This window comes from Haliaeetus leucocephalus, unplaced genomic scaffold, assembly GCF_000737465.1.
Source record: "Haliaeetus leucocephalus isolate CR32 unplaced genomic scaffold, Haliaeetus_leucocephalus-4.0 Scaffold2, whole genome shotgun sequence".
Lineage (NCBI taxonomy): Eukaryota > Metazoa > Chordata > Aves > Accipitriformes > Accipitridae > Haliaeetus > Haliaeetus leucocephalus.
Genome location: NW_010972438.1, coordinates 3,406,351 through 3,550,529, shown reverse-complemented (window position 1 = coordinate 3,550,529; position 144,179 = coordinate 3,406,351). Strand labels below are relative to the sequence as shown.

Here is a 144,179-nt window from a genome sequence, read left to right as displayed (position 1 = left end):
GTCACTGGAAGGGGCAAGTCACCATCTCTGCCAGTTTTGTTTCTGATGTTGCAGTGATATACCTTGCATTTTTTGTCTGCAGCTTTTACTTTGTAATTGCGCGTGTACGTCCGATTGCTGTCCAAGTCTAGAGTATCAGTTGTTGGCCACCATAGGAACTAGTATATTGGCCTTGGTGAAACACAGTCTGCATGCATAAGAAAAATATCTGTTCGTGAGGTTAAAATCATAGCCTCCTTGTTCCTTCTTTGTTCCCGTCGAGCACTGAAAGTTATTCGTTTTCAAGTGCTGTCTCGTTGATATCTCCCTGTGGATTCTGGAGTGCAAAAGGTCAAATGAAGATGGCTTTGCAGCTCACCATGATTCGCATTGACTTTCTCCCCCACAAAACTCTGCAAACTCTGCATTTCAGAAAGCAGATGATTGTGCAAAATGAGCAGCGCAAACTCTTGATTTTTCACCCACAGTTCCAGGCAGCGCTATCAGTCATACAAACAGTAAACCACTAACATCTCACAGTGGGAATGTGGCAACAAAGGAGCTTTACAGAATCATCTTGCAATTACAGCCCAGTGTCAGAAGCTGTTTCTTGGCTTTGTGGTGAACCTCAGTGCTAAGCTTCTTGCTGGAGCTGATTTGCAAGGTTTTTTCAATCGTGCGCAGGGAAGAGACAAGGTGAACTCTAGGCTATTTCCAGGAACTTGATTGCATTGTTCAGAGACGTTTCTGGTGGCTAACACTTTTAAAAAAACTGTAATGAAGATTTCTGTTTTCCTTTTATTTCAGTGTTTTGGAGAAACAGTAATGCTTTGCTTTTGGGTAAAATTCAAATCAATGCAAACCTCATAAGCCAATAAAATTTTATAGATTGTTATCCAATATGTAATTTGTTACACAATATCTATGTGGCTTCTGTTTATTGAGACATAAAGACTTTACTTTTTTTAAGGTAAATTTTATGTGAGAAGGGCATAAGAAGGAATAACCTTTCATACCTGTTGTGCCATAAACTAAATTACCCTTAACCTAAATCATTTATCATGTAGTGGCAGCCTAATGAGACCAAAATAAACAGAAACAAACTGCCTGAAATTTTCTTGAAGGCACAACTTTTATTTATATCAGCACAATCTTTTGCTTGTAGCTTCACAGGTTGGCCACATGGATTTTACAGCGGATAGCATCAGATGCTCTGAGCAATCACTGAAGAAAACTTATGAGGCTATAAAGCTTGTGAGAGGGACTTTTTCACCCTTGAATCACATATCACAGGATGTGAGTGTAGAAGAGATGTATAGGAGAGTTGCATACTTTATGTTTATTTTCTGGTATTAACTTTCTGCTGGATGCGACTAATACAAGGAAGGGAAGGAAGCCTTCATTTCTCCTGCACATCCAAACAACAGCCTTAGGGGTACTCAAATACAGATTATCATGGCTTTTGTCATTTGGATCAAGAGGGTTGGAAAACCTTTCAGAAAGGATGATACCTACCATACTTGTGAAATACACTGTAATGTATTGTGCTTACTACTAAGATGTTCTTTTTCTAATATAACATTTCTCTTTGCAGTATACATTGGCCTGCACACAACATTATTTTTGCCAGTGTAGTTTCAGAGAAAAGGAGCAATACTTTGGAGTAAATGCAACTTTTTTTTCTTTTTTTCTTTTTTTTTTTGAGCTGGACACACAAGCATTAAAGAAGCTTTTACTCAGTAGGTTCTGCCTGAAGTATGAGTCCACTGACCTACAGATGCACACAGAGAGTATAAGCCTATTTACTGCAACATGTGATTGTATCATAAGCTAAGTGAAGATCCAAATCTTTAGAAAGTTGATCCAAATCTTACTGAAGTCAGTGGGATATCTTTCCCTGACTTTCATAAGACTGAATCAGACCTTGTATGCTGCTTATTAGCATCATTAATTACTCCGTGATTTACCCTCCACATAATGTAATTGTGGTTGATATATTCTGATGTGTACAGAAATTGAAATACGTGTTGATGATCTTGCACACTGATGAGGACTGATTTGCTTATTAAGGAAATAAAAGCTAAAGATAGTGGATCCCTTCAGAGCTAGTACTTGCTATTTCCCCTAACAGATGATAGATTTTTCTAAGAGGAGCAGACCAAGAGAGGAATATAATCAATCTATTTGTTGCTCTCAGCCTAGAACTGGTGAAAAACTTGATTTGTGTGACTATGTAGTAACTACATTGTTTCATATGTCAAGGAAAAAAAAAAATAGTCCATTATTTAGATCAACACCAAGTAAATGGATGTTTTCAAGAATAAAATGCAGGTCCATCATCTTCTTCTTATCATCTCTATTCAATCTCCTAAACTCTTGCTGAACCTATAACATACACTGCTAGAGAAAATCCTGGACTGCAAGAGAGGCTGAGTCAACGATCAGAGTGACATGCAGTGTAACATCAGCACAAGTTATTAGTGCCCACATGCAATTTATGAGTGCAATCAAACATGCGGATGACAAGAAGTTGGGGAAGAGCTGCAGTATCCCAGGAAACAATCTGCATTATTAAGAACATAACTCCAGTGAAAGTATGATTAGCATACAAAACTGCAGACGCTTCACTTCAAGATCCTCCTCAATGTCTCTTCTTCAAAACAGGAAGCGCATTTAAGTCCATTAGAGATTGAACTCTATTTTGAGGCTTTACAAATGCAGTTCCAAGGAAATGTGTAGAAAATTATTGATAGAGCAGCTTTGCAGGTATGCAAAACTGAAAATGACACTTGTACATTAATTTTTCTGCAGTCTTTGGGATGGGTTTGATAGTCCTAGAAAAGCATCAGATTGGGGTTCTTCCGGCTCATTTATAGTACACGCTTTTATACATTCATCTATAGCTTCAAATGGCAAAGACATAACTAGCTCCAAAGGTAGGCTCTTACTGGTACCAATGTTGGTATGCAAGCTGAACTGGTCAGAACCTTTCTTAAATGTGGCATAATGAGTACAATCTCCTGAGCCTTAGGAAAAGGATACAGAAAGACTTCAAATGGAAACTTCATTTTGACTGTTCAGGTTTACCAATCAAACTACTCTTGCAAAGGAAAGAATCTTCTAATATGTAGTCCCAATTCAGCAGAACACCTATATATGTATTTTGCATTTAATGTGAGGGTGAGCCTACAACTATAGCAAAGAACAAGCAGGAGCACCTGAAAATATGTTCATTAGTAACTTCTGCTGCTAAGGACCAACCGTTCTACAAACTTGGCATTAGACAGATGCCAAAGCAGAGAGACTATGGTCTAAAGACCCTTTAAATTCAGCATTTTCCTTTAACAAGTCCTTATGTTCCTCTTGATGTCCTCTGGCTAGAAATCTTAGCAATGTTAAATAGCCAGCCTCCACTTTTGAAGATAATTTGCCTTAGGCAACTTTACAAAATGTAGGGAAAATTTTGGTTGTTGACTTGTATTATTTTTATTGATGTGGAAAATGTAAATGTGATTCCTTATTAAGGAATGCACTCACGGATTTATTGTGACAGAACATTTTTTCATGTTCTAAATCTATTTGCAGTTGTTTTGGCTTAAAACAAAGGACAACCTTTCTAAGAGGTTTGGGGAAATCACACGTATCAATAGTGACTCCAAAAAGCAAAACTGGCTTTTGATAAGGGATAAAGAAATGATAAGGGGATAAGGAAATATCCCCCTTACTATGAAAAGACTGATTTTGATATTAAAGCCTGCTAAACCAACAATTGTAACGGTTTACAACAAACAGTGTGATGCAGGTATGAAACCAGAGAAAGTAAGTCCCTTTTATATCATTTTCAAAAGGCAAAGATTGCTTCTAGGTTTAATATCCTATAGAACTGTATATGGTTGTGAGGGGCTTGAAGGACTGCGTGAGTGTTATTATATGCAGGTTGGATCATTCTGACATTCAGGAGAGGATTTTGGAGCATTTTCAATTGTTCCCACTACTCTAGTACTACAGGTTAGTTTATACTACAGAAAATGCTTCTCCACATTGTTGAGGACTGAAATGTGATTAGCATGTGTGTGCAGACACCAGTACTAAGGGTTTTGTTTGGCAAGTGATGTGTTCTTGACCCAGTTGTGAATGTTATTCGGAGACGCTACAAGTCTCTATTGTACGGTTATAGGTATATTCAGCTACTTCTGAGAGCAGCCGGCAAGTAGGAGCTGTATGAAGCGCTGGGCAGCAGCCCTGCAATCTGCCATTGTGAAATTGGACCAAGACAAAGAGAGAGGGATCATGCAGTCACCTAAGAGCAGTACAGCAAACAAGATAAAAATGAGAATCTGTTTCCCTAGATCCTTATGAATTAATTCATGATAGACTGTATTTTTACTCTGTTCTTTAGCAGTTAAAAAAGTAAGTCTGGTCTTAGATCCACATGGAGGATTCTGACTGCAGTACTCCATTCTCCTTGCATGACACAGAAATGCTTAGAATAGAAAACACAGAACAGAAGAATGAAAAGGAAATGAATAACCACTAATCATGCAGGTGAATTTTCACCATCTTCCTTTAACTGACACAACAGTAATATTCAAAACTTCAGGATTTTTCATTATGGTAATTTCTCTTGTTAATTTGTGAGTGCAGTGCAGCTTACCTTGATGCTTGAGAGTATGTTGTGTTGAGGGATGTGCATAGTTCCCCAGCACCTAGTTATATTTTGGGGTACTTAATCAGCAGAATCATTTGCATAAGTGCTTTGCAAAATAAGTGCTCCTCAAAATGGCCTTGAGTAAGATAGCAGTGTGTTTAATTCACTACTATTTCTTTTTTGTATTATAACAGATCATTTGGCATTGTGCAATTTCCTCTCGATTATTCTCTGTGATTCCAACAACATATTTTGGTGCATAAAGAGAGTCTAAATGAAAGTACTGAATAGAAGGGTATAAAAGAGGCTTCTCAGAGCATTGATGTTACAAGAAAACAGGTTAAAGTCCTATTAGCTTTCAATGTACTGTCTAATGGACGAGAAAACAAAGCAGAAATGAAAAGGAAGTTCTGCCTCTAGGAAAAAAAAGCAATAGCAGTAAAAATCTCTTGCTAAATATTTATATCCAGTCATGGCCAGGTTTGATGCAAATAGTTTTCATGGACCTTCACATTTTAGACTTTTAGAATTGATATATTTTTTAAAAGTGTATACATAAATAAGTGCATCTTAAATATTATCTGTTTCCATATCAGGAAACCCTAAGTAAAATCATTATTCTTATCTTACAATAGATAAATTTAAAGGCTTTTTCTTCCAAGTATCTTTGGTCCTGATTCCTACCTGGTGTAAATTAGCATTTCTCCATAAACTTCAAAGCTATTCCTATTTACACCACTGGAGTATCCAACCCTGTTTACCTGTCAAAAACCTAGAACACTTCCAGAATAGTAAGTTCAAGTTCAAATCTCCTTAGTGTATCCAGGAAGAGAAAACATTCATAAATACTGATTACTATTCAAGCTAACATTTTGCTTTTCTAACATATTCCGAATCTATATAAATTGTCTGCTGCATATCCAGCAGATGTAAATGTATTGGTACTTGCATGTGTGACTTGTTTGGAGTGCGGTATAATTATCAAGAAATAGAATCAATTTCTAACAAATCATCTGCCATGTGCAAAGCAGGAGTCCAGTAGCAATTAATGTAATAAAATGTATTAATGTTTCTCTCTATCTCTTTCTTTTACCCACTTGGTGACACTTGATAAGGTCTGCCTTCTGAATGAGCAAACAGCTCATATATGAATCCTAGAAAACAGCATGAATTGTAGAAGAAATTCATTAATAAACAAACAAAAATCAATTAATCTTAGGCCTAGAATGACATCACACTTTTCAAGCAACTTGATACGATTAGTATATGTTATGTGAACTGACTTTGAAGTGACTTTGAAGGAACTTAGATATGTCTATGGAATTCTTAGCAAAGACACATTTAATTGTAGGAAAAAGGAAAATAGATTAGTCTTGTTTTAAATGTGCCAAAACATTCTCTGTAATAAAAGGAATCTCTAAACTTGTGCTTATATTTAGATCGGGTTAACATGTGCTTCTCTGTATATATTCAAATACACAGCTCATAATCAAGTTTTCTTCTCAAATTACCACTTTAAATAGAAAAAAAGAAGTCTGTAAGCTATACTATGATTTGAAACATGATCAACTTCTAAAAATCAAAACAGTGCTTAATGTCTGATGTGTGGCAAGTTGTTAAAGAAAGACATGGCTACTTAGATTTATTAAACACTAATAAATCATTTATCTTCAGAGCCTTACTTGAGAATAGCAGACCTTCTGTCTCACAGGTGTGAAGACAAAGTCGTTTCAAGCAGCTCGCTCTGGCACTGCTGCTCAGACCGGGCCATGTGTGGGTGCTGCGGGTGAGGACAAGGCTGCGGGCTTCTTCCCTCTCTGCCTTGCCCTGGAAGGAGAAAATACCCAGTGGTTGTTTCCCGACAGCTTTCATGGTCAGCCTTTGGAAAGACTAGGTACAGTTTGCATGGGAAGAGCTGGCATAGATCATTTTTTCAGGACTGAATATGCAGACGAGGACAAATCAGTCCGATTTTTCATATTCAAACCAAGAGCATAGCTGAAATACAAGACCTGTGCTATCAGTTCACTGGGCAAAGGCTTAGGACTCTAAGCTCTTCTTGCCACTGTGCTGTTTGCAGATTACTCAGGGTTTAGGTCTTCTGGCTTGCAGTGAGACAGTTTGTGTGACACTCTGGCCATCCAATGTCACTCCCATTGTCATCAGAGTCTGCAGCCATGTCTATAGCTTTTCCATTCACAACAGCAATGCCAAAGTGTCAGAGCCAAGAAGCTGCCAAGGAAGAAAGGCATTGGCTATGCTACTGAATGTGTAAAGAGAGACCAAAATATTAGCGATATATAAATACAAGGGAATAGCACAGGGATATGGCCAATATCAATGGGCTGGTAGAGGACAAAACGGTGTTTTAATGACAGACCTTCATGTGAGGTAGCTTTGCCTTGGTTATTAATTTCATTATTGTTGAGCCAGCCCGAGAGCCCTCTGCTCCTCTCTCTTCTTGTAGCACCCAAAAACCTTCTCTAGAAAAGGTACTCAGTGTGGCGAAGCCATTAGAAACTCCAGCACTTTTCTCCTTGGCTTTTCTTTAAAGGACTTCTTTCTCCTTTTTTTTATTATTTCTGGATTCCACCAGCATCCAGTATATTGTTCAAGCAGAAGAGGTAAATAATTTGTATGCCTGTTGCCATCTCCAGATCATCTTGAACCCTGTCTAGACATTAAAACAATCTGTTAGCTGCACTGTGTATTCTACTTGGATATATCCCCTATCTTAAAATACATAGATTATGCTGAATTAAATCCAATTTCTTCTAGAAACTAACTGATTATTTTCTTCTTTCCTCATTATCAAGGAGATTCTAAATGATAGCAATAAACAGAAATAGCATCACCAAGGAGGAAGGCAGTGGTAAGGATCATCATTTCATGCTGAATCATTTACTTGTTAAACAATAAGCCCTGAAATTAACTTTCCCTCCTGACACACATGCATGCACATATGCGTGCAAATAAAATGATTAGAGACTTCATCTTAGGCAAAAATAATGGCCATGTATGGTTCAGCTAATCTTAAAGTCACCCTGGCATTAGAGTCCTGCCTTGTTCCTATTCATATTATTTAGTATTCAACTTAGTCTCATTGCCAGCTGGTTAAATTCATCTAACCTATAAGCATTTGTTCCACCTAGGTCAGCACAGAACTAGTCCTAACCTCCTTATTTATTGCTGCACAGCAATGTATGGCTATTACAGAATCTAAGTATTTCCTGACAGCTCTCTAGGGAAATCTAAAGTTAATAATTTACATTCATGGTACTGTTAATACTTTCTGCCAGGCTGAAGACCAGTTGTTAATAATTTGGTGGATTTCCAGGTTCTTGTCTAAAATTAGCTTTGGTTTCACTTTTTGGTTTATTTACAAATATTAACTCTGATCCATGAATTTCTGAGGCAGGAGTGGCAGGTGGACTGCCCAGTCCCCTTCTGAAGGCGTTTCTCCAAGCCCCTGGTTCAAAAGAGCATTTCTCCAACTCTTCAAAACTGAACTCCGCCGATGTTTTCCTCAACTGCACGTTCACTTTGGGAAGAAAGTTTGGTGGATTGGTGGATGTCTCTGCTGCCGTGTGCAACCATATTGCGTTGGCCACTGGGAACCCCCATGGGTGCGCACCCCAAAATGGGTATCCACAAACCCCAGTCTGCATTTGGTCTTTGGGTCACATCTGCTTTTCTCATGGCACACAGCTGCTATTGCTCCTGGGGGGGTTATATGCTGCCGAGGTAAAGTTGCAGTCTGATGGGAGGAGGGAGTTCCTCTTTGGTTTGGGATTTGATTTTTACAGCATAGCCACCGTGTTATATCCTGCGGTAAGATCCTAGTGGGCACAAGATGCCCATCGTTCTCAACAGCAACTAGGAAGTGCATTGTCAGTAAATCAAACGTTTCTTTTCTGGGGTAGGTTTTTTCAGGCATACATAAAAAAAAAAAAGAAAATGTAGTTCAAAGGACCAAACCTGGTGCTAGTGAGTGTCTTGCTGCCTCTGCTACTGGCTGAAAGTATTTCAGGTGACTTTAGATGTCATTTGCAACCCAAAACGAGTCAGTGTGGACATCTTGTCTCACTGAAGTTCTTCAGGAAAGCCTGTTGAAAGCTCTTAGAAACTCCCTGCCCCCATACCGCTGGCGTATCTTTAAGCTTCTCCTTCCTGGGAGAAGGAGAGTGTACCACTTGCCCAAGTTGAGAGAAGATTAGAAGCAATTCATTAGCACATTTTCAACAAAGGAGAAAAAAGGACTTGAACATATTTCGCCGAAGTCTAGAAAGTCTTTCCTTTCCCTACAGCTTCAGTGCGGTACCTTGTTCAGCTGAGAAAACCTCCTGCTTTTTTTTCCTGAAAGCGAGTCCCAAGACAACTTGTTGCCCTGTAAGGGAGTCCGAGAAGCAGACGGGGACTTCTGATGCACCACATAATTCCAGTGTCGTGTTTAATACCCACTCAATACCCCTCACAGCACGTGTTATGTCCTACTTTCTTTCGTACCTCGTGCCTGACACGCTTTGCGTGCAAAACACATCTTTCCTCCTCTTTCTCATCCAGAAGAGAGGATATTACAATGAATAGTTTCTTAGTAAACTGGCCATAACAGTACTTTTTTTAACTAGGAGAAGCTGCTAGCCAGGTGTGATGATGAGCAACTGGTGCCCGTGCCGGGTTTGGGAGCCCAGCATTTGAAGCCGGCTGGCTGTAATTGGGAGGAATAACAAACAATGAGCAACAGTGAAATGAGAAAGAGAGAGATCATTTCAGATGTTAGAGCAATAAACCGCAAATGAGATTCTATGCCAGTAAATATATAATACATCAACAAGCCAAGAACAATAAAAAGAGGGTCTCTCTCAGTAAATGGCAAATTCCTGCTGCATACTGATCAAATGAGATTTGTGAGCCATTGCAGGGAAATCCCCTCGGTCATTAGCTCGATGAATGGGTGCCAAGTAAAGGCATCAGTTGGGTGTCTCTTGCTGAGAAGTACAGAGGCTTGTGATTAGGCTTCTGAGAAACAGCAGGTTGGGTGGAGTGGAAGGTACTGAGCACAGTGGCCTGAGACTGCATCCATCCCTCCGCGCACCGTGATTCCCACCGTGGCCACCAGCTGGAGGTATGGATGTGTAAGAAACGCTGAAGTAAAAGCTTTGTTACTAAGGACATTATTTTGTTTGAAAGGAGAGCACCATAAAGATATCACAATACCTTTAATATGGATTTTAATAAAAAGATCTGGGATATTAAATATGAAGCAAGCAAAAAAGATGAAAACGAAAACAGTGAATAGCGGCCTTTACGGTGGCACAAATTAAAGCGTTCCTGTGATATAAGGCTCATATTGAAACAACTGCTGCATGAGATCTTGAAAGAGGTGAAGTCTTCAAGATATCATTGTAAAGGTTTATCAGCAGTTCCTTTATTAACATCCTTATTCTTGAAGAAACCTGCACAGTATCTTTTGATGACATTCTAATTTTGATCCTATTTTACTGAAGAAATGGGAATTTTGCTACTAACTTCTGTTGGGATAGAATACATTTTTTTATCATTATTACACTGATAATATTTTGAAGGCTGTTTTCTACAGTTCTTAAGCTTTTATTCATAGATATGAAGTAGATATTAAACTTTTCATCTGTGAATAATAATGCATGCTCTTCAGTCTCAGTATCTGGGTACCATCTAGACATTTAGCTTTAGCATTTGTGAACACATTAAAAGAAATGTGATAATTAATTTACAGGTTATATTGTCAGGTTTGGCAAATTTAACACTTTCAGATCTCTTCAGAAAATGTATTTCATCATGCATTGAATTGGAAATTGATCCACGCTTACACTTCAGCCAAACTTTTCATGCCTTTTTGTCAGACCTTTCTATCTCAATGTTTGTCTAGTAATTACTGTGGACTGTATTGAGTGATTAGTAAAGAATCTTCTAGTTGTTGGAAATTAATTACATGATGAAAACTTCTAAACTTTAATTCACATGGAAAATATTCTCTTCTGCAGTTCACAGAAATCTCTGAAGACTAGGCTGAAGTTTTCATCTCATCAAAACTTACAGGACAGATTTCATAAGGATGTTTAAATGTCCATTCCCACATATGAAGAGATTAAATGAGAGCAGCAATATTTTAGCCAAAGAATGTGTAAAGCTCTTGTATTTGGCCCTTGCAGTCCTATCAGTTACTTGACAAAGAGCTGGAAAGTCCTACACCAGGATGACTAAGTGGAATGACTCAGGAGTACTGAAGTCATAACCCAAGCCCTTATACAAAACTAGTGCATGGCTGAAGTTGCCATGACATTGTAGCAGATGTCAACATCTTTCTGCCATGTGTTTAAATAAGTATTCTGATTAGCAGGTTCTACATGACAATTTGGACTTTAGGCAGTTCTGATAAAGAATACTTCTTTAGCATATACAACATTATTTAAATGTTTAATAACTGTGATTGTTTCTAGTTTTCCTCTACAACCATTTTGATGGCAGGTGATACTGCTAGCGCTGGTACAGAGGCACAGAAAGTGATGAAACTAAAAGAGTGAGAGGTCTGTCACCTCTGCCCTGATAAGAGGGGAAAAGGCTTAGATAAACTAAGCATTGTGTTGGAACTAAGGTAGCATTAGATCTTGTTCCTGCCATCGTGAGGAAGGTCATGTCCAGAAGGGGCAATGACTGGAGCATGTGTAGGTCAGTCCAAGCTCCCAGCTCTCCTTCCAGTGAAAACCCTCTGTGAAAGGTTGGGGAATACCTGGATCTTGACTCCATCTGGAGTTAGGCTGTGACTGGGTTACACAGCTAGGCCAACGACTCAACATATTCTCAAGTCAAGTAACATATGTAATAAATTTTGCTTTTTCTGTCTTCACACATACCCCATATTATACAATGGAAGACTTAAACTGCAAACAAAAAGGGAAGTGAAATGGAAAATTGCATATGAGTTTAATTCTTCCAGCACGCCTCCAGGATCTGTGCATCTGCAAATGTAAAGAGATGGCAGGTCAACAGCACATAATCTTTTGGCGAACCACTGTACATACCGCCTACAGAAACTCCTAAGCTTGAATTAGTTTTGCCTTGCCTCAGTTGCTGGCAACACGGCAGTCATTGCTAAATGCTACTATCACTGCTGCAAATCTTTTCTTTAAGGTTATCCATTTTGCCCCAGGAAGCTTTTGTGGCTGACATTTTTCTTTCTATCAAACAACATAAGATAAATTATTACTCTACTTTGCCTCACTCTACTTCTGCCTCACTTCTGTTTAGTTTATGAAAAGAGTTGCAGGCTAGAAATCCACTGTTGAAGGCACCTATGCTTATCCCAGCTACAAATTTAATGTAGAAGAGACGTTTTCCTGAAATCAGAAGCGATAATTTCTCCTAGGAACAGAGAACACAGCACTGAGACACATAGAGCTGAAACTGAAGCACAACTGTAGTAGTGTATGAGACCTTGTGTTTCTTGATATCACATTGCAGGATCTTAAAGATGAGGAGCTTGCTCACTGTAAATGGATGCTGATCCTCACTGCTGCCTCCAGGAATATCAGTAATGAATACTAATGTTCATGACATTTCTAAACTACTTAAACTGATACAATTGCTTTTTACATTACATAGGGTAAAATGGGGTGACTAAATGACAAAAAACAATAATTCACTGAATATTTTAAGAGACATGCAATGATGTGCCTCACTTAATTAAGTGACAAATATTTTGTACTAGCCTGAATTTGGACAGTCTTACATATAAATGATGTTCTGAAAGATAATCCTCCATGTGATAAAGACTACAGAATAGAAATTACTACAAACGAGTATGTTCCCTTTGTAACTATATGTTGTCTTCAATTGGCTTGAGTCACAACGTGCTTATATACAAAGCCAGGCATGGTAAGTGGACACAGAAACCATGGAAAAGGTGTTATAAAGAGGAATGCAATTATTGGGACTTTATTTATAATGCATTCAGGGCCCATGGCTCTGGTAATGGGATAAGCAGTTTACTTGGATGCCATTTACCATTCTGGGCAGTGTCAACATGAATTGGTAGCATATTTTAGCTTTATCATTTCCCTGCAAGGGACTTGTTGATGGGACTGGACTGAAGCCAATCCTTGGCACAGCCCGGCACTGTTCTTGAAAAGCTGCAGGTGTGAAGACATACCCTGAAGCACAGTATATCAGCTGTGCAAGGGCACCCTAACATTTCCCACAGAGAATAATATCCTTATTCCACGTGTCCCAGAGTAAGAGACCAATAGACCAGCCAGGTATTATAATGAATAGAAAAGACTTCACCACTCTTCAAATTAAACCAGCTTCTGTGCCAGTTTCATCCCAGTACACCACAATGAGATATTTCTGTCTTTATTTATCATACATATCACCACAAAGAGCAGAAATAGCACCCTAACTTTATATGACAAAAAAAAAAAAGACAACAGTTGAGATTGAAATTATACCTTTGTTTGTACTACATGTATATACGCACTCACATACATATATGCATATAGACACATACATATATAAAAAGCTAATATGTCTACATCTCCTAAGTTACAAGGAAACACTACCAGCAATGTTGGTACGTGAGCGATGTGAGTATGTGAAGCAAAATTTTGTATCGCCCATGAGACAGCCCTTTCAGAATGATTACTGGCATTGCATACTGTGTATAAACTGAGAAAAACAATATCAGAGTACTAGTAAATAAGCTCCAAACGACATGGTTCATATGAGATAACTGTACCTTTCTAACTGTGCTTTCCTAAGGCTTGGTTAAGCACAAGGGCTGTGATTGTATTACAACAGTTATATTCCTTATGACTTAAGCAGTTTATTGTTGAAAGATGTTTTTATGCTGATTTGTCAACAACGCAACACACTGGGGTTTATAACTTTCAGTCTTTATGTTTGGGTTAAATACAGCAAATTCTCTCATTGCCTCTTTCCTATTGAGACACAGTTACTTACAGCTCTGAATGCCCACACAAATGTTTGTGCTGTTGCATTAAACCAGTGCATATATTCATAACATCCTGGTGTAAGTGTGTCACTCACTAATACCTTCCCAGGGCATTGCAACAGCAATGCTAGCGGGATGCTGGCTGCTCACAAAGCACAGGGGTATGTTCTGCAGCGCATTGATGGGAGAGGAGTGTTTCTGTTTCAGTTTAAGCTCTCTAATTGTTGCTGTCTACGAAAATAAAATCATGTGAAAAATCAAAATTATTTTTAAGATATGGAAATCCTGTTGTGTCTTGTACTTGAGCATTAGAAGAAGGTGTGAATCCTCAGAAGGATCCTTCATCATGGGAAGATGAGTAAGTTCATCTGATGCGGGGATGGTGGATCCCGTTTGTTCGGTAGGTTGCTCAACCCAAGCGTTTTGCCTCGTCCCTAGATGTCACAGGTCCACCAGAGTGCCATTATTATTTAGTAAGCCAGCTATGGCCTTCAGATCTCCTTACTTCAATACCAGTGAATCTACCTGGGGAGCTGAGTGAGGCCCCATCATAGACACCAAAGCAGAGTCCAGCCCATTACTCCTCGTATGCTAGGAACGTGCCTTAATGCGGGGACTTTAAGAAACAAAAGCATCTATAGTGTCACACCATATATGAGTCCCAGTGTCACCTGAAACACAATGAGCTGTTAGGATTTAGGAAAATGTTTTGAAAACACAAGATTTAAACCCTCCCTGAAGGCTTTATGTACTGAATTTGAATTGCAAATAAGCTACAATATTTTCTGTTTCCCTAGGAAAAGTAAGCAATAGCAGTCAGGAGTGAAAAACAAATGAAAATCTAAGTCCTTTTGTGAAAAAAGAAAAATAGGAGTGATCAGTATCGGAAACCTTAGTTAAATAACATGGGGTACTTTCCTCCAAAATATGGTTCAATAATTTTAAATAAGCAGTAAGTACTGCAACAGCATAGGTAAATCTTGCTGGAGACCATAAAACTGGTCGCTTCTGCTTCTGCTCTGGTAGTTACAAGTATTTGCTATTCAGTCTGTTATGGATATCTGGAAAATAGTTTGAGTGCAGAAAGTGCCTCAGGGATAAAAAGTTTGAAAAGAAAAATGTAGCTGTATATCATTGGCATTCATGAGAAAATTCACATTAGATGCCTTCAAATCAGGTGCTCAGGAGACAATATAGAGATCAGGAGCAATGGTGTGCCAAGAATGCAAGCCTAGCTGGGACAGACTCAGCTTATTTCCTGGCAGATGAAGAATACAAAAGTATGTAAGGCCAAATTCAAAAGATAATATAGATGTGTGGTAGCTGGTGGGAGGGAAAGCTGAGGCTGCAGAATAAAAAGGCTGTGCATGCACTCCCTGGATTATAGCCTCTTATCTTCACATTTTTATTCCTTTCCTCCTATATGCATTCAACAGATCTCTTTCTATAAGTAGTTACACCAATATACCAGCCCTGGAGTGAAGATCCTCTGCCAGCACCACTGTGGAATTTAGCCCCAAATCCCTGTTGTTAAACACTGTTTCTTTCACCAGGTCAAAAAGTTGCTATTTCTGCAAACATAGCTACATTTTGCCATGGGTAAAAATGTCAAGTTGCTTGAATTTAGCTAAGAGCAAAATCTCATCATTCCCACCGCCTGACAACTTTTACCTCAGAAAGATGTCAGTTCGCCACCTGAACCGACTCCGTCTTGCTTTTTCAAAACTAACAGACATTGTGGCAGAAATGTGAAATGTTGCATATTTTTATGAAAACTCAGATGACACCAGAAGTGCATTTTCTCCTTTGTCGCAGACTTGATCTTGTAAGTGTTTTGTTGCTCAAAAAATAAGCAGTTGAAGAAAGTACAGGTCTTGAAACCTAAAGCCTGGGCACCAGGTTGAGCCTAAGCTCAATATAGAACAAAATATTGGCACTTATGTTAATGCACTAAATATGTCAGCCCATTTTAATTCATAAAGGAATCTATAACGTATCTCCTTCTAAATTCCATTGCCAAGCGAAAACAGCAATATAACTGCAACCTTCAGACACGTGACAAAAAAACCCTTTCCTTCTATGTGCTAAGTACAATGCCACTAAGTCAATACATCTACTCAAATCCCATGTTTGGACTGAAATTTTCAATATTCCAGATATCCAGAAAGAAATGTTTGATAAAAGCAATACTTTTGTGCACTTTCTTTCCAATAATATTACCCAGAGTATTTGCAATGAGAAGCAGATGCTGCACAGCCCACCCAGGCAGCAGCCTGGCTCTGTGCTGCGGGCAGAGCCGTACCTGAGCAGCGTATTTCCCCCAGACTTATTTCAACCACCTTTTTCCACCACGGTATTTCTATCTATTCACCTCATGTCTACTCCTGTATGTCCCACGTGTCGCATTTGGGTGTCTCAGGAACAGATATCTTTCCTTTCCCCCAGATAAGAAGAAAAAGTGACAGCTAAAAAATATTTGAGGATTGAGCCCTTTCCTATGGACTTGTTTTCTCTAATGGGAAAACAACAAAAAATGATGCTGACTACTTCTGTAACAAACATATTTGTATAAATTACATACTGTTGACAAATGGGCATGCAATCAGTATTTTTAGGGGAAAATGTAATGTTTCCCCCATGATCATATTTAACATACTTTGTTTTCCATCTATCTATCTAGACCGACTGTTCAAACTGTGGCATAACAATTAGAATAAGTGATAGCGGTACATCCAGAAAACAAAGAGTATGATGGCACAATTTATCTTGTTACATTTCTTGATTTAATGCCAGTCTGGGATTTCTAGTCTGAACCAGATTTTTCTTATGCTATAAATATTTCAGTTTTTTCATTTATTCTTGATTTAGTTTGACAGTAAATAATCCCATGGAAGCTGCTGTTGGAAAGACGTTGTAAAAATTATTAAGTGCCTGCTTGCCAGTTAGGTCCTTGTGTTTGTCAGAGTGAAATAAGTAAAACAGTTGGGTTACTTAAAGGAAATGTGTGTGTGTGTATATATATATATTTACAATAATGCCCCATAATTTGTGATCTTAGAAGCAGGAGAATTACAGTTCTGAGGATTGATCAATACCTTATATGAATACAAAGAGGCTTGGGTATATATTTTGGATATTGGCAGCAGCAGGTACTTGCTTCTTGGTTTCAAAAGACTCGTGTAATCCAACGAGAGGAGAATAGAAAGCAGGGAGTTTTTCAGAAGGATCTGTCCTTGCAAGAAAGGGCAAGTATCTTGGAAAAGGAAGGATCTGGTCAGTTAATTGGCTTTTATTGGTGATTTTTTGTTGTTCAGAATATTCCCCCTGGGAAGCACATGAGTAACTTTGGAGGGTTTAAGTCCTTTTTCTTTTGAGACATAAGTGCCTTTGGCAACTCTCGCACCTTTAAAAAGGATTTTGGGTGATCTGCACAAAATAACTCACACACTGAATGTGTAATGACCAGAAAGAGGATGTGCTTGAGAGATCTCGAGGGAAAGGAGTTGGGTGGGACCAGAGTAGGCAGCGCTGGGAAATGCTCTCTCCATGTCAAGAAAAATAACTGCAGAAAAATGCCCAGCACAGGAGGTGAATGCAAATAGAAATGCCAAGAAAACACATGGGAATGTGCAAAATTCATTGCAATAACTACACCAAAAGAGGATAAACCCTAGACAAATACTGGTTGTCAGTAAAAGGGCAATTGGAGCCTCCTCACCCAGTGGCATTGCTGGACACGCAGGTTGTGATTGTTAAGGGAATCTTCCTGCAGGCAACAGATCCCTCCTGCTAACCTCGACTTAGAAAACAAGGTAAAACTGGGCCACAGGGGAAGGCAGGGAGTCAGAGTCACAAGATTAATATAGGAGGAATTAATATGAAATCTTAGTAAATAATTAAAATTCTAACTTACTTTTTGATCTGAAAGGATACATTCTGTTTAGGAAGGACAAGGGAAAAAAGGTAAGTTGTTTTTTCTTTGTCTTAAATATCAGAGATGTGTACACCAGCTTCAAGACAAATATTGACAAACAAGAGAAAGGGTGTGAAATAAATATGACGCAATTCAATACAGAAAAGTACAAGGTTTCACACTTAAGTAGAAATAATCAATGCCTACCTTCAGCACAGGCAGGCAGTTTAAAAAGGGGTTAGAGTGGAACCTGAGCTGAATGCAAGTATTAAAAAAAAAAACAAAAAACCTCATTTAGGAATGTGTAAATAGCAAATGGCTTTTCATCATCGCTCTCCCTCAGCTGGAGGACTGTGCCCATCGCTGGGCAGCGTGCTTGTAGAAAAACGCCAGCTACGCTGAAATAATCCAGAGGAGACAAAAATGAGAAGAGATGATACAACAATGACTTAGGAAAAACAAAAAAGGCATCCTCTAGTATGAAACATACTAATATTCTTCAAACATGCAAAAGGTATAGAGAGAAATGTCCCTGTCCATTGATAGTAGACAAATAAAGGCATTTATAGCCAATGTTGGGAATAACTTTTAAACTAACAACATTGTCAAGGTTTCCTGAGGAAGTTACGGAATGACTTAAATTGCCACAGGTCTTTGAAGCATGATAGGCAAATATTTATTGAGGATATTTTAGGTGCAGTTACTGTTGCTTGGGGCAGGACTGATATATAAAGGTACCATCCAGCTCCTTCTTCTGTTTCTACTTTGACAGAATTATCCAATCTTCAATTTCCATTATTTTAAACAGCTCAAGCCTTTTATACTTTTAAATGACGCAGAAGTGCTTTGGTAGACCTCAGATGTGTCTGAAGTAGGACCTCACAAAAGATTAAAAGAAACTCTGTTTTTTCCATCCTTTTTTTCAAAACTTAGAAGCTTGCCAAGGTTTGATCATTCCCCACCTGAAATGGCAACTAGCAGTGGTGCACCAGGTTTATATGTGTTTCCCCTGAGACCACCTACAATTTTTAGGTGAAGTTTATAAAAAGCTATGAACAGAATTAGGTCCCTCATAGAAGTGGGATGACTTCCACAAGAGTTGAATTTCTTACTTTTCTAAAAAACACCTCTCTCACTCATATCAGCAATAAGTTTCAAGGCAACCCTGTATGATATCTTTTCACACTGGTGTGAAAAATGAGACAAGTGAGAAGAGAATATGGATCTGTAAGTGTGGATCATGAATGTAATTTCTTGTTGGAAAATTTTTAGCACTTAAAAGGTTTAGAATGATTTTATGATTTTGTAAACGTATTTTATTAAGTGTTTTCTGGTTTCAGATGCTTTATGAACTGATTCCCAACAGTAAATTACTAGTTTGTCTTTTGGGAGTATAGGCCAAACAGATACTTTTTTCCTTGTTTAATTCATCCTATGTTGACTGAAATGTCAAAGGAAATTAAAGCAAATTGTTATGTAAATCCTTACAGGTGAATGTTTCATTTCTGAAGAATAAACCTTAACACAAAAAAGTTTGGTGTGTTTTGTTTTGTTTTTTTACGTAGCGTATGTATGACATTGTATTGTCCTCTCCTCCCATATGAGATCTACCATTTTGATCAGTAACAGCTTGTGTTGCAATACATTCACCAAAGGATCCTTTCTGGGATCAGAAGGCAGACCACTATAGGGCAAGAAACATCATAAAGTGTGATGAACATTTAGGAGTCAAGAAGACTCTTGAGTTTGTTCTAAGCCAGCACCGTTTGGCGAATGGACCACAGGCAGATTTTGTTTTCTTACTTGGAGAAACTCACTCCCATGCAAGTGATCTCTGTGCCATATGGAGTGGATGGATGGTTCTCAAACATTATGTATGCTTTTCATTGATCTCGTTTCCAGCTTTGTGTCATTTGGGAATTATTTTTGTGCTGGGATGATCCTAACTAGACTGTTTATTGCATTTTTAGTGTCTGAGTCTTCCAATAGTGCAGCAGAACATGATTTTACACAGGGAAAATTGAGGTATTTATTTTGAATCTGTACTTTAATTACCCAATATCTCTTCCTGTTTTTACAGAATATCAAGGTAGTCACAGGAAGACACACTTTACTTTCCACTGATTGGATGGGAGGAATTTTTGACCTTGGAAAGTGGAGATGGTGTTGCTATGGAAACTAATAAGTCTGCTGCCATTCATGAGCTGCAGCACAGGTAAAATGTTCCACTATTAGTGTTTGTGATTGATAAATCTGCATCAGTATCATAATTCTTCTAGAAAGGAGAAGCAATTGCCAAAACTAACTACTTATTCGCATGAACAAGTGACTAAGGAGCTTTTCATTAGGACATGCTTTAATTTTAAGCAACACAAGGTGCTGCCTTTGAACCAGGAAAACACGTTTCAAGATCATAAGAAAGCTGCACTCCAGGTAATAGCTTTTAAAAATATTCTAAACTGTAACACTGAGAAAAAAGTACAATTGTTACTTGGCTAACAACATGCACATGAAAGACATTTCTTAGCTGCAGCATAACTAACCCCCAAGCCAGCAACGGAGCTCAATTAAAAACCAGAACAGTTTAGTGAGGTGTATGGGGGTGTTGCATGGATGGTTTCAATTCCACACTTAGTATCATACCCTTCACATGCCTCCATACTAGTAAAGTGTCTTTAAACCACATTTAACTTAAAGGCAAATAAAAGCATTCATTTATGAATAGGTAAGAATCATAAGGACTACCAAACATAAACACCAAAAATGAAAGAAAATCTTGCTTAATGCCCAAAGCAAATGCAAATGTTCCTTCTTTGCCTCCATTTGGCATGATGATAGACCCTCACCCGACCCTCATGATGCTGGGTATCCTATCAGTCCTCAGCTTGTATTCAGAGGACAAAGCGTGGTTGGAGGAAGCAGGACTGCTTTCCTCCATTCTCCTTCTTGAATATCCCTTGTGCTTAATTAAAATATCAACAGGTCACTAACATATTGTAAGATAAAATGTTCTTTTCTGCCTGGCTGGGCATTGTTCACAGTGAGGGTTTGGTATTCTGAGTTCATTCCTTTTTTGAACCTTTCTTCTAATTGAAAGCATATAACTTGACAATCCTGCTTCATAAAACCATACAAATGGGATTAACTCATGTGACTCATTATAGACTCGTCTAAAAACAGACACAAAATGGTAACTGAACTCTTTGAGGTTATAATGAATTTGGGGATGAACTGACCCTTCACACTTGTCTGTGATAGAAACCATGACAACTGCCTTTTGTCTACAATTAATGTATTGAACTCTAAATAGCTGAGATGTTACTCATGTACTTACGAGGAAATTGTATTAAAGTAACCTCAAATGATACTTAAATTAATTATGTAGTGCATGAATCAGCAGCTGTTTGAAATGAAGAAAGAGAAGCAGAGTGCAGACTTCAGTAGTATTTTAAAATACAATTTAAATTAATCTAGATAATATTTTATCTAATAGATTCCAGGTAAAAATGTAAATCTCAGGATCAGACTTTCTGTTAAATCAATACTATGTGCCTATTTCAGTAACAAACAGCCAACAAGTTAAGGACTTCATATTAAAATATTTGTAGAGGTTTCAAGCAAGCAATCACTCGTTTAGGCCCAGATATACTGAACTACACACAACAACAACCTGTTTAGGACCCCAGTCTTCCCTTTAATTGCCCACTGCACTGACACGGCATCTATCAGCCCTCTTGGCTACTTCTCACAGATCATTTCCTTCTTTACTAGTCTAAGTAAAGGACTTGTACCAATCTTTTAGAGTACAGGATTCCTCTATAATTTCTTGATTGCTTTTAGCAGTTGTGAAATAGATGGTGATCCTGGAATATGAATCATTGGAGGAGCCTGGTGATGGACAAGATATTTTTACACCCTTGTTTTGTATTTCCAAATATAGCCTTTTCCTTCACTTCTTTCCACAAAGCTTTCATTTTTCAAACTTTTTGTCATCTTCATCTTTCTTGCTGGAGGATCGTCTTTTAATGAGACCAGTATCCTGGGCCAACTGAGTTAAAAGATACTAGGAGTTCACTTTTACATTAACAAGTTCAGTTTTTTGAAGACTTAACAAAAGATAAAAATTTAAATGTTCCATATTCCCAGGCACCAAGAGCAGATCACAACGGCACCTTTGTCCTGATCCTACAGTCAATTAAAGGAATAGCAAAAGCTCCTACTGACTTCACTGGGATAAGTTAATTTATACTTGGTATAAATTAACTCCGTTGATTTTGGTAGAGCTGTTACTGATTTTCACTACATGGCATCCTGAAATATGCTTGATGGTAATAGTCAAACCTGCAGTTATGGGCAAAACTTCTTTGATTTATTATATGGATGGTTGGCATCAATTTAGGAGTAATACAACTGAGTGGGAAAATTAGGAACTAGTCACGATGCTGAGCAGAGCAGTCTTGTGGGCTGGGGCTTGAAAGGAAATTCAGGTGGTTAGATGACATTGGTCAGTCATTTCTTCCTTGTTTCTACCTCATTTCTACAGGCATGTAGAATTAAAATTATATTGACCTATAAATGAAGTTTAAATCTAAGGATTAAATATGCTGTACAGCAGAGCTAAATATTATTACCACCCCCACACCCCCCAAATGGTAATTCATTTACTCAAAAATGAAACTACTCTCTACATTCTCTCTATATGGAAAGATCATGGAAAGAGTAATATTCCCTCCAACTCTTATTTTCCAGCAGAGCTTTTTTATATAACTCAACAAGGGTCTTTGGGGTTTTCTTGCAAGTGCCTTAGGGGATAAAATAAAATAAAGTAATGTATGCACGCACAGTGACACAGTGAGGGAACAGATTAGACTTTTTTTATAACCCATTGCTATTTAAATGAGATAATCTGATCTAAGCAGAGCACCAGAGGCAAGAAAGGTGTTGAAGATAAACTCAGAGATCATTACTTTAAATTCTGTGTACTTGTTATAAGGATGCATGATAACCATCTCCTTACACTATTGTTGAAATTTAAACATTGCTTGATATTAATATGCTAAGAAAGAGCACTCACTATCTGGATTAAAGATCTAGACAGAATTTTGAGAAGCTGATATGAACATTAAGTATCCAAAGTGCTCAGGAAATAAAATAATTGTTTCTTCACACCAAAACTGTCTCAAGTTTTCCTCCTATGGCTGCTCCTAGCTCATGCTCCTTCCTCTGGAGCTGTTGTGCAAGGCTGGCTGCCAGCAATATCATATTGAGAGACGAAGCTGTCTTCAGCATCCATCAGATGGACCTTAGATGGCTATTTGGAAATGGGTGCCAGGCCTGGTTCTGCAGCAGGTTGCCCATGCAACAACAAGTGCCACATCTATCTGACTCTCTCATCCCTCCATTCCCTCCTCTGTCAATAAGGATTTATGGATTCTGTCCAATGCTGCAATACGAAGAATAATTTGATCATAAATACATTGCAAAAGCCATTCTCCCACCTTTTTCTACTATCCAGTTTAGGAATACAGGATAAATACAAGTTGCAGATCTTAGGTGAGAAGAGAAACAGGTGCAGCTTGATTTTTGCAATGGCTGACCTAAGTATATGATACTGGGGGAACAAACAAGGCTGTTGGTAGCTCCCTACACAGCACGGTATGTACAGTCCTACTTTGGCACCAGTTTCACTGCAAATATCTGAGCTTCCCTGCTTCCTTCTTCCAGTTCTCTGGGGCTCTTTACTGTTCAGGAAGAGGAGGACAGTTATCTTCTCATTATTGCTGCAGTTTCTGTCTTCCTCCTGGACAGCTTATCCAAATTTTCTGTGTCCCACCCATTCCTAAGGGCTGTCATGACCCCTCTTTTATCTGATTCCTGGTGGCTTCTGCCCTTCAAATAAATACATGCAGTCTTCCATACAGAGATGGCCTTTGCAACTGTCCTTTGCTCTGCTGATGGTCTTGACCCCATCACAGAAGCAAATGGGTTTTTCAGGGTTAAAGATGAGGAAAAAGGAAAATGTCAGTAAAAGCTATCAGGCTCTTAAAATTAGCTATAGACAATATAAATATTTAAAGCCAAACCAGCTAGTCTGAACCTTTGTTTTGGAAATGAGGCAGTGACTGTATTTTTACACAGTCCTTTGGCTTATTGGCTTAAATTCAATTGAAGACGCAACTGCAACCTCCCGGGCTGTATTTTGGGCCGTCATTTTGAAACTGCTAAATTAGAGAGAGAAATTTCATGATGTAAAGTGTCCTGATACTCCTTTGGGTCACAGCATGATGAATATTGAATACATCACATCCCACACTCTGCCTGCAGTCTCTTGCAGATTTATTGTTAGCATAACAGCACCTTTAGGAATGGAACAGCAGACCATATATTTTAAGACAAGTGACATCTTTGCTATTTCTAACAGCGAACTGTGGAGATGAACTAGTCCAGCCTGGAAATGTTAAGGCTTCTCTGAACAACCAGAGGCATTTGGAGACCCACTGATGAGTCAGAGAATGATAATAATTAGGTCTGCCTTGGATAACATGGAAGTTTTCACGACTTTGGGAAACAGTGACCCTGAAAGCGGTATTTCTGTAAAATGACTTCCAAGCATCTGGCAGGAGAGGATGACTGGTAACACAATGACCTTCTCTGGAGAGTGAAGAGTGACATTTAAAGAAAAACCTTTCTTTCCATTTTATGGGGTGCCACGTGGTTCAGCTCGTTTCCCAACATCAGCAAACAACAAACGTACTCTGGTACAACAAAGCCAGCAAAAGAGAGAGCCTAATGCCCTGAAGATGCAGTGCTGGGGTGGCTGAAAGAGTGGTGGTGAGAGCCACAGAGAGGCTGGGCTATGAAATTATTTAGTTACTTTGGTCTGATGTTAACAGGTTTTACCTGATTTCTGTTCTTAGAAAGACTTCCTAAAGATTTTGCTAATTGCACCACAGCTTCATTCTCCTTCATACCCAACTGGGGTGCTCCGGGGCATCCTGCTTTGACTGCTGAAGGAAGACACTGTCTCAGGGAGGTGTTTTCCTAATGGAACAGTCTCCTTCTCCACCACCTGGAGGCCCTGGCACAGGCTAATGGGAGCAGTGAGAGATGGGAGAGAAGGTCTCTCAGGTGTGACCTTCACTCTCCTCTTCCTCTGGTACCTCATTTGTTTTCCCCTTACATGTAATGGATCAATTCTCTGGGTCTGACATGGGCCAGTGACATCCCAGCTAAAAGCTAGCACTCCAGGAACTGCCACACATATGCTCAGATACAAAACCAGGACCTGATACTTTTTGTTTTAGCAGGAAAAATACTATTATGAAAAAAGACATGAGAACATGGGCAAGATAGAGGAAAAACATCACAAGTAGGAAGGGAAAATAAGGTATTTTTCTAATCCACCACCCAGTTTTGCAGACATCGTTTTTGGAAAATATTATCCCAAATATTGTCTTGGACTGGAGAGTGGGCGAGTAGCAGCGAGTGTGCTGCTCTGCCCCTGTTCATTTCTGGAAGGGCTTACACAGCTCTGGTTGCTCTGTATTTAATTTTAAGAAGGAGAATGAGCAATTTCACTACTTCCACTTCCTGTCTCTTATCAGAACCACAAACTGTTTCTAACTCGAGGGCAAAACCCAGACAGAATAAGCCAGTATGTGAGAAACGTGAATCTCTGTCCTCAGTGCAAGGCAACATAAAGGACGAATCCTCTCGTGACAGAGGGGACCGGTGCTCAGGAAGCCTGTGAGCAATTTCTGGCTCTACCACTTGCCAGTCACTTGAACTGGAGGATGTTACAAAGCACCATGGAGTTTAAGTTAACTGTTTCCTTCAATACTCAATTCAAAGAGGGATATATTCACACCAGTTTGTGGCTTCAGCTGCTACGATCATGAAGCACATGAAGAAAGAGATGACAATGCAGCAATGATAATAACTTCAATAAAGAAGTGACAACCTACATTAGTAGCAATTAGCCGGTGTGACCGTGAGGACTCGGCACTGGTGTTTTTATGCCTCCACAAATTGCAATGGCAGCCTTATCACTTGCTTTGAAAAGGGAAGAACTAGGGCAAAGCTCTGCATTTCTGAAAGCCTCAACTATTATATTTAGTGAATGTAAGGGGTCTTGCAGCTTTTCACTAAACAGACATAAACCCACTTCCTAAGCAGTCTTTATTCTGAGCAGGCAAGAGAGTGTATCGCTGTCACGCTTCCCAAGTATACCATGCCACATCGCACTGGCCTGCTGGATACAGGGAATGATAATCATTTAATATTGTATAACATGGGCTAGACTCACATTATAGAAGACTCGTCCTTATTACACTTAATTTCCAGGAAAATTGTCTTTTTGAATTCCCTCGAGTGCACAGACATACGGTGAAAAAGAGGTTAGAGCTCAGAGGCTTCTTTGAGGGTGCACTTTCAAATTTTAGGTTGCATTGATTTAGCTGTCAGAAAGATGTTATTTACAGTTCCTGAAATGGAGCATACTAGAATTCATGGAAGTCATTACTAGATTTTTATGTTTTCTATATGGCTCTAGTGTATAAGTCTTTTCTATAGTCTGAAAGGCCTAACCCATTTTTATAGTGGTTTAAATAATTACTACTTCCTCATCTCTTCAATTAGTTACTTTACATTTAAAAAAAGGATTTTTTCTATACTGTGAATTTTACATGGTTTCTCTCTGTTGCATATCAAGTAATTTCATCTCCCTGTATGAAAGGCTTATTAACTGTAAAATAACATCCCTGTACTTTAGAAGTAATTCAGATTTTTTTCATTTTTTGTTTGCAACAGCTTCAGAGAAAATTCAATTGCACTTTATTATCACTGCCAAGAAGCTGAAATTAGCAGGTGATTAAGCACTTAAAATATTTTGAGCATTTTCTATTGCCAGTAATAGAAAATTTAAGTATAAAAAAATTAAACTTAAGACTACACAATAATATATCACTGAAATAGTTTACTGAAGCACACTATTGTTTTTAAGTAAAATGTAATTGAACACAATTCTTCCAGTTAATATAAATATTTGCTGGGGAGCCTGCTGCCAAAACTCCAGATCAGTTACATGTGAGCACAAAACAAGCTGAAACCGGTCATCTGTTGTAGCCTCCCACATTGCACAGGACTTTTCCCTGACCCTAGTGTCCTTCATTGATTTTGTTCACACCTAGAGACCTTCAGAAAGAAGCCCACAGCCTATGTTTGATCTCTCACTTCTATAACAAGCTAACCTTTAAGCTAACTTTTAAGACATCGTTTTGCAGAGGGAGGTCACTAGTACAGCAGGGTACTTTGTTTATGAATGTTAAACTAAAACCAGAGGGCTGGATTTTGAGATCCTCCATTTCAGAGTTGCAGCTGCTGCATCTTGATCTGACATACTGTTGTGGTGATCAAATAGTTACCAACAGGGATTCCCTTGAGGTTTAATAGTCAAATCCGTTCTCTTTTTATCTTCACAAGCAATGCCTCAATTAAAGCACTGGCATGTGAAACCTGAGATTTTATTATGGTGAGAATGATAGACATGTCCTACATGAAATGAAGAGAAACCCAGCTGTAGTCTGTAACTTTCCACTAGCAGAAAAGTGATGTAAGTGGATAGTAAGAATGAGAAGAATTTAATTTGTTTTCAGAAAATGGACATTGGAAATGCAAAAAATTATTAAATCTGCTTTACTTAGAAATGGGAACCCAGATCAAATTTCCATGCGGTTTAATATTCCCATCCAGCAGATCTGCACACACTGACATGGGTGAAGACCTTGCCCACTAACTTTTAAGAGCTGAAACAGTATCTGCTACTTCCACGTAATCACAGACTGATCATCCCTTCCATTGTTTGCAGAAGCTTGAAAATAAAACGTCTCTAGTTATCGATTTGCTACTTCTTTTTCATTTAGCGACTATTGATCGCTGTTTATGTGTGTGTGTTTCTTGTTGAGCAGAAATTAACATTGAAAACTTCTTGGAATTCACTGCATTCATACCTACTTGACATTCCTGGGGAAAGCTTGCTACCACAATCGTTGTAACTGGGGTTTTCAAAAATCTGTTTCTCCTCCAATCTCTTGGCAGCAAAAAAAGATTTATATACAAAATCTTTTTTTTTATTATTATTACCATTGGCACTTGCCTGGGACAGAAAATGTGGTTGTCACAGAGTCTGAGCTCACAGAGTAATTTCAAACCACACAGTATTATTTAGGCTGTGGTTATCATGCCTACATTACAAAAATAAACCTCTTAGGAATGTGAGGCATTTTTTCATGACTATCTGGAAGAGAAACTTTTGTGATTACCACTAAAATTGCTTGCTGGTGTGTGTCTGGGAAGCCAGCTCTGAGACATGCTGATCTGTAATTTGAGAAAAATATGGATGGATTAGTCTAGCAGGGCCATGTGTAGGGGCTGGATGAATGAAAATATCTGAGATAGTGATGAACCATTCTTTCACTGAAGCTATTACATCTGTACCATCTGTAAAACAGTCCTCTCATTGGTCTTATTACATTCAGATCCTATAGTTTTCCTAGTTTTGGCACTCTCAGCTCCAAACACAGTCAAAATCACAGGCCAAGTACACGTTTTCCATAAGACTAGATTATAGTCCTGAACCATCAAATAATAATGCAAATAGATTCTTTTTATTTACCTTGCATTTGTTCTTCATCCTCCAGAACTCCCATTTTCTATATTCTTTCATTGAACTTTAGGGTTAAACTCTAAAAAAAAAAAAAGAGTTAAAAGCAATGTTTAATTCTGATGGAATTAGACAGTTTCAGGAACTGGAGAAAAAACCTACACCTACCATTTCAGGATTTATGTTAGTAATTGCTTTAGCTGACGGCATCGTTATCATAATTAGTATCCAAACAGAGATAAGGCTCTCTAGGGCTTCTTCTGCAGGAGCTGAGAGGGGAGCAAGTAAGAAGGCCACATCTGAATGTGGAGGTAGACTTCAGACACACAGGAGACCTGCAGCCCCCACTTCTCTGGGTCTCTCTGCTTCCCTCTCTCTGTGCAAGGTCCACCTGGAGGTGACAATCCTTGTCCTAGTAGGGCAGCCTAAAGAGAAAGCTGTCTAAAGTCCTACCAGGCTTGCAGCAAGAGGTAAATTTACAGACTTTAATCCTAATCTCTATGCCTTTACTTTTACATATTTGATTTTTAGATGCTTTTAGAATTTTGGCAAGAGGATTTTTTTTTCCTCCTGCATAGCATAATAACATGGTATTTTGTCCTTTGTTCAATATTAATATATGCTTTATTGTTCTATTCTAATTACAATCTCATTATTAAAGGGGCACTATGTTTTCCTCTGACAGATATTGCATCTCATTGTTAGTGGATCTTGGTTATTCTGTGCTTATTGTTATTAATAATTTGTAGCAATTGAATTGGTATTAGAATATTACTCTGCTAAATCACTTTTGCTGCTAATTAAGGCACTATCTGTGACATTGTTTAGCTCCAAACATCATGCTCCTGCTTTTCAGCCCACTATAATTACCTGTAAGTCATTCATTTCTACTTAACGTAAGTCAGGTCTTTTAATCAAGGCTCCTGTGAGCTTTGCCGTGGTGTGAGCTGCTGTTGGTAGGAATGAAAAGTTCTCATGGACAAAGATATTTTTGTAATGACAAATGCGCCTTTCACTGCCGGCCTGGAAGTCCTTAGAGATAGAATAATTGTACTTGATGGTTCCAAAGTGGGTACAGAAGAAGAAGGAGGGTTTGCAGCAAAAAGTGAAAGATTACTGAAGTGATCCAAGTATTCAAGATATCAGCAAGGAAAGTCACCATAGCTTTAAAATATCTTCTCCTCACAGAATGATTGTCTATAAGATCAGATCTATCATACTATTTCTTGGGATAACATTTTCTCTGAATAAGCAACATCACTTCATTATTTGTGTGGGAACATTATTCACTTTTGCTCCCAAAAAACCAGAAGACACAAAAAGGTCATTCTTAAGTCATGAGTGAAAACTCGCGTTAATGGCTTCGGGGGCATATTGATATATGTCTGGAGTAAGTATGATTCTTTTTTAGTGATAGGACATCTGACACACTGTATATTGCAAACATGTTATACAGATCCAGGAAAATCAGAAACACTGTTTACTTCTGTGCAATTCATCCTGTAATCATTTTACTGGTGTGTAAAAAGGTAGCAGATATTTGTACTGAAATTGTTATGCTGGAGCCGTTCTGCGCACATGCGTGTGCACACACATACTTTACATGTGCACACTAGTGCCATAGTTAGGTAAAATTTGATTTCTGCATCTTCATTAGTTCATTTGCATTTGGGACCGAGGCAGACAATACCAAGAAAGCTGCAGTCACCAGTGGTGTTACAGGCGTACGCAGACTGGTCCGCAGTCACAGCTCACCTCCTGCAAATGCCACCCAGAGCCCCTCGCGTTGCTGGCCTTGCCTGCCCAGCTTCACCTTCCTTTTTTCCAACCCACATGGGAGACGTTGTCTTTCCTGTCCTCTCCCAGCTCTATTCAGCTGCCATGTATCTGATGGAGGAAGGCTCTCTCAGACAGGCAGGGGCTCAGGCTCTTCGGCATCATTACCGAGCTTTGTTGCACGGTAGGTTATTTGTATGCATTGATCTCGTGTATGGGTATATTGTTTGCCACTGGATTTCCTTAAAAGCAGATGCAAAGCTCATTATCATTTGGGAGAATTGCCTTGGAAAATAGAAGCATGTTATAAAAGCAGAGAACACTGTCCTTTGGAATCGGTTTCCCCTTTGCTGAATTGCTGTGTGCTCTTGGACAGATTTTTGTTTATATTGTTTCATTGCCCCAACAGATATCCAGGCTGCCACTCCTCCCAAACCACAGTACAGACTCCATCTCATTGACTGTGCCCTGAACTCACCCTGGAAAATGACTTTGTAGTTTAGAGTAAAATCTATCCAAACTTTGACTCACGTGCTTCGATGGCCTCCCCACCAACATGAAAGTGATTTATGGAATGCAATTTCTTCATCCTCTAATATTGTCTCACTTCATACACTTATGCCAAATAGTTTTTGATGATTGATTACTTTTCCTACAGCTTACAAAAAAATGTATACTGGTACAGGCAATGTGAAAAAAACTGCAGGGGTTAATCTCTAGTAACATCTTGTTGAGCATTAATCAGATTCATATTTCAGTCATATTAGTCTAAAGCTACTGAAATCACTGATGATATAATGCAACTTAAATCAGAATATAACATTATAGCTCCAAATACTGCTTCTAATTAGATTTATTCTGCTTTACACTGAACGTAGTAGAAATAAAAGAGTTTTCTCTGCGTCTTTCTTGTAAACATTTGTGGTTTTGCAAAACACAAAGAGTTTGCTCTAGGCCAGAGAAAATGTAGTCATTTATGCAATAGATATCGAATTCATATTTGCCTGACAAGTGACCTTATCAGCTATAACATGTCATCTTCTAATTTATTTTTTTCACTAAATTAACCCCAGCCTCTCCTGAAGATAAGTTGACAGTATACCCAACTGTGTGTGGTGTTGCAATTAAAATGGTGGTGCATATGTACTCCACAAAAGAAAAGGAACATCTCCTTAATATCATATCAATCTGGTTACAAATTGAAACAGGTTTTATTCTCAAAGATGCCACTGGCTTGCAAGGCTTACTGACCGGTAACAACAGTGTCTTCTCTTTAGAGAGTCTAAGAAGAATCATGTAATGCTAAAGGCACGCAGTGAGATCTAGAGAACAGGAATACCTCCATATTATTGAAACACATTTCAAATTAGAGAAAGCAAACAACAAACCTGGTTTTATTATTGCACTCGGAAGTCTCCTTTTATAACAAATCATAAATAGGCACCCCTTATTAAATGTGAAACCACATGAAATTTATTTGGATTACAGGTTAATTTTTGATTCCACATCTATTTTCAAGACTTTCTATAACATAATGTTTAAATTTATAATTTCTGGAGATGTACAGAAGTACAACTTTAGGAGCTGGGTAAGCTTTCATGTAAACAACCCGCATGTCTACAAGTTTTGAACACCTCCAGGGACAGATAGCTGCAGATCAAAAGTTTTAAAGATTTGAATTTAATTCTTTCACAGGTTAAATGCCCAGGTCCTGAAATTTTTTTAAATGTTACTGTGTTTTATAGATCAAGACTGACCTGAAAGGTAAGCACCTAACATTTGTATGTAAAAGAATGAAATCCTACGAACAGAATCCAGCCCCATTCACGTTTTATGCCTTAAAATAGCTTGGGTTTACAGTTTTGACTAAAAATCTAAACCACATGATTTGAAAAATCAACAGAAATTCATATCTATTTTAAGGAAACCTAACCTGATTCAAGATTTTATGTCACAGTCTGATATGTGTAAAGTACTGCACTGTGCCTATGCATAACTAATTTATAGAGAGAAGTTGAGAAAAGAACACTTTTGTCAGCCCAAAGCTAGATGTTCACTGCAAGTCAAAATAATAAAACAACAATATGTTATATCGCACTGACATTTTACTAAAATGTCCATATAGTTTTCAAGATAATAGAGACGTGAAAATACTAGCAAGCAGAAAATACATGCGTTAAAACAAGACATGTTGTAAATTCAGTCGGATACAATTCTAGAGGAGAGGAAACATGCAATACCCTACTTTCTTTCCTTTAAAACTCTGCACACTAAACCTACCTAAATTAGAGCAGTATCTATCATTGATTATGTCATTCCCCAGAAATATGGCCTTCAGACGGTTTGTCATAACTCTACTGGTGATACTACACAGCAGGCACATTAAGTATCAGTCAAGATGATGCAATTTTCCAACTACTACAAGTCAAGCAAATATGTTCTCAGCCTTCTGGGACAACCTTTCCTGTAGATGGATGACACCAGACTGTGATGTATGGACTGAAACAAAGCAGTCTCTCCTAGACCTTTGTGGTGCCTTTCCACTAGTTTTGACCAGGCCCCTAACCCTTATGGGAAGGACAGGTACTTAAATACCTAAACCCCATTGAAATCAGGGGATCAAGAGCCTGAATTCAAGTAACACCTGGCCTTTTGTCTTTACAACCTGAAATTCTCCACCACCTCTATCTCTTTTGATTTATTTTTATTTCTAATATCATCTTTATGTATCTAATGCTTTTTGGATTTTGCCTTTGCAGTTTATTGTATTATGTCTTTGCATTTATTACATTTTACTCCTCACATTATCCCCATAATTGGAATACTCTCTGCCCCAGCTCAAGTTCACCGTGATGAGAAGTAGCTCCTACATTGAGTGTACTTCTTCCTTTGGCACATCAAGCCTCCTTCCTTTTTTTCAAATCTGCTTCAGTTTGAATTTCACCACTAGCATAGATGAGATGACTAATCCAATTTCCCTCTATGCAGAGAGTCCTCTTGCAGTTCTTTCTGCGCTTCTACTTTTTCCCTGAATAGTCGTCATTTAATGCCCCGTTATCTTAGATGGCACTCATTTAGTGGTTTATTAAGCAGTAATTTAGCAGCCTGTTATCAGTTCCTACTGTAGCTAGGAAAAATATGGAATCCAAGTATGCAAGATTTCTGCAGAATTACAGCATTTTTGTGATTTTGGGATTAGAGAAAAATTACTGAAAAGTAATACATATGAAATGTTTTCCCTGCATTTCATTATTGTCCCCACACTAAAGCTTCCATCAAGCTATTCAAAATGTAGATTGCCTGATCTCTATTTCTGTTTCCAGCCCAAGCACTGAAATTGTACAAAATTACAGGGAATTCAATGGACTGAGATAAGGATAAGGAGGTCCTAAGCCTGGACTTATTTCTTCTGACGGCACTCATACTGTCCTTTCTGTAAGGTTTCCAGATGGGGAGAAGGCATAAGGCTTAGATTAGGTTTTGTGAGCTTCTTAAAAAACAAGGAGTTTAAATGAAATAATGGGCAAGGGTAGAAACCAATGTGTGCCTGAAACATTAAATACAGTAGCCTAGAGGGATCAGTGTAAATCCCAGCTGGAAAAGTGGTTTTGCAAAACAATTTGATGATAACGTAGGCAAAGACTTGATCTGAAATTACAGCTTTTCAGATCTAGATGAAAACAGAAGTATTTTTTATTAATAAATCATTCCTTTTTCTTAAAATTGCCAGATTACAACAAATGATGAAAGTAGAGATAAAAGCAAACAGCGAAGAGGGTAATGAGGTATCAGCCAGCTAAACTGGCGCTGGCGATTGAGCAGGAACCAGAGATACAGGATTTTTCATATCTGCTTATGAAAAGCGTTTCTGGTTCTGGTTTCCCTCTGGAAACATATGCACAAGAGACACAGGAGGACAAATCACACAAAATCTCCCCAGGTGGCATATCATCCCATGCTCTACAGGCTTTTCTCTGGAGTGAGCGCCTCAGGAAAAATTCACAGCGACACCTGAAGAAAACTCTATTTTGGACTACTGCTGTTTATAACAGTATAGCTTTGAAATTATGTCAAACATCGACATCAGAAGGAAAAAAGGGACTGCCTTACAGGTATAACGGTAGGTCTCTCCACTTTTCCAATTTTCCCTGGGTTTTTCAGCCTGCTGATATGGCCAGCAACCTTTCCATTTCACGTAGACTTGGCTCCAAGCCCTGCCCTGGTCAGGTTAGCCCTGCCTGCTGAGCCCTTCCCTTTCGGTCTCTGCTCCAAAGCAGAATTTCAGTGCAGCCCTACCAGCCTGTGGGGTTTTTTTCTCCTTTCAGTTGGGTTTTGTTTTGCTATTTATGCTGTCATTTTTTTGAGACTAGATCGGATAAAGGTCATTTTTTACTTGAATAGAAAAGAACAGTAATTTGACAGTGAGACATTCCCAGCTTGCCATACATCAGAAATGTTGATATTAGCTCCTTTAAAACAGAGACTACAGACAAAAATTGCCTGAGCAACTCAATTGCTAGCAGTTATTTTCCAAAAAACGAGCATTTACAAAGTTACGTTTGTGGCTTCTGCTGAATTTTAGGATGCCATTACTGAAAAGACTTTAACTTCATTTGTGTTTGCTCAGAGAAAGATCATCATGAAGATATTAAATAGTCACAAAAGATGATGGCTTCAAATAGTGCCTTTTGGCTGATCTATAATCATTTGCTTTGGCAATTTTATTCAAGAACATTAGCACTGATCGCTTATGCTGTGTTCCTAATTATTTCTGAAATATTGTGCTGTTGCTCATGCTGAAATGCATAACGAGCAAAGCGGTAGGTTAGTTCGAAACGCAATGTTCTAACTGGTTTTTAATCAATGAGTAATAATGATAGCTTGTGTTTTGACTTTCACTGTTTAATTGCCAGTAATAAAGCAGATCTTAGTTGATGATATTCAACAGAGTTCAGTTTCATTTATCTCCGTTTATTCTATTTATTTTAAAAGTGCCTGGGAGCTTTCAGTGCTTGACACAGTAACAAAATATACAATGTTAATTATATTTTGGTTGCCTAATATTTTCCACAATAGAGGATTATGATGACCTTTCATGGGGCGCTATTGCACCTCACTGTTTTCAGCAGGTTTCTGAAATGCAGTAGGTTTCTAATGGTAAAGTTATGTTCCATGAAATCCCAACCAGATTTTTCTGAGATACAGACTGTTTAAATCACTATTTCCCTTCTGCTGCATATGATAGTCATGAATGTTTTTGCCAGGATGCCAAAATAATAATGAAACATAAATATTCTAAGGGTGAGGCAGATCTGCAGGTGATGCTGCACAAGGAAGTACACCTCATCAAAACAGCCATGCTGGCTCAAATTATAGGTGCATTCGACTGATGACATGACGGACAGCCAAAAGTAGACACCTAAAGAAGACTGTAAGAGCAGAGATAGCACATAGCTTGAATTCTATATTGCATGTTGCTCAAAGAAGAGCTGAACTGGGATGATTTTTCCAGTCAGGATAGTGGACACAATCGAGCAAAATCCCTTGGGAGCAGAGAAGTGTGCCATACACCACACACCAGGCAGCTGTTCCCTATTTGTATGGCAATACAAAAGGCTAAGAGGGAAAATGAAGAGACATTTCTGCTTGACCCTTGAGTTTCTTCACTAGCCGATAGTCAATTTTGCAATGGACTGTACCTGATTTTTGGTCAAGAAAGACTATTTTTTCAAGTTCCAAATTTAGTTTCAATCTACTAAATAGATGTCAATACTGTGACGACAAGCATATGTAAATCAGTCAGTCAATACGATAAATATTTCGATAATATCCTGCTTGATTAATCTAATTTAAATCAGGATCTGCCTTAGGTTTAAAATGTTATAAATATCTCTTGCGTTCCTCTTCAATTATATGTAAGAAAATAAAGACCTTTTTAATCTTGCCTGGTTTGACATTACCTTAATTGCTTAAGATGATTTATTTTCCAAGATTTTATTCCCAAGTTATCAATCATCTGAAAGCAAGAAGTAGGTGGCAGCCTGAAATTTCTATATCAGGTCTTCCTGTGTCCTAAGGATTTTTGCCATGGTAGTAATTTGGACTACAAAAATAAATTCTCTCCACATGTTTTTCTATTATCTTCATGATCTCTATTATTTCTAAGTGTTATTCCAGAACATAAACCTTTCTATCGACACACAAAATCATTTCTGATGTCAAATTCTTACAGCTAGTTCCTGACTAGCTTTATTCATGTCTGTTATTTAAGCGCTAGTGGGAAAAGCAAGCATCTATGAAGCAGCCATTTCCTTCCAGTTATTCAAAGTAAATAAGCAAAATTTAAATAACATGTACACAGAGCTTAAACATCCACCTGCAATTTAAGTCCCCTATAATGGTGATTGTATCTAGCTTTCTACAAGATCTGGGACTCATAATACTGCAAAAACCAAAATATTATTTCACATTACAACATGTTTCCTGTTGAACATAAATGGGAATTACGAAGTGTGCCCTCTGGAAACAAAAGAGGAATCATTGTTTGCTTTAGTATATTCCAAGTATTTGCAGACTAGCCTTTTTCATAATTTCTTTTTCGTTCCAATGTGGCTGGATCTTTGCTACTAACTATCTGCCTAAAAATAATGCAGCTGTCATCAGTATCCAGTACCTATTGTACACTGAACTGGTACGGTTTTCAAACACCAAAGTATTTAATATACCAATTATAATTTATTGGATAGTATGCAGTCAATATAAATAGAAGAGCAAAGAGACATTCTTAGCAGATCTCTTCTCTCTTTCCCTATAGAGTGTGTGTGAGTACATGTCTGTGTAAGTGCTTGAGAGGATGTATATGCACTATACATTTATATACACAAGTAAGTATAGGATAAATATGTTACATAGTACCGTGTTTCACACACAGAGAAGACTAAGAAAAAATGGAGTATCAGTTGCTTATACTTTGTTCAGTAGGGGTTGATCCATTGCCTAACATAAAAACATGAGCCAAACTCAGCATTCATCAGTCTGCTGCATATTTGCTATACTGAAATTACAGTTGCACTGGGGAAATAAACTAAAACTAAAAAAAAAAAAAAAAGTCCTAGTAAATTCAGTTGTATTTGATAGTACTTTTCCAACAGATTCCCCAAGTCTTTCTACCATGGGGCAAGAAGAAGGGTGCCATGAAAACTGATGAAGATTTGTGTAAAAGAACTTGAGGATTAAAAGGCTTGATCATCCCAGATACCTCAGGCTAGCTAAGAACAGGGGTGCAGAGGAGTAAGGCTTTTCAGTCTAACTCCTTGAAACCACTCACAAGGCTTATCCTAAGATAGAAAAAGAGAGAAAAGAGAGACAGAACTATTCCTCCCTCTAGGCTTGCTCAGGATCTAGAGGAAGGAGGCAATGGAGCAATTCCCTGTTGTCTCCCTCTGTCTCCAGAGTCACTGGATGGGAGTACAGGGCTGCAAAGCAAGATGCTTAATGAAAAGACTGAAGTGGGTCTGAAATGGAGTTTTAAGATTGGAAGAAATTTTCACAGACCTCTTTTTTTTTTCTTTTTCATTTTGAGTATAAGCAGAACTGTAGCTTGCCATATTGTTATATGCTCATTCAATCTAGTGTTTCACTCTCTCCCCCTTCTACAGAGCATCTATCAATAGTTGCAATGGAGTTTTGGAGTCATCACCCAAAACCCCAGAGCTGATCAACACTAGCAGTGGCAAAAATTATCCGAGCTTAATTAATCATCATCCTCCTAAGACAGTAAAGCACAGTTAGGTTTTGCACAAAAAAAAGTTACAGGGAAACAAAGTGCTGGATTTATTTAACTGGCAGGATATTAAATGATATAGCTGTTATCTTTTCCTGTATTGTAAATTATTGAATTAAGCCTTCAGTCAGTTTGGCAACAGTGCCAAATGAATATTACAACAGTACAATGCAGCAAACAGTATCTGTCATCGAATCTAGGTCTCACTTATAACTGAAATTACAGCGAACAAAATGCTTGTGCAGTAGATTGGAAAAGGTTCATTATTATTTATTCATCTTGCCTAGTAACACAAAAACTAATGAAATTTCATTGAGAAGAGTGCACGTCAGGATTACTATACATCATAAAGACACATCCCTCTAACTTCATTGTGGATATTTGTCTCCGTAATTAGATGTCTGTTCCACAATAGCTCTGTATCTGAAGGACATGACCAAGTTCATGACATAAAACAAATCACCTGCACAAATGAAAAGGCTTCCTTTATCTTGCCTACATCTTGCACAATAGCACAAAAGTCTTCAGAATATCTTTCTATAAAGCCAATGAAGTCATGCACAGTTAGTAATTCTAGCATTGTTACTCACACATTTTTTTAATTTTTCATAAGATATTACATTATTAATACAGTTCACACATTGGTGTATTTATAGCCCCTATACCTATTCAGGCTATCGTACCTTTACACGTATCTCCACAATGAATTGTTCATAAACTTGTGTTCATCTGTAGCCAAAAGTGTAAATTAGTGAAGCTCCATTGAATGCTATCCAGAATGCATCAATTATGAGCAATTTTCCTTCACTGTAGCTTGAACTTCTGGTCTGGAATCTTTAGGGAATATTTTGTTTTTGTATTGAATGCAGTTAGTATCACGTAAATCTGAAGGAAGAGTTTGATTGCTCTACTCAGTATGGTATTATGAGAAATATCGCATTTTGGCTTTTTGAGATCTATCGTTAAATATTTTGGAATTAGAATGTGTGCATCTGTTAGACCAAAATGCAGACAGGTAATAAATTCACTGATACCCAATTATATTCACAGAAAGTTAGCTCAAAGTGTTGAAGCAATACTGGTTATCATAATAGAACTGTTTAAAAATGTTTGAAAACACATTTTGACAAAATCTTTTGTCAATATATATATTTAATTGAAAAAGGCTCACGATTCAAGAATATGGTAGGTTTTGCATAATATTCCCTTAATTATTACTTGTGATATATTACACTCTAATTTTATACGCTAGATTCTGGCAATCCTGACAGCTGGTTATATTAGTAATTAAAGTCGTATTTTATACTTTTATTATTTGTTTACACACCCAAGTACTTCAGGAAAATGTGCAGTTAGTATACAACCTGAGTGCATTGCTTGCCACATTAGCCTCAGATCACCCTGCTTATACCACCATACAGGTTATGTTTAAATATTAGGAAAAATACTGGAATATTTGAATAATTTTTCCAGCAATAAAATTTAGGGGATACAGAATTGTTTTCACTGAAGACAATTAACATTTCTGTGCCATTTGCCAGGGCTGGAGGAGCCCTAACTATTCTGGTCTTGAAAGTTACGTCTCCAAACTCAAATCTGGGTAAGCCGTAGGCAACCTCCACGCACCACGCATGGGAAGAGGGGACAAAGCGAGGCAGGCGCTTGGGGTGACGGCTGCAAATGACGGGATTTCCCCCGCCGCTGGGAAATCGCAGGTTCACAGCTAGGCCTCCTTTCATCTGCTTACCCTTGCTATTTTTTAAATCTGCAAGGAAGGGGCATTGCTAGCCTACTGTGTCCCACATGAAAGGGACGCCTGGCACTGTTGACTGTCATTTTAGAGACAGCTTCGTACATAAAACTTGGGCTCGAGTGCCAAGCTTCAATACATTACCGAGAGTTTCTGTGACTTCAGTAGGGCCAGGACTTCACCCTGCGCACCTCCTCAATGCCTGCCTTTCTCCCTACATCAGTTAGCTAAGTGTCTTTCTGGTTTTGGTGTCTGATGACAGAGACAACGTGGAATTCCACCACTACTCCCAATTTGACTTTTTCAATAGAAGCTGAAACTTGAAAGGAGCCCTGTGTCTCTGGAGTTCTGTATATCAATGTCTGAAGGGAGAAAACACATGAAAGTTGAAGGCCCTTTGGGAAAATCCTACAGGCTTTAGGTTGCTTCTGCCTGCTCAAACCTATAACATCTCTTCTAATCTCCCTTTCTCTGTATACGTCTCCTGCTTCATGCTCTGATTGAGAAGGGAACGTCATTGAGACAGAGAGGAGGGAAGCCTGCCTCCCATTGCCTGTACTACTGACAAGTTGTTTTTACAGAATGCTTTCATATCCCTTTCCTGCTTCTGCTTTTCCTATCTTCTCTTTTCAGCGTTAATATCTGATTCCTTGAACTGATGTGTGTTACTTTATGCTTTCCTGTTAGCAAACAGGGTCTCATCCTTTACCTCTCGTTTTGCATCTGTCATGCTCCTTTTAAAGTCCTTGAGCTATCTGGTCCAGGCTTTTGATGAGGAAAATAATCATTCCGTTCTGCTCCTGACAAGATTCAATCAAAAGCCCTAATGTTATTTGCAGGGAAAGACTCCACATTTAAAAATCTGTGGGTCCTATAAATTCCCCCTCTTCCAATTAAAACTTACCAATGTCTTCAGCTGTGAAGAAAATTAAACAGATTTTGAAGTTACTTGGGATTTTTCCTATTTTTTCTACCCATGCTGTCATTACAAGGGGGAAGTCTCTAACTCACCTGTCCCATCTTTTTTGCTAGAACTGACAGGCGTTTTACTATCAAGCTGATTTAAAAGAGGCCTCTTAATCAGGTGTCATCTTTGGCCCATAAAGTCATATTAATGTTTTGGATCAGATATGAGGCTCCATCTAAGGCACATTAAGAAAGATTCATTAGAAACTTACTACCCCTGGAATTTACAGCCTTCCTGGAACTTAATAGCCTGGATAAATTCCTCCTTATCTGGTTTGCTTATGTGAATTATAGCAGTTTTGCATTTAAAAGGTTTTTAGAGTATAGGTTTTACCATCATTCTGGCTTCTTTATTCTTATGATCTTCAGTAAGGATACACACATAGGCTACATACATACCTGCCTCGGCAGCAGCGTGACCTCTCCATGCCTACTGCCCGAGTCCAAGCAAGGAAAGAACTGCCCTAGTCCATCACTTATTTGGGATTCTTCAATGCAGGACCTCTAGCTCCTTGTTCTACAGCTTCATGAAGGACTCCTAATCTCTGAGCAGCTCCACAAAACATCGTGGCAACAGAAATAATCAAGGAAGCTGCAAATACTGCAGAGTCTGGAGCTCTCAGACCAACAGAACTGTACATTTCTGGTCCCCAAGCAATGAATCCTCTCGAGTTTGCCTGCTCAGAGCTGATTCACATAGGCAAACATAAAGCCTTATGTGGTCTTTCTCTGCAAACAGAGCATGATGTTTCTAGGACACCTTCAGTTTCACCAGACAGAATTTATCTGATATTACTGATCTGTTTTGAGTAACAGTAATTATGACTCCACTTTGCAAAAAAAGTCATAATAGAAAGGAAAATCTGTGGTAGGAAAGGGATAAAAAAAAAAAAAGTCAGCTGGTTTGCAATATTGGCCTACTAATTTATCTATACATATGCTATAGGCTGGGTCTTGGCCAGCCTAAATTGCTCTCAGGTTGTATGACTTGGCCAGCCTAAATTGCTCTCAGGCTGTATTGCCTAGCATTTCCAGTTGAGCAGATACCTCATAAGGAGCTAAATATGAAGCCAGCCAGAGTCAGACAACAGGAAAGAAGAGGGAGAAGGATTTGGCTGGAAATTAAGTTGATTAAGTGTGGGCTCCAGATTTGTGTTTCGTTCTCCTTGTCTGGATGAGACAGTGTATAAGCATTTAAATATTTATTGTGACTAACCAAAACCTCTTTGACTACATCTGACATGAAAATCATAGCTCAATATAAGTAACCATTGCCCATAAAGCAATGAGAGGAAAGCACTGTGATATCCTCTGCTGATACATAATTATGAAGAAAATAGGCTTCCTCCTCTTCCGTTGGCACTGTGTTAATCTCTATATTGGCTGAAGACAGTATCACATAACGAATAAAGGAATGTTGATTCATTTCATACTTTAGATTTTAATTCAGACTAGCATAATTATGGTCTTTATGGAGATCAAACTGATTTGGTATCATAAAGAAATACATTTTAACTTCTTATAAAACATTTCATAACAAGAGTTTATATTTGCTTTCAAGCACCATGCTGAGGATTCACACACAAGTTTCATGTATGAAAATGATACATTTAATCAAATCTTCATATTCCAATAGATTAAAAAAATCTTAATTATTTAAATCTTAACAAAAGTAAAGAGTCCTACAAAGATTCATTTGTCTCATGTATCTCTGGAGAAATCATGGTGACTGGGATTGAATCTGGAGAATGGGGGAGAAATATATGGCCATTCTCTATATGAAATGCAGAAGGATGCATCAGGAAATTAGAAGTGACCAGCCTGACCTTTTCTATAAATAAGAGATGGACTCACAGTACACCATTGGCTCTGAAAGTGCACATCATTTCTCAGAGATTTGGTGTTATTCTCTGTTGCAGATCAGGCAGCAAGAAAAGGATATTAAAGAGAAAACAAAATGACAGCAGGAAACCACCTTTACTAAAATTCATGAACAATATTTTTGTGATAGGGACTGCAATGTGTCTACTGTAAAGGAGCTGTTAAGATGCATGTGAACTATTGTGTCCTTATTCACCACGATAAGGGTCTGTTATATTAAGGACACTGAAAGGGGATACAAGAACTAAGATGTTCAAAAGTCTGCAAATGACAAATGAGTCTAAATTCCATTTAGAACTCATCATGGGAATTTAAATCCAGATTTACCAAAATATTTACATTTTTATCAGCTAACCCAGGGATTTTCATGTACATCAGGTAGCTCACCACTGTTAATTTCAGGCCCACCCAGCTACATTGATTTAAAAAATGGAGCAATGATCCCTAGGTCATTTTGGTGCTTTAGAAAAGCTTTTCACTGGCAGTTCTGGGAAGGTAACGAGAATGACTAATAGGCTAAGTAAATTAACCCAGAAGGGAAGAAAATTCCTACCAAAGAAAAGACAAGTCAAGGGATCAATTGTAGAAACAGTGAAAAAAGAAGTCTTAAAATTTGTCAAGGGATTAAAAATAGAAGAGTAGCAGGAAAAGAAACAAAGATTATTTAACTATATCCAGCCACCATCTCTGAGAGACATTCTGTCTTGCCTTGCATGGTTTGCTGAACAAACTGTCTTCTCCCCTACTCCCCACAACAAGAAAGACTACCATGAGAAATAGAAATAGTTCTGGTTTACTTTACAATCATTTGATTCTGAAAGTATGAAATAAAGGAAAAATAATTTGGGGTCTTCAGTCAATATTGGGAGATGTGTAACCTTTCTGATCAGAAAGGTGGAACTGTAAGATATGAGTTACTCATTTTTCCTACAGCACCTTGCTCTATGACTAAAGAACCCTGGCAGAACCACAATATAAAGAATAAAAAAAATAAATTAATTTAAGCTCTAGGCAGAAGTAAGGGCTGAAATGCAGGCTTATCTTTAGGTATTTGAATAACCCCACCAAAAGCAAACATCAAGGCCCTATCATGTCTTGAATGTAGTTGAGCAACAGCTTCTTTCATTGGGTTTGCTTCATAATTTCTGAGATTTTCACCTGTGTCCACTAGTTATGGATAAGTCATGAAATATTTGGAGTCTACTCTAAGTTCGCTTATAGTCTGCAAAGTTTAACAGAATGAAAAAGTTATGGAAATTGATAGGTTTTATGTGATTTACTGCATTTTATGGTCTGTTATGTCACTTGTAACATCACATAAAATGTTCAGCCAAGTTTAATATTTTGTCTTCAAACCACTAGCTCATCTCAGCTGTTTTACTAGCCTGACTTACTTTATATCCTAAACTGAGAGGATGTATTTTTTCTTTCTAGTATGCCCACGCTACCTCCTTTATAACATGAGATATTCTTAAAATGAGATGTGTCTACCCAAATAGCTATTGTGGTATAAAACAAATCAATCTTTTTTGACTGCTACTTTGAATTTTACTCCAATTCTCTTGAAGGCTATTTCTCACAGGTACTGCTCATGAACACACTCACAGCTGGGCTGACTTTCTCAGTTTCTGAAGGATATACAGTGTAAATCGGGCTAACAGACCCATAGGAATGGGCATCTTGATTAAGATATGTAGAAAACATTGTGATTATCAGATGCCATCCTTAATAAGGCTTCTGGTCAAAAAAGCTTAAGTATAAAACATTTTCATTTGTTCATTGCTCTCTAGAGTTTTGCCAGATGTTCTTTGCTTTAGATCCACTGAAGTAGAAAAGTCTGACTACATTCATCAGTACCAAACAATTTTACTCCTAGCAAGATGGGGTTGTTAACTTTTCTGGTTTAGTTAAAAGTATTTCAGATATAAAATAAAGATTAAAAATCAATGATATTTTAAAAAATTAAATATTATCTTGTCATTACTTCCGATAAAAATTATTCATACAATTCCAGGATTAGGACTCTCAGAAAAATAGCAAGTGTCACAAAAAGATGAAAGCTGACAACAATGCTGATCTGGCTTTTTTAACATTCAGAGGAAACAGACTGAAGTGGTTGAAAAGTATGAAGGGAGATGAATATGTAGACAGCTGGTACCAGATACAGATGATCTGATTTTTGACATGCACCCTGTGTGGTTGCTTATAGCCCTGCAGAAGGCACTTGGGTTGACAGGGTGCCAGCAGCCGGGGCTGACCTGGCTGGGACGAAGCTTGGGGAACTGCCTGGGGGTGCATGCTGAGTTAATGCGTCAGGACAGCAGATCGTCTTTGGGGATGCAGGAGGAGACTCTGCTGGTGTCAGTAGAGGAAGACCTATCTGTAGCAGCTGAGAAAATCTCTAAGGAATTACAGAGCTATAGAGCAAGAGGATTGCACTTGGCAACTGGGGGACTGAAGCAATGACACAAGGTGCGGTGAAGCCTTTGGGAAATAGGTTGTACCTTCCCTCTCTCGTTACCAACAAGCAGATAAAATAAGTGAATAAAATCAGACATGATTACTGCCCACATTTACGTTGCTTCCAGAATACAACTGTAGAGCAACCAGGTTTTGGGGTTAATACCTCTTCTTCCCAGCTGTGCAACTGTACTGCAAACTTTCTTGGACTCATGTAAGACATCTGAGAACTGGAGAATGGTCCAGCTGCTAAGCTTTATTCAAGGATCTGGGATCATTTATTTGTTCTATCACTAGTATTCTGTTATAGCTTTGAAAAAATCATTTAATGTCCATGAAAGTTCTCCTTGCAGGAACCTCTGAGATGTTGAGGAAGCAAATGGGTCTCACACCAGCCCACATGTCTGTTGTCCCCTTGTGTTTACATGCTGTAATTAGACTCTGTCGGTCACCAGATACAGGATACAGGATACAGATTCTAGTTAAAATGATGAATAAATAACCTTTGTTTAATGCTACTTCTGTTTTAAAAGGGCCCAAATGGGGGGGGGGGGGGGGGGGGGACCCAAAAAAAAAAAAAAAAAAAAAAAAACAAAAAAAAAAACAAAACCCTGAAACCAGGCCCGCTAAAGTTTACAAAAGTAATATATCAAAGGATGTGAAGGGTTAGCAGAGAAGAAAATGACTGATTCCCTTAGACTGTGATGTGACCTTCTGGAGCCCATCACCAGAGAGGCCAAATGGCAGACGAAAAGAAAGCCCAGGACCACTGCCCCACCATGATGTACCTCTCAATCTAGAAGCTATCTGCAGGTCTGCTTGAGGTCCTCACTCTTCCTCTCCCACGGTATGCACTCTCATGGACCATAGCGAAATGTCTGCCTTGACAGAGTTTGGCCGCAGTCAGTGAGCTGCCTGTCTTTCAAAGGGTGACGTGAGGCTGACGCATCCACTTCACCAGGTGAGCAGGGAGGTAGAAGCACCAAACACAGAAAGCTACATTCTCATCCTTTTCTGCTTCCAGCTGTGATCTAAAGCACAAGTATGAGGTAGATGGGAGAGATTTAATAAATGGCCATATAGCTTCCATAGGAAATATGCAAAGAAGCTAGTCTTCACTGTCACTTGCAAAATAAATCACCAGCACCTGGGATATGCGATTTTATTATCAATCAGGCTTGAAATATTTCCTCCTTAATAGCCAAATGTCTGGAGGTGGATTCTCTGCTGAATATAATAGCAGACCTTAACTTCTGACCGAAAGCAAAGGACACCAAAGGACACTCTTATGTGTAAGGACACGCTAAAGATGTCTAATCTTAAATTATTGTTTGTCTTTCACAGGGGAAGAAACCCTTCATGGTCCTGTTTTTATCCAAGAGCCATATGATATCACTTACTCCATGGGCTCAGAAAATCCAGAAATCCTACTGAACTGTACAGCTAAAGGATATCCACTCCCATACTACAGGTGAAGTAAATTTTGGAAAAGTATTGTCTCACTCTAAATCTTTTAACTGTGTTTTAATCAGTAGTACACCGTCATACATTCCTCAAAATGTGTTGAGCACTCACAGTGAGAATATACATAGGTATAGTAAATTTGAGGAATGAAGGAAAAACATTTTTGCTAGTCTACTCTTAAGAAAATTAACATAGGAAAAGAAAGCACATCATTGAAAATTGTCCCCGAAGTATTTTAAAACATACAAAATTACTTCTGAATCAAGAGAACAGCTGTGAAAAATAGAAAAATGGAAATGCTGCACATTTGTATTTGATAAAACTTTCTGTACATCAATAAATGCTTGGCAAGCAAAAAAGCAACATCCTTGCCCATTTCTAATTCTAACATTTCATGTGTATAGTTATAGTGTTTATTTAGAGAAACAGCAAGGCACAGCTCTGATACCTAGCTTACAATACTCTGTAGACTCACTTAATAGAACCTTGGTACATAGGCTTGTTTGTTTATTCAGTAACTATGGACTCATCTTTTAAAACAAAGATTGTTGCACCAAGGATCTGGAAACCTGAGTCTAATAAGAGGAAAAGCTGGAAATCTGGAAAAAAATGACAGTGTGCTTTATTCAGAAAAGAATGGGGAAAATAATGGTCTGGGAAAAGGAAAAAAAAAAAAAGAAGTCATTCATGCAAGACTTGAAAGAAAATTATGTCCTACCAAATACTTAGACAGTACTTATTCAATAGCTTTTAATTGCTCACACAATAGTTTCCTCTGTAAAGTACTACTACTAGTTATCAACTTGGCTTTTGTAACTTCATGTATTAATTTGTTTCCAAATATTGTGCTAGTAAAGGAATACTTTTCTCCTTTTCACAGTATAACTTCTCTTCCTATCAGCAGAAATCCTCACCTATTTCCCATTCCATTTGTTCTTCATGTTTTCAACATGAATATCTACTGGTTCACATCATGAATTTCAAGTCTTTCCAGTTCATCCATTCATCTGCTTCATATCCATGCAGCTTCCTCAGATACCTATAAAAATTATTGACACTTGTATTCCAACCATGGTGTCCTCACATGCACAAATAGTAGAGACAGCAGGTTTCATTAGGTAGGAGAGCTATGAAGTCTCCTCCAATCATATATCTGATATTCTTATTTTCTCTTTCACTTTTTTCCCACCCATCCATTAATTAGAGTCATTATGTAATTTGCACTATAAGGACATTTTGCAAACCTTCCATTACTCTAGTAAGATGAGATCAACATCTGGGGATTGATCCTGAACCATCTAGGTCAATTAGAAGTTATCAGGCTATCACTGCTGCTATTACAACTTGGGAGCTTTTCACCATGACTTGAAGGGAATGGGAAGTCTTCAGCACTTTTCTTTGATTTCACTAGAACTAACACCAGTTTTGTCAGATAAGGATTAAGCCCATATATTTAAAGTTCCAACAATTTTAGACAAGTCAAGCACAGTATGAAATTTTAATTGTATCCTTTGTTGACTGATGGAAAAGAACAGCAAGGACTACTGCAAGGTTTTTCTTTGATTCAGAAATACAGAACCAGTACAACAGGAATAAAGTTATATACAAGCTAATTTGCCATTTTACGTAAATAAATGTGCTGATTAATACCTTTTCTTTAAAGAAACAATGCTTAGCATTTCCTAAAAGTTTTATTTTATTATATACTATATTAGTCTCATAGACACGTCGAATATAGTAGTAACTTTTTGCAACTTCATTTCAAAATCCCATGTGTCTAACCACCACAATGCAAGAATTCTAGAATTAAAGTAGGCATAAGGGCTAAGTAATAAAAAATGAGAGACATTGATTTCCTGTTGGACACTGTTGGAAGTAACAGAGAACATAGATCTGATCACAATGGAAACAAAAATATGGATAGAAGTATCCCTAAAATCAGGACGTGTTAGGAAATCTATATAGGTGTCCTGATAAATACCATTTTATCTATTATGCCTTTTTCTATAAAGTCAAAACTGTTTTTAATATCAGGTACATTATTTCAACTATTTCCCTGTGTGATGTTGGTGGTAAATAAACATAACCTTTCAAATTAGATTTACAATTTTTTGCACTTAAGCTTTTCTGTTACAGTTGATTGAGGGATTATCATCAACTAAAGGAACAAATTTTACTTCTTTTTCTGCTTACAGCCAATCCATGAACGTACCACAGTTCCACAGTTTTCTTCCATTAAGTCATTCCGTTCAGTACAGCTAGCCTTCCACAACACTGAAACAAACAAACAAACAAACAGACAGAAAGAAGTCACCTAGACCTGCCAAGCAAGTGTTTTCTGCAGTATGTTGACATTTCCTGTTTGGTCTCAGGTGCTTAGTTCTAGCTCTTTTTCTGAATTTACATTCAGTATCCAGAGTAATCACATAATCTAGCGTTTTCATGCAAGTTTGAAATTGAGGATTTTTTTTCCCTCAGTAACCTTCACAGGGAGCAGTCAATTGAAAAAATAAGAAATCCAAGGGCAGCATAAGCATTATTCATTATAACAATATTTTAATATTTCAGCATAATTTAGAATGATGCAGTAAAATAAGATCAAGAGATTCAAATTCAATCCAAATCAAAGTACCACAGAAGATAGCTGTAACAGACAAATAAAAGTGGGGGGAACAGAAGTACAAAGTCTATAATGATTGCAAATGACATAAAATATGTTTATAATCATAGCATAAAATCGTATAATGATTCCCAGTAACCCCCAAAATATATTTATCTTACACCCTGCAAAAACAAACGACAACCCTGCTGTAGCATACTTGTTCACTAAAATGCTGTCCCTTGACTCATTGCAGATTCTGCTTCAAAAGTGGAGTAGAATTAAAATTGCCTTCAATCTCTGTTGTCTTGTACACTGTCAATAGTTTTCAAACTTTCTATTTTCTTCCTCTATGGAAATACTGCATACTAGGTGGTTTTGCAAGGGTTTTTTTCCCAGTTACAAGAAAATCTCAGGTGACTTGGAAGGATGTTTCCGTGTGAATACAAATAAACTAAGAAACATAGAACAAAATAGAAAAAAAAAATACGTACTTTTATTATAGCTGTACACTGAAAAGATAATTCATTAAATCATGTATGCATATATCCACATAGAAAATAGTTCAAATTAGGGAAAGATGTATATAAAAGTAAGAGCTTCTAGCTATGGTAACTTTGGTACAAAATCATGATGCAGCCATGCGTGCTTTGTAAAACTTCCAGGATTTTACTTGTAGAGCTGGAAAAAGCTCTTTCAGCAGGAAATCCTAATAGCTCTAAATGTATCTTTTTTTAAAGGCAAGCAAAACAGATTAATGAAATATTGCATTTGAATTTATCCAAAATATTTGCAAATTGACTAAGTGGAGTCTTTTACTAATTCCTTAATTGCTTCAAGATTCATACATTGATAGTTTCACTGAAATTGATACACCTTCACATTTCATTTCCAGAAAAAAGTCACATCTTCTGAAAGAAAATGTTTCCTTTTCCTAAATAGTTTCTATGCAACAATACTCTTTTCCAGATTCATTAATCATAGAAATGGGACTCATTTAGTTATAGCTACTTAGACATTGCATAGCACTGTACAGTATCCTTACAGATGTGATCAGAAATTTCCTGGTTAAATATCCACTTACCAGAAACCATAATCTTGTCTCAAAAGTTAAAATTTTCCCTACCAAAATATCAAGGATTGTAGGTGACCAAACAGCAGCTTTATCTCCTTGAAACTTACGGGACCTCATGGGATCCATTCAAGAGTACTGAGGGAACTGGCAGAGGTCCTTGCCAAGCCACTCTCCATCATCTATCAGCGATCCTGGTCAACAGGGGAGGTCCCAGAGGACTGGAGGCTTGCCAATGGGACTCCCATTTATAAGAAGGGTCGGAGGGAGGATCCGGCAAACTACAGGCCTGTCAGCCTGACCTCGGTACCAGGGAAGATTATGGAACAGTTTGTCTTGAGAGCACTCACATGGCAAGTCCAGGATAAGCAGGGGATCAGGCCCAGTCAGCATGGGTTTATGAAAGGCAGGTCCTGCTTGACCAACCTGATCTCTTTCTATGACCAGACGACCCACCTAGTGGATGAGGCAAAGGCTGTGGATGTTATCTGCCTCGACTTCAGCAAGGCCTTTGACACTGTCTCTCATGGCATACTCCTTGAGAACCTGGCATCTCGTGGCCTGGATAAGTGCACCCTTCACTGGGTGAAGAACTGGCTGGATGGCCAAGCCCAGAGGGTAGTGGTGAATGAGGTGAAATCCAGTTGGCGGCAGGTCACAAGTGGTGTTCCCCAGGGCTTGGTGTTGGGCCCCGTTCTTTTTAATATCTTTATCGATGATTTGGACGAGGGGATCGAGTGCACCCTCAGCAAGTTTGCAGACGACACCAAGTTGGGAGGCAGGGTCGATCTGCTTGAGGGTAGGGAGGCTCTACAGAGAGATCTGGACAGGCTGGGTCGATGGGTTGAGGCCAACTGTATGAAGTTCAACGAGGCCGAGTGCCGGGCCCTGGGTCCTGCACTTCAGTCACGGCAACCCCAGGCAGCGCTACGGGCTTAGGGAAGAGTGGCTGGAAAGCTGCCCGACAGAGAAAGACCTGGGGGTGCTTGTTGACAGCCGGCTGAATATGAGCCAGCAGTGTGGTCAGGTGGCCCAGAAGGCCAACGGCATCCTGGCCTGTATCAGAAATAGTGTGGCCAGCAGGAGCAGGGAGGTGGTTGCTCCCCTGTACTCGGCGCTGGCGAGGCCGCACCTCGAGTTCTGTGTTCAGTTTTGGGCCCCTCACCACAGGAAAGACACTGAGGTGCTGGAGTGTGTCCAGAGAAGGGCAACCAAGTCATTGAGGGGCCTGGAGCACAAGTCTTATGAGGAGCGGCTCAGGGAACTGGGGCTGTTTAGTCTAGAAAAGAGGAGGCTGAGGGGAGACATTATCGCTCTCTACAACTGCCTGAAAGGGGGTTGTACTGAGGTGGGTGTTGGTCTCTTCTGTCAGGTGGCTGGAGATAGGACGAGAGGAAATGGCCTCAAGTTGAGGCAAGGGAGATTTAGGTTAGATATTAGGAAAAATTTTTTTACTGAGAGGGTTGTCAGACACTGGAATAGGCTGCTCAGGGAAGTGGTTGAGTCACCATCCCTGGAGATATTCAAAAAGCGAGTAGACGGGGTACTCCAGAACATGGTTTAGTGGGCATGGTTGATGGTTGGACTTGATGATCTTGAAGGTCTTTTCCAACCTAAATGATTCTATGATTCTAAACCAACTCCTCCTCTGAGGATCATTATGAGCCTGTGTGCGTCTTGGATTGCAAGTCAGATACCTCGCACTTGTATTTTTCCTATAAAGTGGCAGCTCTGGGCTGAGGAGTCCATCTCCTCAGCTCTGCTGGATTTCCTTGCACATGGGTTGGCACGTAGGGAGAGGTGTCAGGGTTGCCGTGTCAGTGGGTACGTGGCCCAGAAGAAATTCTGCTCAGAGAGGATAAGGGAAGTGTAAACACCAGAGAAACCTGTGGGTATGCAGCTTAACAGTCAACTTGAGTATAAAGAAACATTGACATTTCTCAAACAAGTCCTAAGAATATTTGTATTCTGCAAGGATCTCTAATATTTCACCATTTTTCTAAGCTTTCTGTTCTTCTGTCTTCTTTGAACATTTTTAGTTAGATCAATATTTTTTTTCAGTGTGAAAACATGATAGATATTATATTATTTTTTCCACAATTTTCTTATAAGATATTACCCTAAAGACAGATTGCATAATTTGCAGTTGCATTGTAAATACACATTACTCACATATTCATGTCCATTAATAAATTCTACTACTCCTCATTTTTATTTGTTTGGAGATGGAGACTATTTGAATAGCAAATCACAAGTATTGATTAAGTAATATAAATAAGAGGAAATCACCATATATTACAAGTTTACCCTTATATCAGTGATTTGACTGCACTGTACTTTAGAAGGAAGTTCCCACTAAGCCCAGCATCAAAGATTTAACGTAACCCAGTGGCTTGGAAGAATACTGGTATATTGGTACATCTGAATGTTAGGATAAATCAGCAACAATTTAAGAAAAGAGAACAAGAGAGAATAGACTACCTCTTGCTTGAGATCTTTAAATCAAGATGGGAAGAGGGGGGAGGTCCCACATATATACGTTCTGAAAGTCTTTAACTTAATTAAGAATTTGTGGGGAATGTTTTATAACTGGTGTTCTATAAAAAGTTAGATTTTGAAGCAAATAGAATATGATCATTTGTTCTATGAGTTCATAAAACACAGTCTTTTTTTTAAGTTTGGATATATCAATACGATTGGAGAAGTCTTACATTCCTAGGGAACTAATGAATTAAGCATCAGAATATAGCATTTTTTTAAAAGTTTAGGCTCTGAAACAATTGGTCCAGGATGCTTTCCCTATAATTAATGAAAAGTATTTTCCAGTGGTTTCATGAAGAAGTTCACAAAAATATGTAGGTGATCCTTGCTTTAACAGGCTTACATTAAAATTTTCTTAAACTAATCCTTCAAAGATTTCTGTGTATTAGACAGTATACTGCAGAACAAAGTCATTAAATCACTGTCTATCATATGAATTCATTAATTCACTTTCTTCAGTGATGTAAACATTTTAATTAGGAAAAAGCCCACACCAGGAGATGAACCCCTGATCTATATGCAAAGTTTAATAATCATTGTACCACGGTGATTAGAATGATTATGGGGATACTGTGAAGAATTCATTTGCAGCAACTAAGCCAACAACTTTGCATTTGTTTTGAAAAACAATTATAGAGCTTAATTGGGAGCCATGTAATGATGACAGCAGTTATTTCAGTGATTGATTCCAAAGTTAAAGAGAACTGGCAAACTAAATACCAGAATATCCTATATTAGAAAATTGAAAGGTTTAGACAGCATGTACCATATGAATATGGCAAAATCCTAACATTGATACAGACTACTGCTTCATAGAGCAGGCTCACGGATGGGAACCAGCTAAGATTTTGCTCATCTTTGGGGAAAAAAAACTCCAACAAACAAACAAAACCAAAACAAAACAAAAACACCCACCACCCCCCAAAATACCCCAAAACAGCAGCAAAAACCTAGACCAACTAATGCAAAACATAAAAAAGGAATAGAGCAGAGGTATGGAAAGGTCAAAAATCAGCTGCAATTGGTAGGAAGAATTACTGATGGTCCACTGTTGCATCTAAATTTCTTAATGTTGATTAAGTCAGTGGTTGGCAGACCCAGGTAAATTATTTAATGTTACTAGAATTTGTTCACAGAATTCAATTGATTTCATATTTTAATCAGTCATTACTCATCTTTAAAAACAACAAGTGCCCACTCGAAAGGTCAGGATCCTCGCTTCCTCTGTACATATTTGTCAAGATTTCCCTTGGAACACAGAATTGCATTTCACAGCACAGTTTGAAAATCTTCCTCCAAAAGAACAACTACCTGTGCAGTCTGATCGTGTAGAGGAAGGTCTGTGGGTGATGGAAGTATAGTATTGTGCTGTATATCCAGGTCAAATCTTCCAGGAATATAGTTACGGTGCAACTTTGCTTCAATTTGTTAACTGGAAACTACCATCACTGTAAGTTCACCTCTGCAAATAACAAGAAACAGAAATTTTTTATGCTGTGATCCTTCAGATAATCAACAAGGACACAATTGCCCTTGTTTCAAGGACCACCATAAAGCCTTCTGCAAACCCAAAGTGAGCCATTAGCAACTCTTTTGCGGTCTTCGCATGCTATGGAGGGGTAGGCATCACACCCACATAGGTCACCAGAAATGATACAGGCTGGAGAAATAGTTGTGGTATAAAACTAGGAGAAGAAAAGATGTGGTTATGTAGTTTTAGGATTGCTGACAACCTAAAGTGTGGCATTAGCAAGCCCAAAGCTTGCAGGCATCAGTGACTGAGGTCCTTTATTCTCCCTTTGGACCTCATGCGGACAATAAAAATTCAACCCTTATGTGACTAACGGTAAAGCCACAAAATTTCCGTTCTTTAAAACATATAATATTTGTTTTCTTTGAAATATAAATTTGATTTTGACATTTGTAAATAGCTGTGTAATGTTGCAGACACAATCCATTTTCTACTTTGTGGACTAACGGACAAATCATGTTTTAAAATAGCAGCATTCTCATCATTAAATTATCAGGCTCAAATTTGCTGTGTAAAAAACTTCTCTCTCTGCTTTCATCTGTCCTCTGAAGTGTAATCCTTGCTGATCTTATCTCCAAATCATTTTTGTAACCAGATTTATGACATCATTTGCAAGGACTGTAAAGTACATTCAGGTACCATTTATATTATAAAAAATAAGGTAGCTGTAGTCAAGGTATATACCATACTCCCAATTGGACGGATAACTTAGTTTGTATGAATAAGTTATAATTACTTTTTGTAGACATTTGAATGAACACTAGTGACTAGCATAAAAGCAGTAAAGATTTTTCAAAGGACAGAATTACTGATATCATTAAGATTGATATAAGAAGCAGTCTCGTGTGAAAAATGATATAATTTTGTGATATTTAACTACATTTTTATCATTACAGGTATGCTACAGCACACTATTTAAGATAAATATGAATAGGCTCTGTAAATTATAAGCATAATTTGATTTTTTTCCCCTCAAAGGTGGAAGCAAAATGGCACAGATATTGATCTTACCATGAGTTATCACTACAGGTTGGTTGGAGGCAGCTTGGCAATCAATAACCCACATAAAAAACAGGATATTGGAACATACCAGTGTTTGGCCACAAATTCATTTGGAACAATTCTGAGCAGGAAGGCAAAGCTTCAATTTGCATGTAAGTTGGGAAGATCATATTTATTAGAGCATTATTTTCTGATTAATTCTGCACATGAGCTGTAATTTATTGGATAATTAAAGTATCATTGGTGATTCTGTTCAAAAGGTTTGGTTTACTTCAGCAGTGTTTATTCTTAAAAAAATTGTTCCTAGTAAATATTAATAACAAAAACAGACATCTGATGGCTGCTAGCCCTCAGGAACAAGAATAACTTTCAGAAAATTGAAAGGTCAAGGAAGATAAGTGCAATTATTTTCACTTAATTAAGGCATTTCCACTTTTTAAGACATGCTTGCTTTGCTATATTGCATGTAGTTAGAATTGTCGTGGTGGGGGAAATGTTGCAAAAAGTTAGGCTTTCTATTTTCTATAGCGTAATGAGGTCCCAGTTATAAAAACATTGTACCCCTAATTGCCACACTGATTTTTTTTTTTCATTAACAGAATAAGAAACACTCTTTTTCCTTACCCAGTGTGCAAAACGGTGAGCTATGCTCTGAAATGTTTGCTATTTCAGCTCAATTGGGTAGAGGACATACGCTGCCTTGAGAGAATTTAAAATTTATTTTAGGCTTGCTTCCCATTTCACTTCTTCACAACTTCACAATCTTTTTCACAATGTTTGTATGTGGTGACTGAATTCTGTTAATGCCCTGGGGGGCCAACACCACCAACAACAAAAAAATCCCCAGATACTACCTCCTTTCCTTTTTCTTCAGTATAAAGGTCTGTTGCTGGGAGAAAGCAATTGTTTTCAAACCTCATTAATAAAATATGTGTCTAAAGCCAACCTTGTGTCGCTATTTCAGAGACCAGCAAACGTATTAATTATTAATCTTGTTCCATTTCTCATAGCAAATCTCATGTCGCAGGGGTTATACAAAGGAGACATTAGAGGTCAGGATGGTTCAGAGACTCTCTTTTAGTAGAGCTGATCAAATGCTATATCGTTAGTATCTCATTTAATAATGTTCTACCCCGAATTTCTCAAAGAGCTTTTGATTCCCAAGAGCTGGTCAAATGGAAACAAAAAATTTGATTCATTATTTTCCCACTTTTTCTGAAACATTTTTGCAAGCCAGCCTTCCTATATGGGAAATTATTTCAAGATCTGGAGATGAAAATTGTTTAGTGACAGAACAAATCCCATTTTAGAAAGAAGCAAGAATAGACAGCCACCTCAAAATTGTCTATGGAATCTCTAATCCCCAAGGAACCAGGATAGGCCAGGAATGGAGCTGGGAAAAGACCTAAAGAAAAGGAATACTTTCAAAGGCACAAAAGAGGTATAAAAAATAAAAAAGGGGTGGGAAAAGGAAAAAGAGGGATATCTGTGAAAGAGAAAAGGCTCTGGTGATTGTTCACCATATCACATTACTCAATGATTTCATCTTTTTCTGGAAAATTCTATCCCCGATTCAAATTCTTGGAACCACTTTGGTTTCCTGTTCATTGCTCTCCAAGCCCATAGGGAATCACACTGGCTTGGTGCATCAGCTTTTGGGGTATATAAACAGCTCTTCTGGCCAGTGCTCCTTCGCGTAATATTTAATTGTGCTTCCTTCCGATGGTTTTCTATGTTTACTTTTATATATCACCATTTCATAACCATGTGTAGGACCCAAGCTGGCTCTGGAAAATTGTCTTGGTTTAACTCTTTGCAAGGAGAAGGGTTTGGAGAAAACTGAAAGAGTGAAAGAAGGGAAAGAAAGCTTATGGGGAAAACCTCACTGGTAAGGAAGAGAGAGGGGAAAAGACCTTTGTCAGGACGCTGGTCTATGTTTGTCTCTACACTCACAAATGCATCCGTGATAGTCCTCAGGGGAATGAAGGATGCTGGTTGGCACAGAAGTGTCTCACCTTCAAGCTCTTGTTGGAAATGTAATCCTTTGGAAGTTTTTCCTGGTAGAAAAGAGAAATTGTACACCACAATGCACCATTTTCTTTACAAGACCGAGTTTAAGGATCTGAACATGGGTGTGCACCTTCCCACGGAGAGCAAGGTGGTTCTGCAGAGCCCTCTTGCAATTCCCTCACTCCTGGTGTGGCTGCTGGCCAGGGGTCTGGGCTCAGACATGCAAACTTGAAAGAAATCACATGTGATTTCTGGCCTGTCTGAGGGAAAGCACATCTCAGTGCCATGCAGCTGATGCCACTTAGCAGCTAGAGCACCTGTTTGCCAAAAAATGGACTTCATTGATGGCATTAAGTATTTTCAGCTGTTAAACACCAGTTCTTTAATATTCCATGCTGGTGAAGCATTCCCTCTGACATACTTGACTCACTAATAGCTTGAAGTCTCATGCCAATATACAACAATCAAAATGGGCTAAATATCAAGCAGTTCCTTTACTTCAGCTTCATACCCCCCTCCCCCCAAGACACTTCCCAAAGTTACTGCGAGGAGAAGGTCACAACAAAGTTGGGTCTCGTTTGTCCACAGCAGCAGACAAACCCACAGCTACCATCCTGCTTTAATCCTCCAGTTCTTAACAGCAACCATATAATGGTAAATATATCCCATATTCAGGAAGCACACTACTTTTTCATTAGTGGTGAGATGTTTACATCCTTTCCCATATGAAAGAGAGAGGAAAGACAAATTGAAGGTTGTCATTTACATTGGCAAACACAAACATACAGGAAAATGCTTCAATTTAGTGGTATCACTGTTAAACTATGAGTTTTAACTTGTCTTACAATAGAAAAAAAACAGTACATGGAAAATGTTATAATGACCTGATGTGAACAGTGGAACAAATTACCTTGAAACAGTTATTTCACAGTTAACATTTTCTTATTTCTTATTTTCATGTTGCCATCCAATTTACTTTGTTTCAACCAATACTTCAGGCTATATCTTAAAATCCAGGCAGGCAGGCATGTTGATATTATGACACCTTCATTCAATACCTAACAAAATGGGACTCTTCCCTGAATCGAACTGCCTGGCATATTATTGCCATCACCATGATAAATAATTGAATCAAGCCTATTATCCAAGTAACAGGGTTTATGCGTATTTGTCTTTTTACTACAAGATAACTAACTCTGAGTTTGAGCTTAAATTAACGATACCTCTGGAAACCTATTGTACATCTCAAGTTAATATGTGAAAAATGCTTTTTCCTCTGTTCAAGATAGTGAGCTCTCCAAGTAGCAAAATAAATGCGGTATGAGATTAGAAATATGTCTTCAGATTCAGCTGGAGTTTCATGCTTATCCTCTATTAAAAACAGAGCTGTCAAATGAAAGCTGCGGGAGGAATATTGTACAGAAGGAAGTGGCATAGATTATTAAAGCTACAAGCTGAAAATGAGAGACAGCATCAGTGAGAGAGAGCAGAGCAAGAGCATATAAATGCATTAGCAGGATACATAGGATGGCAGTCCTACGTTATTCATACTTCCTGGCAAAGGTTTGTTTTGTCATAAATAAAGTTGAAAGCTCCCTATAAATCCTGTGCATCTCTTGCTACCCAGCAAGCAGTACATTTTGAAAAGCTAACCTGTGCTTTGCAAGAGCTGGAATTGTTGATCTGGATCTTCCATCTGGTTAAAAAGCATTGGTGTCAGATCCCAGCTTGTGTAGCCTGTCACAGACGCAGGGGTCCTTGTGCAGATTTGAGTTTTGAGCTTTGCTCCCAAGTCATGACATGCCACCCGCATGATACTTTCCCCCCTCCAAGTTCAGTATTGACATCCAACACAAGGTCACTAGTTACGCTTCAGCTCTACATTAAGGGAAGGTCAAAGACAACTCCATGGGCAGTTCATCTTTGTGAGCTATGCAAGAGAAGCAGCTTGAAGAAAGAGATGGCGACATGGGAGGTTTTCCTCCAAGTTTTACACAACTCACTTTCCAAACCAAAATGAAGATGCTTATGCACAAGTGTCCCAGATGTCCCAGGTTTTGCTTCTCCTGCATGCACATTGGAGCAGACACTGCTGATGAAGCAGCTGCCCCAAGCCCAGCCACCAGCAGAGCCACCTCCTGAAGTCACCGCAGAGCCCGAGCAGGCACAAACACAGTGGCTATCGCCTCTGAGCCAGAGACAGGGGGATCACAGTTGTGTTCAAAACTCACGAAAGAAAAAAGCATCCAGGTTTAAAGAAGTATTTTGATCAGTAAAACTGGAGTTTCTCCTATTCTGTGGTGCCAAGATGCATTTATATGCATATTAATTTGATGTTTTGCAAAAATCTGTTTTTATTAATGAAGAACATCTAAATTGCATTTCATGCCTTAAAAGAGACAAACAAAAAACCTGTTACAGAGAACTGCTTAAATATGGCTTCAACCAGAACTCTATCCCATGGCACACAGGGGATTTGTTTTAATTATTTCATCAGTTTTAAGTAAAAGTAACTGTGCACAAACAACTGGTCTTGAGGGAAATCCCCATAACTAGCTGCAGTAAAACAGCCTGTCCAGGCCTGTTACCAATTCTTTTAGTTCTCATACATGTCTATAACAGAGACATTAAGAGATATGTAAGAGAAACAAGAAGCGCAATTATACAAACTAGAAAACAAAGTACTCAACCATGAAAAAGAATCATGTGTGAACCTAATTCATAACTATTCAGGGCATAAACCCAGAAAATTCAGTATTAATTGAAAACATCTAGCTGCCTAGGGATCTTAAATTAGATTCTCAGTCAAATTGCCCTACCATCGCTGATAGACAGTCATGATGACTGCGGCTTTCTCAGGCTTCAGGCTCCCATTATTAATCATGAATTCTGACAAACAATGACAACAATTTAAATTCATGAATAGGATTAGTCATTTTGTCCTGAACCACACAGGAGGGCACACAGTGGAGACATTAGACTATGTATTTAAAAGTTTTCCCCCATGCTACAGACCAAGGAAGGATTTTTCCCTGGCATTTTTGGGCTGCAACCATATTCTCATGTTTTTCAAAGGGGTGCTGAGGGGTTTTTCTTGGTGCTTATTCTCAATAGCATTTTTCTAAATATGCACATCCTCCCTCCTCTTGGCCAGTGACAACGTGCTCATAGCAGCACGGATGACAGTGATAGTGCTGGAGCACTTGGAATAAAATCTGCATCTCCCAAGTGCTCTCACATGATTTTTGTCAGATAGACAGAAGACAACACAGTTTTGCTGAAATAACAAATTAAAGAGGCAATAATTCCTCCTTGACAGAGTTTTTCCATTCTGAAGCATAATAGTCCATCATTAGCATTTAACCGTTTCAGGGGAAATATATTAAAAGCAATCAAGTCCATTTAGTCTTTGCTACATCATGACAGTCTGAGCATTAGCAAAGCCCTGTTAAGAGTCACTGTCTGCAAGACGCTCAGCTAGCATGAAAGCCCACTTTTCATCTGATTACTTCATCATGTTATTTACCTTTGACTGCGCACAAATTACAGAAACATCACAAAGCAATACAGCACGCCTCAAAATGTCATAACCCTTTTTACTTGTAGTATATGCTTTGAAACAGAAAATGGAAAAATCAATACACTTAGATCAGATAGTCTGAATTTGCAAAGTCTGGACATGCATGAATTTTACTTTAAATGGCACATACACTTCTGGATTGGTTGTATTGTGGTACTGTGTGTGTCCAGAAATCCCTCTGCAACAATTGTATTTGATTAAAAGGTGTGCTAGATGTTGTAACTACCACCTTGAGTAAAGCTCTCTGGGTCTTTAAACTGATTGTTAATTCATCACTGCATGCGAGGGCTGGCATACTGATCAGGCTGTCTAGCAGCTTATATTGCAAGAATGAACACTGCAACATCTTTCTTTTTCAAAAGGAGGTATATGCTTCTCAATGTAGCATTCAGTAGGTACTCAGGGATGGCCAACTGATAACTGAAGAGCAAACAGGAGGAAGAGCTCAGCTTTCCAGTGGCAGAAGCAGGTCACCAGCAAACTTTCATCCCCCAAAGTTTTACTTCATTTACTACGTTCCCTTATCCTCTATAGGGACACTTCAGGTAAAGTCATAGAGTCACCTCTATTCACACCATTCTATAACCTACAAATGCTAAGTAATGCATTAAGCCCACCTCTCTGTTTTGAAAGGGCTTCCCTATATATATAATGCAGAAACATATCTCAACTTGCAGATATATGGAGAATCAGATATAAACCAGTGTCCTTTCCAGGCTCTGCACAGCCCTCCTGATGATCTTGGCAACACCTCACAATCTGCATCTTCCCGTGAGCAGGTGAGAAAAAAAATGTAACCTGCAGTAGCAACACTCCCTGCAGATCAATCCTGTCTGGAGGATGGAAATACTACTGTCATCTCTCCTTATGTCACTAAATAGGCTTATAGCTCAAAATTGCTTTTTGGATTTTTAACCAGTTAAATAATCCAATATAACTACAGTAGCAGTACCTACCTCTCCCTGTGTATGCATAGGTGGAGTGCAAGCTTCTGAATAGAACAAGTTACAGTAAAAATACCAAGAATTCAGTTTATTACTTGGAAATAAAGCCCATATTTTGTCAAAATTCTGCCTGGAGTAAAAAGGAATGGAACTTTCATTTATCAGTTCTGATTGCTATGGACACTGTGCCAAAGCTCCAGCACTCTCCTGCAGCAGCTCCCCATGGTGGGAGTCTACATCAAGGTCTTTGCTTAATGGATGCTCTCCATGGAGCAGACCCAGCAGCCTCAGGCATATTTTCTTTCTTCCCTCTTCTTCACAATGTTCCCCCCCCAAATTAGGAAAAACATGGCGATAACCTCATATGCATTGCTGCAAGGGGTCTGTACACTGCTCTAGCCACTCTGAAGTGGGGCAGTTTCCTTCAAGGCTACTTTGAGCAGAATATTTGCAGAAAACTGACTATAAACAATGCCGCTTTCCTCACTCAAAGACCAAAAATACTGCAAGATCTCACTATGTTCAGCTCATCTTCCGTATCTCTGTTGAGCTTTCCAGTATTTATTTCTTTGCAGAAATCTGTGCACACACAGGCTCTCACAGGCTTAAGGAAAAGGAGGAGCCATCAACCACTATCCAGCAATGATGAAGCAGGAAGCCTGGAAGGGTTTCACCTGCTTGCTGACAGGACAAGGCAGGGTGATAATAGTGTTTCTATTTTAAAGATCAGCTGCTACAAGAATAGGATTATGCAAATGTCCAGACATTCCTGAAGACAGAAAGAACAGCCTGGAATCTTAAACCCAGAAGATATGGGTATGTCTACATAATGAAGGGGTTTTGCTTTCTCCGTCATTCCCTAAAGGTTTGAGTCTGTGTTCTCAGAGCCCACCTAATGTCCTTCGACGCCAAAGGCAGTCATGACCTCCTCTCTCTTGTTAAACACATGAACTGGAGCTGAGGGTAGCAACATTCCCCTTTTTTTTAATGTCATAGCAGACCAAGCAGCATCAGAAAGCCAAGATCCATTTTTTTCTCTCTCAAATGGTTTTAAATATCTCTCTCAGAGTACTTACCACCATGTTCAAGGCTGTGCTGTATCAGGACACTTTGTTAAAGCTGTTTTATTCCATTAGGTTAGTTGCTTAAACTTTTATAATAAAAGAAGGCTCTCACTCCTCTCATACAGGAATTCTTTATCTGTGAAATGGAAACACACATTACAGAGATGTTGTAAGGAGTGGTACAGGCAGTGAGCTAGTCAGATAAAGTAGTAATAGGGAATGTATAAGTATTTGAAGATTATCTTTTAGTTATATATTACTTACTATTCTGCAGTTCCTATAAAAGTGTTTATCCTAAATCAACCCATTGCAAGTTGTATTGGAAAAGCAATATATGTGATTGAGATATAGTAGGTAACAAAGCATCTACAGGTCCCAGAGCTGCTAGATTCTGATTGATAAAATTTAATATTTTTGAAGGATAAAACCAGTCTATATTTGCAGCCTGGGTGATTTTCTTTTTATCTGCTCTACTTTCATTGCAGACAATATGACTTAGATTCTAATAAATTATGAAATAAAATATCCATAATGTCCACATGAGCTTCTTCATTCTTTGGTGTGACAAAAAAGAAGTTACAGGTGGGGGACTACAAGGGGAAAAAAATACTGAATTAAATTCTGTGGAACAAATGACTGGCTTTTTTTGAATAAAAATAATGAAATTAATTGATTAGTTATTTTTGCAGTGAAGGTTGATCCTGTCTGAAACAAAGCTTTTAAGGTACAAGATAAAATTCTCTATTCCGTAGCTTATGTTGAAGAAGGAGAAACAGTGCATGTCATTGGTACTTTGCACAGTGCAAAGGAATAAGGCCACAGGCATAGCTTTTCTCAATAGGCAAACCATATCTGGTACGGAGAATGCACTGAGCTGTAAATATTCATTTCTAAATGCTACTGACAGAACAACTAATAATGAGTATTACACCTGAAATCCCACTTAGAAGATTCACATTCAAAAATCCTTTATATCAATCACTCAGGTAAATCTTGAAATTCCCATTGGAAGAAAGTCTGATGGCTTTGCAGCTGGAATGAGATAGATAAAGCACTAGTGTCTGGGGATAACCCAAGGTAATTCTGCAAGAAGTAATTCTGTGCTGGATCGAGATCTCCAAAGGGCTGGGCAGGAATTTGGGAAGGGCCAAAATATGCATGGACATGCTTGTTACACACTTTCAGCAGTGTGTGAGACCCCTCTCTTCCTTGCCATTTTTTTATTGTACATATTACGAGCACAGATTATCATCTTGTTGGTAGAAGCACTATAAACATAAATTGATAGCCTGAAGCAGGACTGTGGGGTGTTTAACGTGAGATACCCAGCAGGACCCCGGGCATGGAGGCAGAAGGGGATCTCCTGGGAAACCAGGCCTCTGTGGGAGCAGAGGGGAATATAAATGAAAGAAGCCAGTTGGGGATAAGAGTTAAATAAAGTTAACCCCTGCCAAGAGGTAGTTTGACACAGGGGGCCAGGGCCACCTCCAGCATAAGTCAGTCAAATCAGTGTAGCTCTGGCAGGGATAAATCTGGCCCGTGAGATTTAGACTGAGGAGAGAAATCTGTTTTTAAGAGCATTCCAATCTGGAGAAAACTCATGCAGACGGCAAAGTGACTCTGTGATGACAGGTGACAAATGAACTCTGCCGTGACAAGTGAGAAAACTGTTCAGGAATATAAAATATTAAAAATATATTTCTTATGTTCCCTTCCCTTTGAGAGGGTCAGATCCTCAGATATGCCTCTGGCCTGCAGATGGGGTTTAGAGTAAGAGCCCTAAGGCTGCATCAACACTTACTGCTCGGTGCAAGTCCTGTGTTCGGTTCAGAAAAGAGCTTTAATATTTTATGCTGCTAACTCTGTAAAAGGGGAAAAAATAACACAAAACAGATGTAGACCAGCACTATGACTTTATGGCATGTTTCTTCGCACTGGGTTTCTTGGTGCATGAACAAAAATCAAGTCAGCTAAGGATTTTTTTTTCCCCTCACTCTCCCTGTTTAATTTAATTGTGACCTTCCATTTTTTCCTCTAGAGAAGCTTGATATTACTTTGTAAAGGGCATTTTCACTCTTTAATTGAAAAAGACAATCAGGCTGTGGCAGAAATCATTGTTCCCCACCTTGAAAATGAGTGCCTGGCTTGGCTATTCATACCATTTAAGCTGAATTGAAGACCTAGGGCCCATGTGCATCCTAATGTGTAAATTACAGGTCCTCTCCCCTTAGAAGCTCCAAAGCAATTTAACTAAATAAAGGAGCCCTGATGAAGGTCCTTGGTTGATTACACAGCTTTGGAGAAGGACAAGAGGCAGCAATTGTGCTCCTCCCCTCTCAGTTTGGCAGAGAGGAGCGGGGCTTTGGTGTAAGAGTGGCAGCCCTTCTTCAGGGGGGAAAGGAGAGGGCAACTTTCTCTTTTAACCAGGGTGGGATGCAGTGTTCACCTCATGTGGAAAACGAGAACAAAAGTGGGAATTACAGTTGATTTTTAACCTGTCCTGGTGAAAGGAGACACTCAGGTGTTACCCAGGCTCATCCTGGCTGAAGCAGCCTCAAGTCCTACAGACCCTGTGATGTTAGAACACTCACAAAGCGGAGGCTCACATGTACTTCAAATGGGGAAGGAGCAGAAGAACCCAGGAGGTGTTTAGTGGAAAATGCAAGTATTTGAAAATCAGGAAATGGGAAACGCTAAGCAGCTTTCAGACACCTTAATTAGAGATAAAACAGCTCTTAATCTCAGAATTAAATTCATAGAAAAATCAATTAGAACATTTAAAAAAATGAGATTAGATGGTAACAGGAAAATATTAATGTATTGACACTATTATCAAGACAAAGGAACTGTCAGAGGGTTTAGCATGTTTACTACAGTTTTGAAAGCTGAAAAAAGTTTACTTTCCAGTCAAAGTTTAGGAAATGAGATTACCCATTCCTTTAGGAGATACCTGGAGAAAGAAGGATATTTTCATAATACACCCTATTGGTAACCAAGCTGCAAGAGGTTGGTACTAGTCTCCTGCAAGGCAAATCAGTACAACAATACTGAGGAGAAGCAAGAGACATGGCTAGATGCACAGGAGGTCTTCTGGAATGGTCTGAACAGATGATCACAACCTTCTGGCAACAGGCACAGTCTGTATCTAAAAGTGTTTTAGCCCAACAAAAGTTTGGGACTTCTTGTACATAAAAAAACCAAACAACAAACAACCCCCAAATCTGGCCAAGTATGGGACCTCCCAGAATCTGAGATAATTTAAAAGATCCAGTAAGTTCCAGTTTTTCTATCTGCAGTTATAACAGACCCGATTCCTCTGAATTAGGCACTGAATTCAGACCCACGCTTACCACTGGGCCCTCTAATTCATTACAGTCACAGGCAAGTGGAGGTAACTAATTGTCAGCTCATAACACAGGTGTTAGAAACACTTACAGCAAGTCATAACAATGAGCTTCTTTTTAAAACTGCTGAGGTTGTAATTTTTATCCCATTTCCCTGTGAGAGAATTTCTATTGTGATACATCACATCCAGTAACACTGATCATATTGCAATATATCATAGCCAATAAGAGAAACAGAAGAAACTGGAACAGATGTGATATATCACAATTTGACACAGCCTCATGGAAACATGAAAAATTTTATTGATTTGTCCTCAGGAGCATAGCTAATTTGTAAAGTGCTCTTACTACTAATGCCTTAACATTCATTGCACATTTCAATAACAAGTAATTACAACTATAATATTTGGGATTATGTAATGACAAAATATTTCTAAAAAAATCAAAACTTCAAGAAAGCATGAAATTACATTAATTCAGATGAACTGTTAGTAATTATGCAAGGTGATAAATTGGACTTTCTCTAATTGTCTGTAACAATTTCATATATTAAAATACCCCAGTTTCCTTGTTTGCTATTCAGTAATACAGAGCCTTCCTACATTCGTTCTTAAAATGGACTGGTTTGGAAGTGCTACATCTATCCCTGAGCAGTTTAAGGTATTTCAAACACATGATTGGGAGGTTGAAATGAATGAGTTGCTACTTGTGATTAGGTTTTTGTTCCTATCAGACATATTTAAGTAGTTCCCTAATCCCAGGAAAACTGACCATGTCTTCATACATTCTGTTGTGCAAGTTAAAATCTACCACTCTAACACTTGTAAGGCAGTCTTATATTAAAAAAAACCAAACAAACAACCCAGATATGTAAGTAATAGTGGTAGTGGTAGAGAAATTAGAAGAGATATATTCATGATACAATCAGCAATTACGTTAGTGCTGAGCTTTAAAACACTACAGAAAAAATACTGTGTGGTTGAACCTATTAATTAGCCTCTTAATTAACACAAGTACTTTAGCAGGAAATATTTGTGTGTATCAGTTACAATTCGTTTCTATCTCCATAGATCACCATCTCAGGTAAACTCCTCACCCACCATTGTGGGTTTGCTTGCCTTCTCTCAACGGCAGCTCTGAACTCAGTAAAGCTACATCGATGGTCATCCTCATCCAAAACTGCTATTCTTCTAAACATCTGTTTTTATTGTAATTGAATATCTACATCAAAGATTTGCAGGCCATATCCTTTGCTGTCATAAATCAGCATAACTTCCTCGACCCCAGTGGGGTACTATTGACTACACCAGCTGAAAAAAGCTCTGGCCTGTTCCTTCTCCCCATTCATACCTGGTAAGGAGCTGAAAGCCTCCTTCACCTCAAGTATTCCCACTTCCATCAGAGAAAGCCCTGTCATTCTCTAATTCAGTTTCCACAAAATGCCATATGTTTTGCTTGTTCCTAGCACATACCTTTCTTGCTTAGGTCTGCAAATGTCCCCAGCTGAAGATGATGACTTCTTGCCACACACAGCTGAGTCCATATACTTCCACTCTTCACTGTGAAGAATCACTTGTGCATCTGAGCATTTTGCTTAGCCTACATGACCTCATTATCACATCCAACTGATTAATTGTGCTATATCAAGAGTAATCTGCCAACATGCACAGTGCTGGAAAAAAGTTAGGGTTTTGTTAAAACTCGCAGCTGAGAGAGCAATGCAGTGTGAGGGAACTTGTTGTTCATAAAGTGAGATAAATACAGACAAAGAATGGAAGGAATTGTGTAGGAACTAGGTGATAATTTATTTATAGATCTCTGCAGAAACACTGAAGCTAGCAAATATACCATCTGTTAAACAGTCATACTATTCCTAAGTGCATATTAGCAATCTAAATGTGTGCCAAACACCTGATCTTAGTGATCTTATTTGATACTCTTCTTGACAAGCAACATAATGCTTTATTAGATTATGTCATGTTATGTTATAAAGCTATGCTAGGTAACAGTAACTGGGAGAAGAGGGTGGTTGTGCTTTGTTGGTGTAAATGCCCGCTCTGGGCAAAGAGAAGTGGTTTTGAGAAGTGGCCAGGTTTTCAGAATGACAAGAGCAAAGTAGAATATCTATGTTTATATTCATCTTCAGGTTATTTTTTTAATATATATTTAACACATTTTAGATTGCAATGAATCGTTGAAAATACACACAACCCCATAGGGGGGAAAATGGATGCAAAAAACTTTTGGACAAAAAGATTACTTCCAGCAAAAAGAAACACTATTTCTGATGGTCCACCTCGTCCCTCTCTTTATCACCCTGGGCTACATAACAAAGATAGACAATTTTATAACTCATTATTGAATCCCATCTGAATGAGGTGTCATAATATTTCACAGAAGATGCTGCCTGCCTGGAGAAAGGGTCCAATAAAGATGATGACAGAAGTAAGACTGACTCCCCTGTTGAGTTATTTTTACTCATTTCACTTTGTTTCTCTTTCAGAGTTTTCTTTTTCATATGCAATGATTCTTTATTAGAGAGAAGCGCTGATAAATTCATGTTGTACAATTATATACCAAAATCAACTTCAGATAGAAAAAAAGGATCCTTCCTGTTTAGGCCTACTAAATTTTGGGGGGGTGGGGTTTTGTAAATATGCAGTGTGATGGAGACTTCAGAGTCAAGCACTGGAATGGACTGTCTAAAGAAAACATCTCTCCCTAGAGATCTTTAAAAATGGGTTAAACAAGTGTCTGTTAGGAAGGACGCAACATGCTTGTACCTGTCATGGGCCAGACAAATAGATTAAATGACCATATCTACTTTCTTTTTTTTTTTTTTTTTTTTTTTTCACCCGGGATTCACTAGTAAGCATAATGGGATGAAAATATCCTCTCCAGCACACTAGGAAAAGCTGAGCTGCTTTGTATAACCAAACTATAAACATGCTATGAAAGAACTCAGACTCCCGCATACAGATTTTGATACTCAAGGCTAAAAAGCATAGATTGAAAAGGTAAAGTCAACTGTTTCACCACATATAATCAAAAGTAGTCCTGCTAATTATAAAATAGCAGATCCCATAAGAGATCTAGTTCTACTGCTTTTTTGTTAAGTCAGGGATACTTGCCATGGTTTTAACAGAGAAACACAGACAGGTGATACAGTTCCTAAAATAAGAGTAAAAATGATACCATGACATATCCTGTCATTAAACTAAGAGTTGCTACTAGCAACTTATTTCCTTCCAAAATCTATTCCAATTTCAGAGTAAAGTATTACATAGTTATTTCTCAATTGTCATGAAAACCTTTTGTTACCACTGCACTGTGCTTTTTTTTCCCTCCTCTCAGGTGTCTCACAGCAAATGAAATTTTGTTCTCAGCAAAAAAATAAGCCTGATTTACCATAGTGGAAAGCATTGGAAACAACTAGTTAGACTACATATTTTCCATACTGCCCAAGAGTTTTGATTTTTTTTTAAACTCCATTTTTATGGAGAAACTGCACAATCTGCATTGTATTAGCAGCTCAAGAAAAGCAGCAGGAAAGGGAAATGTGACCATTTTTGTTGCTAGTGCCTGAATTCTAAAAGATCTGAACGTTTTGCACCTTTCCAATCTTTTTTTCTATTTAACATAATAAGTAGGAAAATTCAAGGTTGGTTGGGTTTTTTTTTTCCCTCCATATAAAGCTGGCCCCCTCTCCCAGAGCGCAAAGCTTCAGGCCAGCCAACCCAAGCAAATCCCCATCTAATGTCTTGAAGTTGTCCCAGGGCCACTTTTCCACACAAATATTTTGTGCTGGCTTTTTCCTTCTCAGAAAACACTTAACCCACAGGAAAGAAAAGGAAAAAAAGAAAGCTGATAAGTTTTCTCAGACTGAATTTTCAAAACAGGTAAATAAAAAATTTTTTTTCCAATTAGTATTACAGGATGGAATAAAAATAAAATACTTCTTTTTTCCTCCAGCCTTTCTTGTCTTTTTTTGTCGCCCCGGACTACCCAAACTGCAAGGCAGAGATCTAGCCAGCAAGCAATTAAAAGAACATCAGAGTTTAAAACACTTTCCCAGTATATTGACAGGTACCATCTATTGTGGCTATGACAGTGCAAGGAGGTGCTACAGCTGCCTAATTCAATTCAGTCACCTCTGAGTAGACAATATCTTCATAGGAGACCAATATACAGGAGATGAAGAGGAGGAAAAGAAAAATTAACTGTGTGAAGTTCAATAAGGGGGAGAAAATTGATATATTGACATAAATAGCTGAGCCTGTACAGGCAGTAATCATTGCTTTGACCAACGAGAACTGTTTCCCTGTATTGAACTCTGAATCAGGTAGTTGTTCAGCTGATGAAAAATGGAACAATTGTTTGAAACAAGAATCTGCAGCAAGGTAAATAAATAAGCTTAAGGCAAGCAGTATATGACACTATGGTATAAAGAGTTTTAAGGGGAAGGTGATATTCTTTATTATATTAAAACATCTTTTGGATGTATTTCAAGCAATCATTTCCCAAAGTACTCTGACAAAAGTAGTAAGTCTTCTCATTAGTATGAGAACGTGATCAAAAAGTAAATAATCATTTTTTAAATTACATCTATTTTGTCATGCTTTGTAATTGAATTATTTAAAGGCAACAAGACTGATAGTACTTCCACATCTCAGTGAAATGCAAGAAAGCAGAGGAGACTGAGTGTGGTGTTAGATTCAGTAAAAAAATAAAAATTAATAGCCATAAAACTCACCTATGGGAGATAGACATGGACATGTTTATACAGGAGATCTCCCTAAACTATCACATGATTTCCTACTCAAAGTATCTTCTTTCTCCCCTTTAAAACCAGTGCTAAAGTTTGTTTAAGTCAACTAAATATAACCACTTACTGCAACCAGCTTTAGGACAGAACAGACTCATTAAGAATACAACATACTTTTATCATCATTTAAACACACGCTCTGTGGGAGTCCTGATGATGTTTAATTATCACTTGTATATATAGAAGAGCACACCTGCTTTTTATTTCTAGTAAAAAGGAAACAACACAAAATGTTTTTTTTCCTACTCATGTAGATTAAGAGTCTAATAAGTTCCAAAAATGCTGCTAGAAGAAGTCATGAAGTAATACACTAGGTTTGCAATTAGGAATTGTAAATACAAACTCACAGGGTTAGAGTATAACTGCTTTATGGACAGGTGTCTCATGATTGCCAAAGGACTAGTTACTAGGCTGGACAAGGTATTTTTCCATACAGTATGTCAATTCACATACTGAGATTATATTATGCTATTGAATATATGAACATGTTCTCAAGTTACATAAACATTGCATAGCTTGGAATACAGTTAGAAATAAATCTGACAGATAACTGGGTCTTGTTTTCTCCTTCTCTCTCAAGATCTTGAAAATTTTGAAATGAAAACAAGAAGCACAGTGTCAGTCAGAGAAGGACAAGGAGTGGTTCTGCTCTGTGGCCCTCCACCACATTACGGAGGTACGATAAATAACTCTATGTTGTGTGCAGCCTAAACATCGACTGCTACAGCTCAGAAGTAGCCTAATGCAGTTCCCTGCCTGATTAGCACTGGAATTTATTTGTGCATGAAGCATACAGGTTTACAACAAATCTGGATTTCATTTCTTTAAAAGACACTGGGGTTTGCACTTCTTAGGAGGGGCCTTTTTTATTAATCTATGGTTACCTGAGGAACTAGCTCTTTGGGTGTGACACAAGCAAAGAAAACATGAAGGTCTAAAAGACTGTCTCCTGACATAACCAGTTATCTCAGCTCCTTCACCCATATGAAATGGCAGAAGAGCAGCCATCAGCAATTCTTTCTACATCAGAACCACTTCAGGTCTGAACAGGATGACTATTTTGCCTTCCAGTGCTTGCTACTTCAATGCTATAATTTGAATCCTGTGTTTTACATATTAGATTTGTCATGAAAATCAGTCTTCTGTTCTTGAATACCTGATTTTCTCCTTCCTGATAATCATAAAAGTCATAGAAAAATTTAGATTGGAAGGGACTTCTGGAGACAAACTCCCTGATTAAAGGGGGTCTGATTAGATCAGGTTGCTTGATAATTTTCAATGCTTCAGGTAGAGAATGAAAAGGAATTTTCTGGGGAATTGATTTGGGGGTGCCTTGCATCTGTTGCCATTACCTACTACTGCTTCTTAACCATAAGGCTGGTTTTGAGGTCTTCCTTCCTGGATGAGGTGAAGTCCAGGTGAGATACCATGAACCAATTTAGGACAATGTTTCAGACTTTTCATCTAAGAAAACCCTAAGTATGGGGTGCAATTTTCCTTTCCCCCTTTTTATAGGTGTGTTACCACCTCCAACATCAGCATTTACAGAGCAATACACAGGCTTGAACATGTATGTACACTGCTGTTGTCTTTTCTTCTTAACACTTTTTGTACCTACCAGAAGCAAAAAGCTCAAATCATCTTTTGAGATTTATTCCCACCCCCCTGCAACATTGACTCTTGCAACTTTTGAGCCATATACATTCACAAATCTCCTCCAGAGTGTAAGAACCCAGATCAAAACTGCTTAAGATCTTTTGAAGTCTGGACTAAGAACTATGGTTTCCTAACATAACTAGCTGAAGATGATTGAAGTATTACCCTGGAAAAGAAAGTGCATATTAATAAAGGGGAAATATCAATAGCGTAGTTACCAAATTGTCTTGTTCTGGACTGAAAGAATCAGTTCTTGGACAACTCGTGTCCTGCTTTTGGCAGGAGTGACCACACATCCACAGGAGCTGCAGTTTTCTGCGTGCTAGCACCAATATCCTGCCCTCAGCTATGTTTCCTCAATTCTTCTTAAAGAAACAGAGTTATAAGACAAATTCCCATGAGAAGGTAAATAGTGATCTATAAAGAGGATGCAGTATATCAGAGATGTAGAGAAACCCATCAATCAATTTAAAGCCCCAAGTCTTGAACAGAGAGGAAATGTCAGTTCACTTAGTGTTTACAGCCATATGAAAGAAGTATATAATCAAGGAGATGAAGTGAAACCTGGTCCTTAAGGGCAGAAAAGGCTTGAAAGGGTTCCTGAAATGTATCAATGGGACAGACAGAAAGACAACACATCCATCCTTGTGTCAGTAAGCTATATATTTTCCTCTTGCTGTAGGGTAAAATTATGATTTGACAAATAGGAATGAGTAGAAGAAAACATTCAGAACAAATAAATAGTTAACTAGTGAATTCACCCCAGATTAATTGAACTGACAAAATGGTATCCATGAACAAAGCCTTTGCCACAGTGTTTCTTAAGCTGGAGATGTGAGCTGTTGACCAATAGGCCTGAAAAACACATTATCTGAAATAACAAGTCTCTAGACAACAGAAACTGAGTTCTTTTGTCATCCATAAACACTGTATTTATGATCCAAAAATTATATACCATGGGGATGAAGTACATGGTGTGAACTATGATAAGTTGTATACTATCACAGGATACTTAGAAAGCAGTTTTTATTAAAAAGAATTGTATATTTAGTTCTTTTAATTGAAACCCTTGCCTCTGACTCACAATGCCTACAGGAGAAAAGACTACTAGCCTTGTGTACAGCTTCCATTACAAGTGTTCTGTACAGTACTTTAAATGTGACAGGAATTAGTTAGATATCAAGGAATTCGGAAAATGTACCATACCAGCAGGAAAAGAGTTGCCTTTCCAATAATGTTAACATGAGTAAGACAATACAAGCTGTCTAATGTGTCCTATACACTAGGAAATAAAATTGCTCTTAGAATTTCCTATCCAATTTTGTAGATACAGCCTATAACCAATGCAGACTTTTTGCTAGTATGAGCATTTACAGGGAAATCAAGGTTAACTATTTGGGTAGAAAACACTGACAGTGCTCTTGGAAAGAAGTTATCCATGTCATTAAAAGACACCCAAGGGAGCCAGAGCAGATGGATACAGCCCTTCAGGCACTCTTTCCTATAGACCAGCTGCTTCTGTCCTCAGGATGAGTCACATAAGACCTGGCCCTACCCATAGATTACATAGAGGGAAGAAGAACATGGTTCTGATGGTTACTGGCTTTGTTTTCCTTTGACTTGAAGGAAGACAGAAATACTCTGTAAAGCAGTTGTTCAAAGCAGCTGTCATTAACATAGTTATTTTGGAATAGGATGCACTTAGGAAGGCCTCCTGCCTTCCTGCTAACCTAGAAAGCCTGTATCTGCTTCTTCTAACAATAGAAGAGACAGAAGAGCAAGAACCTAAAAAAATAAAGAGTTTTTATTAATTGAAGTTTCTTCCCACATAACATCAATAAGTAGGAACAGGTACATAGAATGAGAGCTCAAGAAAATTATCTATGGTATCTAAAGAAGGGTTTCACTTTGCCTTCTACCTCTCACTACAGAGGCCAACACATTGCCAAGCTTATCTAGCCCTATACCATAAACAGTCTCAAGTTAAACTTTCTGCTAGGTTCACAGGAAAACAACCTCTGCAGATATCATTATACTACTCAGCTGTTTACCATATGCTGGCAAGTACTTTTCCACATTCAAAAATATTTAAAACATTTAAAGCTTAAATTTAACTAAACTTAGTTTTCTGATATACTTGATAACAGCTCTGCTACTGGTTTTTTTTAATACATGCTTCTTAACTGAAACTGCACTGATTGCTTATTTTTCTTATACAAGAGAAATAAGTTATTTCACTCTAATAGGGAATCAAGAATATATTAGGCAGCTATATGATAAAACCAAGAAAAAAGTACAGAAGGGTTGCTTCAACAGCTTTAGACTGTAAATTAACTCTCAGAGAACAAAACCCTTACAGAGTTGTGTTAAAGTTACACTAAAAAAATTTAACACTAAAAAAGAACCTACCCTACGCTGCTATGAATAAACATTAGCATTTTCAGTAAAGATCAAAAACAAGAACAAAAGGAAAAAGACCCACCTTTTAAAGGCATAGTTTGTATCTTAGATCAACCAAGACATTAAAAATTTGCTATATTTAATGAATAAAAAAACAAACTACAATTAGCTTACCTTTTTTTTTTTAAAAGCAAAGCTACCCCATACTACCCAACCCTGCTTAAACCCCTTCTTTTCTCAGCCAGCCCCTCCTTGCCTATTTATACACTGGCTGCTCTCCAGCCTCAGCTGTTGTTATTTATGAGGCTCATTAACACATCTTATAAAGTTCAGCATGTGACTTTCCTCTGCTTGTTAGTGGGACTCTGGAGTGCAGATGTGGGGAGGTAAGCTGTGCTGCTTTCTCTGAGAAGTGTCTCTTCTCTAGCTTAAGTTCTTCAGGTCAGCTGTTTTGGTTTTTTTTTCCCCCCATGTAATCAGCATGCAGTATTCTTTTATTATCAAAAAATAGTCATTTATATAGAGCTAGGAGGTAGAGAACAGCATGTAGGAAGCAGTAAGGGAGTCTGAAGAAGCCTTCATTTCTGTAGCTATATATGAGCTTGACCTGACTATGATTAAGAAGCTGCTGCCTAAATGGTAATACTTGGCACAAGACTGTGGAGTGGACTGTTATTCATTTATTTTCCTAGAAGCGAAGTTTGATATAAGGCCTGTTTCCTTCAAGCTGGCTCCCTGCAGAGCTTTAAGGAAGTTCCTAATCTTGTTAGGAGCAGCAGGATCACTCATGTATTTGCATTTACTTGTGCATAAGAGCTGCCAGGGTTTGAGGCTGGGATGCTGAGTCTGAAGGCTTTTCTCTATGCTGACTTTACTATGCTAAGGCTACATTAAAAAAACCAAAATGCTCTTAAGGAAGTAGGAGCCCCGTGGACCTGCTTAGTGGGGGAATATGCCAAACCCTCAGCCAGCAGAAGGGTGGGGAAGGAGGTGCACATGAAAGCAGAGGGTAGGAAACTGTGTGTGTGGAGAGGGTGGGATGAGACAGGCAGTGCTGCTCTATGTAAAAGGGTCTTTGACTTCTGCCCTGGGTTGTTTCTGCATTTTATATTAAACAGTCTCCTTGATAAAATGCATAATCTTAAAGTGAGGGTTTGAAGTGTATCTCCCTTTATAAAGCTGAGTGCCTTAGTCATGGATTTAGAGTCCCTTTCTCTCTGCTCCTATTTCTCAATGCTCCTATGAATCTTTAATCCTTTCCTGCCAGAGCTGGCAGGAGGGGGAGAGTCTCTTCCCTGAGACCAGCCTGTAGCTGTTCTCCTGCAGAATGAGCAGTATTGATTTGAATTTGCTTGGGCTGAAGAAAGCACTGAAATGTTATATTCCCTAGACTAGTATATCAGGAGTGATTATCAGCTGCTCTTCTTTCCCAGCTGTGCTCTGAAAGAAAGTGCTGACAGCTGATGGGCACAGGCAATGCTCTCCTGTCTGGCCAAGCTCAGGACTTGCCCACCAGGCAGGGCTTGCCTGGAGTTAACCTACTTCTGGGTGCTCTCTGGGATGAGAAGGGACACTGACACTGCACAGTCACCTGCCTTGGATTAAAAAAAAAACAAACAAAACAAACCCAAACACACCCTAGGATTGCAGCACTAATAAAATAGCTCATGCTCTGGCATATGCATAATGAAGTCTACATTGCTGTAATTATCCCTCCACTGACACGCAGCCCCTTTGAAGTAAAAGGCTGTTCTGTGCTCTCCATGGCATCTTCTCACAGAGTCAATAGCAGCTTTGGGATCACTGTCTTTTGAGAACAAGTACCATATTGCAGTGCTCAAATATGTTAATTTGGGCTGAGACCACTAAGCTGTAGATGTGAAAAGGAGTGATACTGTGATATTTATGCCACAGCTAGACAGAATTAAAAAAATTAATTACCTGAAGGTGATTAATGTTTTCAAAGCTTGTCTTAAGAAACACCTTCACACATAGGTTGAGGGTAGAAATTATATGAATAATATATTCTTATTAGTTTTCGTGAACTAAGTCTTCAAACTTTCATAGTGCTATATTGTCATTATTTGTAGGTCCAGATATCAGAGGGATTCTTTCTGGCTATAAAGCTCTATAAAGTTAGCAGAATTTTTTTGTAACCTGGGGATAAATCACAGTTTCTCTCTATCTGTCTTTGGAACAAGATCAACTTTTACTGTAAGCAATTTCCTTAAAAGTATGAGGGGAAAAAAACCCCCATGATCTGGGACTAAATTCTGCTTCTTTGGTCCATATCTAAAGCACCACTGAGTAAGGACTAGTCCAAAATTACTCCAGCTTGCTTCTCACCACACACAGGAGCACCCTGTGATCACTGAACATCTCTGGAAGGGCTCCCTTTCCCAGCCTCCTCTCTCCTTTATGTCCCACTATGTAGTTTCACCTCACGTTTATTTTTCTAAAACATCATGTTAACAAAAGTGAAAAGAGCAATAAGAAAATTGGGCTAATTCACCTGGTAAAGAAAAAGCTCTGTTTCCTTGCTTCAGGCATGTTGATTCATCTTAAACATCATATGAAAAGTGGTTACTCCAGAGGGAAACTTATAGCCAAACAGGCCTAGGCACAAAGGACAAAAATAGAGGGGGAAAAAGCCCACGAAAATATTTGGTGCTGATAATGGCTAAGACCTGTTGTTTTGGGTTTGTGTGGCGGGGTTTTTTTTTGGTAGCGGGGGAGTGGACCGCAGGGCCGGCTCCTCTGAGGAGCTGCTGGAAGCTCCCCCGGCTCCAAGCCGGACCTGCCGCTGGCCCAGGCCGAGCCCCTCAGTGACAGCGGTAACAGCTGTGGGAGAACGGATTTAAGAAGGGGAACCGGTAGTGAGTAGTGGGATTGGAATGTGAGAGGAAGCCCTCGGCGATTACCGAGGTCTGTGAGGAAGGAGGGCGAGGGTGGATGTCGTCCCCCCCAGCCGATGGAGGGGAGCGGAGGCCCCCCAAGATGGCCGCGGCTCTGTGGTAAAGCCCGCGCTGGAGCAGTCGGTGACTGAAGACCGGCCCGCGGAAAGGCCCCACGCCAGGGCAGGTGGTGAGGAACTGCAGCCACGCTGGAGAAGCTGGTGAAGGGCTGTCTCCCGTGGAGGACCCCACGGCGGAGCCGGGGACAAGTGAGGAGTTCTCCCCCCGAGGAGGAAGGAGCGGCAGAGAGCAGGTCTGACGGACGGACCCGACCCCCGTCCCCTGCGCCGCCGGCGGGAGGAGGCGGAGAGAAGCGGGAGGGCCGGGGGAAGGTGTTCTCAGGTTGGGTTTTACTTCCCAATATCCTTGTTTGGGTTTGGCGGGTAGTAAATGAAATCGATTTTGTTTCTTCCCCAAGCTGACCCTGTCTTTGGCCCGTGCCCATATGGGGGGAGTGATCCCTCCCTGTCTTTGTCTCGCCCCACGAGCCTGCCGTTATATTTTCTCCTCATCCCACCTTGGCCGGGAGTGAGCGGCTGCGTGGTGCTTTGTTACCGGCTGGGCTGAAACCACCACACCTGTGTAAGACCTTTTTGTTCTGAAGCCCTTTCATAGAGATCTCTGAAATCTAATAATTCTGAGACTGTCACGGGTATGTTGAAGTGTGATCCCAACCACTATCTGTTTTAGAAATCCTGTGGTTAAATGGAAGACAAAAAAAATAAACTAAAAAATAGTTTTAACTTTATTTGTTCTTCCATAAAATAGCTGGCAGCAGCAATTTTCAAGTTCATTTAAGCTAGACTTCATTAGCAGGTTACTATCTTTTTATAATTTCTATGCCTCTGCTATCTTCTGTTCAACATTACCTTCACCAGATTCTTCCCAGCTGCTGATTTACTCATACAAATGAATGTAACCCTAAAAGTGATAGCATGGGCCTTTTGCTCTTTTCTTTTGCCCATTCAATGAGTCTGCTACATGTGTGATTTATTCAAAGTGATCCACAATGGAAATGTTTAAGTAATGGTAGCTTCTTTTATAATGCAATGTTAGATTTTCTAGCCTATTGCATCTGTTGATGTTGTCACTTAACTTTCTAAGAAAAGATACTGTGTAAGGGAGTAGACTGCTGGTATTATGCCTTAGAAGAGAAAAAAAAGTTTGATTTCCAAAGTTTGATTCCTTTCTCTTGAGATTTTGTTCAACTCCCACTGAAGTCAATTAAAATTAGGGTTTCTACAGAGTTTAGTGGAACTGAATTAGGCTCTAGGCAAGTATGGCCTGCGGATTGGTGATGATGACCCTGCAGTTAGAAGAGTGGTAGTGTTTATATCCCTTATACTGGGGGGAAAAAGGATTTGAATATGAAAAGGAGGGGCCTGCACTTGTTCCTAGTTAATGGGAAGATTCATCAATAGGCCCTACGGCAATGGTGGAGTACAGACAGGGAGACAGCAACAGAAACTTAGGAAGATGAAGTCAATGGGAAACCCCTGAGAACTGAAATCAGGACAGGCAAGGACTGGCTCTCTTTTACTGATTAATTAATTCACAGATTGACCTCATGAAGAATGTCTGTGTAGCATAAAGTTGGTTTTCGTAGAGTTTTATTAGGATTCGTATACTCTATCCTACGCAGAGAATTTAGCTGCATCACCAGGTCCTACAGCAGGAATCTGTGTTTTGATTGCATGCCATAAGATGGCTTGAAGGTCCTTCGTGGGCATCCATGTGGTGGTGCCCTGATAGAGTGGGTCACTCTTTCTTCAGCCCTGTAATTGCCAGCACTGGAACTGGACTTTGGCAAGGGAACCTCCAAACTCCTTTTTCCCATTACCTCATTTCTTAAATTACCTCCAGTTTCTCAATTAGATACTCTCCTGTCATGGAAGTCTGGGCATCCAGCTATCAGGTTCAACCACTCCGAGAGGTTTTGTTGCACACAAGCCCATATGTGCCTTTGTATAGGTCTGTGTGAGGAGGAAAGCAAGCATTCCAGCTGTCCTGAAAGGCACATCAGGGCACCAGCCCTCAGGTGTTCTTGTGAAATCTAAGGAGCTTGCACATCTGACTTCCACAGAACTCCCAAGTTTAAAACATACTGTTTAATTGAACATAGATTAAAGTATTCACTTTACAGTCCCTAACCTGCAGGTTAGAGAGCTTCAAAAAATGAGTTGAAACCAGTGTTTTGCCCACACCAGTCACTTTGGTCTGTTTGTCCAGCCAGTCTGTAGTCATCAAACTTCGTGCCTGAGACAGGAACATAGTCTGTTTCTAGTATGTCTCTGGAAGATGTATCAGGTCATGGCTATGTCACTTATATCTAGCTGTAGGCTGATCCTCCCTGTGGAAAAACCCACCCATCTCCAGATTTTCTTTGTAAATAGATGCTTTAATCAGGTACCTAAAAGTACATGGACATGTAAATGTGAAAACATGGTGCTTTATCTCGTGTGTATGCACATGTGTATGTACACACACGTGTTGCGTTACACTATTTTAGGAATTTCCGCATCTTCTAGGTTTACTGTACATCAGAAAAAAAGTTTAGCATTAAGCTGTAGTAAAACAGAGCCTATTGCAGGATTTAGCCAAGTATAGAAAGTGTCATTGATTGCTCCCTGGAGATGCATCATTTCTAATGAGAGACCTAAAATGTTAGAAGATGATAACATAAAACTCCACAAAACTACTGGAGTTTGCAGACTTATTACCATATTGTACCCATGTTGTAACTGGGGAGGGGGGGAAGAAACGTAAATAATCTTTTTCAAATGGGATTGTTGATGGGGGAAATGTGTAAAAATCAAGCTGTTGGCAGAACACTGTTAGCTTATGAATTATACATTTAATTAAGGAAAGCTAAACTGGTAGATTTTGAAACTTCTGATTTACTGTGCCTTATTAAAGACAGAATTTCAGTCCTGCTCCTGCTGTTGGATGCCAGCAGCGATGCGGAGCAGCCGCAGCGCGGGGCTGGCAGGACACCTTGGGTGTACCCGTGCTGCAGCGTGCTGTGTTATAAGCACTGAACCTGCTTGCTGCAGTACTGGTGGCAATGTAACAAGGCTTGGCCAAAAAGGCCTTCTGAGAAGTAAGGTTCTTGGATGGTAAGCTGGCATGGAGATCTGCCCTTCCAGCGTGGGCTAGTCAAATAAATTAGTTTTAAATTGCTTAGACTATAGACATACATTATTAAGGTATGTGTTGTGAAACACTGTATGGAAAAAATGGCAGAAGAGGGTTAGGAAGTTAGAATAGGACAAGCAGCACAGAACAGATGTAAGTATGGAAGATGAGAAGGGTCAAATGTGCAATAGGATCAAATATTAAATAATCTTCAAAATATTTGTGTGCAGCTGAGCTCCCCCCTTCATAAGGTTCTGATCGTAAAGCTCTGTGTTACAGGTTTCTTTTTTCTGTATTCAGAGTGAAGAAAGGAGCTGTAACACTGTGACCAGCAATTTGCTCTGGATGTTCAGAGGGAAAGTGTTATAAATAGAAATTATTTACTAAAACAGCTTTCTCATGGCATTGCAGCTCTGCCATTCCTACTTAAAAACAGGCTGAGCAGGAAAATGAAAAGTAGCAGGGGACAAAAACTTTTGTGACCTTCTGAAGTGGCTTGAAATGAGTTTAAAACTAAAGCAATGCTTACCTTGCCTTTGCTAATTTGTGCATCCCCAGTGGTTTGCCCTGTAACTGACTCGTTCTTTCAACTGGCAATATTGCACTTAAGCACTAATGGGAAGCAGATTATACTGGAAAGGATGCATGATATGTATCTGATGTTTTCTAGGCTTGTCCTATACATGGATCTTCAACAATAATACCTTGTGTGTTCAGGAAGATAGCCGCCGCTTTGTTTCACAAGAAACGGGAAATTTGTACATTGCCAAAGTAGAGCCATCAGATGTGGGCAATTACACCTGTGTTGTAACTAACTCTAAAGCAGAGCAAAGCGTGCAGGGGCCACCCACTCCTCTCACTCTCCGCAGCGATGGTAAGTTGTCTGGGGATGTTTGGCTGAAAACATGCGGCACAACGCTAACTGGTCCATCTCCAGTTTTTGGAAATTGATACCGCTATACATCCTCATGGAGGTAAAAGGCTCCCAGTAAAAAGTTGTGCAGTGGGACATGATCCCGCAGTTTCTGCTGGATTGAAATGAGATATGAGCTGTCGGGACAGGGAGATGAGATAAACATATGCAAAGAAAGCAGCGTTCACTATAATTGAAAAATAGCAAGAGAATGTCAAATGGTATATTAATGTTTTTCATCTTACGGATGCCTGTGTTGAGGCTCAAATCTGGCAAAGCCTTCTAAATTTATAATCTAGGTATAGCTCAAATACTAGATCTAGAAAGCTGTTTCAAAGTGAGTCACTGAGGTGAGAAACTCACCTGCACATATACAAATAGCTTTCTGGCAACAGTTCTAATTAAATGTTCACAGTGAAAAATACATACCTGGGAAATCTTTACACAAAGTTCCTTTTGTAAGTTTGCTCACCTAAATTTCAGTATACTTGTACTGTTTGCAAAGCAGTGGCAGCAGTCGATAACAAAAGTCTGTATAGAGTTATGTTTCTAGGATAAATAAAACTCAGCTGTGCATTATAGAATAATACTTCCACTGTGAGACTATGCTGCTTTATAACATATTCAATCAGATTACCCAAAACAAAGTTATAGTTCCACAGCTCAAAAGTTAATAAATTGGTACAAGCTGTGAGTGTAAATGTTTAAGATCTTTTCTGACTATCTTCTTCCTTTTCATCACCCTGCTTTATTCCTTTTCTCAGACTCATTCTATCAGTCTCTTTATCTTATTCCATTCATTTTGGTGGCCGCTGGATTGGGTCCTAAACAGGCAGCCTCTAAGGCAATGGTGCAAATATAAAATATAAATATAAATTAATGTAATGTTATTATAATATTATAATAATTACAAATTAATAAAATGAGAATTGGTTCATTTTGAGTGTAGGATCTGCCCTAAACTGATAATGGCTTATCTGTAGTTTATTGGATGTTCAGCCGGATTTTCAAATGTGATCATTGCATCTAATTACATAAGCCTTTCTCAAGCCTAGAGCTCATGATTGGATGTTTTAAAGAAGTTTTAAGTGTTCTACAAGTACTTTGGACACAGAGAAATCCATAATTCTCTCTTGCACCCAGAATCTATTCAGTGTGCAGAGAAGTGGCCACTCAGTGAAGTGACCGATGTTAAACGCATTGCTTGTTAACTCCTCTAAGAGGTGTGAACTCTAAATTATCTCTAAAACCTTAATGCACAACATACTTGTACTGTAGAACTTGTCTAAAGTCATGCTCTTCAACTCTCAAATGCATAGAACTTACAGATTTCACCTAAGCTTTCAGCATAGGGCTGAATTTCACCCAACAGGCTAAGTCTGCTCCATAGACATCATGTGTTGATTGCCACGGGTGGAACATAAGGCTCTAACATTATTAATGCCATCCTTTCTTTTACACTGAAATTCTGTTGTACTAGACAGGTCTGAGGCTCAACTGGAGTGCTAGCTGTTTTGATGTTCAACAGGTGTGATGGGGGAGTATGAACCAAAGATTGAAGTACGTTTTCCAGAAACAACATATGCAGCGAAGGGCTCATCTGTTAAACTGGAATGCTTTGCCCTTGGAAAGTAAGATTTTTGTCTTTTATTAAAATGTGCGTTCTAACACTGTTCTACAGCATGAAACGATGGTTCTCTCTAATTTGCACAGTAGAATTTTTTGGTTAGAATGTGAATTTGTAAAACTTACTTTTTTTTAACCTTATCTTGGTTTGATTGTTTCTGTGCAATGTGTTCCCAAGGAAATGAGAAAGAAAACTATATTGTAACTGAAGCACACTTGGTTGCAGCTTGAAGGGGGGGAGGAAGGGTGGGGAGGGAAAACCAGAACAAAGAGTATGTTCCTTGAGAGTAGTTTTAACTCCGGGATGACACCTGACTTCAGGTTACAGCATTCAGTGTAACTGCACATTCACATCTGATCTGCATCAAAACAGGAATGTTTTTCTGTGTGGCATCGTTGTCAAGAATGAAACTTGGGGAAACAGGCTGTGTTTCAAGAGCACATAGACTGTCGAGAATGGATCTAACAGATTCACGTGGCTCTCAGCACCCTCTTTTCCAAAGCAGTGCTGGAGAGCCCTGGGAAGCCCCAGCAGTAGCCCTTCCTGCTAAAATCTGCAAATCTATTAGTCTTGAGGTAGCCTATATTTTACCTAGGTTGCTTGGACTGTTGTATTCATTTACAGAAGCAGTAGTGCATTCAAACAGCAAGGGGTGCTCTGTATTCAAAGAGCAGATGGTTAAGTGTAATCTGAATAAGTGTAACCAGCCTACGAAAACTAGTCTTTCCAATGAGCATCCGTTTTCCCTAGAAAAGCTAAAATAACCTTAGATTGTTGACCTCTATTTAGTTTAAGTTTACTTTGACAATCTGTTTTAAGGCTGTAAGCTTTTAAAGAGTTTAGAGCTTTCCCAGAGGTTAAAAGCCTGACTTGCAGACAGCACAAATTAATCAAATGTTCCTCTGGAACCTACACTGGGAAGTAGAAAAATAAAGCAAATAAAAAGTTAATAAGACGGGAAGTGGCCTTCCCTTTCAGATGAGATTTTTATATAAACTAATCTTAGGGCTAGTTTTTATTTAAGGATGAAGAATATTTCTACAGAGCCATATTCAAAGGCATATGCATTTTCGTTTTGGCCCAAAACAAGTACCAGACTGGAACACTCCTGCTAAAGCTGATTTTCCTTTCCAAATACTGTCAAGCTACTTCTCTTTAAATACCTCCTTAATTGTGTGTGAGTCAGTGCAGGCTTTACATTTCAAGTTGTCATTTCATATTTCCATCTGTTGCATGGAAAGCATTTAACAATGATACATTGGCTGCAGAAAAGCATTTCAAAAACAGAGAAAATGATATGTACAAAACAGTGCCTTCTTACTGAAGGGGTAAAGGTGGGTCCGTTAATGTGGCACATGGGTTTTGCCATTTTAAGAACATCTTGAGAAAAAAAACCAGGTGGACTGAAAGGACATATAGATAATGAAATGCCTCAGTGAGCAACAGTACCTTTTATGCTGTGCTTAGAAATGGAATGGCTGAGAGGGTTAATGCAGCTTTAATATACATTTTCTTCTTCATGTGCAGAACTGCAGCTGAAGTCAGTGCTGCCATAATTCCCTCGAGTTATACTGCATAAATACCAGTGATCCATGGGCAGAAATCCATTCTTCACAAATTTTTTTATATCATATTGCTACTGTGCATCTAGTCTACTGCACGTGTTTGAGAGGTGCTGTTTGTGAGTAAAGGCTCTTTAGATTTTTTGATAGATTAGGTGTCTCGTACAGAACAGTACTGTTTTCAGTCTGCTTTTTTCTCTGTGAACAGAGCCTTGAACCACATTTTCACTAACGTGTCAATCGGTGAAAAAGCTTTATCTCAGAGCTGGCATTTATATGTGAATAAAGCAAAAGAAACCGATTGCAGGTGAAATACTCTTAACTTATTAGATAAGGCCAGATTTCTAAAGGTATGTAGGTGATTAGTGATATTGTTAAAAGCTCAAAGTTTCCTGCCTCCAGCTGTTTACAGCTGTAGTTAGGCACATACAAATGCAGCAGTGAGGCTATCTGCACCCTTAGATGCCCAAATTCCACTAAAACTCTAGCCCCTACTATTGTCTGTTTATGTTAAAATCAATTCAGCTCAACATTTGTTGAGCTATACCTCTGATCTGCCACAAGCACTAACGGTTATTATCTCTCTTGGATTTTAGAACTGCTTTCCCATTATCCATAATTTTCTATATTCATACTGTTAGTCCACTGGTTCAGACAATGCTGTCAGCTGCTACTACCTCTGTGCTGTGAATAACAGAAATCTTTCACATCTAAGGCAGATTATAGGCAACCTGCTGTGGTTTTGGCCTCCAAAAGTCTTAAATGAAAGTACTTTCATGGTATTTAGAGAAATAGCATCTCTTTTCTATATGGAACAGCAAATCATACCTATTGGACCTTGCTCAAAAAGCACTTCCACACTTAAAACACAAGTACAAGAGGCCAGACTTATGGCTGAGTTTTAAGATGCCTTTTTACCTGGGGGAACTCAAAGCTACCGAAGAAGTATTCCTTCAGCCAGGCTGTGGGACACCCAGAGGTAGGGATATTCCACATAGCTTTGTTGCAAAGCTCTCTTTTTGCATTTTACATGAAAATATCATGACTGACTTTCACAAATGGTCATCTAGCCAAGTCACAAACTCTTGCTTGTTTTGAGGACAATAAATACAAGGGGGCCAAAGAGTCAGTATTTATTCCTGGGAAGAGGGTTTAGAGGGGTGGATCCCTAATGGACAAAAGCGCCTGGCCCAGCTCTTGACTCTGAATCCTGTTTTGTAGACCAGAGACCATGAATAGTAGAGAAGATTTTGAAAAGTAAATTAGTTCTCACTGTGATGGAAATACAGTTGGGCAAAAAGGAATTTAAGTAGCATGCAACCATCTGATGACTGGCATGGGGAATCTAAACAGGCAAAAAAATGCACCTTACACTTAATTCTTTAGAAGAGGGAAAACTGAAATATGAAATAGTAGCTCAACTATTTCAAATACTGCAGCCTGTGGCAATTCAATAGAAGAGATGAGTCTTTGTGTTCTGCACTAATATTCATTATGTTGACAGTGTTTAATACTATGCCAGTATTAAAAGTCATGTTTTGGAACAAGCTATATTAATCATGCCATACATCTAAATTATTGTTTGCTATGTCTTTGAGGGGATTGAGTACCATGGAAGGAGTTATGTTCAGTTGAGTTACTATGCTGCTTTCTCTAGATTTCTTCCAAAATAACTTTCCTGTTGCACAAATAAGAATAGTTTCTGGAATGAAAATAAGCAGAGTAGTTTCCATGTCTGTTGCACACATTTATTAAACTGTCTGTGTTTTACATTTTTCTTCATTCTCTTCTTGAAGATAGGGAAATAATCTATTTGGAATCCCTGCAGATGGGCATTGCCAGCTGAGGTTGTAAAGAGCATATGTGAATAATAACAATGTGAATAGATTTCTTTCAACCTCAAATATTCATTTTTCATAGGAAGACCCCACATTCCTGTAAATGTATGCAAGGAAGGGTTTTTCTAGAGGCTGTTAGTATAAGTAGATAATCACACAGCTACTAGGGGGTTCCAAATAACCATCTTTACTAAACTTACATAAAAATAGCAGGCTTCGCTTCTCCATTAGATGGCTACTCTAGTATATTCTCAAGGAGTTTATGTAGGAGGCTATAAAAGGATCAGTTATGGGATTCCAGAATCATATATATGAATGACTTCTGCCACCACAAGTGAAGTCTGCTATTTTAAGCCCACATTCCTGATAAGCTTATACCTTAAGATTTGTACTTTAAGGGATGAGCAAGCAGCTCTGGAAGATCCTCTCTTACATTAGTTGAGGGGCTTGTGACCACAGGAGAATAAGACACAAGACCAGGTTTCAGAAAACTTTGCTGCTTTGCTGTTTCCCAAGGAATACATCAGGATGATTAGAAGCCTGACTGCTTTAATTATTATGCCCCTTGGATCCTAATTCTTCCTTGTGTCAGCAGTTGATGCAGACATGATAGCAGCTTTCAAACCTCAGCTTTGTCTCATTTGTTTAACTAGGCATGGTCTTCATTACTGAAGCTGTAGATTTAATTTTATTGTGAAGTGCCCTCAGATACATAGGACAAAAGATGAGGCACAGATGCAATGCATCATCTGGCTGCTGAGTCTTTGCTGCAAAAAGGTGGAATCTTCATCTTGGTGCGGGCTGTAATGCTGTAGACAGATTAATTTCATGTTCAGTGTGACAAGACTTGTCACCAACCAAAAAATATTTTCTATTGCCTTTTCTTTCTGAGTTAGTAACTTATGGTTTTGTGATCCTGCCGCCTGTATGGTAGAATATAAATTAAATTAGTACTCCTAGATGCTCTGAAGGTTTCAAATAAACTGCAGATTTATGTACAAAGACACTCTCATATTTATGCACTGTTTTCTTATTTACTCAGGTGAAAGCAAGACTTTGTCGATGAAGTGTAATAAATTTGAAAAGTGTACTCATTGTTTCTTTATATATTCCAAAACTTTTTAGCCCCAAGCAGTTATCTGTTTTAATCTGGTTATTGGTAGTGACTAAAAGAAAAAGAAGACCCACCAGTTGGCAGGACCACGCCAAATCTGCATGGGAACGTACTAGTCTGTGTAGCAATGTCAGATACTGGCCTTCAATAGCATATGAAATAGCAATAGCATCCTACCAAAAATTCACAAGGCTATGTTTATTAAACTAGATTTTGTATACATTTACCTATACCTAAAGGACAGTTTCACATCTTAAAGCATCAACTTGTAAAATGCATAACTTGTTACAAAAAGCAATTTCATTAAAGTAAATTTTAAATTTAAATTCAGGTTTGTTTGGGGTTTTTTTACCTTGAAAGGTTTCATATGGCCTGTAGTAATAGTTTCTGTTAAGAGATTTGGTTATGAAAAAGTACACTAACATCAGAAGAGGCTGAAAATAGGCAAAAAGCCTGCCTTCTGCAAAATATAGTGACTGAAGATGCTGGAAAGCCTATCATAATGAGCTATCAGCAAAGTCAATGAAGAAATGCAGATATTCTCAAGCTGCTATGATAACAAAGGTCCTTCCTATGGATGATGGCACATGGCTGAGCTACGGCTCCTCCTGCAATCTGCTCATTTAACCTATAGCTCAGGCTGATGAGGAGCTGCTGTCCTGACAAATGAATTCCCTCTGCTGATAAAACTAGGCCACTCAGTGCAAGGCTGCCTGGCAGGAGAACAAAGTGCTGTTAACTATTTATTGCAATTAAGCATTTAAACACAACAAAGTTCATGAACCAAACTATGAGGTTTTTATGTCATCCTGCTACAGTTAACATCAGAGGGAGCGCATTTCAAACATCCTTCTGTTTGGCCAAAAATGAGGCGAGTTTGCCTTGAAACATCCCCAAGGATGTCATTATAAGTATGTGGTGTGGATAAGGAAAACAGGACAGCGTCTTCAGCTCAAACCTTGGTAAACTTGACTTGACAAGTTGACAGAAGGGGCCTTTTTCCACAGAGCCCTGCCTCTGGCCTTGGTGTCAGTGCAGGCTTTCCTTATTCATGAATAGTCAGTACTAAGAGAAAAAAAATGGCTAATAGAATAGGAAATATTTAGATGAAGCACTTTCAGGTAGCAGAGCATGAATCAATGCATCTAATTGATGTTTTTCTTCTCCCATATGGCTGTTAGTTTCCTTTAATCTCTTTGTAACAACAACAACAAAAAAATCCAGAAGAGATGCCTTTAAAGTAAGTAGTTAAATGCTTCTGGCATTCAATGCACTGCATGCTTCTGTTATACAGTGGCTATTCACCCACTGTTTAATATGCAATAGCATTTTAAAAGCCAGCCATGCTCTCCTTCGTGTCCTCAACAGTCCGTATCAATCTACCGCAAGACTGCAAAATACCTCTGGCTGTTTTCCTGACTAGAGCATGGCAATTGTGGGACAGGCCTATTCTGCACTAGATCTGTATTTCTTTTAAATAACTAAAAGTAGCTTGGTTTACAGAAATTCTGCATGAATAATGTCATGCAAGATTTGTGGAGGAGACACCTTTAACAGGCCAACCAGTGCATTTGAGAAAAAGAGACAAGCCCTTTTAAAGTTCCTGGTAAGGACTAATATTAAAGAATTTTGCTTCTGAAATAGGTTTTAGTCTCATAGTGAAGTGCTATTAATAAAGGTAGTGATGACAACTACTGTTGTCCAGAAAGATTTGGAATTTAAACAACTATATAGGTCTTGAACCAAAATGGGAAATTGAAGATTAAAATCTCAGTTGTTCTTTCCCACTCTTTCACTGGTTAATGATGTCTGGCATGTCCCAGTTGCTCTCATTTGTAGTAAATTTTTCAGCTGTATTGGAGGGGTCATGTAAGAGTCAGAACTTGTGTGTGTATGTATATATGAGTTATTCATATATATACATACCAGTGCAGAGCTAACACCAAAATCTGGAGCAAATTGCTTATAGTTCCAAACCTTTTTCACAGGCAGTTTGGTTATGGTAGAAAAAGCAAGGTAGCTAGAGAAATTATTATGCTGCTTGAATAGCTCATAGAGATCCCTTGGTTAAATCTGTGGTCTCGGGACTATGATTGTCTGTTTTACAGAGCAGAGGGAAGGACAACTTGGAGGCTCTCTTAGCCAGCTGAACTCCCACCAGCATGAGGAAAACATGTACAGACTTTCAGTGCACCCATCCTATCTTTCAAGCTTAAATGTTGAACTAAGCAAATTTATGGGACTGTTATTCATTGCATGTTAGGGTGGTCTAGCTGTAAACTGTCCTGCACGTAGTCTGTTTCTGTTGATTTTATGTTTGTAGTTACTCTGTTAACACCTGCCCAGCTGTTCAGTCCATGTAATTTGCTGAGTACTCGCACTTCTCCTGGGCCCTGGCTCTTTGGGCTTTGGGTGAACTTGTGAACATCATAGCCACACAGACTCAAAATGCAGAAATTAGGCCTAAACTTACCTGTGCTAAGTAATTTGTCCATTCTGTATCTGTAACTTGATTTCTTTTGTTAATAAACAAGGATTTGAACCAGGGACCTGAATACTTTAAGGTGTGAGCAGTTATGGCCCCTGCTAAAAAGGAATAAACACTTTGTAAGTCAGCACTGCAGGCCAGAGACCTTGGGGACTGGCAGACAAGGGCAATGTGCACTTCTAATTTCCATGAAAGTTATGTTTTCAAGGTCAGTACCGAGTGTTAGCTGTTGATGTTACTTCCAATGGAAAAGAAGTCAGCATTTAGCCAAAGCTTCTGGTAAAAAGCTGTTCAAAACGTAACTGCTTGTCTGCTTAGAAAAAGCAGCTTACTTCAGTTTGCAGAAACAGAAAGCAACTGTGAAATGCAAGACTATTAATATTTCAAAGTGTTTTGGTGACATAATAGATCATGAAAGTGAGGCTTGTATGGTTTGTGATATTACCAGAAATCCAAGAAGTATTTATAGCCGCCTTCACACTTGACTGGTTTTTTTTATTGTATAGAATACATTGATCCAAATATAAATGAAAATGATAGAAAGCTACAAAAACATGAAACAAGAAATATTCTCTTTTCTCTCTATCTCCTTTCAGCCTCAATGTCTCATGCTTTCCACTTCCTCACTCAGCTGTCTGTCTGCCCTCCTCTACCCTGGCTCCCATTTTTTATACCTAGATTTATTGGTATTTTTAAGCCCTTTGAATTCTTGTCCAATATTTCCTATTTTGAGGTGTGAAAGTACCTCTAATGCTACAGGGAATTTGTTTGCTCTGAAAACCAGTCAATAATTCAGTGCTTCTGTGGTGTTTATTTGGACTTCCAAAGTCATTCCTTCAGTGTCACAGTGTTTAAAAGCAGGTTTGAGCCCTAAGAGTTACTGCGGGGAAAATCCAAATTGGCCTAAGAAGCAATCATAGAATTGACTGAGGACTTCATCCCACTGTTGGACTTGTGCCCCTAAATAAATTGGACAGGTTATAAAACCTCAGTCTTATGAAACCCTGTATGTCATGCTTAGAAACAGAAATTATTTCTTTTTTAAAAAATATTATTCTTGTGAAAGGATTTCACATTATCTTTTCTCTGCTATAACAAATGCTCTCTCTTTTTCTCTAATGAAATATAATTATTTAGTCCTGTCCCTAGTATTAGCTGGAAGAGGTCTGATGGAAACTCTTTGACAAAGAAAATCGAACACAACAAAACTAAAGGAGTTCTTGAAATCCCAGATGTTCAGCAAGAAGATGAAGGCTCTTATGAGTGCATTGCAGGAAACATTCGAGGAAGAAACATTGCAAGAGGTCAATTATTTGTCTATGGTAAGCAGGTTGATTAATTCTTTTTTTTTTTTTTACAGAGCATTATGGTGTTCAGATATATTTTGTAGATGAAGTCTATTAGCCCCTTACTGGAGATACAAAATGTAGTTCAGGTTAAGCTGATTAAAAAATGATTGGAGGTCTGCGGTGACCTTCACTGAATTACATCCTCAGCAAATAAAGATATTTTGCATTAAAACTCAGATTGAAAATGTGGGCTGTGCCATGATGAAGTTGTAAAGGTTAATACGAGGCAGAAAGAAAACCCTGGTACATTTACATGAAACATTAAGGGCAGGCAAAAAGATTTACTCTGAATAGCTCACAGCAGCATAAAGCTGTGCTGCCCCAGATGCAGATCAGGGAAGGATTCATGAGGTTTTGGTTCACGTGAGTGTAAGATTATTTCACCTCCTGTTCTAGCTGAACTGTGTTGCTCCATAAACAGACGAGGGCAAAGCAGGGGAATCTCATTCCACTGCCTCCCTCTCCTTCCTCCTTGTCTAAAAGTGGAGAATAATATTTCTGTGAAACTGTTCTCCCTTTCCTTTTCTCTTCCCGCATGCATTAATTACCTGTGATCCAAAGCACCCACGATGGCCCCTCATAGCCAAGGTAAATTATATGCTCTTTAGTCCCATTGTTAATACCAAGGGAAAGCAATATATTTTGACAGGAATAAGAAGGGAGATCTTTTCTTTACTTCATAATCTTTCAAAAGAGAAGGAAAAAAAAAAATGTAACAGTGAGGAGGAAAATTACAGAAAGCTAGACCGAGCTTACAATTAACATCTGTTGAGAAGACCTTGGCAACTATTTTTATTTAAGTAAATCTCTTCTAAGGAAGAGATGCAGGCTTTGCTGATAAGCTACCAGTCTCCTGCAGCCATGGCTAATATCAAGATATATGCCAGGAACAGAGCAGTCTGCTGCTGTTTTGAATATTTAATTATTTCTTTGCTTTTACAGGGTTATTTTTGTTCTCATTGCTCACTAATTTTTGCAGAACATCAGTCAAGCAATTCCATTAAAATTAAGTTCAGTAGATTACCTGGACATGATTGATAACAGCATAGGCAATTACAAAATTATGATCAGTTAATACAATCTAAAACAATGTGCTTATTAAATGTGCTTTGTAAATTAATTAATAGCTGTTCATAGTGCAATATATAAACAGCACTCATGAAGCTTTTGCACAAGATTTTGTTATCATATTAGGAGTGGGCTGGTATATTATCTACATAATTGACTTCCTCTTGCTTAATTTCTGTGCTGTGGTGTTTTCACTCTGTAGGCAGCTTGTCTGTAGCAAATAGGGTTTCTTTCCTGGATGCTGCCTGCTGCTTTGTGTATGATACCTAGATCCCATGCCTTAGGCTCTGAGAGCAATAAAAATGATGTGTAATTAGAATCACTTTTAAGCATGGTGAGCTGTATCCCAAATACTTTCCCATTCTGGGAAGTGACTCATTGGCATTGTATTAATCTAGTGTTGGACAATCTCGAGGTACTTTGTTGGGGCAGAGTCGTGAGCTACACGCAGGGTCATGCTTGTTCTGCTCATCTCAAAGGATAACGATTCTCTTCCTAAAATTAAATTGCTCTACGTAAGAACTACATGTATGTGTGTGTATAGGTATTTATATACACATGGAGACTACAGCATTGTGATTTAATAACCCAGACAAAAATTTTTCATGGGATGTTAAGACACCAGCCACTTATACTAGAAGGAGAGGGAAGTAACTTACTACCTGACTTGAATATGGCTTTGGTCTATCCCAAAGTTAGATGGGTGTTAGATGTTCTGCCTAGGTCTCATATTCACTTATTTTTTGACAACTATTCTAAATGTCAGCCTGCCTCAAGCTAATTCCTGCTCAGCTCAGTCCCTGAGCACTTAGTTGGATGTTTACAGAGCTCACAGGTGATTCCTGCAAATTCTACTTTCACGCAGCAATGAATTTATGTCAGTGTGCCACAAGTATTCAGAAGGTGTTGTTCTAATCTGAGTGGCCCTAATTCCTTTGTGTAGTATTTGTGTTGTAAACTACAAAGAACCCGCAGTCTGAACCCATGGTCTCAGGTATGTGGGTGAAACAGAGGGGAAATATTTACAATCCATGACTTATTAGCTACTGAGTAATGATTTTGATATTTCTATTTTTGGTGCACAGATCCAAGTACCTTGAGGGGAGGACTGTTTTTCAGAAAGTAGGGGTCTCAGTGCTTTTCAGAGAGCATATCCAGAATTTCAGGCATCTAAAAACACTGTTTCTGCAAATTTTAGCCATAAAAATTAATAATATCTGAACTGAACTTTGTGCCCACTAGCCACTTGATCTCTAACATTTTTCCAAGTTAGTCCTGAAGTTTAATGCCAGGCATTTGTTGTGCAGAATTCACTTGCAATATAATAAGAATGTGTTGGACAAATACGAATTAGCCTTGCTCAGTTCATTAATTTATGGCAGCATACCTCCAGCGAAATAATTTTTCTCCTGCTCAAAATGGTTTGCATATTCTTTTCAGCACTCCCTGAATGGGATAAAAAAATCCAAAATGCCTTTCTGTCTCTCTATGACAGTTTATTTTGGGAATGTAAGGCAAAAGGAAAACCAAGTCCTTCCTATAGTTGGTTGAAAAATGGTCAGCCGCTCATGTCAGAGGTAAGGTTCCTGTCTTCTTGTTGCTTTCTTGCTTGTCTTTTTTTTTTTTTTTCCTCCATGATTTAGTCATGACATTCATTTTACAGTGCGTTACCTTTTTTTCAGAAACTTAATTACAGGTTAACACGTAAAAATAAATATAATAGCACAAACTCTTTGCAACACAAAGCCTCAGTTCTTGGAGTTCCTCTTATTGAAAATGTATGGTATTGCCAGTTTATATATATAGACCAATTTCTTCATATGATTTATCTTACAGAGCATCTAATTGCTACAAGATATGCCAGTAAGTATGGATGAGCTTAAAAATATCAATTACAGTTAGTGAAAGAAGGGTCTATCCAGAAACACTAAACACATTTGTAGACATAATCTGTAATTTGGGAAACTGGTAGGATGCCAACTGACTGTGGAAGAGCGTTTCAGAGCTGGCATTGCAAAATGATCGGCCTGTTAACTTGCACTTTTCTTCTGTTTCTGTTCTTAATCTGTAGGCTGGATGGCAGTATGGCCATTCTTATGCTAGGTTAATCATTTAACTGAATTAGTCAGCTATGAAAACCAGTTAATATTGAAGTTAATACTTTTCTGGTGCCATGTAGAGGAATAATAGACTAAAGAAAACCATATAAAGTTAGAAGGAAAAAGTGAATAAGTGAAAAATCTCACTTAAAGGAAAAGGAAGGACTGAGTGGAAAGGGAAGTAGTGAAGTGGTAGGAGTGCAGGAGGAGGGGGGAAAGCAATTGGAGCTCAAACACTGAAGAAACCTGATCAGATACTTGTGTAGACAGGTCTTTGAGAACCCAGCTTTGTCTCTTTCCAGGCAGTATAATTATACTTCTGTGGTGGCCAAGCTTTAGCACATCCGTCTTCTAATCTTCAGTTGTTGGCAGCCTCATGGAGAATGACTTCTGTGGCAAGAGACTCTTTGCTGCATTTGCATTCTGCTGAGGCCAAGTTTTCCTTTTTTATTAAGGAACTGTTCAGCATCTATCAGGCATAAAATGGCATGGCTCATCTGTAATGCATTTCTACTTGGTTGGAAAGAAATAATACTGTGATTAATTTCTGTCTAGTAATAACAGATACAGAAAAATTTCTCAAACATATGGGCAAATTAGCACCTGCTGGGTTGCAGAACCAGCACTTGTTTGACTTAGTAGTACTTACTTGAAGCAATTGGAGGGGGGTCCAATCTTCCATATGATTTTCTGCTGGATTAGTCCTAAACAGAACCCAACTAGCATCTGAGAAGGCTAGCCAGAATTTACTTGGATTGCAATTTTTCTGAACATGGTCATTCTGCTCATTGTCACCTCTTCCCAAGCAAGATTATCTAGTTTCTCTCTCTTTGAAGACAGCGATATTTAGAGTCTGTCACTCTTCGATTGCATCGTTTCAATAAAAAAGAATAAAACACTCTACAGACACATTTTCGACCAACATTTTCACAGTACTTACAGTGTATAGTAGATGGAATACTTCAGGCAACGAAATGCTGAATGTTATTGCTCAATGGACAAAACGGATAGTTTGGAGGTGAAAGTACAAGGGAGGTGTAATAAAATATTCAGTCTGTCACAGCACCCTGCTTGTTGGAAATATCACAGGAAGAATACCTTCCAGAGGCTTTCCACCTTGGGGCTGATTCTGAGGATATTGTCTACTCTTTGTCAAACCTTTCTCCCTGACCACCTAGCTGGTCATCCCTGCATTATTCCTGCTTGTGTACATGGTGTGCTTTATTCTTCTCTTTGTCTGCATAGCTCAAAAGAGCTAGCAGAGAATGGTGGGCAATTCGGCATGTGTATGAAACACGAGCATTGCTTCAGAAGGGGGTTTTACATTCCAAGGATGTTTGTAAAAATAGAATGCATCGAGAGGATAGCAAACAGCCTGAAGGGAAAACTAAGTATGCAAAAGATATCTGTAGCGAGAGCCTCAAAAAAAAAAATTAACAGTGGATAAGTAATGTTATGTTGTTAATTAGTTTGCAATACACCAGCCATACAACCGCAGGCTGTGCTCTCATCAAATTTCCAAGCTAAACAAGGTTGGGCTGGGTCAGTTCTTGGTTGGGAAACTTCCAAGGAAAAGCCAGAGTATTGGAAAACAGAGCTCCATGGCTCAACAGGTGGCATTTCCCTCTGCAAGCACCGCAAGAGCAGTCCCCCCAACAGGCTGTGCCACTGCCTTATCTGTGGCAACTCAGCAAGTTAGGTTATATATGTTCAGCAGTTCACAAATACATTTTAGATGCATGTAGCTGTTCAGCAAAGACTGTACTGTACACTCTAGCAATGTATGCTCCCATTACTGCTTCAGGAGCAGGAGAGCCAGACTAAAGGAGCAGCATAATAATAATAGTAATATGTGTGGTTTCAGGCTTGCATTTGGTGATGGAATTTGTATTCCCCATTATGGGTGTCTTCCAAACTGATCTGTTTTGTTTGGGGAACGTATTCTCTTCTCCTTCTCAGTGTTACGCTTTCCAGTGGAGCTATTATTGTCTCCGGAGGCTAGTAATAGTAAAATCACAAAATATTTAGCTTTAAGTTACGCTTGTAGCATGAAACAGGCTTTTTTCTATTTGCCAAAATAGAGCAAATAAAACTCCTTTTAATACACCAAAACCCAAGCTCTGGTCCAAATTCACCTACTGTGCAGTTTCCTTTATTTCAGCAGAATTGCACCAAAGTGTAGAAATTCAAGCCATGAGGAGCACGCTTGCTCTCTGATCCGAACAGCTGCCTGTGGGTTTCCAGTAGGAATTTAAAAGTGTTGGCTTTCCTTAGAGCTTTTTCAGTGGATGATTTTTCTGTGACTTCTGATCTGATGACATCTGAAATGTCTCCATTACTTGAGCACCTCTGTCTCCTGTGGAGCTTTTCTGATCATCTTAGATTATCATCATCATATTCATCTGATCAGATGAAGGGGGTAGGCCATGCTTCACCATGCCCCCAGACAGGGCTGCAGGTGCTGCTGCTGCTCAGGAGCTGTATGGAAGATGCTCCAGGCTCCCAGTGTGGAGCAGCCAGCCGTACCTCCCCTGCGGTAGCTACTTCTGAGTCTGCTTCACGGGGGAGCATACCCAGAGATTCACAGTTCAGCAAGGCAGAGAGACACGTGCCACAGCTGGAACGTCTGAGCAAACCTACCCAAGGCAATGACTCTGCAACATGTGCTTGGAGTTCTTGAAAAGTTCTTGAAAGAGCTAACGGGTCTGAAAACATAACCATCATCATATAGCCAAGGTATACATCGTATTTCTGATGTGTTCATCCACATTGCTTCCAAGAAAGTAATATTTCTGCTTCTGAATTATGATCAGGTGCATCAGTGTGATACCAAAAACTTTGGGATTGTACACTCATTGGCTCTGTCAATATTTTTTGCTTTTTTTTTTCTTTTATCAGGAAAGAATTAAAATAGAAAATGGAACTCTTATCATACCTATGCTGAATATGTCAGACTCTGGCCTCTATCAGTGTGTGGCAGAAAACAAGTACGATACTATTTATGCCAATGCTGAGTTGCGGGTGATAGGTGAGTAAATGTCACTAAAATGAGCAGGTGCTGAGTATAAGAGGACATTCATTGAAAAAATTTGAAATTAAGAAATGTAGATTAAATTCCACCTGGCAGTTCAAGTCTGTTGATATTTCTTTGCTGCTTGCTCTTCACCCGCATGCGAATGTTTTTTTGTTTAATTTCGTGACTGGTTTGGGGGAAGAATCTAATCCCATGTGTGGTCTTTCTTTATCTCATACACAGAAGTTTAATGAATGCTGTTTCTCACTTAGTATTTTGGGTTATTAACAGTTATTCTGCAGTTTTGAAAGGTCATTTCAGAAAGCAGGAAAAATAGTTTTAACTGTAAACAAAGAGCATATGGCAAATATGTATATAAAAACAAATAACATGTAGCAAGTGATCTCATTAATGATTACCAGAGATGCCCATAAAATGGAATTTGTTCATATGCTATAAAAAGTATTCTATTATAGATAATCAAATAAAAAGTTTGTTCAACAGCCCAATACTAGTGAAACCAGTACAACACAGACTTCAAGAGCACCTAACTGTTGTACAGGTGTTGTGTTTTCTCCTTCTCCAAGAGTGAATTTTCACATAAAGTTCTGGAAAAAGAAACACATTTCCAGAAAACAGTGTCAGTTTATGAACAGAAAGGCACTGAAAACCTGTGTTTGTAGTTGAATACTCTCTGCAGATGAATACATGTGGCTGGGATCAGGAGTGTGGTGTTTATCCTGCTGACATAGCTCTGCTCAGGAACCTCATTCATCACAGATAGACTTATTCTCCCAGTCTGCAGATAACCCCAAGGAAAGATTGTCAGAACAGACAGTTTCTAGGTAGACAGTTTAGAAACGGCATAAATCAAGATAAATAATAAATAAGATACCATGAATTCCATTCTTTGGTACTTACATATCTAATATGAAAAATGTATTTATATACTTTTGCAGAAACCTCACAAGCAAAGCAATTATTGGATTCACCTACTATGTAACTCAAAGAGAAGAATTTAGCAAGTTCATTTAGTAACTTGTCAGCTGCATACTGTTCTGCTCTTCTTACTTCTCTATTTTCAGCTGCAGCACCCGATTTTTCCAAAAATCCTGTGAAAAAACTGTCTGTTGTTCAAGTTGGAGGTGAAGTTACAATTGGTTGTAAACCAAGCGCTTCTCCCAGAGCAGTTATTAACTGGAGAAAGGGCTCAGAGGTTCTGCACCACAACAAAAGGTATCGTCATAAACCAGTTGCTGGATTGTTGGATGTTCTCTGTTTTAATAATATCATTTAAACATCACTGAAACACAGCTGGCTTAGTATTGCTTTTGACAGCTCATTGACAGAATACTTTGATGCCAGAGGCCTGTTTGTCTTTAGCAGTGGCGATACAGTTCTGCAGATATAAAGCTGGTTGAGAACAAAGCCGAACCGAATACACAGGGGTAATTGTATGATACATACGTTTACGTTCATCAGCAGTTAATTCACTGCAATGCTATCAAAGCTGACTGTTTACCACACGCAAAGCCTATGTGAATCAGCTTCATGTAGGAGACATCAGTGGAGGCTTCAGGGAAGCGGAATATACCCCCAGGCTGCAGCATAATTGCTTCACAGCTGTACAGGTTGTACAGTAACCCATAGCTAAATCAGCCTCCATATTCTCTGTCTCTTCTGTTTAGGCAAGATTTAGCCACTGGACCAGCATACTGGTACACTCCCTCACCAACCAGCATGGGGTTGCGTGGTCTTTGGCAGGGCTTTACTAACGTTTTGTCTGTGATGACTAATAGCTTATTTGTGAGTTGCCACAAACCATCTACATTATTACATGCTGATGTCAATTAAATGGTGTCATGGTTTAACCCCAGCCAGCAGCTAAGCACCACGCAGCCGCTCGCTCACTTTCTCCCACCCGGTGGGATGGAGGAGAGAATTGGAAGGAAAAAGGTAAAACTCATGAGTTGAGATAAAAACAGTTTAATAGAACAGAAAGGAAGAAACTAACAGTGATAGTAGTAACAATAATACTAAAAGGATTGGAATATAGAAAACAAGTGATGCACAATGCAATTGCTCACCACTTGCTGACTGATGCCCAGTTAGTTCCTGAGCAGTGATCCCCCCAGGCCAACTCCCCTCCCCAGTTTATATACTGGACATGATGTCCCATGGTATGGAATACCCCTTTGGCCAGTTTGGGTCAGCTGCCCTGGCTGTGTCCCCTCCCAACTTCTTGTGCCCCTCCAGCCTTCTTGCTGCCTGGGCATGAGAAGCTGAAAACCCCTTGACTTAGTCTAAACACTACTTAGCAACTGAAAACTGAAAACATCCCTGTGTTATCAACATTCTTCTCATACTGAACCCAAAACATAACACTGTGTCAGTGTCCTGGTTTCAGCTGGGATGTAGTTAACTGTCTTCCTAGTAGCTGGTACAGTGCTATGTTTTGAGTTCAGTATGAGAAGAATGTTGATAACACTGATGTTTTCAGTTGTTGCTCAGTAGTGTTTAGACTATAGTCAAGGATTTTTCAGCTTCTCATGCCCAGCCAGGGCACCTGACCCAAACTGGCCAACAGTGTATTCCATACCATGGGACGTCCCATCTAGTTTAGGAACTGGGAAGTGGGGGCAGGGTTTCGCCGCTCGGGGTCTGGCTGGGTGTCGGTCGGTGGGTGGTGAGCAATTGCCCTGCGCATCATTTGTACATTTCAATCCTTTTATTACTACTGTTGTCATTTTATCAGTGTTATCATTATCATTATTAGTTTCTTCTTTTCTGTTCTATTAAATCGTTCTTATCTCAACCCAGGAGTTTTACTTCTTTTCCTGATTTTCTCCCCCATCCCACTGGATGGGGGGGAGTGAGTGAGCGGCTGTGTGGTGCTTAGTTGCTGGCTGGGGTTAAACCACGACAGTCAGCTACTAGAAAGAAAGTTAACTCTATCCCAGCTGAAACCAGAACAAATGGTAAAGCATTAAAATCAAAAGCAAGTTACTGATTTAAGTAAGTTGTGAATAGTATACATGATATACAACTGTGATGATATTTCCATATACAAATGTAGACAGGTGGATGAAATGGGCAACAGTGTCCAAGAACTGTAATCTTTCTGAGCATCCCTTTCAGTTCACAAATATAACAGCAATGCTGTTTTATCACATCGTTTTCAAAGACTGGAAACAGAATCAGTAATTCATAAAGCTCTAGAAATTGAACACCAGAGTTTGCACACAGGACTGGTTGCTCAGGGCGGTTAGTTTGGGTCACGTAAGACTTAAAATAATTATAATTCATTAAAACAACATTATCCAAAACTGTGACACAAAGAAATATTTCCCTATCCCATACTGGAGTAATGTACAATACACATAAAAGTAAATTGGAGAAGTATATGTGAAAGAAAGTGCAAATCTGAGAAGAAATATATCACATAGGTACTCGCAATGAAACAGAAAAATTTGAGTAAGCAATCCATGCCATGGGGCGTAGAGAACTTTCCAATGATTTTTCCCCACCTTTCACTAATGGCAATTTTATTTTCTGTTTAACTGCTCATCTAACGATGAAAAATATTTTTCTAACTAGTGTTCAGTCAAATCTTTATTTGCATTTTGATTGTATGGTCTATTCAACAAAAATGCCTGTTCATTCTTATTTGACTCAGCCTATCCCAACAGCATGTAGGAAACATGCTCAGTATACAGTTTGCCACAGGTAATCTCTGGATTTTCTGACACTGATGAGAACAGGAGCAAGGAGAGCACTGTTTAAGACTTACAATTTAAATAGTTGAATTAAGCCTACATCTTGAGGTTCTAGTATCCTGATATTCCCCATCTGATTTGCTTATAAAAATATGTACATACTGCATACAGTATTTACTTGTGCTTCTGTATTAATTTACTAACAATAATTATAAGCACGCTGTAATTTTTGAGCATCCCAGAAGGCCTTCTGCTGCTTAGCAGGAGTAAACAAAAGGAGCAGAATTTACACTGAGGCAAAGGGAGAGAGAGTTTAAGCTCTCCATGTGCAAAACATTATTACCAGTGTGTCCACTGGTGCAAAGTAGAATTTATGAGACTTTTTGATTATTAAATGACAAAATAGCTAATGCCATGGTTTTAAAGAAGAGAAAATAGATCACGTATACAGTATTTTTACAGAGATCTTTGTGACAGAAAATAGAAAATGAAATAAGGATTTGTATGGCTGTAATTAAATTACACAGCTAATTAAAGTACTAAAATCACATGTATCTTTGCTCATAAAAAAGGGAAGGAACCTGGTCTGCCTTTCTCTCTATATATGATTAAACCCTGACATGTCACAAACAGATTAACTATTTTAACTAAAGCTTTCCTTATTTCTCCTCCCATTTTATTGTGCAGCAATTATAATATCTATGGACTCCTTTATTAGCTTTTTTTTTTTTTTTACTATTTGGTTGGGTTATAAATGCTGAGAAAAAGGAAGTACCAATTCCTTACAGTTCTGACTGCAAAACTGTGATGGACACATTGCTAAATAAGTCATATCACATAGCTTCTTCAGAATGATTTGGACAAATTCAATCTTTTGTTACAGAAATAGTACAGCTAGACCTATTCCACCCTAAGGGGAAAGAATATTCTTTCTTTTTCACTTTCTATCTTTCACTCATGACAATAGTTTATTCCCTCTTTTTCACCTGCTTCCTTTCACTCATGATAATAGTTTATTCCTGATAGTCATGCATGCATGGTCACTGCTTTCTCTGATCATCTGAGCTCTTAATATGACAAGATAAGACTGCTTTATATTAATGTTACTTTGCAAGTATGTAAAGAGAAGTGTGTTAACTAGGAAGAGCTAATTAATAGACTATCCATATAATAAAAGCACTATGAAATATTTTTTATTTGATTTCCTCTGAGGGTTTTTTATGAAGCCTTTTTAAGTTTACGAAGCTGCAGTATTTGTGCCCCTGCTATTTGAAAAATATCTTAACATTTCCCGAGTCTGAAGTGTAATCTTCTGAATCTCTTGCCACAGTCCAGCAGTGAAGGTCCTCAGCCCTCAGTCCCCTTTTCAGGGCACAGAGATTTTCCTCCAGCCCTTTTGTCTCTCCCATCTTCTCTGCAGCTCAAACACTTTGTTACCCAGATCTTCAACAGCTTGTATGCTCTGATTTATGTAGAATACTTTATTGCATTTGAAGCATACACACAACCGAATCAATCAAATCCCAAATCAGTCCATTTTTACATTAGATAGTAAAACAAAGCCTGAACATACCTGTACCAGGTCTGCTTACTGTACCCAGTCTTAATGTCCCCTGTCTGCTGAGTATCCTACTTCAAAATTTTCAGAAATAGCTAAATTCCACCCTCATTCATATGGCTCACCCCCTGAGTAGTGGGATTTTTCTGTGGTTCATGCTGCTGGCCACCTTAGAGAGGGAATTCAAGGCTATCAGCTGCAGGAATCAAAAAGAAATTGCACAGTTGGCTAGTCCTACCTGGTTTTGCCTGCTGTCTCTTCATGTGATCCCCCAATCAGCTTCTCTGGATCATCTAGCAGTACAGCTTCAGGTTTTCTTTTGGGCAATTAACCTCCTCCTTTGGATCAAAGTCATGAGAAATGGGCTTTCGGGAGCAATACCATTTGTCCAGTGGGCAACTGTTTGAGAAGATTTTGTTTGCCCTTTGCCGAATGCATGACTTTTTCCTGGCATGTGCTGTGGATTTTAGCTCAATGTAGAAATTGAATGCAACAAAGAAAAAGAACAAGCTTCATGCTCTGAACTCCCATCCTGTGGAGTTTGCCACAGATATGAGCTATTTTCACGTATGTCGTATAATCCCAGTAAGTGCAGTGCAAGTTTTCTTCATCTCACTTCTATCATCTCGTGTCCATCGAGGAAAAGAGAGATTAGAAGGGAACAGTTCATATATTAAATAAAGCAAATTTGCAAGTCTAGACACTGATCTCATCACAAATGTATGGCTTGTTATCGCCTTCAATGGATTCAGGATCAGGACCCTCATGGAAAACTTATTTTATAAAAATTCTCTCTGATTGAAGCATTTTAATAAATGGGAATTGTAACCCCTTTTGCTTTACCAGAGAGAGGTGCTATTCCCTCATCATGAGCTGAGGATCCCCAAACACTGTAGTGAATGCATATGAACATATGTGATTCACTCCACTCAGAATTTAAATGAGGATAGCTGAGGGAAAACTGAAAAATGAGGTAGGCTGAAAGAATGCATTAGTCATATACAGCACTTTCCATGCATTAATAATCAGTAATAAGCAAATATTCATAATTTAAATTGTTTTCTGGGGACTGGACAAGAAGTATATTTAGGGGTCAATAAAATATGCTCAATACTTGTTGGCTCCTAGGCTTGCTTGCAGGACACAGTTCAGCCCCATCTCTGTGAAGGATGGTAATTGATTCTCTGCCATAAAGCTGCTCTATGTGGTAAATCCTCTCTCCCATGCCACACTTGTTTTTGGTGTTTTGCACTCAAGTTATTGCCATTACTCAAAGGAAACATGGGAGAATGATTGAGCATGGAAATGAAAAGCTGTCTTTCAACAACCTTATACAAAGAAAACTGTGCAGATGTTGTGACTGGAGACTTCTGACGCTAGGCGTGGGGAGGAATTATCTGGTAATTGCTGAGGTCTTACAGCTGCCCCTTGGAGCCTCAAACTCAAGGGAATTCTGCTCCAATGTGAAATGCAAGGACCCAGCAGGTTTCATTAACTAAAGGGTTAGGTCTGCTCACAGCTGTGTGCTGCATCTGAATTCTCTACCAGTCTCCTGGGCAGGAGGATTCTCCTACAGCCTTCCGAGCACTCGCAGCCACCATGTACTTCTTCACTGTTCAGAGTCAGGTTCCAAAACCATGAACAGTTTAACACATTTTAAACTTTTTTGTTTCTTGGGAAAAGAATTCTGTCTTGTGACTGCTGTTGGAATTAGAGAAATAGGGAGTTAAAAAACTAAAGGCAGTTAATTGGTAAACAGGAGACGTCCTCAATCCACTGATCAAATACAACATACAAAACATATTGTACTGTGAAATAGCATTTCAGCTTGAACCAATTTGAGAAGAAATGTGTCAGGACAGTTCAACAAACTTCAATGAAACATTTCAATTACCAGAATGTCAACACTGTTTGTTTAGCTTGTACTGAAACCTTCCAGAATATCCATTATCTTTAAAAAAAAAAAAAAAAAATTCTGCCTGGGGAGGAATCAAGACAAAATGGATTGAAAATTCCAAAATTTGCACTACTCTACTAACAAAGGAGGAGATTGATATCACTTAACTTTTATTTAGCTGAAGTCAATATGCAGTCTAAGGTAGTTATTTACTTTTTCTTGGCAGGCACCTCCATCTCAAATGAGATGCTGAACTTTTAGATGAGCAAAGCTGGGGGAATGAAACCTATCTACAATGTCTGAAAAAAACCCCTACCTATATTGAAGTCAGGCCCAATGAGTAGCACAGGCAAAGAGAAGCTTTGCTTGTCATGCTGCTTAGTGCCACAAACCACCCTGCTTTATGCACCCGCTGTTTGCAGATAAAGGTAGTATAGACATTTGTATGCTGGTAGCAAGTTTCATATAGAACATATTTTCTTACGCTATTCCAGCACTTACCATTCTACTCCCAGCTTTCTACAACAATGTGGCTAGGTGAATAGCAATAGGATATTAATATTACTATTTTTTAAGTCTGGTTTTTGAAGCCTGGATTAAGTGTATCTCCATTTTTATCCTTCTTGCTTTTCTACCACAAGAAGCTTTGCATAGCTTTGATGATATGCCTTAACCTTCTATCTTATCACTGTCTGTGTGCTTGTAAAGAAGTTCATTTCCTATTTTAGTTTTTAAATAGACCACTTGAAGTGTGGGCATCAGCAATCAGAGCAATTTCAGATATCTTAGACACCATCACTGTAAGTCAACATGAATACAAATTAAGCTTATGTCTTGATGAAATTCTAATTTTGCTTAGAAAACCAATGGAATTGATTCCACATCTGCTAAATTTGATTAATCACTTCAGTTCCATTCCTTGCTAACAAATAGATTGACAGAAATCAAAGGCATGGATTTACCTGCCTGCTTTCAGTGCTTGGTCTGAACTTACATATTAAGGTATGAAAACGCCTACAAAACCTGAGACTGATGTATAGAATTGCTTTGGGTTTTCATCTCTTAGGCCACACTACTACTGCATATTTGGTGCTAACCAGACAAAACCCATCATTACATCCTTCCGGAGGGAATGCTGAAAGCTTCAAGGAGTATTCTATGTTCTAGCTAAAAATATCTTATGCTCAGATTACAGTGGTCTTGGTTTCTATATGCAAGGTAGCAGAAAAGAGGGTGTTGCAAAAGACTAGTAGAGGCAGCTATAATATATTTCTTGAATGTTTATTTGCTAACAGCAGCGGTATTTTTGTGGTTTTTAGTGTTGGCTGTAGGCATAAGTGTGCAAGCATTTGCCCATGCTTCCTTCTGAATAATGTCATTGGATCTAGGAGGAACATAAAATATGGCAGTACTCCCTGAGGAGTGAGTACACATGGGCAGAAATGTTTGGTGATCCAGCAAAACTAATGATATTGGCATAAGAAAAGTTTTACAACCAAAGGGTTGCCAAAAAATGCCTCAGACTGACCTGAAGTACCTTCAGACTTTCCTTCTTTGTGTTCTCCATGTTTCCAGTTATTTCTGTCTTAACCCCCAAGCTGAGAGCGAAGGCAAGGGAGTGGAAAGCATATGAGTGAAAGATGAGGAGGGAGATATAAGGAGAAGGAAGAATGAGCACAGATGAGGGGAAGAAAGAGACAATATTTTATTTTTTTCTTAATATTATTTTGCTTTCTTTTTCACCCTTCTTCCTTCTCTGTTATCTTTCCATTTGAAGTCAATCCACTGCAGAGTAATGAGAAGGCAGAAGGGGACCCCCATTGCTACTTGACCCCATGAGACACTGGCAGGCAGCAGACAGAGAATATTAGTGCAGTGGAAGACAAAAGAAAAGGGCTTTTCCTTTCTTTTCTCTCTCCTTAGAGAGTTTCATAATGGAACAAGCCAATAAACCTAATTTCATCATGTATTACTGACTACTTAATGCAATAGTGTTTAGCACATCAGATAGCATGAACATCAAGTAAGCAAATGAACCATATGTTCTCACATATAAGAAAGAATGACAACCTGCGTGATGCTGGATTTATTACAATTTCCCTTCTGTATGACACCTCTCTAATACAATTTTAAATTGTTCCTACTCAACTCCTGGGAGCCTTGTTAAGGTGAGCCTTTCTGAGGGGCCGTCCTACATGCTGAGATGTCCCAAGCAGTCTGTCACTCTTCCATGTCATATGGAGTTGCAATAAACTAAACCCCAGTGAATGTCAGTGTTGTGCCCTCTCTCCCTTTCAGTTCATGTTCTGTCCCTGTTTCATGCACATATTCTGATTGATGTTCAGAATCTGATCCAAAGCCAGCTAATCTCATTGGAGTTTTTCCATTGACTTCAGCAGGCTGTGAATCAAGGTTCCTAATTAGGAGTTTGCACAAAAAATAATGAGAGAATGCAACCTTCTGTGCTTCTCTTCTAGTCCAAGTTGTATTGCCATGCACATCATTACCATTGCACTATTCTAGTGTGTATTGCCATAGCATACAAAAATACTAGTATTAGATGGAAAACATGCTACACAAACACCAAATAAAAGATAATTCCTGATCCCAAAAGTTTTCAACCAAAGAGTAACATTAGACGTAACAGATAGATGGGGATATGTTGGGGAGGTGATGTAAAAAGGAGCAATAAGATATTGATTAACATGGCAGGCACATGGACTGCTGCCAGTCATGCTCTAGGCATGATGAATAAAGAGTTTCTAGGGAGGAATTTTTGGGATCATTTTGAGTGTGAAGGGTTATGTGAGCAAAAGCATAGAAACAGCACCTTGAAAATGTGGCCAATGCTTGACCAACGTGAAGGGTTTGTAGGAGGATATTAACACCTCTGGTTTAGCCATGTGATTTTATTACAAAGACATAGTGCTATTTCATTACTTCTTTTCTATAAGAACTAAAAATCTTTTCAAATTTTCAGTAAAAGGAGGAGCTGCTTAAAGGATACACACAAGTGGTAGAATATTACTTACACATTAAAATGACATAAAATTTCTGTGCTCTGTGATATTTTGAGCAAGGACGTGGGTCTAAGGCTTCAGTGAACCCCATACAGTCCCTATCATTATCGCTCACATGAAGCATGAATTCAATAGCCTGGTGAGGATTGCCTCAGGGTTTCCTACAAGCCCACAGGTAGCCCAACAAACGGGCACAAGAAGCTGGAGGTGATGAGAGCTAAAGACACGAGAGCAAGGGCATGTGCAGCTGAAAGGTGAGAGTCATCAGCTTGGAAGTTGTAATCACTGAAGATGAGCACTGTTCATCTCCAATACTGTATATCTGTTATGGGGGGTCTGCACATGAACGTGCTGTCCAGGGTTTCTGAAAGCAAGCCAGTACCATGCTGTGTACCTGGTGTCAGTTGCTTGTTGTATATACAAAATACTTCAAAGTTAACAGCAGGTTTTATTGTACTTTTATTTTTGAAATATGTTCTGACAAGAAGATAGGGAAGAAGATTCCTGTAAGTGAATTAAACTCCCACACAGAGGGTAATTCAGGGCCTTATGTACTGTTTAAATTCTACTTAAGTCCCGTATTAAGGGCTTAGTTTTACATCTGGAGCGAATTTGGTTGTATGAATGGCTGTGTCTGAACTCCTAATAATGTCTGAATCATAAAAATAATGATTAATGGTGGGATTAGATTGAATACTAGTAGTGTGGGCATACCACCCTGTGCTGAAAGAACTTTTCTCTGAGGTACTGGAGTTCTAAAGATTTCATAAAAACAGGAGAACTTGTTGGCAAATAGAAAAATTGGCAACCTTTTTCTTTGGCAATTCAGTTCATTTTCTACCTGGATTCTCACCAGAGAATTTTGCAAAGTCTGGTTGCTGATCCTTTCCTTCTCAGTGTACTACTTTACTGTTTTTGAAACAGTTTTTTTCTGCTATGAATGTTCAGACTAATCAACGTGTGGCTACATAAATACGATGTTCCATTCTGTCCTGTCCACCAGGTAGACTAATAACCAAGAAACCTTTCTTTTTGCCTGGACATGCTAAGGTACGGCTCTTGTCTCAGTCCAGGATTATACTACATCTCTCCTCTCATGACATCCACTGTTTAGATGCAGATTTGAACCAGGGCAAGGACAGACACAGGGAAGAGAAGAGCTGTAAGCGGGCTGTATCTTGTAAATATGACGCAAGACCAAGTTGTCTATGTGGGAAAAGACCAGAAATGCATGTGTGTGTTTAATGCAGCAGACTGAGGATGAACAGGCTCACAAGCACCTTAAAACTATCACAAGGAATGAGAAAGCTGAAAGGATTAAAACATGGCAAGCAACATTTTTGGTGGTTGCTTGTTTGTTTTGTTTCATCACTAAACGAGTTGGTTGGCACGTCTTTCTTTCCCATACAAATAGAGGTGCTGTTGCCCAGTATTCCCCGACTGCAAGTTTTGAGACATATTACTACAATAAATTTAGACACATGTCTACAGCCGTGATATTTTTGTCACTTTTTCCTTTGGTCACCCCATAAGAACACTGCAGACATTCTATGCAAAAATAATGTTCCTTTTTAGGAGCGGAGGGAAATTTTAGGAAATAGCAAGGAACAGTGTTATAGTGTCACCTTCTATCATTGATGATAGTATTCTTTTCTAAAATATTTTAATAAGACTATTCAGCTAGATTGTGTAATTTTGTTTTGATCCAAATAGTTAACACAGAGTTTAATGGCATTTATTTTATTTCCAGTTAATTGTCAGTCAACTCTGAAGCTCATTTATAACAGCATGCAGATAAGGAAAATCTTCTTTTAAGCATAGTTTATTAAATGGCAATACTATTAGCATACAAATTACGCTCAGAATAGGATAAACAGGTACAAAGATCATTAACATATAATACAGACAGTCGGATCTCAGATGGGACTCAGTGGGACCTTTTCAAAAATACCAGAGCTGTCATCAGCAGGTACAATTCATTCACTCAGTCAAACTTTACTCACGTTTACATCTGCATAAATCACTAGTAATTCTGAGTCACTTGAGAGCTGTCCTCATGTTTCTGCCCCTCACTTACGTCTCCTTGTACTTTTTAATTCAGCCTCTTTCATGCTTGTGAATCTTTGTAAAATTAGAGAAGTCAGTTATTGTCTCAATGTCTGTTAGCATATCTGAAGAAATTTATAAACAATATATCTTTCCATAGCCTATGAAGGCAAGAGTGTTTTTGCTCTTGAGCAGTAAAGTGAGACTGAGAAGACATGGTTTCAGATAGGATTTCTCAGATAATAAAAATTACTTTGCCTCTGATTTCATCAGATCCAGAATACTCCCTTTTTATCTGCACAGTGCTATGATGATGACTTCAATAACATTATGAAGTGTCAGACACTTGATGTTAGAGGCAGACAGGAGAAGAGTGAATCTTTACATTAAGTATCAGGGTTACTTTATTTTGAAAGGAATTATTTTATGTCCTTGAAGAGATAGCTACCCCACTGGCAGTGCTGAAATCTGCAGAAGTAGGCTTGATTCACCCCGTTTTACACCAATCCAGCTCAACTGATTTTGATGGGGATTTCAAAGACATTTGCTGTATTGAATTAATGCAATTCATATCCATTAATTAAAATTGCACCTCTCTCTGAAACAGATTGGCTGAACAATACAGCAGTGCACAAAAATTACCTCTGCTGCACTTTAAAATCTAATGAGTTGACACCTCTTTCTTTTCTCAGATTTTATTTTTCTATCAGCCTTGTTAAATACATATTATTCTTTCATGCTCTTAAGATCAAAGCAAATAGCCATCAACAATCTTTTGTTCACATGAGACAACACTTTCAGAGATGGTTTGTTTGGCCTGGTTAATTAAAAGCTGTACCTATCATCCCTGCTTGATTTCTCAAGTTCTTTACTTAAAAAGTATGTGTGACAATTTTAATGAGCTCTCACTTCTTCCCAGTCTCATGTCTTCTGCAGAAACATTACAAACTATTCTTTTTGAACATTACGCAGAGTTTTGACTCCAGCAGATCTTGGGTAGGCTGTTTGTTTTCCCTTTCTGCATATAATGCTTATCTTGTATACTAATGGAGTCACTCAGAGAGGACAAGGACATGGATCAATTCAATGGAATGAGTAGATTAAAAACAAACAAAAGGACGTCGCTTACACTATGCTTAAATAAACCAGGGAAGAACTTCGCACAAACTGTTGTGGGACTAAAGGTTTGCAGGGACTCAAAGGGCTTTGGATTCATTCCTGAAGAGAGATTTCATCCTATATAGAAAGGCACTATCTCTACAGCCAGACCCTGGGCTACAGGTCACTTGGTGCTGGGAAAGGACTGTGGTACCTCCTGCTGCATCCGTACCCTGCCCTCACCCTCTGCCACAGGCACCCTGCAGGTGGAAGATTGGCTAGACGTGTCTCTGAACTGGCCTTTAAGAGCTGTCTTCTGTTCCTATGCTCCACATGAAGTGAACTGCATCCCACATAGCCATCTTTTTGCAGGGTAAGTTCCCAGGCTGGTTGCATATGGCATGATATTTCTGGGTACTTCTAATGAGCCCGTGTGTGCAGGAACTTTGTATGGATTTACATAACTGGATTTTCATCTCTTCTTTTCCTCATAGCAACTTTGCTTAATTGAGCTATTTACCCAGAGGTATCACCTGTGTAATTCAGGCAGGAACGTAGGCATCAGCACTGGTTTGATAAGAATTTAAGCATTTTGTAAGTCAGAGATGCCAGTGTAGAGTTAGGCTTATGCTTAAGCAATCCTTTGCTGCAACAGGGCTTTATGAACAGCTGTGTCCCGAGTAGCTCATTTCATTCTTCCTTAACCTCCTTCCTTCGCAGGGATGCGTTTATCAGATCTGCTTCAGATCTTTTGGTTTTCGTCCCTCAACAGGCGCTCATTTAGTTATTGAAAGAAGTCCAGTTTTCTTGGCAGACAAAATATTCTACTTGAATTGTATTGGACAAGTTAAACTTTTCTGTCTTGTCTCAGTACTTGGAATTACCTTGTCTTCTGATGCAAATGCTAAGAATTATTATCTATAGCCTTCACGCGTTTTAGACTTCACGCAGTCTAAAATGTTGTGAAAAGTAACGGTTTTCAGCAAGCCTTTCAGCAGGTGAGACATGCGTTTCACAGCTTCTTTTTAAATCATTTGTTAGAGCTTGATCCGAAGCCCATTAAAGGAAATATTCCCATTGCCTTCAGAATCACAGTTCCATTATTTGAAAGACAAATGGAAGAGGATAAAGTGCAGCCCCTCTGAACCCACCCATGGGGTAAGTCACGGCTCTGAGGAAGTTTATGGCAACTTTGTTGTTCATGGCAACTGGCTCAGTATTTCACATTGCTTTTTTTTTCTTGCATTTGAAATACATCATCTTGATTTTCTGCTGTGCTCTGCTTTCTCATCCCTCTCCTGACAGACCTCAGTACAGCTGGAAATTACTCAGTTTTTTTTTTCTTTTAATTCCCTTCCCTACTAACTAATTACTCTGGAGTCCTTTGTGTTTTACATAAATTCTGCCCAAGTATCTTATTTACTCCTAGCTCCCTAATTGTCTTTAGGTAGCGTGACCTCTGTTTCAAACCGCTCTGAAGCTTTTGTTAGCTCATGGTTTCTCTTTTCTAAGCTCCGTTTTGATCCGTTGAAAGAGCCATTCCATCCTCAGCCTGCCCAGCCATCGAAATACTGCTTCAGAACATTTCTTCAGATCAAACATTACCTCAACAGCTCTTGAGCAGGTACAAACCCCTCTTAGTGGATAAACCAGGAAGCTGGGAATTATTCAGGTCTCAATTCCTAATGAAGAATACGGGAAAAAATATCTGAGCGAGACATCACTAAACTTCAGTGAAAAAGCCCTAGCCAGAAATCCATGGGGGGCTAAGCACAGAGGCTCTGCATTCAAAGAGTCTCCTCTTTGTTATTCTGTATTTTTATAGACTGTTTTTTCCTGTGTATTTACCTACATTGGAAGCTTTTGGGGGCTGGTATTGTCTATTTTTGCCTCATGCCCACTCCTGGATTCTGATTTGTACCTGGAGCTTTTAGGTGCAACTGCAGTAAAAATAACAGGGCATCAGTATTTGATGGTGAGAAAGACACTGTGGTGGCTTGTTATAACTTATTATTCAGGTATCCAATTTATGAACATTTGCTGATTCACACTTGAATTTCTTTTGATACTGTTTGATGAAGCCACCATATGCTAGCTAACCAGTGAATTGAATCAACTATTTTATCACCAGCAGTTTCTAATGAGGGTGTTTTCTTGTGGCTGGTGGAAACTGATGTGAAGAAATGCATCATTAATGCAAAGAAAATTGCAGAAGCAGAAGAGGAATACTTGCAAATGTTTCTTCATATTTAAACCTGCCTTTGAATTACTGTCATCAGGTCTGTCCCCATACTGAGAGGGAGAGACACCCATAGTCTCTCGTTTTGATGCACGGCATTGTGAAGCCAGCAGAAAGGCTCAGTTCTTTCATGCTTATTCATCCCTCCTTATCAGAAAAATGTCATTTAGTTGATATATCATTATATTGAAGAGCATCCTTTGTTGCTTCATATTTTTCTCCTCTCCAGTTTAATATGGATATATGATGGATTATTAAACCCAAACTTATTTTCTCATCGTACTACAAATTGCATGCAAACAGCTGCTGCAGTACCTGGTGATCATTGCCAAGGAAACAAAGATTTTTCATTCAAGCCTAAATCCCTTCCCCTCTCAGCTCCACACCCCAGTGACAGAGTGCCTGGCACCACAGGGACATCTCAGCTTTTCTCATTCCTAAATCCAGCCCTGCCCTCCTCAGGAAAAGATCTTGTGGCAGGGTAAGGTCAGACAAGAGTGGGAGACATGAAATTGGGGGATGTAAGTGAGAAGACTGCCAGAAATCCAAGTCTAGCACTTCTCTTCATCAGCTGAAAGGCTGGGAGCCTGTAACGGGAAGCAGAACAAGGTCTAATGTGTGTTACGCATATAGCTACAAGTGTATAAATACCAGAGTGGAATGCAGCAAGACACTATGATGTTTTTTGTGTGTGTGTTTAATGGCTACAATATTACTGCCAGCTTCAACTTCTGCTCTTGTTATTGTTCGTTTCCTTTAATAATTCATTACATCATCCAATCTTATGTTGTTAGTAATAAATATTAAATACCCAAGCTGTGATGCATGAATTAGATATTTTCTTTTTATAAAAGGATTCTTGTATTAGATTTAAATGTCAATTAAAAGAGGAATATAAAAAAATAATTCAGTGCTTCTGTGAGCGCTGGAATGGATGAAGCCTGGTTTCCTGTGGATTTGTGACTTACAGCTGGGTTTTGTCAGATGTAAGAAAGTGTGGCATTTGAGTGCAGCTCTTCCCCAGTTGGGTGCAGATTCTCTGATGCCTACTAAGGAGCGGGCTTATACAGTGGCCTTATTGGCAAAAGGGGCTGCACATAGAGACCCTGCACCCATTTTCATGAAACTTCCAGGAATGTCATGTCTTTCAGCCCACTGCCCTTCTAAACTCAGAAAAAATTGTCAAGAACTTCAACATCTACTAGGTGCAACAGGTGGATGGAAGAACTGACACAAAATTAACAAAACATTACAGGATAATATTATTTTCTGTCTAAAAGTTCATTGCTTACCTAATTCAGTTTTCATTTTGAAATTCTCTAGCTTTGATATAGATGTGTTCTGTATATTTGTGAAGAAAATTGCAAAACCCTGAAGTGCTGTCCTTGTATGTAAAAGCAAAAAGGTGCCAGGCATGAAGTGAAAGCTTACCTAAGGAAAACATATGCCGAACTCTGTACTGACTTACATCCTAAAGTCTCTCATTGACAGGAAGAAGCATATGAACAAACTTAGAAATTAATTTTGCCCATAAAACCCAGTACTGGTCCTGAAATTACCATTAAATGGAATTTACCCAATATTCTGCAAACTAGTGTAAACATAGTGACTAATAAGGTGATTTGAGGGCCCTATGAGACAGCGATGTATTTGATTTGGCTCCTTGGCTTGTGAGATGGCATTTCAGCATCTCAGCTAGTCTGCTAATGTCTTTTAATAATCCTGACAAAATTGCACAGGCAGCTGGGCTCAGACACAACATTAGTATGGCATAGGAGCATTGGGATCTGAACAAAAAGGCCCCCCGTAGTAAAATACAGCACAGCTAGGTAACAAGTTGGGTCTTCCTTCTTTCTCTTGACACTCCATATTTTGCTGCAAGAAAGTTGGCTGGATAAGTTAATGATCAACTTCAGTATGTCAATATAACATTCCTAATACAGAAATCAATAATAAGCAGAGGTGAAAATTGGTTGATACATATTCAGCTTTCTGTAGAAGAGAAAAAGTGTAACAGAAGCATTGAAATATTAAAAGTAGCAGTTCCTGTAACAGAAGTCTTTTTTCTTCTTTTTTGTTTGTTTATTTTTTTCCCCAGGGTCATCTTACTAGAGGACGGTGGTCTCAGGCTCTATAACATTACCAAATCAGATGCTGGGGTGTACACTTGTATAGCAACAAATCAGTTCGGAGTTGCCAGAAATTCAGGGAACCTGATTGTGAAAGGTACTTTAGTATTTTGTTTTGTGCTTTTTGAATATTAGAAACTATGTGCTTGTTTTCATTCAGATGCTCAAGTCTGTGCCAATCAGTGCTAGTATTGGCAGGTTTTTATTTGCAGTTTAAAGCTGAAACTGCAGCAAACACTGCCTGCAGCAAAGAAAACCTCATGACCGCACCACTCCAATGATCAATTTGTTTATCAGGGAGGTCTCCCAAGATATCCACAGAAACAGGTAGTAACGTTAATAATGATATTTGCACTGCAGTACTATTTAGACGTCTGAGGTATGGGCTGCACTGTTGCAGGCATTAGGCAGCCAGAGTTTGAAACACCACCGAGGCAGCATGGAGGTTCAGTGTACCCTGGGCAGCGTGCTGGGATGAGTTTGTTCCGCTCATTTACAATTTATGACACGTCTGAGACTGCAGAAGAGACTTTAAAGCTGGGGTGCCAAAAAGAAATAGGATGTTATGAAGTAATCTGAAAATCAGGCGGGTTTATTTTCTTCAGCGTGGGGCAGATATATGTTGCATACATTGCATTCCTGCAGATCCTGAAGCCACCCACTCCTTCTCTGCATCCCAGCTGCTGTGCGCTACCTTGGTAAATAACTCCAAAACAAATCAGAAATAACCTTTAGGACTGGAGAGCCAGGTTTCCTTCTGGGGGGGGACCGAGTTTCCCCCCCGGCTGCTGCTTTCTTTGCTCCCAGCTCTTCTCTGGCTAGAGTGGACTTGGACAAAGTCATGGCCGAGAGAAGTGTGAGGACGCAGGGTTCGCAACCCTTCACTGGGAAGGACTTGACCCTGGGTCTCCTCTACTCTGGATGAGCGCTATAACCATGAGACTCCAACCCCCAGTGCAGAAAGCGGGCAGCCCCCAGGTCACCGTCGCGGTGAGCGGTGTGCCGCTTGCCCACGAAGGTGTGCACTCACAGCGAAGGACCGTTTGTGCAAGGTCCCACTTGGGTGACAGTCCTTACTTGCTGTCAGCCACAGCTGCGGTGGGCACAGCCAGTGTTCAGGCACACGGCTCTGCTTACCTTCTCCTGTTGGTCTAGGCAATTTATTGAGCAGCCTGTGTTGCTTTTGGGTGCGGGTCTAAGTCTTCCCACTGAAAACACTGGCAGCTGCAACTCCTGATTCAGCTTTTCAGACCACCCTGGTGAGGCCAGGAGTTTTATTTGTAGATGTTGTGATGCTTTAGTTGGAGGTGTATAAATAAATTCCTTAACAGCCATCCTGTGATTATCAGTTTAAAGATCCAGAAAATCATGTTATGGGCTGGGAGACGCATCATATCAAATGGTCACATCTGCTGTAATTCTCCTTCCCTCCAAAGCTGCAGCTTTGTCTGCGCTGGGGCTGAGCTTCTGATGTAACTGCACACTCTGGCTTAGCTCCCAATGCAGTGATGCTCTGCAGGGGGGTGTCTTCCTGCAGTATTTTTCACCTTTCTTTGAAACATGGTTAAATACATTGTGGAACACATTAAAGTACATTATGCCCAAAGCAGTCCTTTGCTTCAATTTTTTGCCGTGTTGATGGATGGTCTATCTCCATTAGTAAAAAGAATTTGTACAAACTTATCGCTCAGGTGGACTAGTCCAGAGCTGGAGGACATGAAAAGAGATACTGTTTGTATAGATATTCCTATGAGCAGCATATGAAATGACTACGCTCTGACCGTTGATCACTGACAGAAAAAAAAAAAGGAAAACTGAGGCAAACTTAGTGTGTTTGTTTTCTTTTTGCTCCCACATGATCTTTTCAATACAGATGTTTTCTTATAAAAGTGTTCGTATTTGTTGATTTTAAATGAAGAGAACAAGTTAAAAAGTGGAACTTCTGAGATTATAGTAAGCATATTAATTAGTTTTGCAAAACAGCTAACAATAATAATGTCTGTAGTTACAAGAAGAGCACATTATTAAATGTAGTTTGTAACTCTCTCTTTTTTCTTAATATTCTTGTTTTTAATGACTTTAGAATGGTTACTGTAGCCTGCAGGCATGACCTCCTCCCTAACCTACTGCAGCTGGCAAAAATCTTTTTCATACTTATACTGTGAAAGAGCAACTAGCATTGATGCAGTGCAACATGTAATCTAAGACGATGTTACAGCACAGCTAGCAATGAATAAACCAAGAAGTTTAGGGTTTAGGCAGTTCTGACTTCATTAAGGTTATATACCATTTCACATATCACATACATACATCCTAATGGAGCAATATGGGAAAACCACATTAAAATAGGAAAAAAATATTTTGTGTGGCATTTATGAAGTTTATTAAAACACTGAGTAACAACATGGTATAAAAATGATCTTGTTTGCAGGGAACATTTGTTTTTGTTTCCCCTCTGGAGAAGTTTTGGCTGTTCAATTATAGGCCTCATTGCTTCAGCATTATTTTCAACTGAAATGTCAGAACTTGGAAAAGCATATCTAATGTGCAAATTAAGTTTATTGCTGCTCATTGAGTTGTTTATTCTTTGTGTGAGAAGTCTTTATTATACCTCCAGCACTCACAACATCTTATCTATTTTCTCCTCTGGAATGGGATTTGCCATATAATGCATGTCTGCAGTTACTAAGCAAGATAGATAGATAATGCAGAACCAAGAGCTTTTAAGAAGCTTTTAAAAGTATTTGAGGTGGAAGTCTTAAAGACAATCCCGTAAAAGAAGCAGAAAATATCGCAGAAGTGAACCACTCTGTCAGTGGTATAACTGGATATGAGCAGGCTAGAACAAGAGATACAAGAGGATGATAATACCATAATAAAGTGGATTTTTTTGCTAACACTACTAGAAAATCACACCTCACACACAAACCCAGTATAATTCACAAAAGGACAGTTTTCAGTTTTATTTGGTGGAAGCAAATATGTTCATGCCAATAAGAAAGTAGACTTCATATAATACTAATGGCATATAGCTATTGGCATTTGTTGTGTTGTAAGAACAAACCTTTATGTTCTGATATTCCAAAATACCAGTTCACTAGAGGGTTCCATAGAATGCATTTTTTTCAAAATATTTATCTTTTCCCTGAGGAGGCATTCCATAAATTTTAACAGATAAATGATGACTGGAATTTTTATTCCTTCTAATAACATTCCATAACAGGATTACAGATGTCTTATTTCTGATCTCTTTGAATGTGTGATCAAATAATGACACAAGAAATTACATGACAGACCTAATGAGGCAACCATAATATTATTGGAACCTTCTGATTAAGAAAAGTTTCAAAAAATTCCCAGCCAATTTCATTACAACCAGCTGGAGCTAATGGCCCCTTCCTGTACAACAGATGACTGGCTTTGAGGGAGGCTTAAAGATTTTACAAAAAACAGGACATGATTTCCTGTTTGTATTCTATGGATTTTAGAATGTAACTATTGAATCCGATTACATATTCTATGCAGTTCTGTTTGTATCATTCTTGCTTCATCCTACTTTGACCTTTCCATAGAAATAAATTGATTTTATTTATAGTATTTTACTTATTTATAGAATGCTGTAATTGTACACAGGGCATTGTAGAAGAGGCAAAATGCACCGATGCTGGTGACCAACCATCCAGTACAGAGAAGCAGGAGTTACAAAATGAGGTGGCATTAAGTCTTGTGGCAGTAGAGGTGATGTGGGTCTTGTGAAGGGTAGATATTTTAAACAGAAATTTGAAGGACAGGGAGTACTTGGCACATGGAAAATTCAGTGGTGGCGCAAAGTTTTATTAATGCTGAATGAACTAAAGGAGCAAAGATGAATTTCATCCCAGGTAAAAGTGCCTTGATTTGGAGTTTTAGCAGAATACCCAATTCAAAGGGTATCTTCAGGCTGACATCAAAGCAGTGCAAAACAGATACATCCAAGTCAGCTTTAAGCAAGACAGATAAAATACCAGCAGCAGTTTATACGTGGCAGCAAGGAGCTCATCTTAGGCTTTGGGGTCTCTCTGAGAGGGCTGGGAAGCTGAACCCTGCAACCACTGTTTACTCATACCCAGACATTGAGCTTACCTATGGAAGGCTCAGGAAACATGCCGTTTGATTGATTGATTGATGTTGTAAACGAGCCTCATTAGGGCCAGCCCTCTCCATTCCCAAGGGCAGTCAGGCTGTACAGGAGACAGGAGCTGTGGAGGTGACCCTTGCAGTGATTTCAGAGGAGCCAGTTCCCACCTCCTGGTTCTCCCAGCTCCACCACATAGCTCAGACCCAGGGGCTACAGGAGGTGGGGGACAGCCCAGGCTGACCTGCCAGACCCTTCGACACCCTCTTGTAAATCAGACGTAACCTTTTGCATCATTTATGAGAGAATACATGTGGAGATATCTCTCCTGCACAGCTAAAGACAGAGCAGACTAAACCCAAGTGCAGTCTGGGAAAAAGTGTGTCATAAACTTTCAGAGCAATGTAGAATTCCACTTTGAGGTCGATCGTGGTGTTCAGGGGAAGACTTTGATTCTTCAGTGCCACATTTCATTGGCTTTAAAAGCTCAGTGTAGAGATCACAGGGGTTATAGGTTTAAGGAAGGAGCGAGTCTTACAGGATGACTTCGGAGGGAGAGATGACGAGTTTGGAGGACCGTATCAGGCCAGAAGATCATGCTTCTCCACCTGCTAGTGGCAGAGAGAAGTTCCAGCTATCACGAAAGCAACTTTCCATTTTTTAATGTATAGCAGGGTATCATTTCTTTTTTCTTCTTTTAACACATACAGCATTATTGCAAGTAATAGAATTTCTCTCCTCAGAGTGTTATTCATGCAGTTCCATTTCAGCTGTGAGAATAAGAAGTACAGGAGGAAAAGCAAGAAAAGAAAACTTTGTGGAGGTTCTCTGTAGTTCCCAGATACTTTTCAAAATTGTTCTATAAAAGTTACCTGTACTTCACAATGGAATTACTTCATTTGAGATTTATGGAGCCAAGTTCTCTGCCAGCGTGTGCTGAAATCAGTGGAGTTGTGCCAACAAAGAATATGGCCCTTGAATCATCTGGAATTTATTGCATCTGACACACTGCTTCCAGGGAGAGGAAGAGATTTCTCTAACCTAATGATGGAGTATCTTTAAGACAGTCATCTGAGGCCTTCACATTTTTGCAGTCCTTGACTTCAGACAAACTGACGGAGCTCCCACAATGATAGTTTTATGTGGCTGTGAAGAGCAATCAGAGTACACAGAGAAATCTGAGAAACCGTATTCCAAGTATGAGCTCTAACTCACAATGAGAACCTCTGACACTCTTAATGATACCAGAAAAAAATGCCTAATTTGTCTGTAACAATAAAAATCAGACAAGTTCGTTCTTTGTTTTCCTTGGAAAATGTTGGTTGATGCCTGCAGCAGGTATATCACTGAAACTAGCAAGATCTGGTTTTATTTTAAAAGACTAGCAGAAAATGCAACATTCTACCTTGTTTCTGCTTGACCACTGCCATAACAGTCACTCATCCAGTGCAGCTCAGATGTTGGGAAGATGCCCTTCAAGTTTCAGCCCATATTGCCTGTCTGTACCTACATATTAATCAGTTACTGCAGTAATGGTGACAGTCTGAATGGAAATGTGTTTGAAGTTAAGGGGTTGGATGCCCTATCACGCATCGACCCTTTAGAACCAAGGCCTTGGTTGAACCGAAATCCTGAATTTTCAAGTACATTTCTAACACATAGAGCTAAGCAAGAATGAACGCTGAACTAGTACAACTCACGCAAATTTTCTTCTCCTGCTCTCACATTATATTCAGAACATATTAATATTGTTGAATAGATTCTGCTCTCATTTCATTCATGTGCCTCTAAATTCTCACCATTTTATAACACTTTCATGCACAAAAGCTTTATTCAAGGGAATTGCTTACAACAAAGTGGTTGTTATCTCTAATCTTTCTGCCACTCATATCAACAAAAGTGAAACCATATAAACCTATCTGTTTCCCCTTCAGCAAGCTACTACTTCATAAGAGCTGCAAGTTTGTTTCTCAGTGTAAGGGGTTAAAAAAGATTACATCAATAGTCTTTCTGTCTGTGAAGTTATCTTCTTTGAAGCTGTAACATAAGCAACACTGTGTGGTAAACTGCCACTAACATTAATATAGATTAAGGATCTCAATATATAAAGTAAGCAGAGATGAACAGCAATTTTGCTTTTGCTGCAGTTTCCTGTAAGGAGAGATTTCCACGTTTGAAGAACCATGGGCATATTTTTAACAGTCTTAATAACAAAGTCTGTACTTTTTGAGCTGAAATCATATCTATTGACTATGGGCTTTACAAAGTAACATATGACTAATTTAGCATGTTGCCTCTGACATCTGCTCGCTCTCAGAGGCACACAACGTGCTCATTGTATTGATACTGCAAAGGTAATAGGCTACACATGGGTAAGAGTTCTGAAATCATCACCATATTAGAGATAATTTTCTTTATTATGGAACATTTGGGCCAATTTTAAATCATTTTGCAAATGGTACAAAAGTCATTTGAGATCTACTATTTTTATAAGCTTTTTTTTTTTTTGGTCTCCACAGAAAGGACTGTAATTACTATTCCACCTTCTAATATGGATGTAACAGTTGGAGAAAGCATAGTCCTTCCTTGCCAGGTGTCTCATGACCCCTCCGTTGATGTGGTGTTCACGTGGTCATTCAATGGCAACAGAATTGATTTTAATAGAGGAATACATCACTTTGAAAGAATTGGAAGAGTAAGTTTCTTAAACTCCTTGGTGCTTAATGAAGCTATTTGCCAGTCGTTAGAGAACACAAATATTTATCATAATTCTTCCATTGCTATTTATATGCATGGCAAATCACTGTTTCTTTATAAGGGCTGCAGCCATTTATTTTTCTTTTTTAAATTTCATAAAGGCACTTGAGTTATTTGTGAAGCCATAATAAAAATGTCCACATGAAAGAAACTGATGATAGCTATGAATATTTTAATTTAAAAGCTGAATTTTTTATTAATATTGAGCAATTTATAAAAATGTCCAGTATGGAAAGCATGGTGTGAGTTATTAGTTTACTTTCTTTGTATCTCCAGGAATCTGTTGGGGATTTGATGATAAGAAATATTCAGCTACATCATTCTGGGAAATATGTGTGCATGGTACAAACAACTTTAGACAGTCAATCTGCAACAGTAGATATAATTGTAAGAGGTATGTCTGTTAAATGTAGACACATATATCTTCTGGAGGAATTAGAAATTCTTAACATCAGCTGTTGTTTAAATGATTCCTAGGATATCAATTCAATATCTCAATAGTGAAATGCCATATATCTTGTACCCTTGGTCCCAAATTGGATTGAGATTCTGGCCAGCGTGATCCTAATGTGCAGTTAACCCAGAGAGATCTGTGCAATTCTGCCATGGCCTCTTTGGAAGGTGAACTTTTCTGGCCACACGGGTCAATGTGGCAGGACATAGGGAAGTCCTCTACTTTCAGCACACTGCTGTCACTGGCTCCTTGCTGGGCATCTCTGGGTCACTGTGCAGGCTGGGAAAAAAACAAGAGACCTGGTTCCTTTCCACTATTTGGAGATGAGATGAAACATTATTTTCTATAGTCAACTAACTAATCTTTTTACTGCCAGCAGAAAAAGAAATTCTGTTATGGGAGCAGATCCTCTAAACCCTAGCAGAAATCAGAAATCTGTATAGTGCACCATCTTGCATTTTTTCTAAACCTCAGTTTTGATTAAATTCAATAGGAATTCTGAAGATATTAGATGGTTCAGCAAAAGACACATTGGGTAACTTTGTCAGACAAAAAAAATCATTTCCTTGTTTGCAGTTTTCATGTTAGAAACATAAAGACATTCATTTTCCTGACTCTACCCCCCTCATTAACTAGAAAAATGTAATACAGGCATGAAGCCATTATTTAGAGATTGTGCTGCTTTTATGGAACTGCAGCTTCATGAATAATTCCACTGACTTGAGAAAGTAAGAGTTGCCCAACCCAACCCAGCAATGAATCTTCTCTTCCTAATACCTTCATCTTAAAATGCTAATCATATTAGGCCCCCCAGGTCCACCAGAAGATGTTAAAGTTGAACATATCTCTAGCACTACTGCTGTGTTATCCTGGAAGTCTGGAATAGATAATAATAGTCCAGTCCAGATCTACAGTATTCAGACGAGGACTCCTTTCTCAGTTGGATGGCAGGCAGTTGCAACAGGTGAGCAATTTGAGAATTGCCTTGTATTTTTTGCGTATACCATTAATTACTCCAAAAATAAATTGTCATGACATGTTTATTTTACCTTTAGTTCCTGAAGTCGTTAACGGTAGGACTCACAAGGCAACAGTGGTTGACTTAAGCCCTTGGGTTGAGTATGAGTTTCGTGTGGTTGCCAGCAATAGTGTTGGAATTGGGGAGCCAAGCAGACCATCAGCTCTACTGAAAACCAAAGCAGCAGGTAAGACCCTAGTTTCTGTCAGTTTTTTCCACACAGACACATTGCCAGCTCGCAGGTGTGAGAATTTCACTGCAGCAGAGCCACTGACTCCTAAAAGGTTACTTATATATCTGTCTGGCATTTTAGTCTGTAGCTGCTGTGGCTTCATGACAGCAGACCTGTGCTACTGGTGCAAGGGATGTTTGGACGTGATCGAGGTACCAGACGCTTTGCTCTCTGGTTTGGAGATCACTTGGGCCAGCAATAAAGGCTGGAGCTGGCCCATGCTTCCTCCCTTTGATATGTTCCAAAATATATCTAATCCCCATACCTGAATACAAGCTTTCATTCAAGCAACTGAGGAGTAACATTTGTTTTCTTCCAATTATAACCACGTTTATACCCTCCTCAGGGACTTGCATAGAAAATGATAAAGCCAGCTCTCTGGCATATCCTAGCACAAGCATGTAATGCCTTTGCTGCAGAGGGTATTTGATATCTGAGCATCAGTAGGGACAGGATATTGGCTTTAACTGGAGGAAATAAATTGCAGCATCCAAAGCCCAGTGAAACTAATGGCTCCCACTGACTCCAGGGCAGGATCTTTACTATCTGTCTGTCTAACCTTTACACATTTTTCTTCTGGGACTTGGAACCTCATAGGAAGAAGACTCATTCTTGGATGACCGACACTGTCAGTCCTTTGACCTACTCAGTTTGGTACAATTTATTTGAAGCCCAAACCTTTGGTTTGTGTTTCTCCCAGCCCCCTGCTTATCAACTCCCTTCCACCTATAAAATCAGTGTTTATAGGACAGAAAGCAGTAAAATGGAAGCAGGTTTTACAATCTACTTTCTCTTCTCTGTTTGTCTCATTTGCCAAGCTCTGAAGTTTGGCAAGCTGCTTTTCAAGACAACTCAAAATACAGTATTGTACATTATACAGCATAAAATACATAGATCCTTAGAAAGGGGTATCCATTTGTTTCTCAGAATACCTACAACATTTGTCCTAAGGCAGAATTACTTCAAAATGTATTAAATTGGTTGATCTAAATTTAATAAGTTCTTTTTCCTACTTTTGAAGCAAAAACTTATACGGAGTACTGACACCAGAAAAAAATATTTCAGCATTAGAACACCAGTTTTGATAGATTTTGTCAGCTTTCCAGGTGCAGAGAGACATCAAATGAGTCTTATCAGCAGTCAGGACTGCCTGGCCAGTGTGGTAGTAAAGCAGATCACAGACTGCTCCCAAGCAAAGGGAAAAGCCTGAGAGCCTCCAGGCTGGAAAGATGTACTGATCCTGCCTGGGCCATGCATGCCCGAGTGGTACCTGACTCCTTCCTCCAGCAGAACCACGGGAAGCTCTCACATGCAAGGAGTAAGGAGCAACGTGAAAAGGGAAGGCTAAAGAAAAGCTGGAGACAGGAAGAGGCCAGATTTTCTAAATTTCCCAGCAGAGTATCACAGATAGATGTTCTCGATTACATGATTGATCATGAAGTCAAAATTAGTCTTGAGAAGGTCTTTCTTGCTGTCGCTACCTTGGGGCTTTGTAAAGTGTGGTATTCAAAACCACCTATACAGTCAGTAAACGCTTTCATCTTTTAAAGCTTTTTTTTTATTAGAAGGAGTCACAAGGCTAGGACTAGAAAGAGATAGAAACAATAAAATTAATATTATTTATCATGGCCATAGCATAAGTAACATCATTTCCTTACAGTGTAGCCTCATCTGAAGCTTAAAAAAAGGAATAGGAGTCATTTCAGGTTTTAGTTGCGTAACCCCTTCACTGCTGTAAATCATTCTGTCTCAAAACATTGCTGTGCAGTAGGAGAAGTAACAGCTTATCTTTTTTTTTTTTATCAGAATAGGAAACTGAAAACAGTATCACAGTGTGGACAGCAGAAGACTGGCCATGAAAGGGTGAATTTGAACTTCACTATTATAACAGCTATTTTGCCAGCTGAAATCTGAGCATTAGTAGATTTGTGGATGCAAATGAGCCACTGTTCATTTCATTAAAATGGAGCTGAGAATTAATTGAGCCTCTGTTGGTGCACTCAGCTGTAAATTTTCATCTGTTTCTCAACTATGACCCAGTTGAGGCTCTGCTGAGCAGTAGTACAAATTTTTTCCCCATGCAAATGTAGTAAGTACTGAACACATTTAACACATGAACTAATTGAGCATCAACTGGTTCATGAAACAGTGAAACACTAGGCTTGAAAGTCTGTTTTTTCATTTTTTTCCTTTAATGCTGTTCTTTTCAGTCTTAGATTATTTGCCTCTGATGTGCACAAAGACTTTGATTGTGAGTGACAAAATTGAATACGTATGCTAAACTCTCCAAAAGAGCCTAGCTCATTTGCAGTTGTACTCACTTTTATGACTGCACAACAAGAATATCGTGAAATTTCTATGTTTCTAGAGAGGATGAAATCAGATAAAGATTTATATGAGGACCGGAATCTAGAGGTGATAGTGGGTTGACATAAATTTCTATGAACTTAAAGAGCTATTGCCTTTATTGCCGCTCCTGCAGCTGGGCTCACGCTGGGTAGAAGAATGGGGAAGGACAGGCAGACGTGGCAAAACTTGTCAAAATCTCTGTAAAAGCTTCTGAGATATAACTGTCCTGCCTATTTCTGACCCTGTCTTCAGCCCTGTCTTGACACATCCAATTTTCAGACAGTGTAATAAAATAGTACCAAGGGTTTGGAGATGGCAAACAGTACAAATGCCCTCTTGTAGGGGGTTCCTGTCTCAGTCAGTTCCAGGGTTGTCCTCTTTTTTATACTTCTCCAGCAGCTGAAAAGGAACATGATGTCATCCTTGCAAGAAGACCGATAGCGAATTATTTAATAAGAACAAGGCTGGTCTGTCTAAATTCCATCCATTATATCACAATCCATTTCCCCAAAGCTGTCAACATTTATAGGCTAATGGGGTGGGCATGTTTATGGAAATACAGAGCAAGAGGCAAGAAATGCTGATATTTTCTTTGCCTCTCCACCAAGAGCCATTTGAGTGATGAGAAGCCCCTTCAGTCTGGAACACCAGCACATCGCTTGACCTCAACCCTGTACCTATGGAGCCACATACCTGGAGCAAATCAAGCTCTAATCAATGAATTTTTGGACACTTACAGTGTTGGGAGAAGGAAAAGAGCAAATTAAGAGTTTTGAATTTCCTAAGAAAGCATACAGCCAATTAAAAAAAATTAATATATTGCTCCAACAACATGTTTACTGAACAAATGCATAATTAGTAAATCAGTAGTGTTGCAGCTACAGTCTGAATGGAACATCATTTTGCCAATTAGTTGATGAGGCATAATAATGTCAGATACTTGATGCTACTAGCTTCTTTAATTAATTTTTTGAACCAGGGTACTCATGTATCAAATACATCTGTGGCTTCAGCCTTATAAACTTGAAAATGTGTAAACATAATTTCAGTTCATTTTAAATGTACTGTTATAGTCCCTGTTCTACGTGTTGAAAGGCAGAAGAGCTGCATGACAGCTAGGAAGAGCTTTAATCACCTGGTTGGCAAGACCCCCATCAGTAGTGGTAGGTAGTTGCAAGCACCATCTTTTCTTCTCCAGTTCCTGTCGTGGCACCAACGAACGTCAGCGGAGGAGGAGGGAGCCGTTCTGAGCTGGTCATCACATGGGAGGTAATGGTTTGCTCAGTTAACCTAAGGTCTCTAATGGGGAAGAGTCCGTGGGTGAAATCACAGCCCTGCTGAAATCTAAAGGCTTTTGGTCATTGGCTTTGGCTGAGCCTGGATTTCATCCTGCATCTGGAAAGAAAACAGCCTGTAAGATATACAGCAAGTTTTCTGTGTTATAGTGAACAATTTATAAAAATAAACAGTTTAAGAGGCATGTTATAAAGATGTTTAGAAGTCTGTATAACCCTCTTATCTCCATTGTACAGGAGGTGCTTAACACACTAATCTGCTTGGCCATTTTCTGCATTAACATTTTTCATACTTTTGTTTACATGTTTTTCATTCTGGAACACTGTGCTGACAAGACATATCCTATTATGCGTTAAAGGAGATGAACCCTTTAATTCTCCAGCACTCCAGCGAGAGGAGAGAATATACATTTTCAGAACAGTTAATACCATACTACAAGTTGCAATGGGTGAGCGCAGGTCATTTCAGAGAGTGGAAAATGAGCGTTATAGGAAGGAACTGTCCTTCTCCAGCCACCCCGCAGCCTCCCCACAGACATCGTGATGAAGGCAGGCAGCCTCTTGCAAAGTCTGTGCAGTGATGAGGCAGGTTCTTGGTCAGGACTCCAGCCCCTATGGAAAAACTCCCCAAAACACAGCTCCCACTCTCTGGTTTTTTCATTGCCACTGAAAAATACATGTGACGTTAATGTGCTTCACCTAATTAAAACTCTCCCCTGGCTTTGAGGACATCTAACTAAAGTAGGAGCTACTCCATGCCATCAGCAGCACCCAGCCTGGAAGGCAGGAGCCAGGCAGCCCTGCCGTGTATCTTACTGTCAGGTGGGACTGTCTCAAAGGCTGCACAAGATGACCTCTGTTTAGTTCGTAATTTGGGACAGGGCCTCCAAAAACATGGTGCTTCCTTTGTGTCATGGAAAACATTTCTCCATTAAGAAAAAAAAAACAAAACACTTTTAGTTCAGCTTGAGCAACGAAAGTAGTCTACTCTCTCTCTTGACTTCATTCTTTTTTCAAAGAAATAACCAAGGTCATGTATACAGTTTGAAGGAAAGTAAAAGGAATTAAATTAAGCTAAAAGTGATGTTATTCATCAGCTGAGCAAGTTACCTGTGTTCCCCTGTATGCTAAAAACTGTGCCATTTAAACAGCCTTTTGGGGGAGGAAGGGAAGTGATAGGAAAAAAATGAGGTCAAAAGAAAAAAAACCCAACCACTAGATAAATAATATTGCCAATGCCTTCCCTTCTCCATGCTCCAGACAGAGTGAAACTTCACTTTTACTGAACTAAGTTTTCTTCCATATGCATCTTTCACTCTTTTGTTTCATTTTCTCCTCTACTGATCTACTCTTTGGGAGCAGAAGAACATGAAAATTGAAAACAACCTGAGAGATCTCAATCAAATTATCCTGTTGGACTCCATAGTGTGTCCTGAAAAACAGTCAGAAGAAATACTAATTATGCCAAGCTAACAACACTGAACACGACTCTCCAGCTCTCTCTGATGAACTCACTAAACATCTTGATTAAATCTGAGGTCACAGAAGCCTCAAAAACAAATTAAATGCTCTAGAAAGTAGCTTGAACTCTTATAATTCCCCAGTGCACCATCATCCCTCACACTTAACTCTCTCAGGACTGGAAAAGAGATAGAAGTGGGCATATTGGGGAATTAATGTTTGTAAAACACTTAAGGAAAATGCATTTGTTATATATGTCAGGCCAGGTTTATTATTAGAATTAGAAGGAATTTATGAAGAAAAGAGTAAAATAAGTGCCCTGAAATCTTCTGATGTACGTCCCAAGTTTTTTTCTCCCATCTTCCCACACCGTTAGTGGTCCCAAGAGTTTCTCTGCAGGAGAAGAGACTGGAGTCAGGAGTGATCACAAGGCCTGCAGTTCTGCCCCTATGTTTTTCTTTCTCTTTTTGCACCATTTTCCGTCTGCTTTTCCATGGACCTTACTTTGATGCAAGCACCTAAAATAAATGTAGTTTTGCTGAGGAACACTTCCTTCCTCCATGTACTACTGATCTTATCTTGTTTCATAAATGTTCTCTTGCTTTGAGAAGCCAATGTAGAAGTATTTTTATCCCATGAAAACAAAAAAGTTTGTGCTGGCTACAGTGTTGATGTAATTGCCTGTTCAGTATGAGTCATTGATACATATCTTGACATGAGATTTTATTGATAGAAAGATTAATTTTGTCATGTTGACTTGCAATAAGGTTTCTGTTCTAAACAAACTTAAATAAGAATATGTTCATGCACTTGAGACATGCACTTGTGCTGGAATAATACGTAAGTACTGTAGTCATATGCGGGCAGTTATACAGCTGACACACACTTCTGTGTATACATTTACTCCTTTCCCGACTTTTTTTTCTTTAAAAATCTTTTATTTAAAATTAGCATTCCCATACCCCTTGGGGGGTGTGGAAATCAGCTACAACCTGTACTGAGTGAAATGCTTTTAATTTTGAAAACTTCATGCCTGAAAGAGAATAACTTTAATGGAGCTGATCAGATCTTCTGTTTCTAAATTGATTGCCTCAATAGATTTATTATTTTGATTTTTATTTCAATATTACATTGACTGATGGAGCAAACATTATTATCTTCTCTAAGGCACAGTCAACTAAATCAATACCACTAAAATATACTCAGAGAATGAAGATTCAATTAAAACAGTGTATACTTGCAAATGCTTATTGACTGACTGCCTTGTCATTACAGCCAGTTCCAGAAGAACTACAAAATGGGGAAGGTTTTGGCTACATCGTTATGTTTCGTCCTCTTGGCTCAACAACTTGGACAAAAGCGGTGGTGGCTTCAGTGGAAGCAAGCAAATATGTTTACAGGAATGAAAGCATTACACCTCTCTCTCCTTTTGAAGTGAAAGTTGGTGTCTACAACAATGAAGGAGAAGGGACCCTAAGCTCCATAACCATTGCCTACTCAGGAGAAGACGGTAATGCCTGTTGCTCTTATTAGTAATAGCTGTGTAGCATCAATAGGTCCCAGATGTGATCAGACAGATCTCCACAGGGATATTGAGGAGCCTTCTCAAAGCTGCTCGTGGAAGTTTGACAAGAGACACGAGAAAGAAGATGAGAAGTTGAAGTAAAAAAGGCAAGGGACAGATTTTCAGAATTGCTTTAAGTAGACGGCATGTTTCAACTTATTTGTCCCCAGGGAACTCCCACTGAATGGGCTGGGAAGATCGGGAGACATTCAAAAGCGTAGCTCTCACAGGGTCTAGCTTTTCAGACCACTCAGTGCAGCTGATCTCCTCTGAAAATCTGTCCCAGCTTATGGGTAATGACAAATTTTGAAACCGGGTTTTGCTGATGTTCCACAATACATGGGTAGTGAAGCAGGTAATTCTTACCAGGTTTCCTGAGCCTCTGCCTGCTGCTTCCCCCCAGAATCTCTTCCTCTTTTCTCCAATCTCCCTCAGTTCCTGGTGTGCCCCCCTTTTGATAACACAAATGTTCCACCAGCTGTTTTTTCTCCCATCACCCAGAGCCGCAGATAGCACCAGCCGGGGCTTCAGCACTGAGTGTTTCGGCGGCGGAGGTGGAGGTCTCCTGGCAGCCCATCGCGTGGAACAGGCACACGGGCAGGGTGCTGGGCTATGAGGTGAGGCAGCTGGTGCTGGTGGTGTCTTGACACTTTACAGATGTGCCTTTCCTGGCCACATTTGTATTCAGGTTCCTCCTCCCTTGCTTCCAAGTCAACAGATAATGGAGCTCTTCACCTGACTCTCATTAGCAACATTTCACCTGAGATAACCACAAGCATTCACAGACCAGGACTGCAGCTCTGTCCCAGACTTTTTGTAATGTAATTTAAAACCTCAAGATTAATCATTTGTGATGGCTACTATAAAAGGATTCGTGCTTGTTTCCACAAAACAAAGCTGATCCTCCCTCCTTTTACACAGCTGTAATGCTGTCTGAGCACGATGGGGTACCTGATAGTCTGGGGGCATGCACATGACCCATAGCATCGCTTACAGAAGAAACCAGGATAAATGCACCTCATTGCTATCCAAAACTTGTGCTGCGGCGTATTGGAAAGGCTTTTGGCTTGTCACTTCTCTTAGAATCATAGAATCATTTAGGTTGGAAAAGACCTTTAAGATCATCAAGTCCAACCGTGAACCTAGCACTGCCAAGTCCACCACCAAACCATGTCCCTAAGCACCACATCTACACGTCTTTTAAATACCTTCAGGGATGGTGACTCTACCACTTCTCTGGGCAGCCTGTTCCAACACCTGACAACACTTTAAGTGAAGAAATTTTTCCTAATATCCAACCTAAACCTCCCCTGGCCCAACTTGAGGCTGTTTGTAGTGAGCACCTGCTCATTTACTAATAACTGACAGGGTTTTTTGCCCTGTGCACTGGGGTGCATTGCTGGTGTCATGGCATCAAGCCCAGGGCCAGCTCCAGGGCCAGGCATTTCTGGGTCTGAGCAGGGAGAGCTCGAGGATGCATGGATGCTGCCAGACCCCCCAGCTGTGCTGCTGCGGGCTTTGCTCTGGTCTTAGTGGGAGCAGAAACCCAGTGTCACCCGTGTCTGACATCCACAGGACAGAACAGAGGTGCCTGTGGCTGAGGGGGCAGGGGGGAGCAGATTTTTGTGTTAATAACGGGTACTTCGAAGTAACCTCAGGTGCGATTCCTGAGCATTTTACTTGCACAGTGAAACAATTTTTTTTCTTTTAATTTATTTTTTTTTTTTTTAGATATGATAAACCAAGAGTAAAGCAAGTCAGAAATACTTTAAATTCTGTCCTATCATTACAAATGTATAAATGAAGGTAATAGGGGTCATGTACACTACACAAACCTTCCTAAATCAATTACTCACTGAAAAAAAAAACCCCAGGTCTAAATAGCTGTCACTGAATCAAAACTAGAGGCAGGAAACAAAATAATTAAAAAACCCTCTTAGATGACTGAGATAAAGGTTTCTATGTATCTTTTAAAGTTTTCTTCAAATGTGTTCAAACCATAAAACCAAAGAAGCTTTTAAAATTTCTCACCTTATGAAAGGTTTCCTTTTGGACATCTATAAAGTTAAGGATTTAATTTACTTCCTTAATTAGTATTCAATCTCTGAAATTTTATTTCTTCTCTATAAATATTCATGCTTGGTTTTATTTCCCGCTAGTTTTGAATACAAAAAATCCTGTATTCCTTGAAATCTTCATTGTCAGCATGTCTGCTTCCCAGCCAAGTCTGTAATTGATGGAAAACAATGAATTGCCTGTTCTTTGTTCTCACTTTTCAGGTTTTATATTGGACTGATGATCCCAAGGAAAGCACAGCTGGTAAAGTCAGAGTCAATGGGAATGTAACAGCCAAAAATATCACAGGACTAAAAGCTAACACAGTGTATTTTGCAACAGTTCGAGCTTACAACACTGCAGGGACAGGGCCCTCTAGCACCCCAGTAAATGTCACCACTAAAAAATCACGTGAGTATTCAATTCCGTACAACAAATGTTGCAAACTCCCAAGTGTGATAGTGACATTTCAGCTTACCGTGACCCATCGCTACTAAATGTTGCAATATCAAAGAAAACTGGATCCCATATTTCTTCATAAAATTAAGCAAAAAAATCTAGGACCAAGAAACTTCTCTATCTCTTCCCCAACAATGTTTTTGTGGTCACCATCAAGTTTACTCAGACTGTGGTATTTAGGACATTGATATAATATTTAGCTTCAGGTCTGTCTCAATGGAAGCCAAAACTCTCATCAACTTAAATCAGGTTATTTCCTTTACCCTATTCTATTTATATGCTAAAGTAATTCTTTACACCTACAAAATTAGGTAACACCGGTGTTTGTGTTCCTACAGTACAGCAACTGTTAGGAAGGAGTTCCTTTTGCATTGCAACAGCATGCCACTTGCTTTCAGGAGATTTCAAAAGAGATGCAGAGTCAATAAAGGAAAGCTGTTCCACAGGTCAAGCAATAGATTTAGGTGATGGGTTTGTTTGATGTTTGGTAGATTTGGGGAATATGGGTGTATTTTTTTAAAGAAAACTGTTGAATGCTCCAAATGCAGTGCTTTTTTGAGACCTCTAAACTGTGCACTACAGAGGGTAGCATATGGAATAGACTCACATAACTACTATTTAATCATTAATTTTTTAAATTTTCTACAACTGTAGAAGCAAAAGCATATGCTATTCTGTTTGTGAGAAGCAACTTCATGAAACCAATGCTTTCATGGGGCCATCCTCCAAGGTAACAAGGAAGCACTGAGCACCATCCTGCAAGATTGAACCCATGAAGTAAATGTTCACTAAGAGCAAAATAGTCATAAAGCAGGAAATCTTGGTAATCTGCTATGTACCAGAGCGCCCCAAATTCATTACTGTTTTAGCATTCAATTTTTTTTTATATTTTCCTTGGACTATGTTTTCCTATAGTCCCTTTTGCACAAAAAAGGAAATATTTCTCCTGTCTTTCACCGATTTTCCGCTTGTCTGTATACTGTTCCATGCTACTAGTGAAAGTGCAAGACAGGAACCACTTGTAAAATGAGTTAATGATAATAGTTACCATTTAATGTAAATAACATAAACCAAAATAAAGCCAGAGAAGGTATTTCTTAAGGACACAAACAGGACTCTAGTCACAGGCAGTTTCTTAATGGAAAATAGACTCATCTCTGGAAATGATTCTCTATATTCGTATGTGCATATGTATGAAAGACAAGTTAAAGACATGGCAGTCAAGTGACAAGACATATAAGGAATAAATTTGCTTTGTTTTACATTGACTTCATCTTGTCAAATTCAGGATTGTGCTAATGGTTCATTTAAAAATTAAAGTCAAAATAACCCCTTTAATATTTAAAAACATATATTAAAATTTTAAGCTCTAGTCTCTGAAAGATGCAAGCACTTTCAATATGAGTAGAGGTGATATGTCAAGAGAATATAAACAACGTGCATCTACAGCAGGAGCTTTAGCTTCAAGGTAATAGCTCGGTCTTCCTACTCATTGTCCAGGATTCCTACAATGTTCTGTGCATGCCATTATTGTAGGGACTAAGCAAAACTAAAATGGTCCTTCTGCCAAATAGGTACAATTCTGATTAAAACATACTTATCTAAGATCAATTTAAGGTCTAAGTTGATATCCTGGTTTAAGTTTAAACTACTTAGGAAAGTGGAAATTATGTCCTCCTTCCATGAACATACTGCTCTATTAGGAGCTGTTGTGAAGCTCAGCTCTTCTGCTTTTTTACTTATATGTCATAGATTTCAGAAATCTCTTTGCTTTTTTTTTTTCTTTAAAAATATATACATCAACAGATACAAATATTAGAAATACTTTGCAAGGATAAACCTTGACTCAGTACAGCAACAAAGCCAAGTGTTACTAAACCATGAGACTAATGTCATTAACGTAATAAACTTGAGCATATACTTGGGACTTCTATTATTCTTGACAATGCTGATTACAAGAAATTAGTTAAGGAAATGATCTGCTAATCTTAGATCTGAAAAACTGTTTGCAGTGGTTTTGCTTGTGGATATTACCATGGATTTGGGGAAGTCCTATGTTACCACCTATTCTGATCCCTGGCTGTATAGCAAAATGAGATAATTTTGTTTTGAAAATCATCCTGTGCTGGTTTTTCAGCCCAAAGACTATGAATTAAGATGGTTTTAAGTGCTATGCTAAAAAAGATTTGAACAAGGCAATATTCACCCATTTTTGAGTGCTTCCAAGACTTTTCAATGAAGTATTTGACATCCTTTGCTTCTTGTGAAATTTTTGTCACCAAATTCCTTACATAAAATATTTGCTGAAAGCAACAAAGAGGTTTCAAACAACATTTAAGTAAATTTGCAGGTTTGTGTATGTGAATGTACATGTGAATGCCTTCAAAAAGAAAATGAATCTTTTTCCAGCATTGACAGTATGGCTCATGGAAGGACATCTGCTTATATTCACCTGGGTGGTCCACTAACACCTCCTTTCCCTACCAATGGGATGGATTAAATTTCTCCACAGTCATGAAGCAGATAGATATGAAACAACAGGCACCATCAATTCTATCTCCATGGGAAACGAAAGAAATTGTGGAGTATTACCAAATCAACAGTACCTTCCAAGTCATGTACATTAATCATCAGTATATAGGAACTGTAGGGAGAAAAGATGGATCCCAGAAGTTAAGCATTTTAAAGTCAGGTCTGGGATACACGTTTCTCCAAATCTCTCCTCCTTTTTCTTAATTCTGTTCAAGTCCTTATTTCCTCTAACACCCCCAGTGCCGTCCTCTCAGGCAGGGTCCAGGAGGACACACCACGGAGAAGGAGATAATGTGTTGCTCTAAATCTGACATACAGTTCAAAGGCACAGTTTCAACTTCACATGTTCACACAGGATTTGATTTCAGTCACTTGTAGGCAAATTTTCAAAGTCCTGGCACTTAGGCATAAAAAGCCTTTGAAAAGCTACTCTCAGCCTATTGTGTTGAGAATTTATAAAACCCTACAATGTTTCATGATGGATCACATGGAGACTTTAATGTGTAGCTCTTTGTAACCTGTCTTCATGGCTGATGAAAATCTTGTCTTTTGTTTTTTGCTTTTAGTTTTAGCTTTTTCTGAAATCCATACAGCAAAACATTCTCTAGCACATTGAAATACAGATAGGAACAACTTAGTACTTAAACAAAATCTATCAAATGTAACTTGAACTGTCAGACACTGTCAGGCTTTTCCTGATTTCGAAAATGAACTCTCACAGTAAGTGGGTTTGTGCTATGAATATATCTTTATTCTGACTAATAGGAGAGCAATGATGGACTGGAAAATATTTTTTACTCTTTTAGGTTTGAATCACCCATGCATTTGCTACTTTCATGTCAGCAGCTCATTCAGTTACACTATGCAAATTAATATTCAGTTGTATCTTGTGATTATCATAATCTTTTTCTTTTAAAGCACCAAGTCAACCCCCAGCAAACATCGCCTGGAAGTTGACAAATTCCAAAATCTGCTTGAACTGGGAACACGTTAAAACAATGGAGAATGAATCAGAGGTGCTAGGCTACAAAGTAAGTAATTTCTGTATCTCATTAATCAGACATGTTGTTTATAATAGAGGTACAAACAGTGACTAGTTGAAAGGCAACTGTTCGTTACCTGGAAAACAGTGACTTTTCTGGAGTTACTGGGATGGTTGGCTGACATTTACACAAATGGAAGAATGGCTGTGTTCGGTCAGAGTAGGACCTCTTTATCCTGACACAGGAATTTTGTCCCCAGTGCTGGATCTCACTTGTCCCCTTTCCCTTATAATCTCACTCATCTAAGATTCTTGCATTCCCATCTTTTGGGGGAAGGAGTTTCACACATATATAAGAGGTAGAGAACAGGCTCTTAAGCATTAAAGACAGGCATAAAACATATTTAAAAGTTCTCACTCTGGCAATTCGTAATTGTACCTCTGAAAAGAGGTAGGAAGATACTCACATAAAGATCAACGTGAATGAAGTAAAAAACACTCCCATAAATCTATTTTTAAAGGAAAAAAAAATTCAGTTTAAAGTTTTTTTGCAGTGGCTCTGACCCTAAAAGACTTATGGAAAGACTTTTTTACTCCTGAAGGACTGTAAATATGGAGGTGGAGAGTGCTTACATGAGGAAGGGTTCTCAGGATCAAGACCCTCGTGTTGCTAGGCATTTTAGTGTCTACACAGAGTTATTTATGTCTAGGGAGGAAAAGGACACAAAAACCCCCCAGCTTGCAATCTTTCTTGAGTTCATATCCTTTTACACCCTAGTGAGTGTGTTTGAGTAGCTCCACACACTGGGGAAAAAGTTAAAACTAGACTATTGACCTTTTTTTCCTTTGTGTCTAACCTACCTGCTCCTAGGCCACGCTTACTTATTTTATTTTGATATGGAAAGAGTGCTTTAAGTACCTGCTGCAGTATTTATTGCATGATCTCTGTTTCTCCTTCTGCTTTGCTCTTCAGTTGCTTTTCTTAACATAAGTATGTCAGAAGATTGTCAAGAGAAAGGAGTCAAACACTGTCATTGATGTGCGAGCAAGGAAGAAAGGCTTCTTGGAGGAAAAAAGCTGTTCTTAGTCTGTAAGATCCCTGTCTAGGTTCCCCAGGCTGCTCTGCACCTTGGCCCATGATTCATTAGCTAAAAGACCTAAGTGCAAGCAGGCGCTGGATCCATCATGTTTAGTTGTAGAAATGTGCTTCTTAAGTGGAAACCCAGATGCTACTATCTAAATATCTTTCCTTTCTTGAAGTCTTTAAAAACATACAGCTATGCAATGTCCCCAGTTTTCATTAGTAGGTGGTAGTTTTACACAGAAGTCAATGTGAATGTTTCTGACTATAAATGCTCGCCACAACCAGGCAAAATTTAAAAAAAAACCAACCCAAAACCTCAGTTCCTGAAGTGTCAGATGAGTTCTGGATATAAAAGGTGTTACAGATTGAAGTCTTGTTTAAAGGTGTTTACAGATGAGCATAAATGTATTGGATAAGGATTTCATAACCCTACTTTCAAGGTAAACCTCAGTTCTAGCAGACAAATGCTCTCCTGAAAGTTGGAGTAAATGCCCGCTGTGGTCTCCATCACAAAATTCTGCAGAATATATTTCTATGTTTTGAATTAAGTTTAATACTCTGCAGGGTGCTGATAGTGCTCAGCAAATTTGGGACATGACAGAAGATATTCTGATATTAAGATATTAAAAATAAATAAATAACTCTTGTATTCTAATCCCTTTTTGCTTAGATTTTGTATAGACAAAACAGACATAGCAAAACACACATACTGGAGACAAACAACACTTCAGCTGAACTTCTGGTACCATTTGAAGAAGATTATCTCATAGAAATAAGAACAGTCAGTGACGGGGGTGATGGCAGCAGCAGTGAGGAAATTAGGATTCCAAAAATATCAAGTACGTGAGATTTTTTTTTTTTCTCTGAACGTTACTGTGTAATAAGAAATCTGTGTGCCTCTAAGAAGTCCAATAGATTAACAGACTTTCCATGACCACAGGTGGCCTCCCTCCTGTTGCTTTGTAATGCTGCGTACATGTAGATTAGTCTCTGGTACTCTCAGATTCATTAGTAGAGAAAGTATTTTGCACAACACCTAGATGTGACTCTATTTTTAGTGTAGGTCTCTGTCTGCCCTGGCCTGCAATGCTCAGGGAAGGACAGAGAAATAAGCTTTCTTGCTAAAGTCAAAGCTGCAGCTCCCACTGTATAACGCAGCTCTTTATCTGCTCTGAAGCTGCTGCTGCTGCTGAGCCAGAGAATCTCAGCCCTGCTCCATCGCTGGGGTGGGGTTACCCAGGGTCCAGCCTCTGCTCTCTTAAGTACCTTATTATTTATGCAAAATGGAGCATAGTTTTGCAACAAACTAGCCAAAACCCTCCTAAAAGTGGATATTCACCCATGGAATTGCTGCTACAACTTAAAAAAAATTAAAATAAATAGAAGTAACACTTGTGGATAATGTTTCATTTTGCAAATAGAATAAAGATTGCTGTTATGCTGGAATGTATAGAAAAACTTTTTTTTGACACAAATTTACTTTTGTCAGAAAATTTTCTGTGCTTATATTTTTACAGGTTTAAGCTCTGGAGCAATAAAATTGTCCCAAAGGGCAAACCATATATTGACATCTGGGATCCTGCTATTGAGTTCTGTTCTTATATCGTTTTTCCTTGATGATTAAAGCAATGCTCAGCCATGGACTTTTAGAAATAAACTATGTGTAGATTTTATCTTAACCATTTATCTTCACCGTGACCAACATTCCTGATAAAGAAAAACAGTGGGGATGGGGGAGGGAGATAGAAGTGGTCTATTATTAAGAAAACATTAAGTATCAATATTATATTAATTTTTAAAAATAAGCTTTGAAATTAATGGATAAATGTATATGCATTAATTACATGGAGTGGTGCCAAACATAACTTGAGATTGTAAGGAGAGTGGTCTCAAATTTTTTACAAGCAGTAGTTCTTACTGAAACTCCAGTGTAGTGGTATGTCAAATATGAAAGACCTCTGCCGAGTTGTTATCATTGAGAGAAGAGACTAGCAATTGCTTGTGATGTGGATATTATTTATCTCATGCTCTTCAATGTATCCTGTAAAAAAACCCACTTTCAATTAAATAAAAGCTATTTGTTTACTTTTTGCACTGGTTTGTATTACAGGGGCTGTCATACAATGAATTATATGAAGTGTACTCTCCTATTTTCTTCAGAAAAAGGAAACTTAAATAAAAGGAATCATATGTACCAACCCAAAACGCACTGAATTCAATAGAAAGACTTTCAATGGCATCAGCAAACCTTGAACCAGATCTGAATGAGACAGTACCTTTTATGGTATGAGATACTTTACATATTCTCAGATACATTTTAAAGGACTTTTTCATGCAAAGACTATTCTGATCAACAAAAACTAGCAGAGGTGCTGAATACCTTTTTTGAAGGGAGATTGAAATATATCTGGCTTCAAGCAGGTTCAGTTGCTCTCTCACCTGATATTGTTATTCTTTGCAGCAGCTAGAAAGTGTAGATTCATCTTTGGGCTGTGTATGAAGGTAAATGAGAAGAACATTGATTTTCATCATCTTGAAATAGAAATAAAAGCATCCAATTAAGCCCTTCAATCTATTGAGTTATTAGAATGACAGATTAAACACCAGAGTGAGCATGGCTTTCAAGTCAGTAGATACAGCTCAAAATGTGAAGTCACACTTGTGTCAACTTTAACAACATCAAAAAGGTATTTTTTTTGTCTCATATAATTACTGAGGGACGTTTTCTTCCTTCCCACTTTAGTCTGAAGTATATTTTCTTTTCACTACTTTCAAATACGTGTTGTGTCATCTTTGTAACCATTTATAACTACAAGTGAATCAAATATCCCCCAACACTTTTTAAAAGAAAAAGGTTCAGATGGGGATGGTGATGTGTAAGCACATGAATGAGCAAAGATAGAGGTTCATCTGTGCATGATAATCCTTCAAACAGGATATTAAATGTGTTTCTTATCCATGGGTATGGGAGGCCAAACTGGCAGGAAAAGAGTCTAAAATATGAATTCATATAGGAAGCTACCAAAACTTTGGTACCTGACATTATTCACCGAGCCCCTGTGCTGGACTTGCAGGGAGAACTCCACACACACTGACATAAAATAATATCATAAATGATAAAAACATTGCAACAACACGCATTACAGAACGATGTCCAATTTTGATCTAAGGACTCCAGAGGATGAAAAGGATATTAAGTCCCTAAGACAAGGGGTTTTACTTGGAGTTGCGCTCACCGTTAAACATTCGCATCTGGTGTTGATGCTATCAAAGCCAAAAGAGTGTGCATTTCATGTTCTCATGGCTGGGCAGCTGCAATCTCACTAAAGAAGTGACTGTAGAAACTTGGGGATTTTTCTTTACTGTGGATAAGCAAATATCACTTACACCTGGTGACGTTTAATAATCCCCATACTGAATTCCACAAAATGTTTCACACAGTTGGCTGCTATTTGGTGGAGCTCTGGCAGAGCTTTTTGCATCATCCCTTCCCAGCAGGTCTCCAGCAGGAGCTGCCCTCTGCCATGGCAGCTCGCTTGCAGACCTTCTTGTGTCCTTTAAGCAATGGGTACTTTTTTCTTTTTTTTTTTTTTCAGTTAAACTGAATCAAAATTCTTATATTTCATAACATAAATGCAATCCTTCTGCTAAATTTAAACAAAACATCTCTTTTTATTCAAGCGAAGAGAGATTTTCTGCAGAGCAGTTATACACAACTGAATAGGAGGCCTGATAGATGCTTAATTACAGGGAGGCTCTAGAAATATAATGCCACTTTTAGAAGCCTGTCCTCTGGGATTTCTACAAAGATGCTAATCACAGGAGTTATTAGGAGGAGGTTTAACATAGCTTTCAAGAAGAGAACAGTTTAGAAAGAAGTGGATATGGTATTAAAATCTTGATAATACTCTAATGAAGTAAAACCATTTTTCTTTGCAGTTAAAATAAACAATGAATAATTTCTTCAGATTTGTTTTCACTTCTGTATGCATTACTGATGTTCTTTGTAAGGTACTTTTCTCACTGTAGAAGATACTTTTCACGACCAGGCTCTTTATGTCTCTAGTGCTTAACGTCATAATTTCTACATTAGTCCTGTTTTGTCATTCCCACGGGAGTAGCCCTTTTAAAGTAAGGGACAACCTAGGAAGACGGCTAACATGAGTAAAGCTACTCCCTTCCTGAACTCCCTTAGAGCTGGAGCACAAATGGATTGCCAAGTGACTAGTCTGCCTTGGGAGCAGAACTTCTAAGCAGTCTTAAGGAGAGTACCTTTAAATACAGCTATAACGATAGCCCCCCCATCCTCCCTAAATCAATGTAGCCCTCTGACTTGTGCAGGTTCGTTTTCTTCTCTTCAGGTCCCCAATTCTTTTTTGGTGTTTCACTAGGATGAACTGATGTCTGAACTGCCCAAAGCAGTGAAAGTCCAGTCTATTTTTTACATGAAAATGTTATTAAAGCACCTGGTGCTGAAATAGAAAAAGTTCAGATGACTGGCAGCTTTCATTAAAAGGAAAAAAAGGGGCAAAAATAGTTTTGTCACTCACAGTCACAGAAAAAAAGTTTGAAAATAGGAACAGTATAAATCCCCTAAACCCAGATGTTGAAATAAAAACAATGGAAAAAGTAAATAAAATTCTGCATTGCTCCTCATTTTTAGCAACTAGGAAGCTGAATTAAAAACCCTGCTTAAAGGTGCCCAATGCAGGGAACTTTGGGCCCAGTCTTACCAGATTTTTAGAGGCACTAGATCAAATCACAGACCAGCCTAAGTTTTCAAATAGCTGGAAGAGTAATACCTATTTTATTTTGATAACCTAAGCAAAGTACCAAAAAATGAAAAAGAGTCGCAGGCAGAGATTTTCATTTTAAATTTAACACATCAACAAAATATTTCTCCATGAAAAAAGCAATTCTGAGCCTATCCAAATGTTTCCATTCACTCTAAACACAATGTTTCTTTGTGATTTAAGAGCATTTAAACTTTTTTTAATGCCTTCTCCCTTCTTTATAGGGCAATTTTTGAATATGAATGCCAAGAAACTAAATAAAATAGCCCATGTGCGCTATTGTACCAGCCCCTAAATCAACATTATCCTGAAGTGCAGAAACACCCTGTGTTTTCTGCAGGTCATTGGAATGCAGCCCTGGTGACGACTTGACACAGAGCTCTAAATCACACTTACTTATAAATATGTTGTAAAAGCAGAAAAAGATTTTATTAATATCTGACTGTACTGCAGTCACAAAGAATTTTCCCCAATGATTTCCAGAGCCTCTGTGGAAGAGACAATTAATCTTCTCAGAGAGGTTTTGGGATGCACTGGGCTGCTGTGGGCCGGTGGCTGGGATCCTGCCTCCCTCCCTTCACCTCTCCAGATTCTTGTCTTTTCAGGGAGCACGTGTCCAACTGCTCTTTGCCTTCCCCTGGGCAAAAGCTAGGGCAGAACTTGTCCCACTCTGAATAAGCCAATGCCTTTGTATTGGCTTTGCGTGGCAAGGTTTTGGTAGCGGGGGGGCTACAAGGGGGACTTCTGTGAGGAGCTACTAGAAGCTTCCCCCATGTCCGACAGAGCCAACGCCAGCCGGCTCCAAGACGGACCCGCTGCTGGCCAAAGCCGAGCCCATCAGCAACGGTGGTAGCGCCTCTGGGAGAACAGATTTAAGAAGGGGAAAAAGTTGCTGCACAACAGAAACTGCAGCCAGGGAGAGGAGTGAGAAACAGCCCTGCAGACCCCCAGGTCAGTGAAGGAGGAGGGGGAGGAGATGCTCCAGGTGCCAGAGCAGAGATTCCCCTGCAGCCCAGGGAGGGAGGTGATGAAGACCATGGTGAGGCAGGCTGACCCCCTGCAGCCCAGGGAGGTCCACGGTGGAGCAGATCTCCACCTGCAGTCTGGGGAGGAGCCCATGCCGGAGCAGGGGGATGCCCGAAGGAGGCTGTGACCCCGTGGGAAGCCCACGCTGGAGCAGGCTCCTGGCAGGACCCGTGGTCCCATGGAGGGAGGAGCCCACGCTGGAGCAGGTTTGCTGGCAGGACTTGTGACCCCATGGGGGACCCACGCTGGAGCGATCTGTGCCTGAAGGACTGCAGCCCGTGGGAGGGACCCACGCTGGAACAGT

At 38.9% G+C, this 144,179-nt stretch overlaps 1 protein-coding gene across 1 annotated transcript; it reads left to right on the top strand.

The window, feature by feature from the left end:
- The first annotated feature begins 46,157 nt into the window (after positions 1 to 46,157).
- Positions 46,158 to 139,680, top strand: CNTN6 (contactin 6). The gene is made up of 21 exons (XM_010573181.1): positions 46,158 to 46,276; positions 54,991 to 55,166; positions 71,362 to 71,457; positions 81,597 to 81,800; positions 83,368 to 83,470; positions 91,606 to 91,790; positions 94,326 to 94,462; positions 97,883 to 98,012; positions 99,083 to 99,233; positions 115,670 to 115,797; positions 122,334 to 122,509; positions 122,848 to 122,965; positions 123,831 to 123,989; positions 124,081 to 124,230; positions 127,823 to 127,893; positions 130,656 to 130,890; positions 131,446 to 131,561; positions 133,224 to 133,410; positions 136,909 to 137,021; positions 138,727 to 138,895; positions 139,574 to 139,680. The coding sequence occupies exons 1-21, from the start codon at positions 46,209 to 46,211 to the stop codon at positions 139,678 to 139,680; spliced, it is 2,979 nt and encodes a 992-aa protein (XP_010571483.1). The 5' UTR covers positions 46,158 to 46,208.
- The last annotated feature ends 4,499 nt before the right edge of the window (positions 139,681 to 144,179 follow it).

Bases quoted from the DNA above. Each gene is read 5' to 3' on its own strand.
- CNTN6 (XM_010573181.1), top strand. From the start codon at position 46,209: ATGGGCTCAGAAAATCCAGAAATCCTACTGAACTGTACAGCTAAAGGA. The intron at 122,510-122,847 runs GTAAGTTTCTTA...TTGTATCTCCAG, and splicing joins ACTTTGAAAGAATTGGAAGA to GAATCTGTTGGGGATTTGAT. The intron at 124,231-127,822 runs GTAAGACCCTAG...TTTCTTCTCCAG, and splicing joins ACTGAAAACCAAAGCAGCAG to TTCCTGTCGTGGCACCAACG.